Here is a 144,179-nt window from a genome sequence, read left to right as displayed (position 1 = left end):
TGAATAATTGAAAAAGTTAAATTTTCAACAACATAATGAAAAGCAAAGTTTGTAAATACTCTCACATACAACATTATGTGGGAGATATTCTTCTTTATACTATCAGGTAATCACTTAAAAAATGTTTCACAAAATATTCCACAAACATTTATGGAATGTTTATTATAGACCAGTTGACCTTCTAGGCACCTGGACTGTGTCTGCAGATGAAAGAAAATACATTAAAAATGAGAAAGTAACATTAGAAGGTAATATATTGGCTTTTTAATGAAATGCATATTAAATATAGTTTTTGGCTTATCTAAGGAGTTAATATAGATAATAATGATGTCTCTGTTCCTTCATCTATAAAAGTAGCAGCTAGTATGCATAAACCACAATTTATCATTCCTAAACCAATGTCTCTTTTCAACATATCAATAGGAAGAATTTTTCTTTCTGAATTCCTCTGACCTTGTACAGCACACACAGTAATAGTGCGTTAGTAACAAGGGTTCATTCAATTACGTCTACTCCTTTTGTCCTTCCTTGCACATTGTAAGACGCAGAGTTAATAGTTGTATGTGAAAAATTAATATGCCTGATTTTATTTTTGTATTTTGTTCTCCTTCTACGAAAATTGAGGGTGTAAATCAAACTGGAGACCACAATAGTATGTGGCACAAACTAACATTCTTCTGAGTGTTTCTGCAGTGATTTAAACGGCATCGACGCAGAGTGGAAAGGGCACGGGATTAAGAGACGGAGTCACGGGTTCTACTACTTCCCTGGATGCACATTTATATTAAACACGTACGAGTACATTAAATTCCGGTGATTCGAGTTTCTGCATCTGCAAAATCCAAGTTGAATTAAATGAATTCAAAGATCACTTTATATATAAAATCTTTCATTCTCTCTGGTAGAGAGAATGTAAGACATGGGTCAGTGTGGAGTTCTGCACAAGAAAACAGTGTTGTAAACAAACCATCAAATACAAATTTGATAAATTAACACAGCGAAAGGCTAATATTTAACTACAAACAGATTAAAATTTTAAAAACAGTGTGTTACATTTACTTCCTAAGTCCATGGTAGCCTATGGAGGTAGTAAAGTGTGAATACTATAATAATGCAAAGTTAACCAAATGCCAGTCTTTGTATGCCCACCTGCAAGAACTATTGAGATGTCCCAAACTCCAGTTTTCCTTTCCTCCCTGGACAGAGCCCAGATTGTTTTTTAACATTTATTCTTACCTACCTGTGTTGCCCTGGCCCCCAAAGCCAGATGTGTAAAGGAAAGTGTGATGCCTGTGAGGTGTGAGGTCTCATCACAGCAGCCACAGACATCACTTACAAACTCGTCTTGTCCAATCATGCTTGGCAAAGGCTTATTCCAGGCGCACCAACACTAGTTTTACCATTTTGGTGGGCTCCAATGATGTCTTCATGGAGGTGACAGAGCCCCTCCTCAAAGGCTTTTATTCTGTGCCCTGTTTCTTTCATTTCCTCACAGTTTTTTTCTTTCGATTAATTGATCTCTTCATTTCAATAAAATTTTAATTAATTCTATATTATATGGAAAATACTGTCTAAAAACCAGGAATGCAAAATACTCATAACAGATAATGATATAGAGCCAGAATTATAGGTGCGTGTTCAACAGTCTCTGAGACTCTGCAAGAAGAATGACAAGTTTTGCCCAGGCTAGTTTGGAAGCCATTTAAGGGGCACCATCTAATTATGGAATTGCAAGTATCTTCCCAGAGGCGGTCAGCCTCTATGTCTCAAGATTACAAACATACGTGTGCACTCCGTTCCAACTTCCATAAAACCTTTCTGCCAGTCTAGAAACTATGTTGGTATGCTTTGCTCAAGAATCTTAATATTACAGAATTATGGGTCTATTAGTCGCTGAGTTGTCTTTACCATGCCAAGGTCCTTCTACCCCAGGGTTTGTGATGCAAGCAGGCCATGGGGTGATGAGGATGCTGGATGCTGGGTTCTAGTCTCAGTTCAACACTTTCTGGCTGTGTGATCTCAGGTAAGTTATTCAAACTCTGTAAGCATCAGTTTCTGCATCCATACAAGAAACTTAGGATATTATGGTAAGATTAAATTGTAATACCCATGCTTCAGACACAGCTTGTTCATGATAGGTCCTCAAAAATGCTAGCTCTTTTATTCTTCTACTCTCTGGAACACTGTTTCAATATGTATGAATTTTGACAAGGAAAGAAAGGAAATGGAAAAATAAAACTGAATAGTGGACCATGATGACAGAGTTGTGAGTGATCCTTAATGACATCTCAATGCTGTACTTTTATATACTGAAACATTTTTTCTTTATGTAGATAGTACCCTGTTTATGGTAGAAAATGTAGAAGATCAGATAAGAAAAAGAAGAAAGAACTATCACACATAATCTCATAATTTATAGATTACTGCAAAAATAAATGTATTAAATGACAGGTTAAAATAATGATCAGAATCTAAAAAGAATTCAAGTAAATTAGAAAAAAATTTAAAAGTGGGCAAAAGATACAAACAGAAGCTTTTCAAAAGAAGATAAATAAATGGCCAATAAACATATGAAGAAATGCTCACCATTACTAATCATCAAGGAAATGCAAATTAAAACCACAATGAGATATATCATTTTACCTCTGTTAGAACGGCTTTTATTATAAAGTCCAAAAACAATAGATACTGATGTGGATGCAGAGAGAAAGGAACACTTATACACTGTTGGTGGGACTGCAAAATAGTACAACCTCTATGGGAAACAGTATGGAGAATACTCAAAAAACTAAAAGAAGACTTCCATTTGATCCAGCTATTCTCTTAGTGGGTATTTACCTGCAGGAAAATGAGTCATTTTACCAAAAAGATCCCTGCATTCAAATGTTTACTGGAGCACGATTCACTATTGCAAAGATAATGGAATCAACCCAAGAGCCCATCAATTCATGACTAGATGAATAAAATTTTATTAATAAAATTAATAAAAATAAAATAATAATATATATGCCAGGAACTACTACTCAGCCATAAAAAGGATGAATTATGCCTTTTGCAACAATTTGGATGGATCTGGAGGCCATTCTCCTAAGTTAAATAGCTCAAGATGGGAAAAAGAGATGCTGTAATTACTCATTATTAAATTGGAACTAACTGATGAGCACATATGTGCATAGAGGGAATTGAAACTCAATGGAAATGAGGGGGGAGAAGAAGAGCTAGAACTGACCTACTGGGTATCATGAACACCATCTGGGTGACGGGTACACATAAGCCACGGCTCAAGCCTGACAAAAGCAATCCACGTAACCAAAAAGATCTGTACCCCCTTAATATTTTGAAATAAAGAAATGGTAATCTCTCAGAAAACGTGAATTGCATATTCAGAAAATAAAGGACAAAAACTGATGAAGGGATGAATTAAAAGAAAGTAACAAGAAACTGACATGCTCAGGTAGGTTTTTCACCGGATGGCTTGAAGACTCTACTTCCATCCATGGAGCTCAGCAGGGTGAGGGAGCCAAGATCTAGACAATCAGCAGAACCAAGAAACTCCAACTTACTGAGTGCAAGCAGTGGGCATTGTGAGGCTTGGTGGCCCTGGCCTCTGACCCTCCTCCCCAAGAATTGAGGTAGAGTCTTGGAAGGCTCTTCTTCCCTCTACAAAACTCTTGATCAGACTCATCTTCAGGGCCAGCCTTGCAATGGACCTAGATCATTCTCTACCCCTTTTCATCCCACATTTCTGCCTCAGTGCTTGTTGGTCCCTCCCACTGTTTTATAAGACAAAAAGTTTGATGCCACACTAACCAATCTTATTCATACAACCCCAACCTTTTTAGGCCTATTTTCCTTTGTAGTTATCATTGTCTTAAAAACTAATATACTTTACTTATTATTGTGTATTCTTCCCTCTCTTTCTCATTTCTAAAATGAGACTTCCAGGCACATAAAAACTGTCATTTTAATTTATTCCCTGATTTATCACCAATAAATAGTAGTGATCAACAAATATCCATTGCATTAAAATGGAAAATGCCAAAGAATAATCTTTTGCTATGGTTTGAATGCCTGTGATCTCTTCAAAATTTATTTGAAACTTAATCCCCAGGGCAACAGTTTTTTTTTTTATTAAATCATAACTGTATACATTGATATGATCATGGGGCATCATACACTCGCTTCATAGACCATTTGACACATTTTTATCACAGTGGTTAACATAGCCTTTCCGGCGTTATCTCAGTTACTGTGCCAAAACATTTACATTCTACATTTACCAAGTTTCGCAAATACCCCTGTAAGATGCACCACAGGTGTGATCCCACCGATCCCCCTCCCTCTACCCACCCCCCCCTTATCCACTTCCCCCTATTGTTAAGTTGTAACTGGGTTATAGCTTTCATGTGAGAGCCCCAAATTAGTTTCATAGTAGGGCTGAGTACATTGGGTACTTTTTCTTCCATTCTTGAGATACTTTACTAAGAAGAATATGTTCCAGCTCCATCCATGTAAACATGAAAGAGGTAAAGTCTCCATCTTTCTTTAAGGCTGCATAGTATTCCATGGTATACATATACCACAATTTATTAATCCATTCGTGGATCGATGGGCACTTGGGCTTTTTCCATGACTTAGCTATTATGAATTGGGCTGCAATAAACATTCTGGTACAAATATCTTTGTTATGTTGTGATTTTTGGTCTTCTGGGTATATGCCCAGCAGAGGAATTACAGGATTGAATGGCAGATCTATTTTTAGATCTCTGAGTGTTCTCCATATATCTTTCCAAAAGGAATGTATTAATTTGCATTCCCACCAGCAGTGCAGAAGTGTTCCCTTTTCTCCGCATCCACGCCAACATCTCTGGTCTTGAGATTTTGTGATATAGGCTAGTCTTATTGGAGTTAGATGATATCTCAAAGTAGTTTTGATTTGCATTTCTCTGATGATTAAAGATGATGAGCATTTTTTCATATGTCTGAAGGCCGTGCACCTGTCTTCTTCAGAGAAGTTTCTCTTCAAATCCCTTGCCCAGCCTGCGATGGGATCCCTTGTTTTTTTCTTGCTGATGCGTTTGAGTTCTCTGTGGATTCTGGTTATTAAACCTTTGTCAGAGATATACCCTGCAAATATCTTCTCCCATTCTGAGGGCTGTCTGCTTGCTTTGCTTACTGTGTTCTTAGCTGTGCAGAAGCTTTTTAGTTTGATCAAGTCCCAGTAGTGTATTTTTGAAGCTGCTTCAATTGCCCGGGGGGTTCTCCTCATGAAATACTCACCCAGACCAATTTTTTCAAGGGTTTTCCCTGCATTCTCCTCTAGTATTTTTATAGTTTCATGTTTTAAGTTTAAATCTTTAATCCAATGAGAGTCTATCTTAGTTAATGGTGAAAGGTGTGGGTTCAATTTCAGTCTTCTGCAGGTTGCCAGCCAGTTCACCCAGCACCATTTGTTAAATAGGGAATCTTTTCCCCACTGAATGTTTTTAATTGGCTTGTCAAAAATCAAATAGCGGTAAGTAACTGGATTCATCTCTTGGTTCTCTATTCTGTTCCAGATACCTACTTCTCTGTTCCCAATGCAACAGTTTTAAGAGGTGAGATCTTTAGGAGATGATTAGGCTATGAGTGCTCTCCCCTCATGAAAGGGATAAGTGCCTTATAAAGGGGTTAGAGGAAAATAGCTAGGACATCTGGTTCTTCCATTCCCTTGGCCCTTCCACCATGACACAGCATTCGTTTCCTTCAGAGGATGCAGTGTTTAAGGTGCTGTCTTGGAAGGAGCTCACCAGATACCAAATCTGTCAGCACGTTAATCTTGAACCTGAAGCCTCCAAAACTGTGAGCAATCAACTTATTCTGCTTGTAAATTACCCGGTCTGTGATGTTTTTGTTATAGCAGGAAGAATGAATGAAGATATCTTCTAATAAATAAGCATAAAAGATTATCTCAGATCATCCACTTTTTAAATGATGGGAAGTATTGGCAGACACTGTAAGAGGGTGGGGATGCAGGAAGGGAGAGCTGGCATTGTTTAGTGACATGGAAAATGCATCTCACATACTCCACAGCCCTGCCCAGTTACAGGAGCTTCATCTTTCAGTTGGGTATGAATAAAATTCAGTGAAGAATTTTATTTATTGTTCTCGCAAAGTGTTGGCTCTTGTGCAATAAGTGGAACACTATGAGCCTTGGTAGACCTGGCCTCTAGCCCTGCCCAGAAATACAGGAATCTTGTGGGAAGACCCTACTTTTCCTTTATCATGTTATCCTACAAAACGCTTGATCAGACTCATCTTCAGGGCCAGCCTTGCAGTAGACCTACAAAATAAAAATGAGTAATGCCAGGGTAATCGCCTGGTAGGAATTCCACGATGAAATAGTGCAGGTGGCTTAAACAACAGAAATTGATTCTCTAGCATGTCCTGGAAACTGGAAGTCCAAGATCAAGGTAGGCTTGGTGTCCTCGGAGGCCTCTCTGCAGGGGGAATCCTCTTGCTTCCTCTTCACACCAGCTCCTCTCTGTGGGTGCTCACCTCTTATACACGTCTATAAGTTCTAATCTCCTCTTTTTATAGGGCTACCAATCAAATTGGATTAAAGCCCGCCCTGAAAAACAAAACCTCATTTTAACTTAATTTTTAAAAGGCTCTAACAGAAGATAAAGACACATTCTAAGATATTGGGGTTTAGGGCTTTACCATATAAAGTTTAGTCCATAACACAGTTGTTCAATTTTTGGCAAAAGTACTCTGTTTTGCACAGATATAAAGATATTTTAGTGAGCTTTTTTTTTTTTCTAACCATGGAGAGAGCTGTATAATTTTGTCTCCAGAAGGCTCTTTCCTAAAGGAAATATTGTTGGGTGTTCGCTGACTTGTGATGAGACCTAATGTTAATAAATAAGACCTATCTCAAGAAAGGTATATTTTTCCAAATTTCTTACAAATCTGACTCAAAACATGATGGTAAATATTACAATCCATTGGTTACTATAGGAATACAAGAATATGAAGTCACGGATAGCTAGATTATTCTGAAAGCTTTTGAGACAGAGTCATATAAAAAGATTTTATATGAAGATGAATAGAGGTATTTCTACTAGATCCAATTTCGTTTCTTTAAAAAGACAGTAGAAAGTAGAAATAAAGTGAGAGTATTTAATGCAAATAAATGACAGAGTAAAACTCTCAAAGATAAGATAAAAGTCACATGGGTTTTGCAACCAAGGATGATAAGTAGAAGAACGCTACCTGTGTGGGCTAGAAGGAATTTAAACATTATTTAGTCGTTTATTTTTTATATGGGGAGATTAATTCTTGAAAAAGCAAATTGTCTTCTCTATGTGACAGAATATATGTAGAATCCAAACCGACCAGTCCCGTTGAACAGTGCTCTGGTTCTTATTCTATATAAGCGTGCATGAAATTTAAGGTGAAGGCCTTGCCTGCCCAAAGCCTAACCTTGGTGGAATGAAGTTCACAGGTAGAATAAGTTTCATGAACAAAATCTAGGTAGGAAATAGAGTACCTAATGGAAAGAATGAAATCCAGATTCAAAAGATGTAGGAAAACCGCTCACTATCTCTGCAACCTTAAGCAAGACACTTCACTTCATTAAACCTGATCGTGTCATCTGAACACTGGGAATAACAATAATTCCTGCCCTAAAGGTTCACTGGGCTGTTGATGAACAACAAAGATAAAGAACCTGCAAACTCATGGTAAATATTAAAGTGGTATTCAAACCCTGTATGGGATCATCATTGTTACACGCCGAGAATTAGTGTGCCAACGAGACCTATTTTTTAGAGAGGGAGTTAATTTGGGAATGTAATCTGGGTAGATATGCTAAGGCTGAAAATGTCAGTTTTATTTACTGTCCTTTAAAAAAAATAGTGCCAGCTGTATAAACCACCTCAGAGTTCAAGTTTAAAGAACATCATCTCTGTTTTAATTAAAGCATGTAAGTGGTGGCCTATAATGACAGCTTCAAGCAGGAGGAGATGATATTAAAACCAGTGATTTTCTGGCACCATTCCAATGCAACTAGTCAGTTTAATAAAGGATTGGTGCAGAGGTTTAGAATTGAGCACTCTTCTTAAAAGAAAACTCCCTGCTGGCAAGTCTTTGAAAATCCAATTAGCAACAACCATCAGTAATTAGTTATTGAAGATCACGTCTATATGAAACCTAAATGCTCCTGTTCCCTGCAGTCTTATAAGCAAGCAATACGAGCTCATACAACTTTCTCCTGGAGCCTCTATTTGCCCAGTCTCCAGAAAGTATCTCATTCCCAATATTCCCTTGCTATTTGTATGTTTCCCAGAAGGCTGTGCTGAGGAACTAGTCTTAAATACTCTTCTCTTCCCTCTCCCACGGCGTCTGTGCTTGCCTCTGCTGTTGGTAGGTGTCATGACAGTACCACTCTCCTGTGCACTGGCCCCTGCTAGAGGTAGTCATTAACATCTAGGGCATAATCTTCTGCCTGGCTCCTGCTCTTCCCCCACATGGAGGGCACAACTCGCTTCAACTGCTGGGTGTGCTCCAAGCTTCTTCCAGCCTCAGAGTCCATCCTCCTGAGAGCCCACATCTCTTAATCCCAGAGAGAGGTGAAGGGCCATCCTTCAGTCCTTCTCCCAATAAGCCCACACTACTTACTAGTCTTGCCCCAGGGCTAGCCTCCTTCCATATGATTGACAATTTTCAGATACATTCCTTTTAGAAGAAAACTTCTACTCACAGGCTGGGGTCTGGACTTAGAGCCACATAACTGAAATAGAATAATCTTCCCAAAGCCCAGCTTGTTGGGTCTTAAAAATTTAACATTGGCCATGTGCAAAGTCTAGTGTGATTTGCATTGTTTTTCGGCTCAATCCATTTTTTTTTTTTTTGAGACAGAGTCTCAAGCTGTCACTCTGGGTAGAGTGCTATGGCATCACAGCTCACAGCAACCTCCAATTCTTGGGCTTAAGCGATTCTTTTGCCTCAGCCTCCCATGTAGCTGAGACTACAGGTACCTGCCACAACACCCGGCTTTCTTGTATTGTCATTGTTGCAGTTGTCATTGTTGTTTTTTTTTTTTTAGCTGTCCTGGCCAGGTTTGAACCCACCAGCCCCGGTGTATATGACCAGCACCCTACCTACTGAGCTACGGGTGCCACCCACAATCCATTTCTTTTTGTATTATTTCTTCTATCATGAAGAACTCAGGCCTATGCTATTCCCTTGTTGGTTTGGCCTTTGTTTCTAGAATCCTGTAAACCAATGGTTGTCAACCTTCCTAATACTGTGGCCATTACAGTTCCTGTGGGTTGTGACCCACTGCTGTAAACAAATAAATGAACAAGTAAGAAAACCTCCACAGAGGGAATTGACTGACTCATGTCTCATAAGTCCTGGTGGCGCTCCCTGAGGATGCCACAGACTCACACAGTCCCTCTCTCTATCTCTAGGCTCCGCTTCTCTCTTACTTTAGAAAGAATTCGCCCAGTTAGCAGGTAGAAGGTCGAGTGTTTAATGGCTACAAACAGCTCTAGGCCAGTAGTCATCTAATCCTGGTTTAGCAGTTCAACAGGGGAGAGCTGAAACAACTCCAGTCCTCCCTGGGTCACTTGCCCACCCCTGGCCAGTCATCACCATGAGGGGATACAGGCAGCTCCATTAGAACCTAACTCAGTGAAAGATGAGGCCAAAGGGAAGGAGGTGTCATTCCAAGTCGAAGAAAGTAGGCCCAGTGGCCAGTGGAAATAAGGCAGGAGGGCTGTCTAAACACACATTTAGGGATCTGAAAATAAATTTTCTTCCTCTTTCCTAAAACCTCCAATTTACATTACTAAACAGAACTCTTAATATCTTAGTCAGATAAGCTGCATTTAGGTAACTTCACTGAATTAAAGACCATTTCAGTAGGTATCTGCCTCCTAAGTTCTGAAGGCCCCACCAGAGTGTTGCCTCTTAACACAAAGAGAAAATCTGCTCCAAGTTTAGTCTCCTTGTAAGACAGAAATTGCTTTCAACTTTCTACACTGAAGGTTTTCTAAGTTTGAATGATCAGTCCCACTGCACACTGTGTTTCAGACAGCATTATGTAGTCATTAAAGCCTGGGTTTTAAAATGAGACAGATTTTGGTTTGATTCCCCACCTTCTACAGGAATGACTTTGAGTCACACTCTCAGTTTCCTTGTGAATAAAACAAGAGATAATAATTCCTTCTGTGGTAGGTGGTTACTTTATTAAATTAGATAATGCCTTCAGTGAGGTGATGTTCCTAAGTTCAGGATGGCATAAGTGCTCTATATGTGGTCTCTATTAATAACAGTAGTAGCGTAGTAGTTTGGAATTAGTTCATCTGGATTTTACTTCCATTCCAACTGATTCTATATATTTTATCAGGAAGTGTAAGCTCTTTCCAAGTGGGTGGCCAACTGGATTATGTATACTAATCATTCTACTGGCTTAAAAAGGAAAACTGATAGTAACATCAGTTTTTAGACACATTCCATTGTTTATGAAGACAGTGTGTTCACAATAGGATTTTGGAATACATACAATAAGGAGCCACAGAAGAAAAGAATAGACTTGGGCATGATAAGGTACGTGCTGTAGAGTCCTAATTCAAAAGGGAGGGGGTTCTCTTTGACATCCCTAATTTAGAAACTCAGACTAAAGACCTCACAGTATGTGGAAATATCAGTTCCACAGTCTAGAAGATTTGGGACTCAGATAACATTCATTATGCAGTTGACCCTAACCGTATGTGTGGATCTGGGTCAAACCTACCTCAGGAAAACTCCACTGAGATGGGTTCTTTCTAACTAAAACAAAGCCACTGAAAAATGTAAGCCTTTCTGGCAAGTTTAACATGCCTGAAAAGGAACAACCTGAATTGAGCATAGTTAAGAAATAGCTTCATGAGTACCAGTTGTAGAAAACTTTCAGGTTTCAAATAATTACAGTTCAGAACTTAAGAGTGTAGTGCATTAAGGACATTGAAAGAATATATTAAAATCCAAGAGTTGGAAGAAAGTGTGAAGAAACTAAAAAAATAGTATCACAGTTTCCATGACTGAACAACTTTCCATACTGAGATATAAGCAGGGTGGTTAAGAGAAGGGGCAGGAGGGAGGAGAGGGGAAGAGAAAGAGAGAAAGAGAAAAGGAGGTGAGAAAGAAGGGAGAAAGAGGAGGAGGAGAAGAGAGGAAAGAAAGAGGAAGAGAAGAATAAGCAGACAGAACTGAGACCATCCAATCCCGGGAAGGAGAAGAAGTAAGAGAGGGCTCCCTCCCCTACCACACACACACGCACCCATCATCGCCAGAGACATGTTTACCCTGAATCTAATGAAGTTTAAGCTTTCGAACCCCTCTCTGGCTCACGTCCCTTCCCAACCCTAAAGGAAAGGCCTGAAATCTGTGCTTTCACAGTCACATGATTTGTTAAGTTTGTAATTCTACAATCTTCTAGGGACAAACAGCTCAGGCCACTGGCTGCTCTCATTCCATCTTCCTTCTATCAGGAGGCACTGAAGGGACCACACACATCATGAGATCAGACTAAGGGAAAGGTAAGCTGGGAATTCTTCTGGTTTGGATTCATGGAATATATTTACAGTGTCCACAGTCACAGGAACCTTAGGTCCAGGGCCAAAGTTCACAATCGCACACGAATATGTCCCACGGTGTCAACACCAGGGAGATGGGGGGTGGGGAGGAGAAATGATGTTTAATATGGACAAAGATAACGCTAGCTTAGAAAACACTCTGCCACATATTATAGTTGAAAGAAACTTGATAAAGGTTTTCCCAAATTTGACAATCATATAGGTTTGTATGATATAACCAGGGACAAGTTATGAGGCTGCAGGAACTCTAATAGCAAAGTAAAAAACAATTTTTCTTTTTACTATTCAAAGAGAAGACTAAAGTATTTTTCTATTCTTTTATATTAAAACATATAAAATGTATTATGCCTGGTTAAATTGGAATTTCAGACAAACAGCAAATAAATTTTTAAAACTAATTTTTTTAAATATTGATAAGTTATAATTATCTATCTATAGGGTACAAAGTGATGCTTTGATATGTGTGTGTGTATATATATAAAAACACACCATGGGGATGATTGAATCAAGCTAATTAACATGCCCATCATCTCAGATACTTATTCATTTCTCCTAACTGAAACCTTGCACCCTTTGATCAATACCCCAGCACCTGGTAGCCACTGTTCTGCTCTCTGCTTCCACATGTTCAATATTTTCTGTATTCACATATAGGACAATATACAGCATAACAAATTTTTAGTGTAGTATTCTCAACCATTGCATGGGACATACTTACACAAAAAAATTATCTATTGTTGACCTGAAATTCAAATTTAACTGGAAATTTGTGTTTTTATTTGCTAAATCTGGCAATCCTACATATTTCAGAATTAGTGTATAAAAAGATGGTGGCAGCACCTGTAGCTCAGTGGGTAGGGCACCAGCCACATACATGAAAGTTGAACCCAGCCTGCGCCAGCTAAAACAACAATGACAATTGCAACAACAACAAAAAATACCTGGGCATTGTGGCAGGTGCCTGTAGTCCCAGCTACTTTGGAGGCTGAGGCAAGAGAATCACTTAAGTCCAAGAGTTGAAAGTTGCTGTGAGCTGTGATGCCACAGCATTCTACCCAGGGTGACAGCTTGAGACTCTGTCTCAATAAATAAATAAATAAATAAATGTCAGTGATCATGTAGGCAGAAAAACATAGGAAAGAAATCATTAGAGAGGTTATCTGGCAATTAAACAATAACCCCTTACTATTTTTGTGGGTCTGTGATATTTATGGAATTCGTTACTTTTGTCTTATAATAAATACTCACATTTATACTTAAATTTCTGTATTTTTCTTTAAGGAGGCTGAGAAAGTTGGATCTGTCCTCACCCTTGCCTCTGCCTCCAAAGAATACAAAAATCTACTAGGACTCCCAGGGATGGAATGGGAAGGACAGCCAACAAGGAGTAATGAGCTCATGCTGGCCAAACACATTAAAGGGAGGAAGAGGTGTTTTACAACTGTACCAGGGAAAAGAAATATTTGAGCATATGTAGAGCCATTAACAAATAAGGAAAGGAGTGAAATTAATAATGACTCTAAAACAGCTGAGATAATGAACTCCCTTTTCAACTCTGTCTTTGGCAAGATAAATAAGGAAATGGAATTTGCAGAATTAGTAAGTAGAAGACCTTGTGAAAATAGCTATTAATATATACTAGGTAAAACATGCTTAGAAAATCTGAATAAATCAGGGTGACTGGGATAATATGCCTCCTGGGGTCCAGAGGTGAGCACATAATGAAGTTCCTAAACTATAGACCATTGTTTTCAAGAATGGTGAAAGACAAGAGAGGAAATTGAGAACAGACAGAGGGAAATGGATTCAAGGAAAGAATGTGAAAAGCATAAAAAATCATTTTAGCAATCATAATATACATTTAAATTATTTAATAACTCAAAAGAAGGAGAACACTTATTAAGAAAATCCTATAAAAATACTTATTGAATGTCACAAGAGCACAAGTTCGGACAAGATCCAATTGTTTGTATGTACAATAAGGAGCCTGTCAGATAAAACACATACAGTAATAAAAGAGATGTGTATATAATATTCTAAATTGTGAACATTTTTACTTTTAATTGTCCAGATAAGGAGTATAATTATTTAATTAAAATTGACAGAAGTCATACATAATAGTACTCAATATAATGCTGAACAGAAAGTTAATGTCATACTTAGAAGTCAAGTGGGTAGGAGCTATTGTAATTGCTAGACACAGTCTCAAACTTTCTTACAGAGATTCTCTAAAAGAAGATAACCATGATCTAAAATTGATTACTGTTTCTTACTAGGAAGATAGGTAAGCACAGGCCTCACAGAAGGAAGTGGTACCCAATACAAGACATGCAAATTAATTTTCCATAAGGCAACTAATATAATTTACAAAATGACAAATCAATGAAGAAGTGATATAGTTCAGTTCATTCATTTCATAGAAGGGAAAGTTGAGGCCTAGAGAGACAAGACAACTTGCCCAAGGCAGCAAGAAGCAAAGTCAGAATTGGAAACTAGATCCCTTTGATTTTGTTTTTAAGGATCATTCCTTTTCATTTTGTCATAAGCTTCAAGAAGACAGAAACCACATTTGTGTTAAACCACTACTCCCCCAGTGCGAGGCACACACATACTCAATACATGCTAGTGACGTAATGAAGCGTGTGCGTGCTGCTGCTGCTCTTCAGCTCTGCTTTCACTTCATACATTTCTCTCCATCTCCTCCTTTGGTTCTCAATGTCCTTCAAGGGTCTTGGTAAAGTTACTGTTGAGATGCCGCAAGCAAATGACCCCTAATTCAATTCTGAAAATGGCGTTAAGACTATTGAAAACAACAGGGGCATTAAACGCCAGACCAATGAACTCAAAATGTTTGCATGTAACTATTTGTGGTTCATCTTTTGAGACAGCTATTTTAGAAATGTGTAGGTTTACAGGTATCCAGAGGGAAATTATCTCTAGAAGATGGAGAGTATGTATAAAACCTAGTCACCTGCAAGTTTCACACACTGTACTGCAAAACAGGGGGTGTTCAACAAACATTTCCTGTTTCATTTTTGAAATTGCAGAGGCATTCATGACTTTAGTTGTGATCACTTCTTATACATCATGGAGACAACCCAGAACTCCAGTAGAAGTTAGTGTTCGTGGAGAACATTTTAGAAAAGGTGATCTCAATCTACAGTCCTCCAACTACGTGAGTACTTGGTTCTATTATCAACTAACTTTGCAGCATTAATAAATATGTCTTCTGTACTTGTAAGTGAAACTAGCTTCTGTTTAGTGAAGACTCCAGAATCCCTGCAGAGCAAGGGCTTATGGGGAGCATTTTGGGTGCCTTAATGTGATATACTGAGGCCCTAATTACACTAGCCTGGAAATGATGTCTCTTCCCTGTGAATAACAAATCATTTGTTTCTGGGAAAGACTACACATAAGGAACGACAGCAGAAGAAATGGGAATGGTTCACTACTGCGCCACCAGGCTGGGATGAAGGCTCAAAGATGATCTTAAATCTAGAACAGCTAAGCAGGGATCTAAACTTCAGAAGTAGCAGAGATCAAATGCTACAGTTGTCTAAGGCATTTTAATTGCTGCCAGTTCTCAGAGGCCAGCTCATCGTGGTTAATTATCTTTCGAAGGGATTCCTTTGTTAGAATGATACATTAGAAGGTCTACTGTGAATTTTCTTTTAACATTAAGATTCTGGCTTCTTGACTACAGATAGACACAAGGTCATGTTCCTCATCTGTCATTTGGATGAGTGAAAAACAGCTAAATATGTGTTTAAAAACTCATAATTTACTCAGATATGTTTCTTTATTTGACAATTTTCCCTCCAAGTTATCATGGCTTGTGTGTCTCGCCAAATAGCTAATCTTTTCACTCTTGGGAAACAAGAACCAGGTCACTTTGCATTAATTCTCAGCATTGTATTAAGAAAGAGTCTTGCTTGGAAAACAGATGGGAAGATTGTATTCTCAGCTGATTTAGAAGCTAATTATGGAAAAAATGCAGAGACAGGGTTCTTAGAGACCAAAGAGATCAAAGCTGAGTTCAGACAAGTTCCTGAAAAAGCAAATGAGTGAATTCCATTTTGTCCTGGAGGAAATTCAGTCTTCTTTTCACTCAGTGTTTTTGACTCAAATTTAAGGTTGATCTTCTGTTAGTAAAACTGTCTTGATAAACCCTTTTTGATAATAACTCAAGTAGGCAATAAAGTTCCCTTCCTCACAAAAGAGACAAAATGGTGTAGTTGTTTTGGCTGTGACTTTGTAAAGAAACAGAGTTTAGAAAATCATCAAACAATGTCAATTTGAAAGTTCAGCATTTATTTGATTTATTTATTTATTCATCTCTGTCACCATTAGGTGCTCTTTTAAGGAAAGTAAACCTCATCATATTTCTGCTTTTTCCTTGAAATAGAACCTGTATTATTTCAATTCTGCTTTTATTTTGTTGAATTTCAGATTAATATGAGGGTATAACTAATTCGGTTATGATGTTTACATTTGTTAGGTGAGGTCCCTGTCGAAGTTGTGGCCCTCCAAGAGGTGTGCCACATACCCCGGCATTGTGCCCATAAGGTGAGGGCACACCAATCCTCCCTCTTTTCCCTGCCTCCTATCTCACTCCCCCCAACTTGAATTAAATTGAGTTTTTCTCTTGTGTGCATTTCTTAAGCTCCAACTACATGCAAGTGTTATTCTGAGCAAAGTGATTACAGAGATGCATAATGTATGCTTTTAGATAAATTTTAAGACTTATAATCAAACTTATAGTTTGCAAACAACCATGATTTAAAATTAACTATAATCAATAATTAAGTGTGAATTCAGTATAAGTCAATAAAGATCCTTAGATTACCTATAAAATCTTAGGCTGCATATCAAGTTGTGAAAGTATTCAGACAATGAAGGGTGTCACTTTGCTCTGCTTGGGGGTGGCCAAATCACATCTGTATTTTGGAGTTGAGCTCTGGTATCACATTTTAAGAGGGCTGTGGACAAACTGGAGTATCCTGAAATGAAAGTCAAAGCACAGTGAAGAAACTAACAAATCAAGTGTCCTGAAGCAGTTTTAGGAACTGGGGATGGTTAGTCCCAGGAAGGAAGGATACAGTGATACAAGACAATTGTCTCTGAGGAACTGGAGGACTGTCATGTAAAGAGGGAGTGGACTCCACTGGGCAAATCAAGTTCAGTAAGGGGAAGTTACAACAGATACCTGGTGACTGTAAGGACAACTTCCTGGCCACCAAAGCTGTCTGTAATTGGGATGGGTTGCCTCTGAAAAGGTCAAGCTGTGTGTTCGCAGAATTGTTAAAGGAAAGGCTGCAAGATCACTTGTGGGTTGAGAAGGTGGTTCATGCAACCACAAGGCTTGAGCTAAACGGGTCCTTTGAGGTCTCTGCTAAGTGCTGCACTGGAGAAGTAAAACACACAGTGGGAGCAGGGCAGGCTGGGCGATGCTGACTGTGACAAGCTGGGTGGGCAATGCTGACCGTGACAGGCAGGGTGGGTGGCTCTGACAGGCTCTGCTGGGGATGAAGAGATGCAAGTGGAAGAAATAGCACATGGGCTCGTAAATATCCTTGTTTTTTTTTCTTTTTTTGAGACAGTGTCTCACTTTGTTACCCCCAGTAGAGTACATTGACGTCATAGCTCATAGCAACCTCAAACTCTTGCGCTCAAGTGATTCTCTCATCTCAGCCTCCCAAGTAGCTGGGACTATAGGAGCCAACCACCACACCTGGCTATTTTGTAGAGACATGGTTTTGCTTTTGCTGTTGCTCAGGTTGGCATTGAGCTCCTGAGCTCAGGCAATCCACCTGCCTCGACCTCCCAGAGTGCTAGGACTATAGACACACCACACCTGGCTGTAGACATTATCCTTTTGAAATGGCAATATGGGCCCTTGAAAGAGCGTGAGGATAGGAGTTAGATCAATCTGCAGTTAGGTCCTGGATAACTATCTTTTCAACAACTGCATCTTCGCCCATGATTTCAGCTAAGAAATCACACTCTCCCTACTACAGCAGCCTTCTCCCAGCTCCAAATCAGTTCAAGGAACATTCCAGTGGGTCTCATACATTTCTTAAGCTCAATGTGATTCCAATTAAACTGTCTCTTTTCGATTTGAAATCTGCTTCTCTTTCTATATTCCCTGTTTTCATGAAATCATCACTGAGGACCCCAGTCAAATGGCCAAAATATGGGAATCAGCTCAGATTTATCCCTTTCCCCCATTGCTGATACACAGTGCCAGTCCTCACATCCTGGCCACTTCTCCCCCTAAGCAGATTTAAGCGTTTCCTCTTCCTCTCCAGGCCCACTACCGTGGCTTTGATCTGTTGTTCACCTAAATTCCTAAGTGGTCTAACTGGTCTATTTAACTCTGTTCCCATCACATTTTTGCCTCCGGTGCACCCTCTACCTCAGGGTAAAAACGTCATATTAATTGTCAATTTTACTCCATATCTCTGCTACTTAAAGTATTTAACAAAGTCCCATTGTGCTCACAATAAAGTCCAAGTTACTTAGTGTGGCACACAAGGCCCTTCACAGGTAAACCCCTTCACTTCTCGGTACAACCCTTTTCTACCCTCCACTCCAGCCCTAGCAAGCTTCCTGCAGCTCCCCACAGTGACATGTTTCTTCAGGCCTCCAAGCCTCACTTGTGGCAATTCTTGGGCTTTTAAGCCCCTTTTCAGTTGTCCTCTTGGTTCACCACCCCTTTGTAAAGGCCCAGCTTCTTGTATCACTGGCCCTGGGAGCCTTCCCTGAGAACATTTTTCTCTCCCCTCCTCCACTTTGTTAAATGTGCTGGTAGCTCCCTGCACCCACCTTTGTCATAGCCTTAACCACACTGCCCTGTGATTGCTCCCTCTTCCACACTCCGCACCAGCTGGTGTGCTCCTTGAGGGCAGGGATGTGTCTTCTGCTGCTGGAACCCTGGCAAACCCTGGCAGAAACACGGTAGGTACCTGTGGAATGGATGGTCATTTTCTTGCTAGGTGTACGATCTTGAACCTAACTTCTATGAACTCACTACAATAATTTACAGGCAGAAATTATATTGCTGATTTCACTTTTTTGTGGGATAAATGAGAAAAGAATGATTCTTGCGGGGACGATTTTGTGGATGGAGCACAGAATACTTAGAAAGTTGTGGTGTGTAACAGGGTCGAACCTAATGAAAGGAGGACGTCAGACTAAGATGCTTAGTTGAAACGTGGACAGATGGAAATTATCCTCCTCATTATTGTTCTTGAAGCACAACACTCACTCTAGGAAGGCAACAGTTTCAATGGGAATTAGAAATCTGGTCTGATGGGCAGCGCCTGTGGCTCAGTGAGTAGGGCACCGGCCCCATATGCCGAGGGTGGTGGGTTCAAACCCAGCCCCGGTCAAACTGCAACAAAAAAAATAGCTGGGTGTTTTCACGGGCACCTGTAGTCCCAGCTGCTTGGGAGGCTAAGGCAAGAGAATCGGGTAAGCCCAAGAGTTAGAGGTTGCTGTGAGCCGTGTGATGCCACGGCACTCTACCTGAGGGCAGTACAGTGACACTCTGTCTCTACAAAAAAAAAAAAAAAAGAGAAATCTGGTCTGACGACAACATATCATGGTGCTTAAATGACAGACAAAGTTAGTTCAAATCCTAATTCTCCAATGTGTTAGCTATGCAATCCTAGGCCAATTATTTAATCTGAGCCTCAGATTCCTCACCTGTAAAAATACAAAATGTACTTACAAGAAGATTGTTAATACTCTGTACTATTATGAAACCAATTTACAATCACTCACACTTTCATATGAAGAATAGATCACAACTATGGCCCAAGATGAAGGAGGGAGGAGGGGGGATAGGAAGGGAGGGGGGAGGTCAGGTCAAGTGAGGGTGAATGGTGGGATCACACCAATGGTGCATATTGCAAGGGTACATATCGGATCTATTAGTATAGAGTATAAATGTCTTAACACAATAATTAAGTAAATGAGATGAGGTATATATTAACCTGTGTGATGTAAGCGTTCCTAATTCTATATGAAATCGGCACATTGTACCCCATAAATGCATTAATGTATACATGGTCTATGTGTTTAAGATTTAATAAAAAAAATTAAAAAGGAGATTGTTAAGAAGATAAAATTACACTAGATAGCATATGTAAATTATAGAAACTATTTGCTGACACTCAGTACCAGCTATAGTACACACTTGCATGTTATTTACTGTGTGCCAGACACTACGTTATTTACATACATTAACCCATTTTATTTTATTGTCACAATTCTATGGGGTAGTTTCTGACATTATCTGCAATTTACATGTGAAGAAACTGAGTAACAGAGAGGTCAAAGTTATTGGCCAAAGCCATACAGCCAGTAAATGCTTCTTAGGAAATGCCAAACAGATGGTCACTATGGTTACAGACTATCATCAGTGCTGTTGGTGAGCCAATGTTATGACAGATGCCAGGCTTCTTTGTTAAAGGGACACATTTTTCTGTTAAGATAGTTATTGTGGGAATTGGTAAAATTTCAAGAGTGTGGCTCATTGTTTCATTTCTGGGAAGCAGAACAACTTAATCTTGAGGGTCCATTATTATCAAGAAAGGACTGGTTATTATGAATAACATTGAGTTATATAAGGATCATATTCTAAAAGTAGTAAGCGACCCAACTGTCTTCATCTTTCTCCTTTTTCTTTTTTGATTGTTCATTAAGTTTGTGTCATTAGAATAAATTCATGTAAATGTTTACTTCAAATTCATTCTGAAATAAGATGAAACATGATTTAGTTTGAATTTAAATTATGTTTAAAATATCAATTTATAAACTAACTTATGATACCAACAGGTCCAAATATAAACAACTTAAAAAACAGTCTTTGCACTAAAGTCCCTGGATAATATGAATACAAATTCATTGTTTTCACTTCTCATTTGATTATGTTTGTGCTTTTCTCTGGTTTGCTCTGAACCCAGCTCAGAGCAAGCAAATGGAGCTGTGATACATCCTGAAACTCAGGGCCTGGAAATTCTATGCAATTAGCCAAGTTCGAAGTGTGCCTGGAAGTGAAATGACTGCCCATCCAGAGCTTGGGTCACAGCTCTGTTTTCATTGCTGCACTCCCCCCAAATTCCAACACCTGAGTAGAGTTTCATTAGAGCCACCTTTAAGACTCAGACCACCTTGATCATGCCAAGGGCCACAACCAAGAGAAAAAAATATCTTGTGATTTATGTATTCAGATTTCTAAAATACCCTAAATTTTCTAAAATATATTTTATTTCATAAAATACTTGTCAAAGTCAACTGTTGCAAATTTGAAAGACGTCCTCATTTTACTACCACTATTGGACTCTCCGTGAGTGCTGGTCACTGTCTTAGGGGAGAGGGTGCAAAGCAACAGAGCACAGCTCCTGGAAGCTGGGGCCATAAAGTGGAGGCGAGGGGCTCTAAGTCAAGGACTGATTGGAGGATCACGTCCAGTGTCTAAAACCATGCTACAAAGTGCCCACAAAGAGGATGTGAAGGTCAGGAGGACGTGAGAGGCCTGAGCTTCTTGGGATGAACAAGGACAAGCATTGAGATTTAGTAAAGAACTAATCCAATACAGTAAGGGTTTAATAGAAATGTGTCAAGTGAAGCAGTCAATGAGGATCTTAAAATTCACAGATTTCTTCTTTGAATTTCTTAAAATTCAAAGATTATGAATTATAGGTGATACCTACTAATCACTTGATGGTGTTCAACTAGTACTTTTGGCAGGCCTTGGGTGTGGATGAGAAACAGGAGATGCTGTCTCTGTGAGTTGTCCTTACCGACATATGGATGGAGGAGAGAGAAAGAGACATAAACTCCATTGCTCTTATCTTTCAAGTATAAGGATCCAACATTCATTCATTCTCTGAATGGGCCCTTGTGGGGAGAGCAGAGCCTTTAACCAAGGAACAGTTTTCAAACAAGCCAGCCTTTGTTCACTACCTTCTATCCACACAGTCCTTCCTAGGTCTTCCCCTGACCTTAACTGTCACATCAATCACTTAGAACCCTATCTCCATCCCATTAGGAATCATGAGAACTGCATAACACAGCTATGATCTCTAAGGTGGGGAGAACAAATCGTGGCAGATGACTTGGTGGGGTTATACCTGTGACTCTCACAAGTGGTGCTGGGAGTATCAAGGAAGAGGAGGCCGGAGCTACCGGCACTCCATGCTACTGGATGAGGCTTCCGCCCACCAGAGACCAAAAGAAAACCATTTCTCTCTCCTTCTGACCTTCATTCTCCCTGCAATGCCCCCAGTTGTCACTGACCCCAGACCAGCATCATAGAGCAGAGAATAGAAGGCTGCATGGAAGATGATAGACAGGAGGGAAACTGTCAGCAGAGATGCTGAACTTGCTAGTGATGCCACTGATTTATACCTACTATGCTTACTATTATTTTAAATAATAAAATGTATTTAATTTTATTATCCTGCAGGGGAGGTACTATTAGCTATATTTTACAGGTGAGGAAATGAAAGTAACCAAGGTACCCACAGTCAGTATGTGTAGAGGCAGTCAGAATAAAAATCATCAGTATAAACTTATTCATTTATCATATATTCTTAGCCCAATGTTCCCTGCATTATGCCTGTAACCCCCATGGGAACTTTTCTTTATTGCCTTTTCTGAGCTAATTTTAGAACTTGGATTTTATTAATAACAGATTTATGTGAACACGGAATCTTTTTATTTGTATTTATTTATTTATTGAGCAGAGCCTCAAGCTATTGCCCTGGGTAGAGTGCCGTGGCTTCACAGCTCATAGCGACCTCCAACTCCTAGGCTTAAATGATTCTCTTGCCTTAGCCTCCCAAGTAGCTGGGACTACAGGTGCCCACCACAATGCCTGGCTATTTTTTGGTTGTAACTGTCATTGTTGTTTGGCAGGCCTGGGCTGGATTTAAACCCACCAGCTCTGGTGCATGTGGCTGATGCCTTAGCTGCTTGAGCTACAGGAGCTGAGCCCAGAATCTTTTTAGATAGCTGGATGCCTTACTTACCAAAGTCAACTATTGTAGTCATTAAAAGACCATGCCCTGTTGAGGTGATAGATAACCTCCTTACCCTGACTTGATCGTTACACACCATATGCATATATCAAAACATGCTATGTATCCCATAAATATGTATAGCTGTTATGCATAGATAACAATCTTTAAAAAAAATTTTCAGAGAAAAGCAGTATTGTCTTTTTATTGAAAAGACCATACTCTGGAGCCAGATTGCATAAATATAAGCATTATTCCAGTTCTCACCAGCTGTGTATCTTTCAAAATTGTACAACTTCTCTGTGTCCATTTCCCCATCTGTAGAAAGGTTATTATAATAGTACCAATCACATAAGGTGATTGGGTTAAGACACTTAACTCTTATAAGAGGGTTAAAAAAATGCTTAGAGGACCTCCTGGCACTATAATTTTGTTTATAATTATTATCATTCAGATTAAGAACAATCCTCAAAGAGAAATAATTCCCCTCTCATACTACACTAAGCATTCACTGTCAATTCAGGAAACAAATGGTTTATGTTCCTTGATCAGAGGTTGATCAAGCTTTTTGGCCACCAGAGTATAACCTACCACGTCTCATAACACAGCCCATCTCCTTACTTGGACAGTGACTTAGAATTGTTCTGATGTGTCATTCAATCTGTAACTCTCCCCTCGGAAAGGCCAAAATGAGGGTGTTGCCATTCAGATGTAACAAGTCACTCACTTAAACTGCGTGGAGGTGTTCTTGCTCTGAAAAGGTGAGACACCTTCCTCGGCAGTCTCAGCCCCCTCTCCTCCCTGTGGCTGTTCTCTCTGGTGAAGTTTCTTCATGAGCACTGGCCCACCCGCCCAGCCCTTCACACTGAACAATTGCCCGCACAACCCGTGCTCTGTGTGGCTGGGCTCATTGGCTGCTTCTTGGATTCCCTGCCTCTCATCTCCATGTTAGCGGCTGTTACCCACTTTCTCGAGTTTTCTACAAGCGTGTTCTTTTCATTCCTTGAGAAGATGAGAGACTGAATGGGATGGAAAGACAGAAGGGAACTGCAGGGTACCTTCGGCTAAAAGCCCCAGCTGTTCCCTCTTTCAATCTTCTTTCTAATTTTTACTTGTGAGACTAGAGGACTCAGAAGTGAGGCTGATAATCCCGGCATTGCCTTTTTGTTCTTTCAGCCTTCCAAAATCTGATAGCCAATCCTCTATGTTACATTCCCAGTTTGAAAGACCTGGAATATTTTCTGTTTTTCTAATGGGACCCTGACAAAGAGGAAATTATTCCACCACTGTATTTGTGGTAATTTGTTATAGCAGCAAGAAGAACGGGATCTGCATTTGGCAAGTTCACTGCTATTGATCAAAGGCCCAGACTGTGGAAGTTCATGTTAACTTTTCCATTCTTGTTCAGTAGAGATGAAATGATTTCTGTCTGGTTTTGTCACTCTGTTGAACCACTAATCAGTTTTATAGCTTCTGAAATAATGCTATAAATACTGTTCCTTTTTCTGTTCTAATTCTTTTTATACCTTTTTCTTGACAAAATCAAAGTGCTTACTTAGTAGAAATCTAAGACCATTTTTCTCTTGACAAAAAGAAATACAAAAGAAGATCAAGAAATACTAATACATCAAAAAATTCTAGGCTTCTCTTTTCATAGAATCGTGAACAATGTATATAATATGCTTATGATGCCAACATTACCCTCCATGTTACCATTATAACGTATATATTGTACTTAGCACAGTACTTGGTGAAGCCCTGTGCACACACTCACACCCAGATCTAAGCAGAAATTTCTAAGAGCATCTTTCTTATATGCGATGTTTCTGTTTTACTTTATGAGGCCAACATGTAGGTCTATCTTTTTTTCTGCCAAGCAGGGAGATTGAAAACTTACCTTAGAACTCTATGAACTTTCTCTGGAATTATGAAGAAGCTTTTCATGAAATTCCCACATTTTTCCACATTGAGTTCTTTACGTGATAGCCTAAGAGAACATGAACTCCCTCCCCCCCAAATGAAACACTAAGAGAGACCAAGAATGCTGATAATCTCGTTAGGTTCACTGCCTTGAAGTCTTTACATAGAGCCCTTGTGGGCCAACGATGGCAAAGATCAATTTCTGGGCTGTACAGAATATTTCAGGGAGACGTGTAATTCTAACCTCTTAATGCCAGGCTGACTTTCACAATTCATAGGCTAGCTTTGGAAAAAACGTCCTTTGATCATCTCAGCTAGGGGGCTCTTTATTAGGAGTGCTTATTGAAGACTGTGCACACGCTGTCATTTTTTGCCCACCCACTGTCTACGCAAGATGAGGCAGTGGCCCACGGTCTCTTCTGACTCACGGGAACTGTGCCTAACGTTTATTTCTTTTTAAGGTCCGGCTCCTTTCATAATAACTTGTTGGGGGCAGTCTCCATCATTTAATTGTCAAGAGAGCCCCACACCAAGATCAAAGCAGCTGAGAAGATAGAAGGAAAATATTAGGATTACAAAAAAAGGAAATAAAAAGAGAAGAGAAAAGAAAGAAAAAAAAAGAAAAGAAGGAACAAAGAAGGGAAAGTATGGAGCAGGATGGAATTACAGACAGCGTGACTCCAGGGCACCAGCTTCTGCTGGTTTGTATCTATTAAATCTTTGCAGACAAGCACCTTGTATACCTAATATTCATGGGGTGATGTGGGTTTCAGGGCATGTTACACCACTTACCCCCAAAGAGAGGCCAATAAGCTTTTCGGGGGCTCAACCATGACCGCTGTCTCTGGACTTTGAATACACATTTCCCACTGGGCTCTGTTCGGCCACTGCCTGGCTTCACAGCTGTGCTGATTGCTCAGTAGGGAACACTATGTCTGTTCTCCAAAGGAATTTAACAAATTAACTATGTACAAAGTTGCCTGGACGTGACATGCTGTGTCATGCCAAGGAGACTCTTGTCAGCTTGCTGTTTTCACAGATATGAAAAGAAAATTCCCAGGACCCACCAAATGGATAGAAATACAATGATGTTTAGAAAAGAAGACAGGAGACACGGTGAGGGGAAAGGGCAGAAATCTCTAGATGTGCCGCATGAAAGGGTCACAAAAGTAGTTTATTAGTGATATGAAAGAAAGCTTATGCTATGTAAATTCTGCAGATTAGCCTAACATATAAAGACACGTGCAATAATTAAAAAACAAATGCTAAAAGAGGAACTAGGTGACAGGCTACATTGCTCCAGTGTTTGTGTTTAGTATTTTATGTATGTGACCATGTAATTCATACAGTGGTCCAGTAAAGTATGCATTAAGGTGGGAAGATAGGGAAACTGAGGCTCAAAAAGCAGTTGAAGAAGTTCAGAAAATATTACATATTGTATGTTTCTGTTTTCATGAAATATGCAGAATGGGTAATTCCATGCAAACAGAGGCAGAGTTGTGGCTTCCAGGGGCTGTGATTCCTTGGTCGGTACAGGCTTCCTTTGGGGGGTGATTAAAGTGTCTTGGAGCCAGATGAAGACGGGGATAGCACAACATGGTGAATATGTTAAACGTCACTTAACTGCACACTTTACAATGGTTACTTCTATGTTAGGTGAACTTTATCACAATTTTATGTTACTTTTATGTTACACGACCTTTGCCCAATTTTTTTTAAATTTCAGATTAATATGGGTGTACAGGTGTTTAGGTTACAAATTTTTTTAAAAAGAGTTTTTTATTTAAAATTTATTTAAATTTGTCTAAAAATACACAGTTACTAAGTGTTAGGGTTGGAGCCCAGGTTTGTTTAATTCAGACCGATAACAAGAAAAAAATGATCTGTAAATTCATTAGTGGTTCATATGCAGAACTGTGTCCAAACTTATGTAGTGTCCTTTGACACTGGCCCTTGCTAGGTGCCATTTATTCCATATCCTTTCCCTTGAGTTCACCAGCCCTAGACTTGTTTAATTGATTAACTTCTCACCCTGCAGGATTTCTGCCTCATTGCCATGACCACACCAGACACTGTTATTTAGGATGCTGTATTTTGCCCCTGATTTATTTGCGAGACAAAAAAAAAGGTTTATCATGATAGTTAAATGTAACCATAGTCTTGGTGAGACACTTTCATCAAAGAATGGCAAAGTTAAATGTCCTCATTAGTTAAAAGTCTTACAAAAGTGTTGTTCATGATGAATCTCTCTGAGTGGTGAGAGATCAGTTTTATTTCCCTTTTTGGCTTCCCTTTGTTTTCCAAGTCTCCTAGGCCAAATGTAAATAAGCATTAGATTCAGAAAAAAAAAAAAATTCTTAAAACTTTTTATCAACTTTAATAAATTTATAGTGTATAGAAATATCTTTAGTTTTACTAGTAATCTTTATCCTTATTGCCCCTTACATGTTATTCTCAAATGCTATCACCGAAAACACAAAAGAAAAAAATTATTTTGCTTTATTGCATTTATCTTTAAGTCAATTTTTAGTACTTCAACAAGATAACTACTTTTCTTTTACCTTAAAAATAAAAATATGTCGGGCGGCACCAATACGTAGCTCAGTGAGTAGGGCACCAGCCACATACACTGAGGCTGGCAGGTTTGAACCCAGCCCGGGCCAGCTAGACAACAATGACAACTACAACAAAACGATGGCCGGGTGCCTGTGGTCCTGGCTGCTTGGGAAGCTGAGGCAAGAGAATTGCTTAAGCCCAAGAGTTTGAGGTTGCTGTGAGTTGTGACACCACAGCACTCTACCAAGGGTGATATAATGAGACTCTGTCTCAAAAATAAATGAATAAGTAAAAGTATGTCATTCATTAATATTGAATTCATATAAAATTCTTATGTTTAGCTATATTATGGGTTTGATCCGACCAACACTTAAAAATTGTTTGTGTGTTGGCTTGGCACCTGTAGCACAGTGGTTATGGCACCAGCCACATATACCAAAGGTAGTGGGTTCAAACCTAGCCTGGGCCAGCTAAAACAATTGCAACAACAACAAAAATAGCCAGGCATTGTGGTGGGCACCTGTATTCCTAGCTACCTGGGAGACTGAGGCAAGAGAATCGCTTAAACCCAAGAGGTGGAGGTTACTGTGAGCTGTGATGCTACGGCACTCTACTGAGTGTGACATAGTGAGACTCTGTCTCAAAAAAAAAAAAAGAAAAAAATTGTTTGTGTGGATTAAACATATCCCCAAATCTCAATAATCCACATAGAAAGAAAGATTCTGAATATAAACCCTCTCAAGCAGGAAACTGCCTGTATTGCTTCTCTTCTGAGGAGTCTCTGGTGTTAATACACTTATCTATTTACATGGCAGAGATAACGAGTGGCAGGTGTTGTTTCTCCGTGTTGTTGATGGGAAACCAAGGTCAGAGGCCTTGAATGGTGTACTGAAGGCCTCACAGCTGATCATTGCCAAGTTTGGTGCTCAGTCCCTACGAAGAACTGATTTCCTAATCACAAATTTAAAACATTGCCAGTGTGGGTAAGTGATGTTTCTTTTCCAGAAAAGTGGAAGCATCTTCCACATACTCACACACAAGAAGCCTAGTCCCCTGCAACTGTGAATGGCCTATCACTTTCTAGCCATCATATTTAAGATGGGTCTAGTGAACTTCACAGGTACTAACAGAACACTGTATCCTGGAGGCCGGGAATGGTTTTCTATAAAGCAACTCTGGCAGGAAGGGTAGATAAACCGGCTGGAGATCACAGATTGACACTAGATTGTTCACGGAGAAACAGCACAGCCACGCTTAATACTCTGAATAAATTCCGGGATTCGGCACAAATGCAATTTTGATTTATGACATTCAACTCTTAAATGAAAAAGCAGTATGTTTTTGTTTGACTTAATTTGAAGCATACTAAAATTGTCCTCTATTTCTACAAGTGGTGGAGAGCAAGGGGCTTGCCTATCTTTTAAGCTGTCATTAGAAATGATTAATATTTAGGAGAAATCAATAAAAATTGAATTTGAAAAAATCAATACTTAAGCAAAAGCATTACAAATCACATGACTAACATTGGCACCCTTCATATATTAAAAAGGTTTGTTTTTCTGTGGCATGTGGGGAAAGCTACAGCTGTATGAAACAAAATTTTAGAGTGGTGATGTATTAGTATGAGCCATACGGATAAATCATTTTGAAAATCAACCTCAGTCTTTTAAGAGAAAGAAAAACATTGAAATAAATGCCAGCAAATATTAAATCTCACTGTCAAATATATATTAAATGTAAGTACATATGGATTTGTATATACATATATCTGTTTCTAGCAATCTTTCTTTCACCCTTTCTTGCTCACAGAGTAGACAGCCAAAAAGCAGGCATGGTTATTTAAAATGGTAAATATAGTTGGATTTCATTTTAGTTGTGATAGATGGAAAGAAAAACAGTATCTCTGAACTCAGAAGTCATATTACACTCACAAATGCAAAGCCTTCTCAAACAAATACATGCTCTTTATAATTTTATCCTCGGTTCACTGTAGGGTTTTCTATAGACCATGTCGGGCATGTATTTCATAGTCTTGTATCGTCCCTTCAAGCTTTAGTGTCCCCCATGCTGGGCTGCTCTCTGGTTCCCACCTGCCTTGTCAAGAGCAGCCTAGTCCCATCCCCAGATGGCTGCTACCTGAACAATGCCGTACTGTCTTAGCTGCATGTGACCCAAGAAAAACAATGGGTGAGAACGTATTCAGGTATCTTCTTTGTAATTTGTAATTCTCCTACTATCCTTTCACCCAAACACCTTTTTGCTCTCATGTCATTCCATACTTCCCCACATTCACTCTGTTTTAGCCAAACTGGACTTAACAGAGGAACAGCAGCTTTCTTAAAGGCCGACTCACCTGCCTCTTCTGTGACAGGTGGCTTTAGCCTGAGGAGCATTCAAAACTCAAATTCCTTAAACATCAGTAATACAGGCTTTATTGTTTCCAAATGGGGATATTTCTGGTAATTAAATATTATCTCTATTAATAAATGGGCCAGGTCTTGACCAAAAACAGTGCTGAAATATACACATAATTTAAAGAAAATCCAAAGGTGATCCTAATACAATAGAAAATTTTCCATTATTAAACAGGTAGTTGTATAGGAAGCCTAAAAAAGAGTTGGCACAAATTATAGCATTATGTATAATAAATTATGAGGGTCATTACATTTGCATACTTTTTAAAAAATTCTGAAACTAGTTAATTTTCTGCTAACTTTTACACACGGTTGAGTCAATCCAAATTCCCTTTAGTCAGAAATCTATCTTTGGGCCATTCAAATGGACTAATTTTCTAAGTATTTGAAGAACTTGAATAATATTTGAATGTAACAAAATGTATATGTTGAATGAGCGCCTTTGTTAAGAATAACATGATGGATGTCTATCTCCTGAAATACTGTTGAGCCAAACTTACTCACAGTCCACTGAAAGCAATGTAGACTGTGATTCTTTTCCCTTGAGGCATAAGCCACTATCTCTAAGTCTGCAATTCAAGAAAATCATATGCAGAATAGTGGACAGCAAAGAATACCCGCTTTGCGAGCAAAATCAAATGAATCAAATCTAATGATCTTCTGCACAGCGAAGTTATTTTCAGTTCAACCTCATATTCAGAATTAAATTAAATATATTTCTAATGTGTGTTGCTGTTCTAGGCACTGTGTAACTACTAATTTGGCTCACTCATTAATGCATCAATACATCATGCATTCACTAAACATAACATTTAGTCAGGCTCTACTATATGCCTTAGTAAGAAGACATGTGTTTAAACAGATAACTAGAGCATATGATGAGTAAAATGGGAGAAAAATCTTAGGATCTTTTGAGAGTAGAAGGGAAAAAATTTTTCTCTCTCTCTCTCTCTCTTTTTTTTTTTTGTGACAGAGTCTCACTCTGTCATCTTGGGTAGAGTGCCATGATGATGGCATCATAATTCACAACAACCTCAAGTTCCTGGGCTCAAGGGATCCTCTTGTCTCAGCCTCCCAAATAGCTGGGACTACAGGTGCTCACCATGATGCCCAGTTAGTTTTTCTACTTTTAGTAGTGATGGGGTCTTGCTCTTGCTCAGGCTTCTCTCAAACTCTTGAGTTCAAGAAATCCACCTGCCTCAGCCTCCCAGAATGCTGGGGTTATAGGCATGAGCCACTGTGCTCAGCTGAAGGAAAAGATCTTTAATTTATCCTAGCAGGAAAGGTCAGGAAGCCATTAAAAGGAGAGACGTTTGATACTGGTATTAAAAGTTGAGTATGTAAAAGGGAAACATTAGCAGGTGCGTGAAAGTAACACTCAGCAGTATGTTCTTTGTGCCAGAGCAGGTTTTTGTATTCAGAACACCAATATCTAAGCTAGGAAATGCAGGAGGAATGGTAAGTGAGGTCTAGAGCACCGAGGACTTCTTTGTCTTTCCAATGAACTTGGTGTATATCCCATAGATGATGCAAAGTCATTAAAAGGTTTTAATTAAGGGAGAATTATGGTCAGGTTTAAAATATGGATTGGGAGGGGTGAGAGGAGAGGACAAATGGTGGGAAGAGGGAGAGCACTTGGTGGGATCTCACCTTAATGTGCGCAATGTGAGGGTGTTCAGCATGCTTCCTGGGCGAAGGGCTCTATTGCAACTTGAACTTTACCTTGAAAGTGAGAACAATGTAAACTAAAAGTCTGTACCCTCACATTAATTTTAAATAAAAAAATGAAAAATAAAATAAAATATGGAGTATTCCCTATAGTTCGTGGGTGGAGGAATGGGATTAGAGTCAGGCAAAACTAGAGCATGAAGATGATTCCAAAGTTGTGATAATAACCCAGGTAGATATATGAGCAGAATCAGAAACAGGACAGAGGGGATAGAGTTGAAGAGGGGGTTAGAGTCAACAAATATTTAAGCTATACAATTTATAAGATGTAGTGAGTGATGACAAATGGATATTGGCATTGGAGGCTGAGAGAAAAGCAGAATCATTAACAGGGGCGACTCTTTACATAACTCAAATAGGAAAATATAGAATCCATAATGGTGTTTTAGTCAGTGCAGGTTGCTATAACATAATAAATACCATGGATGTGGTGGCTTAAACAACAAACATTTATTTCTCATAGTTCTGGAGGTTGGAAGTTCAAGACCAGAGTGCCAGCATGGTTGGGCTCTTGGTGAAGGCCCTCTTCCTGGTTTACAGATAGCTATCTTCTAGTTGTATCTTCACATATGTGCATGTGCGTGTGAATGAGAGAGAGAGAGAAGCAATCTCTCTCCAGGATCTTCTTAATAGGGCATTAATTCCTTTCATGAGGCCTCTACCCTCAGAACTAATTATTATAATATGTACCACAGGCCCCACCTTAAGCAACATCACTTTGGAGATTAAGCATCAACATACGAATTTGGTGTGAGGGAGACACAAACATTCAGCCCATTAACAACAAGAGACACATTTAGGGAGACTGTGTTTTATTTCATCAGTTTGACTTTTTAACATTATGTATTTGAGTTACATAAAGAGTACCTACCCACCAAAAAGCAGCTAACTGTAGGAACTTGAAGCAGTAGAAAGTCAGGGCAGAAGTTGAAGAAATTATCAATTTTTTTAAATTAAAATATTACATGCATTTGTTATATATTTACTTATAAATTCTCCTAAGAATTTATTCATTATCTAAAGAATTTAGACAATAAGCAGGAAGAGCTATTCATACATCCGATAAAACATTTTAATTCAGCTATTCATACATCAGATAAAACATTTTAATTCAGCAAAAAAAAAAAGGCAAAGATGATTATATAAGAAAGGGATTAACTTTGCAAGAAGATATAACAATACTAAATATATATGTATCTAATACCAGGGCTCCAAGATTCATAAAACAATTACTATTAGACCTTCATTTTATTAGAAATGAAATAAACAGCAGCTTAATAAAATGGTAAGAAACTTCAACACCCCACTGGCAGAACTAGACAGATCACTGAGGCAGAAATTCAACAAAGCAACACTGAACTCAAATGGGACTCTAAAATGAAAGTCTCTAATGGACTTTTATAGAACCCTCAAACTGTAGAATACAGATTCTTGTCATCAGCACATGGAAAATTTTCCTAGATGGACTGTATGTTAGGCCACAAAAAGGAGTTTCAGAAAATTTTAAAAAATCAAAATTATACCAAAAATCCATTCTCTGATACAACAGTAGAATAAAACTAGAAATCAATTTTAAGAAGAATTCTCAAAACTATACAATTACATGGAAATTAAACAACTTGCTGCAGAACATTCTTTCAGTCAATGGTAAAATCAAGATGGAAATAGAACATTTTTTTTAATTGAATGACAATGGTGACATCAGCTACCAAACTCTCTGACATACATGAAAAGCAGGGCCAAGAAGGAAACTTACAGCATTAAATTCCTACATCAAGAAGATAGAAAAGATCACAATTTAGCAAACTATGGAACCAGAAAAAACAACAGACCTAACCCCAAACTAGTAGAAGGCAAGAAATAGCAAAGAGCAGAGCAGGACTAAATGATATTTAGATCTAAAAAATAATACAAAGGATCAATGAAATGAGAAATTAGTTCTTTGAAAAGATAAACAAAATCAACAGATAATTGGCTAGAATAAGAGAGAGGATTCAGATAAGCTCATTCAGAAATGAAAAAGGAAGCTTACATCTGATACCACAGATGTACCAAAGACCATCTGAGACTCCTATTAATACTTCTATGCACACAAACTAGAAAATGTAGAGGAAAATGTATAATTTTTGGAAATGAACAATCTCCCTAACTTGGGGTTGAATCAGAAAGAAATAGAAACTCTGAACAGACCAACAATAAGAATCACAATTGAATGAGTAATAAAAATTCCCCAATAACAAAAAAGTCCCAAGGCCAGATTCACAGCCAAATTCTTTCAGACCTACAAAGAAGAACTGGTACCTGTCATCCTAGTGAAATTATTTCATAACATTGATAAGGAGGAAATCCTCCCTAACTCATACTTTGAAGCCAATATCATCCTGACATTAAAACCAGGAAAAGACAAAACAAAAATTACAGACCGATATCCCTCATCAACATAGATGTAAAAATTCTTATCAAAATATTAGTAAACAAAATCCAACAGCACATCCAAAAATTAATTCACCACAGTTAAGTGGGTTTCATCTCAAGAATGCAAGGATGGTTAAATATAGGCATATAGGCATATCCATGTAAGTGATTCACCACCTAAATAGGATTAAAAATAAAACCATATGATCAATCATCTCAATAAGGGCAATAAAAGCATTCTTTAAAAACCACTTTATGATAAAAAACCTTTAACAAACTAGGCATAGAAGGAATATACCTCATATTAATAAAAGCCACATATAACAAATCCACAACAAACATCAACCTGAAAAGGGTAAAGTTGAAAGCAATTCCTCTCTAAGAACAAGGCAAGGTTGCCCACTGTCACCACTTCTATTCAACATACTACTGGGAGTCCTAGCCGGAACAATCAGGCAAAGGAAAGAAAGAAAGGACATCTAAATAAGAAAAGATGAGGTCAAACTAAACAGATCTGCCAATGATACCATCTTATATCCAGAAAATCCTAAAGAATCCTTCAAAAGATTCTAGAATTGATAAATAAATTCAGCAAAATCTCAAGTTACAAAATTAAGGTACACAAATCAGTAGCATTTGTACACAGTGTAACAGTGAAGCTGAAAATCAAGTCAAGAACTAAATACCATTTATAATAGCTGCAAAAAAATAAAAATACATAGGAATATATTTAATGAGGGAGGTGAAAGGTCTCCACAAGACAATTACAAAACACTGAAGAAAGAAATCACTGATGACACAAATAGAAAAAACACCCCACGCTCATGGATTTGAAGAAGCAATATTATTAAAATGTTTATTCCGCCCAAAGTGATTGACAAATTTAATGCAATACCAACATTAACTTTCACAGAATTAGTAAAAACAATCCTCCTTTACCATAGGTAAGGTTCCCTACCTTTACTATGATAAAATTTATCCATATATCAAAAAAACCCCACTTGTACTCTCTAAATCTATTGAAATATTTAAAAGGAAAAAAAAAGATTTATCAAGTACAAATAAAATACAAAAACAGTTTAAATCCAATCCTCATTCACTTTGACAATGAAAAAAGAGCCTACATAGCCAAAGTCATCATAAGGAAAAACAAACAAACAAACAAACAAACAAACATCTGAAGGCATCATTAACTGTTTTCAAATCATACTACGAGGCTCTGGTAATCAAAACAGCATGGTATCAATGTAAGTATTGACACATAGATCAATGAAACAGAACAAATAACCCAGAAATAAAACCATATACCTACAACCAACTGATTTTTAACAAAGCAGACAAAAATACACACTGAGGTAAGGACACCCTATTCAATAAACGGTACTGGGAGAACTGTAGAGCCATACACAAGAGAAAGAAACTAGACCCTTATCTCTCACCATGAACAAAAATTAACTCAAAAGGGATTAAAGGTCTTAAATGTAAGACTTGAGTCACAAAAATTCTAGAAGAAAACCTAGGAAAAATTCTTCTGGACATAGGCCTAGGCAAAGATTTTATGCCTAAGACCCCAAAAGCAAATAAATGGAACTTAATCAAGCTGAAAATTTCCTGCACAACAAACGAAATAACCAACGAAGTAGACAGAAAACCTACAAAATGGTAGAAAATATTCACAAACAATACATCTAACAAAGGACTAATATTCAGAAACTACAAGGAACTAACATAAATCAGCAAGAAAAAACCTAAATAACCCCATTAAAAAGTGGCCAAAAGACATGAACAGACATTTTTCAAAAGAAGATAAATGGCCAATGAACATGATAAATGCTCAACATCATTAATAATCAAGGAAATGCAAATTATAAACACAATAAAATACCACCTTCCCCTATTATAATGGCCAGGTAATACGAGTAGGCTGTAGAAGAGAATGAAATAATGTCATTCACAGCAATTTGGATGGAACTGGAAGCCATTATCCTAAGTGAAGTATCTCAGGAATGGATAAACAAATACCATGTACCACATGTTTTCACTTATAAGTGGGAAACAAGCAATGGCTATGCATGGTCATATAGATTGGTATAACAGACTTTGGAGACTCAGAGGGGGTAAAATGAGGGGAGTAAGTGATTAAAAATTACCTATTGGGTACAATGTATACTATTTGGGTTATGACTCCCCTAAAAGCCCTACCTTTACTATGATAAAATTCATCCATATATCAAAAAAACCACTTGTACTCTCTAAATCGATTGAAATATCTAAAAGGAAAAACGATTTACCAGGTACAAATAAAATACAAAAAAAGATTAAATCCAATCCCCTACTTCACTGTGACAATGAAAATATAGTATGCTACCATAAACAGAAGTACTAGTGATTGCTTTTCAGCCAGTGTTTTAGAAAACTCCTAGAGTATGGAGAATGGAGAATATTTCTTATTTCTGTTCTCTTCTGATAACAATTTTTTAGTGAGCGTTTTTCAATTGTATAACTATTAGTGGATCATAAAATGAATATTCAATCCATTAGTGGATTATAAAATAAATATTCAATTTTAACCAAATAGAATAAAGTAGACAGGAATGGATGAGTCCAAAAAGTGGAGTGCATGTCACATATTAAGTAATTGTGTGTATGTGTGTGTGAAATGAAACAAAAGATTATTTACTCTTCCTATACTACATATTAGATGTACCTTATCATTATAATACAAAGAGATGTTTTCTCTTCTATTCCAATCTCTGTGTGTGTGTGTGTGTGTGTGTGTGTGTGTGTTATGTACTGAGCTGTAATGTTTGGGTTATAGTCAAAAGCATGTCCCTGGCCCAAGGGAAGTTCAAAGTGTTCTCTTTTAGATGGAAGAGAAAAGAGAGAATAAAGAGTACACTAAAAACAATAAGTTAATATGTAATTCAGTTCACATCTGTATTTAGGGAAACAGAAATAAGGCAGAAATAAGTAAATTATGAGTGAAGAGAAGAGCCAGAACTATAGAAAAGTAAAATAAGTAATGATATGCCAACATGTATAGAACTTTAAATAAATGAAGTTAATTGCAATAAAAAAGGAGATAAGATAAACTAAAAATATAGTTTAAGGGGAGGGAAAGTATTTGATTAAAGGTGAAGCCCTGAGGTATATAAAAAAATATTGGTGAAGCCAGAAGTGTCCACAAAGCAATTTGAAAAGAATTATTAGAGTTATAAGGAGAGCCAAGAGACTGGGCTGTGATTAAAGACAAGGATAGTGAAGAATTTCAAGACTTCTCAAAAATGCTACAAAATCCCTCCCTCCAAAATCTTTTTTTTTTTTTATTAAATCATAACTGTATACAATGATATGATTATGGGGCATCATACACTCACTTCATAAACCATTTGACACATTTTTATCACAGTGGTTAACATAGCCTTTCTGGCGTTATCTCAGTTACTGTGCCAAAACATTTACATTCTACATTTACCAAGTTTCGCAAATACCCCTGTAATATGCAGCACAGGTGTGATCCCACCGATTCCCCTCCCTCTACCCACCCCCCACCTTTCGCACTTCCCCCTATTGTTAAGTTGTAGCTGGGTTATAGCTTTCATGTGAGAGTCCCAAATTAGTTTCATAGTAGGGCTGTGTACATTGGGTATTTTTTCTTCCATTCTTGGGATACTTTACTAAGAAGAATATGTTCCAGCTCCATCCATGTAAACATGAAAGAGGTAAAGTCTCCATCTTTCTTTAAGGCTGCATAGTATTCCATGGTATACATATACCACAATTTATTAATCCATTCGTGGATCGATGGGCACTTGGGCTTTTTCCATGACTTAGCTATTATGAATTGGGCTGCAATAAACATTCTGGTACAAATATCTTTGTTATGTTGTGATTTTTGGTCTTCTGGGTATATGCCCAGCAGAGGAATTACAGGATTGAATGGCAGATCTATTTTTAGATCTCTGAGTGTTCTCCATATATCTTTCCAAAAGGAATGTATTAATTTGCATTCCCACCAGCAGTGCAGAAGTGTTCCCTTTTCTCCGTATCCACGCCAACATCTCTGGTCTTGAGATTTTGTGATATAGGCTAGTCTCATTGGAGTTAGATGATATCTCAAAGTAGTTTTGATTTGCATTTCTCTGATGATTAAAGATGATGAGCATTTTTTCATATGTCTGAAGGCCGTGCGCCTGTCTTCTTCAGAGAAGTTTCTCTTCAAATCCCTTGCCCAGCCTGTGATGGGATCCCTTGTTTTTTTCTTGCTGATGCGTTTGAGTTCTCTGTGGATTCTGGTTATTAAACCTTTGTCAGAGATATACCCTGCAAATATCTTCTCCCATTCTGAGGGCTGTCTGCTTGCTCTGCTTACTGTGTTCTTAGCTGTGCAGAAGCTTTTTAGTTTGATCAAGTCCCAGTAGTGTATTTTTGAAGCTGCTTCAATTGCCCTCCCTCCAAAATCTTATGGGAGAAGTTGCTATAAAAACTTTTAAAGAGCGAATGTCTGGTTTAATTTCCTCTCCTTTGTAAAATCTTTGCTTTGACCTGTATTTTACACTTTAAATTAAAGTGAGTAAAATGAATTTTAAACTTATAACTTTGTAACTCTGGAGACAAATAAAGATTGAGAAACTAAGATGAGGAATCGCGGCCTTCAGAAAGCTTGGGTTTTCCTCTGACTGTGGAGGAGTTGAGAAATATTCTTTCTTGTCAGAACTTCTTGCTTATGCATCAGAGGATTTGATTCAAATTCGTAACTGAAAAACCTCAAAAGCAATAGATTTAAAATATGAAATTTACCTCTCTGTCTGGGGTCGAGAAAGTCAGAGGTAACCAATCCAGGCGCCCCACAGTGACACTGATCTAGCTCTAATGGGCACAACTTTCACTTCTAAGATTATCTCATTATCCAATAAAGTAGCAGGTGCAGAGAGGGAGGAGCAGGGCACATCCTCCCCCCATAAGGACATGTCTCAGGAGTTCCATGTATTACTTACACACATGTTCCATTGTCCAATTCTTAGTCACATAGCCACACCTCCGGAGAAAGAAACTAGAAAATACAGTCCTTATTCTGAGCAACTTTGTGCCAAGCTATATATTTAGAATTCTATTATTTAAAATGAAAGAAGCAAAGAACAGCTATTGAAATAAAGCCAGCAGTTTATGACAGCAGAACGTGATTCTCTTTTAAATTCCATGTACCTCAATAGAATCTAAGATTACCATGATCCAAATAAAAACAATCCCCTTTGTAGAGTGGTCTTTCTTCTTTTTCTTGGGACTGAGGTATTTCCTAGGATGCACGATGCTTAGTACAGAAAGTGAGGAGGTCCTTAGCAAACAGGGGTAAGATGCCATCCTACATTTGACAGTTAGAAATTTTGTGTTCTTATTTTCAATAATGTTGCCAATCATGAAAAAAGGTTGGGAATAACTACTTAAGATATATCCTTCAAAGCCTAAAGTTGATTTATGAAAACACCATCTTTCATAGAAAATCTTCATCTCTGGGCACAGATTTTTTTTTTTCTCCAAATCATCAAGGCTCATTTGGAGGAAAATCTGGTAAAGAAGGTCAGATGGTAAAATACTATGACAATCATTCCAAAATATATTTCAGGAAATATTTTAAGATTTGACAACATCATTGAATTAAGGTGCAAATCTTCTCACAAGACTACTGTGAAGGGAAATAATTTCAAAAGAAAATGACTTGCTGCTTTACAGGGATAACGTCACATATTTTCCTAAAATCAAATAGTTCAATTAGCATATAAAACAAAAGGCCATGTTATACTAATTCCTTGGAAAATAAAATTTTCTCTAGTATATCTATATTTAATTTTTTAATAGATGTTTTGATTTTTAGTAAATCTTCATCAATTGTTTAAATGTGATTTGAAGTCAATATTGTATAAGAGATTATTTCGACTATGGTCTTTGGACTTGTCCTTAGCTATAGACAAAGAGAGTCCAGCAGCCTCTTCTAACAATAGCACCTGCACAAGGTAAGCACATCCAGTGCTGTGGGCTTACCTTCAGCCTTCAGGGAGGGGAAGCCACATACCTGTTCCAACGTAATCTTTACTTGTCAAATCTAGACTACATTTTATTTCACAGTATCAGAAGCAATATTTCAAAATTTTGCTGTGGAGGGAAGACTTTCAGATTTGAGTTGAATGGGGAAATTTCATAGGACATTTCAATCAGGCAACAGATTTATACTATTAATGGAGAAGTTAACAAAAAACAACTCCCCTCAAAATGAAGTGGCCGTGAGTCTGGGCAATTTGAGACCTTGCAGGACTGAATGGCTTGTTATTTTCTTTGGCATATGGGTTAAGAGAACTCAGTCTACTATTAAGAAAGGAAAATTCATTTTACTACATTCATCATATGTGAATAAAAACTTCTAAAGTAAAAACATAAAAAACTAAGTAAGTAACTATTTGGCAATGGAAGAAGAGGCCGCATTTAAGCCTTGAAAGATTTTGCTCCCAAACTAAATTTCATCTTTTCCCTACTTTGCATAGTATGTATTTGATTCTGCTTAGATTGTTTCATTTACCAAAAACAAGGAAGACCTTTGACCTGACTTCATAAATGGATGTGGATTTTGTGTTTTGTTTTGTTGTTTTTATTGGAGCCTGGATGGTAAGCACTAGTGGAATGGAAAGCTCTGTCAACTACTTTTCCTGAGGCATGAAGAAAGTGCTTCTTAAGTTTGCCTATCCACCTCTATCTACTATAATGCTAATTAAGATATTAATTAATTAATCAAAACTCTTCACATAAACTATACATAATAAAGGACTATAGTTGAGATCTGTGGGCCAAGATGGCAGACTAAAAACTGCCTGAACATGCCACTGTCCTGGAGAGGATTCGAGGTGGTGAGTGGATATCCATTTTCAGACTATCCTATAAGAGAGCCTCCTGAGTCAACAGAGAGGTGACAGGAGGCACTCAGGGTGAAGGCTAAGAGAGGGAGGAACCCAGCTCTGCAGTTTGGAGGTACATGGGGCAGATGAGTGCACACCTGGGGCAGGCACAGAGGAGAGGATTGTGAGCTCCACACACACACAATCCCCATGGTCATTGCTACCTGACCTGCAGCAGAGACCCTCCACTACAGAAGGTTGGCATGTGGAACCACAAGAAGCCACAAGACTGATCAGTGGCCTTTCCCCACTGGCTTATGACTCCTGGCACTGTGCCTGGCACCATGTTAATAACCTAGACCCAGAGTGCTGTCTGCCCAGAGGTCAGACCCATTGCTGCTGCCTCCCCATCACTCCTGCCAGGTTAGGAGCAGGAAGGGAGGGAGAAGCTGAGCACTCTTGTGAGTCTAGTGGGCAGGAGCCATGAACCCCCACTGCTAGCAGGGAACCTGGGTGGGTGACAATCATGGGTGTCTATCAATGTAAGCAGAGCTGTGCTTAAGATGGGGTCTACTGACAAATTCCACTCACAGAAGATCTGACAGTCACCATCACCCAAGGGCATGGGTGGAGTTGCGCTCAAGCCAACAGAGGCTGACAAGCATGGCTGTCTGTGGCTCAGCAGGCCATTGATCATTGCCACCAGAGAGTATGAGTGGGACTACACTCAAGCCACACAGAGCAATAAACATCACAAATTGTAGATGTGAGCAGGGCAGCTCAAATTGTAGATGTGAGATGGGTAGGGCTGTACTCAAGTTAGTGAGGGTGACCAATGTTGCTGCCCACACATCCAGCTCTCAAGCCAGCATGGGCTGACAGTCACCTTTGGTAAAGTGTCCAACTGCAATGTGGAGACCACCAGTGACAACCACAGGGGGACTGTGGATACCCTGGATGTAGTTGCTTCTAATTTTTATCATAATGTGTAAAATTAACTTACATCCGACTCACCAATTAGCCAGTTATGCCTCAAATTTATTAAAAATTTGTCTTATAGCAGGTTATAATTTTAACGTGCTTTCTATATCAACGTCTCATTTTACTCCCCAGTAACTCTATAAAGCTGATAGTGTTTTTCCTATTTTACAGATGAAGAAATTGAGGTATAGAATGTTCAAGCTTCTCACCTAAGATCTCATAGCTAGGAAGTGACTAGAAGTTCTGTTCTTCTGGTCTAAATTTAATGCTGTTGTCCCGATATCAAAGCTTCTATTGAAAATTTATTATTATTCCTTATGCTGCTCATTGAGGATAAAACTAAACCAGCCTTATGTTTAGTCTGTCAATGTGAGAAAAATAAAGCAAATATTGATATTCTTCAGCAAAGATCAGCTAGAATCTAAAAGATAACACACAGGCATGCACACACATAACCCAAGCGAGGGAAGTGGATAGTTGACTTTCTCAGAGCAATACATGATTAAATCTAGAGATTCTTTCCAGAAAAGTGCATAGGCCTACATACAAAGATTTACAGGCAGTTTTGGAGAATTCACTGAGCACTGTCAGCTCATCCATGAATAGTTGTAGATAGAATCCCTGTGGCACCAGAACTTTTTACTTCCATGGACACCTAAATCTATTTTATCAGTAAGTTAAATAGGCATTTTCTAGTTCTCCTCTTAGGTTTCACAATAACATTAGATCCTGGTTGGTATTTTGTCACTTTTGAAACATTTTCTTGTTGGCTTGGTTTCCTACTTCTCTGGCTGTCTTTTCTTGGTCTCCTTTGCTAGCTAATTCTTTCTAGCTGGGAAGTTCTCAAAGTTTGGCCTTAAGCTCTTCTCAATCTTTAATCATCCTTTAGACCTTGATCAATGCCAGTGACCAAATCATCAGCATACTTCTGAGTATGCAGCAAATACATTTCCAGCTCAAACCATTTTTGTGCATATCAACTTCTTAATATCTGCTTAGAAGTCTCAAGGACATAAAAATCTGTATTTGTTCAAAGCCAACTCATATATATTGTGCCCCTAAATTTAGTCCATTTCTAGCTTATCTCAGTGACTGACATCAGATTTCTTCTAGTTTCACAGACCAGAAACTTAGAGGTCATGTGTGGAACAACTTCTCACCATGACCTCAATCTATTCTTCAAGAAATCTCTCCTGAATAGCTTTATCACTACTGCCACCGTCCTAGCCCAAGTGGGCATGATGACTCCTGGGCTATAGCAATAATCTCCTAATTGATTTTTCCATATTAATTCTTGAGTATTTCACATTCATTTTTCATGATGTGAAATGGAGGTTTGGAAAATGTAGTTGATCATTCCGGTTTCTTATGTAAGATACATGAGTCATTTACTACCATCCTTAGGATAAACAACAATATCTTTACTATAATCTTAAATGTGCTGTGCACAATTAGCCTTATCGGCCACATTTCTTACACTCTCACTGTATGCCTTCTGGTCGCAATAACTTTCTTTCTGAATTTCTTATATGCTTTCCTTTATTAAACGTCCTTTGCACAGCTGGTTGACCTCTTCTGCCTGGAAAGTCCTTTTCCCCCTAACTGCAACACTTCTCTAGTTATCACCTGTTCAACCTTCATTCAGTTCAAATGTTATTCCCTCTGGAAAACCTTACCTGATTCCCCAGATTGAATTAGTTTCCCTTTAATATTTAAGTTTATGTCTTGTTCTTTCCTAGCATACCTAATGGTTTATAACCATGTATTTACATAATTGTTTGATGATGTTATTTCTTCCACGTTTATATGAAAGCTCCTCAGTATAAATGAAAGACTATGTCTTGTTTACACTGAGGAATAATTAACATGCAGAAAGTGTACACCTTCACAGTTAATACTCAAAATACTCTGGAAAATGTAACCATCTATGGGATATACTAATTGGGATTCGGAGTTATCACAAAACTTTTGAGATACACAAAAATGAAGAAAAGTAAAATCGTGTGGATGGAAACAAATGAAGCCCTGTCAGCAACACTCATAAGCCTACCAAGAAAGGATGCTGTCGCCTGTGTTTCTTGGATGTGAAATAATGGACCATAACACAGTCTGTCTCCAAACTTTCATAGTGACCCTCATCTAGAACACTTCCACCAACTCCAAAGTTCTGTACTCTGTTAATATAGAACACTTCCACCAACCCAAAAAGTTCTATACTCTGTTAATATAGAACACTTCCACCAGCCCCAAAAGTTCTATACCCTGTTAATATAGAACACTTCCACCAACCCAAAAAGTTCAATACTCTCTGTTAACACCCCAATCTCTAGAGTCAGTTCCCACTCTGATTTCTATCCCCATGAATTAGCTTTGCCTATTCTTGAGTTTCATAGAAATGGAATCATACAGTATGTATCCATATGGGGTCTTGCTTTTTGTCATTCAACGTATGTTTGTGAGATTCATCCCTTTTGTATCAGTAGTTTGTTCTTTTTATTACTAAATTTGTTGTATGAGTCTATCATAATTTGTTTGTTAAATCAATTAATGTACATTTAAGTTGTTTCCAGGTCTTTCCTATTATGACTTAAGCTGCAGTCAATACTATGCAAATGTTAATGTACATATAATTTTTATTTCCAACAGATGAATACATAGAAATACACTTTCTAGGTTACAGGGAAGAAATGCATTTGAAATTGTTGAAATATGAAATTGTTACACAGTTTCCAAAGTGTTCGTACTATTTTACATTCTTACGGAAAATGTATGAGAAGTTCATTTTTGCATATTTTTTTCTTCAATTGCTTTTAAGATTTTCTCTTTAATTTTGGTTTTGAACAATTTGATTGTACTATGTCTCAATATGTTTTTCTTGATCATTATCCTACCTTTGTTGATTAGGTTTATGCATTATTACTTCCATCATATTTGGAATTTTTTCAATCATTATTTCTTCAAATAATATTTCACCCCTTCTCTCTTTTTCTCTCTAAAACTCCATAGCTATAGTATTCCTGAAAATTTGTAGGGCTATGTTATTTTCATTTTTTTCTCCATTGTAGTCAAATACTTTTTATTGATACATCCTAAAGTTTGGTTCACTGATTTTTTTTTCTCCCGCTTTAATTCAGAGTTACTTTCACCCAAAAAAGTGTTGATTTCAGTTACTTTATTTTTCATTTTTTTGTTTTTACATTGATTCATTTTTGGAAATTTCCATTTCTTTCCTAAAACATCACATATCTTTGCCATTGCATTTCTCTTTTTGTATAAACCCTAACATTTTCATAATTGTTGTTTTGAGGTCTGGTCGGCTAATTCACACAACTGAGACGTCTATAGGCTTCCTTCCATTGGCCCTATTTGCTTTTGATTATCACATTTTCTTGCTTCTCACACATAGAGATTCTCATGTAGTTTTTACAGCATGGAACAATGGAGACGGAGATATAATTGTTTTCTTTTATTTTGCTTATTTTACAGAGATTATAAGCCACTTTACAGCTAGAATGAGGTTGATCTAAGACTTCAGCTTTTATTAGATGAATTCATCTATGATCAGCCCAACTATTCCCCTCTCATGGCAAATTTAAATATTTGATGTTGTCAGTGTTTGAGCTGGAATACAGTGGGGCCATCGTTTCAGATACCTTTGATTTTCCTTTTATTCAACTTACGCAGAGCCTTACAATTCAAACCTCGAGAATGTGCACAAGTCGGAAATTTCTCCCTGATTCCCAGATCTTCTCCCATTGCCACTTTCCTGGCAACATTTGTGGCAAACATTCAGGCCAAGAAATTTGTTTTTTAGATCTCTGTCTCTTTTGGATTCCAGCTGTTTCCCTGGCCCACATTTTTGTGTAAGCTTTGGCTGATTTCTTTTCCTTCCTACAAAGTTTCTCTGTATATGCCCAGTTGGTTCTTCACCCCATCAAACCAGGAAAACGCCACGTGGCTTAGAAGCTTCCACAGCTTTCTGATCACCTGTGAAAGTCTCATTTCCTTCTGGAATTTAGTTTATTGGGACTTTCTTTGTCCATTGTTCTTTGCTAGCCCCAGAGAAAAGACTGGTTTTTAGTTCTGTCTGTGGATTGTGGGGAGGTCCTTTGCATCTTTTTTTATCTTAGCTGCTAGTGGAACACCAAGGTCATGTCTCACTATTAGATCTCTCGTGATGAAAACACAGCGATATCTCTAAAATATATGTAAACCATAAATAAAAAGAGAATGAAAATTATTCAGATATGTGAAGCAAATAGATTATGATGTTCGCAGTACACAGGATAAAATAATAAATGGCAGTTCAGGGTCAAAATATGTTTAAGGATTTTTTTTTTTTTTTTAGAGACAAAGTTTCACTTTATCACCCTTGGTAGAGTGCTATGGCATCACAGCTCACAGCAACCTCCAACTCCTGGGTTTAGGCGATTCTCTTGCCTCAGCCTCCCAAGTAGCTGGGACTACAGGCGCCTGCCACAACGCCTGGCTATTTTTTTGTTGCAATTTGGCCGGGGCTGGGCTTGAACCCACCACCCTCGGTATATGGAGCCGGCACCCTACTCACTGAGCCACAGGAATGTTTTAAACAAAGGATGTTCATTGTCCCTGAAAAGTCAAGTAAAGTTTGGTGATACGATTTATGATCTGACACTATTCCTAGACCAAAACAAGTAGATAGTTGGGAGAATTCTCTCAGGTGACAACATTAGATACACAGTATCCTAAGGGGTGAGAATCACAAAAGAAACACTCGTTGTGGAGAATTTACCTGACTGAAGGCTCAAAGGTCTCCACTAGCATGACCTTTGATAACAGAATAAGGTTGCAGTATGTAAAGCTGGGTCGAAGTTCATTGTTTCTTGTTTTGCTTACGTTCTAGCTCCTATCTATTCCATTCACTTGGAAATCTGAAACTTTGAGGATTTGATCTAAAGTTTGAGAGAAGTCTAAGCTTGCAAGTGAAGATCGAGCATCCCCATGCTATGCAAAAAGAAAATCTGTAAAGTGTGGAAATCAAGCCATGGCTGGGATTTTTCTATGCACCTGGAAGAAGCGTTAGGTAGCAAGGCATGGAGCTCTATTCCTTATTGCGGTACTGCTCAGGTCTCCTGATCTAGAAAGCACATGTGGATTAAAATAACAAAATAAATTCAGCCTTTCCATTACATATTATGCCATGTTATTTTTATTGAATTAAAAAAGAAATAAATTTTAAAATACCTGCTAGCAACAAGTGGTATGGAATATGTTATACCATCAAGTATTGGTCAAGTGTCCATTCATCTCATACCTACAAATTGTGCCACATGTCCCACCTCCAGAAGGTAAATTATGAGTGACTCTGAACCAGCAAGGGTCAAATAGCCTGTATCAGGTCCATTCTGTAGTGGTGCCAATGACATTAGTCTATTACTCTAATAAGATGCTGATATCAATAGCATTGTATTGAGTTGATGTTGCTAGGCTGACATTGGCATCATTTTGTTGGCATCAAGCCTGCTGGCCTAGCTCCTCCATAGGCAATCATTATTGTATCCAAAGGATTTATTCAATGCATGTTTCAGTGTAATTTCTCTGCTGGACCTGCTTCGTAACATCTGACAATATGTTGTAAACCCTGGCAGCCAAAGACCCAGATAGTGAAATAAACTTTCAATAAGCATGTGGGGATGAAAATACATTTATTGCAAAGAAGTGATTGAATAGGAAATTGTGAAAGGAATGAGGTCAAAGAAAATTTCTACTCTTTCAAGGAGCCCAGAAGGAGAAAGATATCAGAAGCTCTAAAGAAAAAAATAACAGGTAGTGTACAAAGCATACAACAATCCCTAAGCAGCTTACTAGTGCAATGATTCAAAGGTTATATTTAACAAAATATGTTCCAGTGATATAAAAGGGAGACTACATGACCCACAGAAAATGGATAACAATCATTGTTTTCTTACATGTTATCACCCCAATGATACTTCAGTTAGGCACATAGATCCTTTTTACTTTAGCATGACCTTACATGACAGGATGCTAACTGGCTGGTGAGGCTAGATGTAAGTTAATTTTATACATAAAATGCCACCATTGCACACACTTCCATATAGGCACCTTTGCCTCTAACGCCTCAGTCTTTACACCATTCTCTCAGCTTTAAGCACAGAGAGTGTTCCCTGTACTGCTTACATCAACTCTTTCTTTGCTACAAGCTTTGCTCCCTCTATTTCACTGGCAAGAATATCAACTTTAAGTCAACTGGTTTGTCCAGCCCTCTGTTTTAATTTAAAGAACATGTAAGTATATGACACAATAGAAAGGAATTAGGGATAAATCTAGTGAAATATGTAAAGGATCTACATATGAAAAACAGCAAAATTCTAATGAAAAAATAAAGATCTAAATAAATGGAGATATATTCTATACCATAGAGCAGAAGATCCATTATTGTTAAAATGTCAACTCTTCCCCACTTGATCTTCAGAGTCAATGAAAACACAATCAAAATTCCAGAAAGCTATAATAGTCAACATAATACTGAAGCAAAAGAACAAAGTTGGAGAACTTGCATTACCCAACTTCCAGACTTACCATGAAGTTATAGTAGTAAGGACAGCACAGTATTAGATGGCAAGCTTTGTGTCTACATAGCTCCATGAAACAAAATTAAAATCCCAGGAAAACTTCTACATAAACATAGTCCATTGATCTTTGACAAAGGGGAAAGTCACTTCAATGAAGGGGAAAAAATAGGCTTTTCAACAAATGATGATGGAACAATTGAGTGTTCATAGGCCAAATAACCTAGACACCTTACACTTTTCAAAAGTTTGGTGATGCCTTTTTAGATATAACATCAAACATACAAACTATGAAAGAAAAAGTTGACTTCATTAAAAAGTTTTTGCTCTTCAAAAGATACTCTTAAAAGAGAAAACTAGCCACAGACCAGGAGAAAACATTTGTAAAACACATATCTGATAAAAGACTCGTTGCCAAAATATACAAAGAATTTTTAAAAGTAAACAATCAGGAAACAAACAACCCAACTGAAAAATGGGCAAAAGATGTGAACAGACATTTCACCAAAGAAGATGGAAAATAAGAATATGAAAAGGTGCTCTGCATCATGTCATTAGGAAACTGCAAATTGAAACAAAACAAGATACTATTACATATCTATTAAAACGGCTAAAGTTAAAAAAAATGCTTACAATAATGTGAAGCAACAGAAATTCTCATTTTTTGCTGGTAAAAATGAGAAAGAGTATAGGCATTTTAGAAGACAAAGCTAAATATAGTCCTACCATGCTATCCAGAAGTCATGCTGCTAAGTACTAACCACACAATGTGAAAATGTGTCTACCCAAAAACCTGCACGTGAGTATTTACTGCAGCTTTATTTATGATTGCTACCAAGATGTCCTTCAATACAAGAATAAATTCTGGCACATACGTAACATGGAATTTGTTCATTGCTAAAAAGAAAGGTGCTATCAAGCCACAAAAGACCATATTAATAATTGAATGAAAACAGTCTGAGAAGGCTGCATACTTTATGATCCAATTACATGACATTCTGGAAAAGCCAAAACTTGTAGGACAGTAAAAAGATTGCTGGTTGCCAAGGGGAAGGAGGAACAAAGGGAGAGATGAACGTGGGAGGCACAGAGGATTTTCAGAATGGTAAAACTATTCTGTACCACACTGTGATGGTGGCTACGTAACGTTATGCATTGGTCAAAATCTACAGTATGTTACAGCACAAAGAGTGAACCTTAAGGTAAACAAATACTAAAAAATCATTTAGGAAGCCAAGAAAGAATAAAAACGAGATGAAACAAGGTTGGAGAACAAGGTGCTGACCTAAGTAACTTCAGAAATAAGGGTAGTTTGTCAAATTAAAGGCAATAAGAAGTACACATACATAAATGTACTCTAGTTGAAAAAGTCATTTCCCATTAGGGTATGAGTTAAAATTTCTAGTTCCGTATACTTGTACACTGGAATTGAACAATTTAGTGAATGGATGACAGATGGTTGATGCCAGTTTATACACTGTTGGAATGAATGAATAGGCAGAGTGAGAGGCTAGAATGATCATGCGCTAATGAATTAGGTTTGGAGACACCAGAAGGAACTCTTATTTAACTCAAAGGCCATATGGAAAGCTGGTAAAGCTTTACATGGGAGAAACCTGACAAACACTACTCACCAAGATCAACATCAGTAGTCAGGAATTATGTGGATTATATGTGACCTTGACATGATGTTATAATGGAAAATGGCACTATACCACCGTGGTCCTCTCCTAAATCAATAACCCCAGTCTAATCATACTAACAACCATAACAAATTCTAATAGAGGAACATCCTGCAATGTACTAGACCAAAACTCCCCAAACCGTCAAGTTCATAAAAAATAAGGAGTCTAAGAAGCTGTCACAGCCAAAAAGATGTGACAAGGAGATGAAACGTGGTATCCTGAGTGGACCTTGGAACTGAAAAGAGAACATTAGGAAATCTGAATAAACTGTAGATTTCAGTTAACGTACCAATATTGGCTCTTTAACATATGCACCATATATAAGATGTTAATAATAGGGAAAGCATTGGGGTGGGGGTGATTTGTAGATGGGACGTCCCACTATCTGCTCAAATTTTCCTTAAGTCTAAAACTATTTTTAAAAATAAAGTCTATTGGGCGGCGCCTGTGGCTCACTGAGTAGGGCGCCAGCCCCATATTCCGAGCGAGGCGGGTTCAAACCCAGCCCCAGCCAAACTGCAACAAAAAATAAAATAGCGGGGCGTTGTGACGGGTGCCTGTAGTCCCAGCTGCTCGGGAGGCTGAGGCAAGAGAATCGCGTAAGCCCAAGAGTTAGAGGTTGCTGTGAGCCATGTGACGCCATGGCACTCTACCCGAGGGCGGTACAGTGAGACTCTGTCTCTACAAAAAAAAAATAAATAAATAAAAAATAAAGTCTATTAATAAAAAATTTAAATTGGTTGTTTTTATATATTGACAATGAACTGGGAATGAAACTAAAAAATACAATATCATTTTAATAGCATCAAAACCATTAAATACTTAGTGACAAAATGAATAAATATATGAATTATGCATACACTAAAAACTAATAAAAACTAAAAAGCATTACTGAGAGAAATTAAAGTCCGAGATAACTAGAGATACTTTGTACATAGGCAGAAGTGCATATTTTGTTACCATGTCAATTCTTCCAAATTGATCCATTGATTCAATAGAATCTAAGTCAAAATCTCAGCAGGTTTTTTTTGGTAGAAACCTACAAGTTGACTTTAATATATATGGAAATGAAAAGTATCTAGAATAGTCATACAACTTTGGAAAATAATAATGAAGTTGAAGAACTGATTCCAAATTTATTATAAAACTATAGTATTGGGTGGATAAAAATAGTTGAAAAGATTAATGGCTTGGGAATAGCAAGTTCGGAAACCAACCTGCAAATGGATAAAGTCAATTGATTTTTAATTCAAAATTCTGATATTATTCAACTTAAAAAAGGGATTCTTCTCAATAAATAGTGTTCAAACAATTAGATAGCCATCTATAAAAAATATGACCCTTGATTCACACCATATACAAAAATTAATTAAGATAGGTCATAAAACTATGGTGTTAAACATCACACTATGAAGTTTCTGAAAAAAATTAATATATTTATGAGCTTGCATTAAATAAAGTTTCCTTAAGACATAAAAGCATGAATTATAAGAAATTAATTAGATTTATCCAAAAATAATGTTGCTGTCTAAAGGTCATTGTTAATAAATAAAAATGTAAGCCGTAGACTGTGAAACAGCATAAATAAAACATGCATTTGATGAAGGATATCTTTGATTGCATCCAAACATACAAAGAACTATTCAGACTCAACAACAAGACAAAGAAACTGACTTTTAAAAATAGACAAAACATTTCAACAGAGAAGATATGTAAACTGCAAACAAGAACATGAAAATTTGATCAAAAGTGTTATTCATTAGGGAAATTCAAATTAAAACTACAATTAAATACTAGTGCACAGCTTCTAGAATGGCTGATACTTAAACAGATTGAATAGTAAAGACTAATGAGCATATGGAGCAGCTAGAATGCTTATACACAGTGGATACAAATGTAAAACTGCACAACCCACTTTGGAACATAATTAGGCAGTTTCTTATGAAGCCATCATACATTTGCAGTATGACCCGGCAATTCTCCTCTTTGGTGTTTACCCAAATGAAATGAAAACATGCATCTAAGCAATTTCTTTCATGCAACATCCATAGGAGCTATATTTAAAATAGTTCCAAACTAAAAACAGTACAAACATACCCGGGCAGGTGAATGTGCCAACAAATTATTATATACCCATAAAATGAACACGACTCAGTGATTACTAGGAAGGAACTACTGATTCAAACATCTCAAAATCATTGTGATGAACAGAAAGAAAAAGACAGACAGGGGCATACATTATATACAGTCAATACACAATGTATACATAATGTTCCATTTTTATGTGCTACTAAAAAATACAATTTAATCTCCAATGATAAACAACAGATGGGTGGTTACCTGGGGCTGGGTTTGCAAGTTAGGGACTCCCTAAGATGGGGATCAACATTCTGTATCATCATTGTGGCAGTGGTTATACCAAATGATCATATGTCAAAATGTATCAAATGTATATTTATAGTGGGTGTGTTTTATTGAATGTAAACTGTATCTCTTTATAACTTTATAGCCTTAAATTTTATTTTTTTAAAACACCCAGGAAAATTCTTTGGGTTTCTTTTGTATTTAAGAAACGGAATGAGGAAAACATGAGAAAAGGTTGTGAGATGAACCAAAACTACCCACACAACGTGCCTTTGCCATGAAGCACTAAGCAGGACATTTTTTAAGCATCAGAGAAACTATTTTTATTTAAATGGTTATACTTGTCCCATAGGGTTCACAGGAAAAATCCGTGATTAGAGCGAGAATCTTTGTACATGAAATCCAAGTCCCGGAATGAAGCAAATTCTTACTATAATAAATAAGGCCAAAGTTTTTCTTTTGGGAGGAATAGCATTGTAAAACTTCAGTATTCTTGAAAAGAAGTGGTCTTGAGGAGAAAATCAATTTTGTGTGGCAGGAAAATAAGTTTGCTCTTAGGCTATTAAACAGCAAAATCAGTGACAGCCTTTGTGGATGGAGAATTGGAACTAGACTTGAGGATCTATTTCCCCCTCTGTCCTCTAGCTCTAATGGACCGGCGCCCTTTCCTCTTTCCCCCAGCGCCCAGTGAAATGCGGGCAGCTGACCACACTTTGAGACACAAATACAACCTGAAGGTGCAAAAGGAAGAGACTGAGGTTGAGACTAATTTTAGAACGATTCAAAAATGACAATGTACCCATAGATCTCATGGCCAAGCGCAGCCAGAAGGAGCCCTGCCCACAGAGCAGGGCAGTATAAAATTTCATAATGAACAAGGTGTGGCTTTAGAGAGGGAAGAATGGGGGCCATTAATGAAATTAAATGCACTAAAATTAGGTTTCTTAGAAGCAGCTATTCAGGTCTCTCTCGTGTGCCAAATTTGCTCATTCTCATTTCTAGACCCCCCCAAGGTCTGGCCGAAATTGCAGACACAAATCATGACAGGTCCCTGGACAGAAACTTCCCTAAGTATTTAGAAGGGAGCATATCACTCTTCACGAGGTGGCCTCTACCTCCCTTCCCAGCACCAATCCTCACACATACTCAACCCCCTGTCCTGGGCAGCCAATGTCTAGCCCTCCTTCGTGGCTTTCCATCTTGTAACACATCTGCCTTTTGGTGTATTCATGCCTCGCGTGTGCCCCTCCCCCAGCCTTTACTCTCCTGGGAAGAGATCACGTCTACCACTAGACTCTAAGCACCATGTGGGAAGAAATAACACTGATTCCTATTGTTATTCTGAGCACCTAGCACAGGGCCTGGCACAGAGGAAGTGCCTGAAGAACATCTGTTGACTTTCAATTATAAAAAATGGAATCCTTTGTCTGTCAATAATTGAGTAGACCAAACTTCACAGCTCTTCCTCTCTAAGTCAATCCAGCTCCATCTGGAAGTGAAGCCCTAACCTAGGTGTTGCTTAGTAATCAATGACATTTCATTCATAATTTATGCAACTAGATATAAGCATTTCTCTTTTGCTGGAATATATATATACACATGCACACAGTGTTGCTGTTCATTTTCTGTTTATCCAAGAGGACTGAGAATTCAATTTCTTAGAAGCCCCACTCTTTTTGGTTTGTGCTTCAGTGTACAAAACTGGGGGGAATAAATGAGGAGGCTTAACACACAGTTATAACATGACAGAGGAAGAAAGGGAACAAAAGAATGTGCAGGGATGATTAAGTGCTTCTGAATTTACACAGTGAAATATGGACAGTTTAAATGGCTTTGCTGTTTGCTTCTTTTCAAACTGTGAGCAATTTCAAACACCCCATGCTGCTGTAAGATTAATTGAGTTCTGCATGCTTTTAGCTTGCTTTGGGTACCAAGGAGAAAGAATTTCCACAGAAACCCTATTTGCCAGAGCAAAGAGAATATCTCATTAATGTATGATTAATAGCCACTTGTGGAGTGATTAATTAGTCATTTTGACAATAAACTGAGCCTGTGCACATGTCTTTGCTGGACTTCAAGTTTCACATGTACGAGAAAATGAGAAACAGTCTTCCCCAGCCTTGCTTCCTCCCTGCGCCAAGACTATGGAAAAATCCAAAGGCCTTTGCATATTCTGGTCTTGTCTGATATCATCTGGTTTGTCTTTAAGAACAACGGCCCTGAAATGGAAGCTCTCCAGCATGATTGATGGCTTCTCTTTCTATCTGCAAGTTGGAAATTCAGAAAAGGATTTTTTTTTTCTCATAGGTCTTACTGCTTATTGGTACAAGAGTTATTTCCACTTTGCCGCAGGATTGATTTGCAACAGTGGTGTATGAGTTTGTATATTTTTCTCACTGGCCCGTCACAAAGCATAAGTCAGCAAGTTTCCTGCGGTATGATGGATTATGTAGCCTGTAGCCTCCTGGTAATGTTTCCATTAAAAGGATGAGCATATTGTCATTAACTTTTTAGAACTGGAATCATCCAAACGCTGTACCTGGACATTTCACAAACTATATTATTTCATAGCACCAATTTTTCCCACATGCTATATCCATTGGACCTCAGGAAGATTCCTATATACCTGGTTGCCCATTCTACAAAATGCAGGCCTTAAGAAAGCACTAAAAACAAACAAACAAGAAAACAAGGATTTCATTCTGCTTCTATGTAAGATTATTTAATTCAGAGAAAGAAAAGAACGCACAGAGAGAGGAAGACTACCTGCTTTTATCTCAACTGTTACATCTTAAGAAACTAATCAAAATGAAAATAGGGCAAGAAAAATCAAACCCCAAACTCCTGATTCTGCTTTATTATTAAAACCACTCGCACATACTAACAGAGAAACCCTATCTTCCTCTCTCCTTGTTCTTTTCCTTCCCTTCATCCCTCTGTAATTTGGTAGAGGGTGTATGTGTGAAGTGGTGTATTATCTGAAGGCTGTTTTGAGCAGGTCAAAGTAAAACTAAATAGGCAGTCTAATAAGATAAATGTATAAAAAATGTAATGTGTTTGGAAGAGGCACCATAATGGTGAAAAATATACAACTGGCTTTGGAATATGACAGAACTAAGTTTGAATCTTGGCTTTACCAGTTGCTAATTGCGTTGCATGAACAAGTAACACTATCATTAAGCCTCAGTTTCATTCATAAAAGAGACACCATAACCACCTCATAGGTTATTGCGCAAATTATAAAATTAACATTAAATGTCTATAAGATGTATAAACAGTGCCTGATACCCGTGTGTGTGTATGCAACACTTCCAGTACAATTTTTTTCACAGCATGTAGAGATGCAACAGAACAGCTTCTTGTACAAACACGTTGATTCAGTTAAATGCAGGAGTCCAGGGACCCAGGGGTATATAGGAACTCCCTAACAAGATGTACATCTGTGAACAACCAAGCCCGAGCCTGATAAAAGGGGAAGAAAACAGCTATCATTCAGAACATTGTGTTACAGAGACCAACCTTGACTTAGCACCTTTCTGGAATATGCTCAGAGCAAGGAACATATCTTTTAGTAACTGACACATTTTACGAGACTTTTTCATGTTAACAGTTAACACACACACACACGCACACTTTGCATCACCCGTTGTCCTCAAGAGACATGGCTGCATTACCACGCATTTTCTCACCATTTTAAGATCATCATACTTTCTTTTCACGTTTAACACCTCTAAAATCAGAGATGTCTTATAATCAGGGGTGTGTCTTTGCTTAATTGGCAGCACTTTTTTTCTTAATGGAACATAAAAACATTAGTGTGACTTCTAACTAATAAAACATTAGTGTGACTTCTAACTAATGCAGTTTTAGGTCTGATGAACTATTTTAAGTGGCGTATGTGAGTCAAAGCAGAATCTGCCATAGAATTCTCGGGGGTTCCAATCAGTAGCCCCTGGAGGGCACCATCTCGGGGTACTACCACCACCACCGCAGGCTGGGAAACCCAGGCCTGGCCACTGCAAACCACATTCTGTGTTTTTAGTCAATATTTAAAGATAAAAGAGCTGTTACGGATTGCAGTGGTAGAATGTCTTGACGATTTCATTGGGAAGAGAATTCAATAGGGGAACAGCTTTTTTTTTTTGAAGATACAATAATAATTCCTACATCAATACCCAAGGAATATGTATTATTAAACATATAATAATTGTCCCATCTTCTGAGATCAGCATAATAAACTTAATGGGAATTAATATACTACATCAATGTCACTTGACAACTTCCATTATGAAATTCACCATAAAACTAAATTATATATCTCCAAGAAAACTCAATCAATATTATATCCAAGTCATGCTGTTATTTTATGTAACTACAATCCAGTGATAAATATCCTTTGCTTTTTTATTTGCTTTTACTGTGTTTGAATTCAAGTGAAATAGTGCAAGTTAAGGAACTAGTTGACAATCTTCCATCTTATTCTTTTGATTTCTTAAGCCTTTGAATTCAGTCCACCGAGGATATTTTTTAAACTTAAGAAAATTGTAATTAAATTCTTACTTTGTTTCAATGAATCCAAATGATATAATGACAGGATCACACAGATTATAAATGGATAAGAAAATGAGCTTTATATTTGGTGCAAATGATTCTTCCTTTAATATATATAAAAAACATTTTGTAGTAGTAAAGATTGTATGGTAATAAAATAAATTATTGAGGAAGATATTGAATTATCCTTTCTTTTAAAAAGAATTTACCTTTTATAGATATCACTTAACATTCGTCAACCTATAGACAGGGAGAAAAAATAGGTTCTACATGGTGAGCTAAATCATTACTGTTTTAATTCAAAGATAGATATTTATTTATTAACATTTTTGATAAATGGGACTTACACAAAGAAGAGAATTTATCCTTCCTGAATCATGTAACCGAAACAAAAATTGGGAAGATCAAATGAATTCCAAATTAATGATACATTATAGTCTTTTTTAAATATTTTCGGACAGAGAGTATTCTACATTCACCGGCATACTAGTATACTGGTGTACTAGTAATACAATACATACCACATAATACATTAAATGGGCATCAAACAGGGACTCTTCTGTTAAGCTATAAAGCAATGAAAAATAATATGCCACTTCTAGCCTCACATTTAAAAGACTTTTCCTCAATAATAATGAAAGTAGAATGGAATGAAATTGCACTCAATTAATAGCAAAATTTTGCAGCTGTCTGAGCCAAGACCAAATTTACAGAAATGGGAATTGCAGGTTAATTTATAATATGGTTAAATATCTTTAATGCACTGGAGTTCTGTAATTATTCTATGGATTATAACTAAAGTATTTACTTTGAAGCTTCTAAATTAAAAATCGCTAGAGTGACATTTTCATCATCTGCTATGCTATTTCTCTCAACGGGTTGGTATTGTCAGGGCATGAGCAGACATGCTTATGGGGGTATGTTCAGCTATATTAACCACATGGAGAGGGCAAAGCTTCATCACTCCAGACCCACTTGATGTCCCACACACTCCCTGGAAGTCGGTGACAAGTGATGGAGCCTGGTTCAATGATGACTTGTTGATGTCTGTTTTATGTTCTGTAGGTACAGTACAAATTAGTTAGTTTTCACCTTTGTTAGATTTATGTCCCTCTTTGAAATGAAAAAACTAAGGATGCTTTCCTTTTGAAAGTGCTCATGAGTTCACAAGGATTAAATCTCCACCAAATCTTGTTTGTCTGTGGCATCTGAGATCACGGAATGGGCGGGTGAGATGAGAGTGACGGGTCTGTGGCACCGGGACAGTGTATGTCCATCTGACTTTTGCTATGTGAGAACACAAGCCCATTGTAGATATTTGGCTTTAAGAGAAGCTAGAAATTGAGATCGTTATGTGAAATATCCATTTTTAAATATTGATAACTAAATAAACATATGTAGGAGCTCAGCGTAGCCACGGAGGTTTCAGGTGTCTGCAAGTCCCACTGAAGACCCCTCATCAAAGCAACAGAATTGCTGCCATCACTCCTGGAAGAGCTGCCCCACTCCTTCAGAAGAGAGAGAAACTGACAGCAATAGATTTTAATTCAGTCACTCAAGGGTGATGCTCAGAAATGCCTCTCATTAAGATTGAGTTCTCTTCTAATCTCATATACACATCCAGTATTTCTGCAGCTTTAAGGAAACTTGTGGCCTTCCTGGTCCTTAAGAGTGGCCTTCTGGTTGAGTCCAAAATTTACATAACAAATCCTTTCACTAAAAGGGATTCAGCAGAGAAAGACAAGATTTCCTTGACCCTTTTGTTGCTCAGAAATGAATAATTTTTTTTTTTTGAGACAGAGTCTCATTTTGTCACCCTGGGAAGAGTGCCCTGACATCATAGCTCACAGCAACCTCAAACCCTTAGGCTCAGGCAATGCTCTTGTCTCAGCCTCCTGAGTAGCTAGGACTACAGAAGCCTGCTAGATGCCTGGCTATTTTAGTAGAGATGGGGTCTTGCTCTTGCTCAGGTTGGTCTTGAACTCTTAAGTTCAAGCAAAAAAATGATCTTGAAATCAGAAGGCTGCAGGTTCCCCCCTCTGATTAGGGCCCATTATTTCTAGGCATTGTGTTAGGCACTGGAAACACAATATCAACAACCACACTTCTTCTCTTGAAGGCAGCTGCAGTCTCATAGAGTTACCGATGTGTAAAGAATTTATTGTATGTCGTAAGTGGTAATATAATAGACCTTACATCAAGGTACAATAGAAACAGAAAAGAGAGAGAGAGCAGGTCTACATGGAGATTTATGAGAGAGATCACAGAAAAGCAAATCCCTAGGAAGACGTCAGCAGGCAGGCGAGGAAGGAAGCACAATTGGACAGAGGAGGGAACGTGCAGCGGCAGAGAAGAGGGCAGCTCCAGAGTGGTGTGATACTTCGGAGGAAGCCAGGAGCTTTTTCTGACTAGGGTGAAGATGCAGGGTTGTGGGTAAGAGATGGGGCAGGGGCTTGAAGGCTCTGCAGGCCGTGCTAAGGAGTTGAGCTGCTCTCATTCCAGATGGACCTGAGGACAGTAGTGAAATGGTGACTTTGAGATACCCAAATAGGCCCTGAGTGGCTAGCAGGTAGGCGCACTGAGCCTCGTCAGGGGTCCTCCCCCCAGGTGAAGAACCGTGCACAGCAGCCTGGCTCAACACACCGTGAGGATGTATTTCATTAAACCTGCTTTCTAGCTGGTGTTCCCTAAAAGCAGCAAACTGCATTTTCAGATTTAGCAGAACTAAAGGAGGCAAATGAAATAAAAGTAAAAACAGGTAGATTTTCAGTTTAATCTATTCCAGCGCAGTAGGACTCATTGACACAAGAACCATCCAGCGAGAACGACGTAAGTTAACCAGCCCACACAGAAAGACATTTGAAACAAAATTCAAAAACATGCAGAGAGAGACGCAGAAACGTGACCTTCCCCCTGTCTGATTACCTCTGCAATAACTTGCTAGTTTTATTTAGGAGTCTCTCTAGCTGGGAATGAAGTCTCTTATATCCATCAAGTGCCAGCACTATATAAATGAAATAGCATTATAAAGCAACAGAGATCTGCACCCGTGCATATTAATGATGTACTAACATTTCACTGTGGCTCGGAATTTGTAACGAGCTTTGTCTCTCTGCCAAGTGTACAGTGGCACAGTACAGGTAACGGGTGTGCAGTCACACCTCTAAAATAAATGCAGTCCATTAATCACATGTGACCCTGAGTAGCAGAGGAAAGAAATTCTGAAAACGTGACTTTTATTTTATTGCTTGCCCCTCCATGCAAGTTTTGGCTCCCTGCCGGCCACTGATGGCGAGCGATTCCATGCGACAGCAGACCTGGAGCTGATGTAAGGGAACTTGCTGTGTTCCTTCAGTTTCTTAAAACAAAACAAAACAAATAAAAACGCTAACACACTGTCTTTTTTTCTAAGTGGAAATATGCTAATATTGTTGACTTATGTTTAGCAAATTTTTATTGATACATAATAATTGCACATATTTAATGGGGTACGTGTGATATTTTAAAACTGATTTTAGACATTTTCTTCTGTCCATGTAAGCTGTACCTGAGGTCTACAGTTAAGTTTGCAAACTCATCCTCATTGCTGAGTATCACACTATGGTCACTAGGTAGCCCATGGGAATACTTTGAAGGTAACCATAGTGATGTTGAGCAATGAGGTATGTAGCACTTTTTCTAGAATGAGTTTGTGAACTTAATTTTCTGTCCTCATAGTTATAGAACCCAAGCCCTAAGTTGTGAACTTAATTGTCTTTCCTCATAGTTAGTTACAGAGTCCTTCTCCCTTGTCAGAGAGAAGCTGTGTGAAGCTGTGTTACAAGATAAAGGGGAAGAGAGATCACTGAAAGAGTCAAGACCACTCCTTCAGTCCCTTTCTCATCCGCTCAGCTCCCACCGCTGCCCACCCTCCCCAACCCTGCTCCTGGCAGGTCATACTCTCCTGCTACCTTTCCAATAGCATGTAGCTTCTCCATGATTTTTACCTCTATGAAACAGATGTGGCCATTGCAGTACCCCAAAACTTTCCGTCCATTGCCTGTAAAATTATATCTAGTTGATGTCTAGATTGGAGTTGACAATAAACTTATGCAATTAGGGAGGAAAACTTGCTAGAGATTTGCTTTAAATTTGTATTTTAAGAAAGACTGAACAGTCTTAAAGGGAAAAATGCATAATGACATAAACCTAATCTTTCTTTCCACCTACTTGCTTTCATCTTATTCTAAGAAATGGAACAGCAGTTGAAAAAAACATCATAATTAATATAATCATAATATATAGGTAATATTTATATTTGTACACAAGTTTATATTATATATAATATAATATAGGTGCTATTTGCATTTCTGATTATGTGAAGGATAATAAGTATCCTTTTATGTATTTAGCCCCATTTGAATTTCCTTTGCTGGGAACTATCTGTTCACATCATTTTCCCACTTTCTATTGTGATTGTACCTTTCTTATTGTTTTGTAGACACTTTTTATTTATTAAAGCCATTAGTTCTTTGTAATATAAGTTGTGTGCTCACCTGGGCAGTACATATATTAAAATTATAATACAAGTTGTAAATTCTCCCTCAGTTTGTTGTTGTTTTGACTTTGCATACAGTCTTTTGCCACATACGAGTTTTTATGTAGTCAAACATGTCAATTGATTTTTATGGCATCAGGGATTTTGCCTGAGAAAGTTCTTGATCAAGTCAAATTATGAAAGAATTCTTTCATTTCCTCTGCTACATGTATATTTTATATTTTAAAGTGAAATAATTTGTTTAGAATTTGTAGTGGTAAATGAAATGAGATACAGATCTAGTTTTTTCCAAATGTCTACCCAGTTATAATCAAAACATGTATTGAGAGTCTATCTTTTCTCATCATTGTATTTTAGATATCTCTAATGTCATGTATCATTTTAGTATGCATTTGTGTCTATTTGGAACTCTCCATTAAATTATATTGATTTGTTTTATTTGTACCATTTTGTTTTCAAACTCCAGTACCACACTCTCTTTAATTATTGAGACTTTGTAATAGTTTTAATATTGGGTGTGATATTCTTCCTTGGTACTTCTATTTTTTTTAATTCTAAGAGTCTTATGACTTTATTTTTTAAACTAAATCATAGCTGTGTACATTAATGCATTTATGGGGTACAATGTGCTGGTTTTATGTACAATTTGAAATACTTAACAACAAACTGGTTAATATAGCCTTCACAGCACTTTCTTAATTATTGTGTTAAGACATTTATACTCTACACTTAGTAGATTTGACATACGCCCTTGTAAAATGCATCATAGGTGTGGTCTGACCAATTACCCTCCCTCCACCCATTCTCCTTCCTGCCTTCTCCTCCCCCTCCTCTTTCCCCTTCATATTGGGCTATTGTTGGGTTATAGCTTTCATATGGAAGTGTGGGTGATTATATATTGGTTTCATAGTAGGAATTGTATATTGGATACTTTTTCTTCCATTCTTGAGATACTTTGCTAAGAAGAATATGTTCCAGCACCATCCATGTAAACATAAAAGAGGTAAAGTCTTCATCTTTTTTTAAGGCTGTAAGTATTCCATGGTGCACATATACCACAATTTATTAATCCATTTGTGTGTCGATGAGCACTTGGGCTTCTTCCATGACTTAGCCATTATGAATTGGGCTGCAATAAACATTCTGGTGCAAATATCTTTGTAATAAAGCGATTTGGGGTCTTCTGGATATATACCTAGTAGAGGAATTGAAGGATCAAATGGTGGGTCTATTTTTAGATCCCTAAGTGATCTTCAAACATCTTTTCAAAAGGAACCTATTAGTTTGCATTCCCACCAGCAGTGCAGAAGTGTTCCCTTTTCTTCACATCCATGCCAACATCTATAGTTTTGGGATTTTTTTTTTTTTTGATGTGGGCTAATATTACTGGAATTAGATATCTCAAAGTGGTTTTGATTTGCATTTCTCTAATGATTAGGATGGCGAGCATTTTTTCATGTGTCTATAGGCCATGTGCCTGTCTTCTTCAGAGAAGTTTCTATTCAAATTTCTTACCCACCTGTTCTTTTCTTGCTAATACGTTTGAGTTCTCAGTGGATTCTGGTTATCAAACCTTTGTCAGAGACTAACCTGCAAATATCTTCTCCCATTCTGAGGGCTGTCTGCTTGCTTTACGTAATATGTTCTTGGCTGTGCAGAAGCTTTTTAGTTTGATCAGGTCTCAGAAATGTATTTTTGGTGTTGCTTCAATTGCCCAGGGGGTCTGCCTCATAAAATATTATCCCAGGCTGATTTCTTCAAGTGTTTTCCCTGCACTCTCTTCTAGTATTTTTATAGTTTCATGTCTCAGGTTTAAATCTTTTATCCAGTAAGAATCTATTTTTGTTAATGGTGAAAGGTGTGGGTCCAGTTTCAGTCTTCTACAGGTCGCCAGCCAGATCACCCAGCACCATTTGTTAAATAGGGAGTCTTTTCCCCACTGAATGTTTTTGATTGGTTTATGAAAGATCAAATGACGGTAAGTAGCTGAGTTCATCTCTTGGTTCTCTATTCTGTTCCATACATCTATCTCTTTGTTTTTGTGCCAGTACCATGCTGTTTTGATCCCTATAGATTTATAGTATAGTCTGAAGTCTGATAGCATGATTCCTCCTGATTTGTTTTTATTTCTGAGTAATGCCTTGGCTAAACAAGGTTTTTTTCTGATTCCATATAAAATGAAGTATTATTATTTCCAGGTCTTTAAAGTACAACAGTGGTGCTTTAATAGGGATTGCATTAAATTGTATATTGCTTTTGGAAGTATGGATGTTTTAACAATGTTGATTCTTCCCAGCCATGAGCATGGTATGTTTTTCCATTTGTTAACATCTTCAGCTATTTCTTTTCTCAGAGTTTCATAGTTCTCTTACAGAGATCTTTCCCATCCTTTGTTACTCCCAAATATTTCATCTTCTTTGGTACTACTATGAAAGGAATAGAGTCCTTGACTGTTTTTTCAGCTTGAGTATTATTAGTATATATAAAGGCTACTAATTTGTATTGATTTTGTAACCTGAGATGCTACTGTATTCCTCAATCACTTCTGAGAGTTTTGTAGTTGACTCCCTGAGGTTTTCCAGATATACAATCATATCATCTGCAAAGCGTGAAAGTTTGATCTCCTATATTTTAAAAGGTTTTCTGGAATTGTTTTGTTTTCCTATATGACTGCTAGGATCATCTTGTTCAACATCCTTCTCTACTTTGTCAAAAATAAAACACTTGTGGGCATTTTTATTATGACTGAAGGTGCTCAGTGTGTAAAGTAATTTAGAGAATATTAACATATTTATAATGTTGAACATTCTTATTTAAAAATATGGCATAAATTTCATGTATTCAGGTCTTCCTTCATGTCTTTCTGTATTTCTTGTTTCATCTTGATATTTTTGTCTTTTTAGTTCTATCATAAGTGGGAAATTTTATTTTATCATACCTTCTAAGTGGTTGTTCCTTTTATATTTGATTACTATGTATTAACTTTGTGTCTTTCTGATTGCTTCTAATAGTTTTTAATTAATTCTCTAAGGTTTTCAATTAAAGAATTAAATAATCTAAAAATAATGTACATTTTGCCAACCCATTTCTAATTTTTATATTGCTCATTTCTATTGTCTAATCATATTTGTTTGAACCTCCAGTACAACATTAAAAAACAGTGGTAATAGTGACACATTTCTCTCATTCTTCAGTGGGAATCTTGCTGCTGTTTCACATTAAGTGAATAGCCATCCCATTGGGACTATGACTGATGCAGATATTTTGCTTTTATGCCTACATTCTTTAATAGTGCAAACCAACTCTCCTCAAAGAGCCAGTCTTCAGCAAGGTAAGAAGAGTCTCGGCTTAAAAAAAAAAACAGCTGTCTTCAAAAATATAAAAATAGAAACTTGGCTCAGCACCCATAGTTGAAAAAAGTGCTGGAACCAATGATGAATTCGTTACATAGGATTTGATGGGGACATTGTCCTTTACATCTTTCATAGTTCCCCATATAAATATTCACATAAATATCTTGAACATCTGGCATGTTTTCTTCAAATGTACAATGAGAACTATGCAATTAACTAGGTTTCCTTATCATTTGGGTCACAGAAATTTAAAAGTCATATTCCAATCTAGTGAATGTGTAGGATTTTAGAAGCTCCTTATTTTCCTTTCTATTCGATCTTCTGTGTTGACATTTTATTATAATTTGCATATTTAATCACCCATGTATATAATTATTAATGTTTTCCTTTTTATAACTATCTTTAACAATACGTCTCCACAAATGGTCTATATCTCTTATAGAATGAAGCAAACTTATAAAAATGGCAAATTCCTTTCTGAATGACCATTCTTTAAACTTTAAAATCTCTGTGCCTTTCTTTTTTATTTTTTCTTAGCCTAAATTACCTCCACACCACTATCACTATCCCATCACCTAAAATACTTTACTCTCTGTACTCCAATTATCAAAATTATACTCTTCCTTGAATGTTAATTTTTTATAACATTGTTCTCACATCCCTCCTCCCCCAGGTGAGTGAAACTTATGTAAAATTCACCTTCAAGTAACAGAAAACTTGGTGAAGTCCTCATCCTCTGCGCTCCTCCACAGGACCATGGGCTTTTCTCCCAGGCTGTTGCAGGATGACTGCAACAGCACCAGGCGTCACATTCAGCAGTGGGAACATGCCAAGGGAAAAGGAATCCAGGGGGAGTGAACCTTTTCTAGAAGTCTCTCCTATCAATCATTGGCTAGTGGGGAATGCATCCGCTTCCAAAATTACGCACAGGAAGGAATGAGATTCCCAGGATTGGCTTAGACCAATCAACTTGAATTCTCTGAAGCTAGGTATGAGGTCATCTCCCCTGGAGCCCACAATTGAGGGGCGGATACAAACTAAAATCAAAGATTTGTTAGGAAGAAAAATAGGGGGGAATACATACCTATTAGGTAGCTTGATGATCTGCAATTACTCTGTAATTATGATTTCTCCCTCCCAGAATCTTGTTGGTTGTACTCTTCATAATTCACCTTATAGTTGCTTGTGTGTAGTTATCTGCGTACTTATTTTACTCTGCTTACTGCTGACATTAAGTTTTCTGACAATACAAACTGGCTGAGTGTCCACACAGCACCCTGGAGAGTGGCCAGCTATAGTGGGCACTTGGTCAGTGCATGTTTAGCTAAATTCCTGTTTTCCTTCTGGATATCTTGGGTGTGATAACTGTGCCTCTAGGGATGTGTGTACATAGCAGATGCTTCTATACAACTTCATGTTTGTATGTGGGTGCCTGCCTCCTAAGAACTACCACCCACTGGTCCACAGCTATAAAGATGTTGCTATAAACTTGGGTTCATGAAGTCCTGTTCTTTGATTTCCCTATAGTGAAAATGAATCCCACATTCATAAGTATACGCTCACCCATTTTTAGAATAGCTGGTGGGAGCTAGGCACAAAGCCAGAGGACAAAGCCTTTCTCTGTGCAAGGGTGACTGGCTCACACCTGGGTCTGGTCAAGCCAGTGGCCCAGGCCTCTTTAGCACCGTATTCTAATCCTGCAGAGTGCTCCAAGCCAGACCTCCTGGAGCAACAAGAACAGCAAGCCCTCTGTGCCCTACAGGGGCCAGGCCGGCCAGAAGGGCCCTGGGAACATCTGGTAGGATTCTGCACCATAGAGTGGCTGCAAAATATTCAGTGTTTGAAGAAAGAAATCCCCACCACCTTGCCCAGCCCCCGAGATACAACATTGGAAGAAAGACATCTCCTTGCTCAAAGCTGCGCTCTTCCCCGAGCCCCAACAGCAACAGTGAAACTACAAACAATCCCAGTGGCTCTTTCCTCCCACAGTGTGAGCACAATCTGAGCATAAGCAGACTGTTGTTTCTAGGATCCAATGAAATATTTTATTTATTTCAATTAGAATTCATCCCAATCGGTTCTTTTGAAAAGGGATACCCTGGAATACACAAACATGACTTTCTTCTCTATCATGGAAGAAAAGATACCCTGTCATTTGGACAGAGGGGAAACAAATTTAAAAACTCTAGTTAAATTCCTGAGAAGCGAGCCTGACCACATTTCTGGCAAAAATACCACTGATTGCTGTTAAAGACAGTGAAGTACTTTTTTTTTTTTTTGTAGAGACAGAGTGTCAGTGTACCACCCTTGGGTAGAGTGCCGTGGCGTCACACAGCTCACAGCAACCTCTAACTCTTGAGCTTACGCGATTCTCTTGCCTCAGCCTCCCGCGCAGCTGGGACTACAGGCGCCCGCCACAACGCCCGGCTATTTTTTTGTTGCAGTTTGGCCGGGGCTGGGTTTGAACCTGCCACCCTCGGCGTATGGGACCGGAGCCCTACTCACTGAGCCACTGAGTACTGCTTGAAGTACTTTTAAGCATTAATGTCTGACCAGTTGGCAGAGGGAGGATGGTCAGTATGCATCCACCCCAACATGTTTGGGGACTCACGAAAAGCAGAAAAATCCTCTAGGATGCCCACCCAAAAAGATCACTTCTGGGAATGCTAGACTAAGATCAGGAACATAAAATTTGTTTAGGAGTTTGGAGTTTAAATCTTAACCAGTCTCTAGCACATCTCTCTGAAGCTGAACATGCCAGTTTTTCTCAACCCAGTGCCACATCGGAAGCCAATGCCCTGGCATGGTAAACTGTGTTGAGAGACACCACTGAGCAGGGTAAGGGGTACATCAATTCATTTTCTTAATTTGACTTCTTTGTATTAATATTCTACCTTTACTTCTGGACAAATGGGCTTCAGATAAAGGACTCATATTTAAAAAAAAAAAAAAGAGAGATGGTTTGGGGGAAGAGGAGTGCAATACCTTTAGGTGGTTTATACTTACGGTATTTTTAAAAACAATGTGTTATTTCTGTTAGAATTAAAACTAGGAAATCTAGGTACCAGTATGATAAAGACAGAATGAATGAATGAACCAATGAATACAGTTTAGGATCTTCCTGGCACTCTGACATGGACAAGAGTTAGCCTCTCTGAGTCTCAGTTTCTTTATTCAGAAGTTGAGGAATGCAATCATTTCGCCTTTGAAATATAATGAGGATTTGGTGTAATAATGCACTATGCTTAGCATAATGTTAATACATCGTAATAACCCAAGAAATTTCGGTCACTCTGATTTTTTGTATTGACCGGGCTTCCTCTTTCCATAACAAAAGGAGTCTCTGCCTGGAAGCAACTCTAAAAATACTGAACACAAAGATATATCTTGATGATTGAACCATTATCAGCAAACTGTTCTTCAGTACCAAGTGGAAAATATTAACTGGGTCACAGAAAAAAAAAGCCTCTACCCACAAGAAAACCCAGATACCTACAGTAGGCAGAAAGCGGCCAGTCATTTGCCCCTGATTTTGGCAGAGAAACTTAATTGAAAACTAGATCTACAGGATCAGAACTGGCTGTCGATGAAATAGTGAGTAACAACAGCCAGATTAAGGGGGAAGAATGTCCAGACCCGGACACCAACTGAACATCATGGTGCTTGACCCCAAGGCAGATGAGGAAGGTGAGTACTGAGCTGACCGGGAGTCCAAAGAGCTGGACAGACAAGTGTTAAAAGGATTTTACTTTCATTTTTTCTGAAGCTAATATTTGGGAAAGAATCATGGTCTCTCTCTTTTTCCTCATACTCGCCTCTCTTTCTAGTATCTCTTTGCCTTCTCAACCCTTGCTCCAAACCCTCCCATACACCCTGGGGCGGAAACACATACACAGATTCTAAAAATAGTTAATACTTCTGTATTGCTTACCATGTGCTGAGTGCCATTCCAAATGTTACATGACTATGCATTATTGGAGTAACCCTTTGAAATAGGCTATTTCACTATTTGTAGTTTCATATTTAGAAATGAGGTGTCAAGAGAATAATTTTCTTGCCTAAGGTCATAGCGGTAAGAAGGCACAGAGCCTCTATTGAAACACAGAATGTCTGGCTCCAGAGTCTGTCATCTTAATGTTGTCATTCTGTTACATTAAATGTGTAGCAAACGTGGCAAATATTCATAACTCATTCAACAGATATTCACTAGGGCCTACAAAGATAAGGTACAAAAATGAAGTCTTTGATTTCAAAGTCATTAGGGACATTATAATAGGTATGGTAACTATATATAAAGTAACAAGGGCTGAGTAATAGGGTGCATAGTTTCAGGAAAGAAGAAACTACTCCCAACTTTCCTGAGAAAAGTTTCCTGGAGAAGCTGAGATTTAAGTTGGGGGCTGAAAAATGAAAGGGTAAAATTCAGATCTTGACAGCTGGCATGAAAGGGCATAAAAGGACAGTCATTTTCATCCATAGTTGATGCTAGAATCACGTGAGAATATTTTTTAAATACTGATATTTGAGTTAATACTGATGAAAAATACTGATGCCTGAGATGTTCTACATACTCACGAGAGTGGCTAAAGTTAAAAAGTCCATGGGGAGTGCCTATGGCTCAAGGAATAGGGCACCAGCCCCATAAGCTGGAGGTGGCAGGTTCAAACTCAGCCCCAGCCAAAAAAAACTGCACACACACACACACACACACACACACACACACACAAAGTCTAGCAGTACCAAGTCCTGGTGAGGATGTGGAGCAGCTGGGCTTCTCAATACTGCTGGTGGGGATGTAAACAGTAAAATCACTGGAGAAACAAATTATACTTGTACATACTATGGCATTCTACTCAACAATAAAGAGGAACAAATATTAATGTATTCAGCAACACGAACTGATTATGTCACTATGAGATCTTGAACAGGCTTGTTTAGGGATTTAATAAATTTCTGTTTACCAATCTATAAAATCAAGTGTTGGGCTGAAGGATTTCTCAGACTCTTTCTAGCTTCTACCTATTTCTTCATATGCAAAAAAATTGAGCCTATGAAACAACTCCATTTTGAAAGTAACAACTATAGCAGGCCTCAAGAGTCCTGGATCTGGAAATCAGTCAAGACACATGCCTGATATTCTTTCTTCCTTTCTTCTTCAAGGGCCATCTGGTGCCATGGAGAAATCTCTGTGATTTCATTCATTCTGTAGACTTATTTCTTCTGATTTTTATCTTATGCTCTAACATGGCAGCATCAGCTCCCTAGTCTATAGCTGAAGCTAAAAGCTTTAAAAAAGTTACAGCCTGTTAGCTTGGTTTCTCAAATTTGAGAAATAAATGTATCATATTTCCTAACTTTAATATGGACCTTACTCCACTGAGTATTTGTCCTGCTGCATTTATCATTGTGGGGGTTTTGTTGGGGTGGGTAACAGGAAGTGTAATATTTAAGACTGCCCCTTCCTGTGCAGGGCACACAATGTTATCATCTAGTACACAAGCATTCTGCTCATTCATTTTCTACTTTGCAGAGTTGACAATTGATTCCGCTAGCCTTGGGGCTCTCCGCTGTCATTGTCAGAATAGAACTTTTGAAGATTTGTGTGTGTGTGTGTATGTGTACTGTGTGAGAATGTATGCTATCCATATGGATGTGTGCACGTTTCAGGAAACATTCTGCTCCTGCTTACTGAATTTTCTTTGAAAACAATTATCAAATGATAAAACATTTTAGGAGTATCGAATTTTCTCAAATAATAGATTTGTAAAAATAAAGAGGTATTTTTTAAAAAGATATTATTCTTATCTCTAACAAGAAAGTAAATATTTTTGCACCTGGCTGTGTGGCTATATTGGTAACTGTTTTTGATTCGTGCAGCAAAACCATAACAAAGCAGTAATTACATGGCCTTAAACATAGTTCATAAAATTGGGGATGGCATCTGATAGTTTGATACTTAAAATAGCCACAGTTTAAGATGTCTGAGAAATGGAAACAAACATTTCCAGGCAACAATATGCCAAGACGGAGATTCATTCTGTTCTAACAAAAAACCAAAGCATCATTAACCCAACAAAGAAAACCTTTTTGCTGCAATAGAGATGTTTTATAAAACCTAATCCAACAGATAGTTTTGTAAGTCATGTATTGAATTAGAATCTCAACCCATGGAGGTTAACACATAGATCCATACAGTAGCAAGAAAAAGCAGAAAAGTCTAACACTGCAAAAAATGAAGTTGTCTAAGACTACAGAGTTTGCTCTGCACAGAGAGACTTAGGATATTTTGCAATTCGTTTCTGACACATGAGTATGAGTAAAGGTCTAAGAAGAAGAGGATACAGACAAGACAAAAGAACAGACACAGACATTCTAAAACTGGTATTCACACTACAGTGAAGAGGGATTCATAGCTATAAAATAAGAACCACACCTTAATTCTGTTACTCCGTGTCATGGGTGGTAACTGTGTGTGCACACAGGTGTATACACATGGTGACCGTGTCCGGGTAGGTGATTCAGAGTGCATGCTTGGTTTCTGTTAGCCAGCCCTTTTTGTTGTCTTTATAAAGAACTCCTTTGGGTACCAGGAAGAGAATTGAGTGTGCTGCCTGCTATACCTGTCACACTGTGTCTGCTTGTCTGTGTGTCTCTCTCTCCTTCTCTTTTTCTTCGTTTCAGTGCAGGAGGAACTCAAATATCCTCCCTGGCATTTCCGTGCTAGTATCATTGGCCACAGCAGCATTTGAGTTTCTGTGAGGGTAGACTATGTCCCCATGTGACTCATATCAAATCTTTGGGGTCGTTAACCCTTCTTCAAGCTGTGATATAGTACTGCTGGTATGAAATACAAAATTACTTACTAAAAACAATAAAAAAAAGTCCCCAATAGACAGAAGTAAAAGCCTGGCATCTCTGGACTGCCCGCATCACCACAGCTTCAGCGGCTGCTTCCTAAGCCAGTGGCAGGACAGTAAATCTGGGGGCTTGGCTGTGCATCTGTGGTGTGGTGAGGAGGCGACCAGGACAGACCAGGATGACACTGGGTGAAAAATGAGTTGCTGACCAGCTAAGGTGACTGTCTAGCTCCAAAGGTTATGGCAATATAATCATCCTCTCTCCTGCTCTACAAGGGAAACTCAATATTGCCTTAATTACTTTGCTCTTGTTATCCATTGTATTCCCAATGCAACATCGCATCCAGAAAATAAATGAATGGACCATTCACTTATTATATACATAAATGTAGGGGTGGCACCTGTGGCTCAGTGGTTAGGGCACCGGCCCCATATACTGAGGGTGAAGGGTTCGAACCCGGCCCCGGCCAAACTACAAACAAACGAAAAAAAAAATAGCCAGGCATTCTGGTGGGCGCCTATAGTCCCAGCTACTCAGGAGGCTGAGGCAAGAGAATCGCCTAAGCCCAGGAGTTGGAGGTTGCTGTGAGCTGTGGTGCCACAGCACTCTACCGAGGGCAATAAAGTGAGACTCTGTCTCTAAAAAAAAAAAAAATACATAAATTTTATATTATCTAAGAGGGCCCATATGCTTTGATCCTATAAAGAGGATTATGCTAGTTGACAGAAGTTTTTCATCTACATCTCCAAAGGCCTGGCGCAAGACACAGGGATTAAGCTATTACTATTAAAATCATGTTTGACTAATTTTCTGGGGGCAAAAGAATTGTAAAAACTGTTCCTCCCAAAACTTTAGCCAGGTCCATCAGAAAGGAAGTTGACTGACTTTGAGCTGATCCTTTTTCATCTGGGAAGGAGTCTTCAGAAATCTCCAGAGCCTCACCTTAGAGTTTCCCTGTGGGCTCACTTCTTCATCTAATGAATGTATACCCTTTACCATATGGTCCCCAAAGATTGTTTTGCTCATTTAGGTCTGTAATACTTGCCAGGCTCAAATATTATACACTAGTCTTCTTAGGAAGTCTTGTTTGAGCTGACGAGAGTAATTATGCTTCACTTTATTTTCGTTTGGTAATAGTGAGAAGGAAGGAAAAGAAGTAGAGTCCTTCTTTGACCTTAAGGAAACCGGAAGAAGCTACTGGGGTTGGCTCAAGAAAGACTGACGGCTTAGAAAACAGAATTCTCACAAAGGTTCCCATTTTCAAGAAAAATAGTCCTTTCAACATTTCTTTTCTGCAAACCACCATTATTATCTTAGCCATTGAGGGACACTTAAAGGAGCAAAATAAAACCTTCTATAATTCCAGTAAACAGAGATAGCCATCATTAAAACATTAGGGTATATATCTATATGTATATAGAGACACTTTTATTGATAAATGTGATTATTAGCTGTTAGTAGTGGGTTGGAGGGTAGTAATATTACTCTCTGAGACCATATAAGTCGGTGGGAGCAGCACCTCCACTTAATAATGCCGCATCAGGCCCGGGTACATGTGACGTGACTTGTCTTCTTGTGCACAGCTCTCTCTGCTCCAAAAGTGCCAACTGTTTCCTTTCAACCCTGATACTCAATGCCTTTTTCAGTAAAAGTCATCACTGTAAAAAGGGTAAAAGTAAACAGCAAATCCAAAATGAAACAAAAAGGTAAGCACAGGCGTAGGGGATAGTTTCTTCGTCGAAAGCCATCCATCACAATGGTAAGCACTCATAACACATTTCTCTCAAACTCTTGTGAACCTCAGTACTTCTGAGCCCTGCTCCTCTCACAGTCGTGTGTTCATGCTTCCCGTCAGACAGTCTCCAGCTTCAGAGCGGTGACAGCTGTACCTCCAGATGTTTGTGTTTTATCAGGCCCCTCTTAGCCATTTTGATCAGGGTGCATGTATGTAAATTATATCATAAATCTTCTCACACTCCATATACTATATCAAGTGAAAAAAAATACCAAGTTTACGCAGAGCTCTATTAAGCCTAAGAAACGTAACTCAAGATTTAATGCATTATTTGTAAGGATGTGATATTATTCTTAATCCGTCGATTAATATGAGCTAGCACTACTGTGCAGATTTATTAGAGACCATATGCTCTTTAATTACCACTGCCTCCCAAAGTTACCACACTGCACATCTGCAGCCAATGTGAGCTGCCGTTCCTCTGTCCCTGCCTCTGCAAGATCTGACAACCATTTTTTAGCTAGACATCTTCATGAAGAGTCGATCCCCACTATGCCTCAGAAGAATAATTAAAATAAAATAAAAACAAAGGGAAACACAATGTTTTGGGGAGAGTGTACAGAGTAGGGGAGATTCAAGTCAGCAATGTGCCTCTTCTGCTTGGCTTCACATTAACTGAAATGCTTTTTAATTGTAGGCTGTTAATGTTTGCCTTCCAAAATCGAGCTGTTACAGAAGGGATTGAGGCATCTTCCTCTCTTGAAGCAAATGAGAAGGCAGAGAGTGTGCAAACACTGACGCCGTCCTCAGATAAAGACGTGTCTTGGTGAATTAAAATCTTTTGGACTACACAATCCAGACAGACATAATTCAGGGGGACTTAGATTAATTTTTAAAGGATTTATACTACAATTTTAAATGAAGTTCTAGTTAATTAAGCATGCCTCTATATCACAAAGGAACAGTTCTTATAAACTGTTTTCCTCCATTATTGAAATTTAACATTCTTAAGGTCATACATCCCTTTCCTTGAATAGATATAAGAGACATTTGTACCAAGAAAATGGTTTCTAAAATTTTGTATGCTTAACTGAAAGATGGCAGGCAAGCTTTGGCAGAAAAAAATGACTTAGGGATCAGGAAACATTGGGAAAAACTCTTTGTTTTTCCTTTGTGTTAGGAAGGACTTAAGGCACGTAATCCCCAAAGTACTTCTCTCTCTAAGTAAATGACACCAATTCATTAGTATTGAATTAAAGACATTTATAATCATTTGTGTTGTATCCAGATAGCAATCCAAGGAGGTTGATGAATACCGTTTAACGTAGAAACAAAGACCTTAAGAAATGATTAACTCACCAAATATCTTGGAAACAGTTGGAGAAACAGTTTCCTGCTTTAAAAAAAATTCTTATTAATTCCCCAAAAGTTCTTTAAAACTCTTTCAAAAGTAAAGATTTCAAACATCTCTGTATTGAACTCTCTAGACTAGAGTTTAGAAAATCTAGAAGGTCAAGAGCAATAAAGCTGCAGAACTTGCTAACAGATTTCAAGATTTATTGTTAAATAAAAGTAGCCAAGACAGCAACATTTCAGCTCAAGGACAGACAAGTAAACCAAAGAGACATGATTGAGAGCCAAGAAACAGATCCACACAGATAGCGTCGCTTGATTTATAATAAAACTGCCACTGCAATCCAGGGGAACAGGATAGTCTTTTCAATCAATGGAGAAAAAGGAAGCCACACCTCTAACTCACACCACACACAAAAATTAATTTGAGATGGATCCGAGATTTAAATATGAAAGGAGTAAAGTAAACTTACCCAAAGAAAATACAGGTTATCTCAACACTTTGAGATAAGTGAACATTTATTAAACTGGAAAAGGAAGGAAATTAACTATAAAATAAATAAATAGCTTTGCATGAAATTTAAAACTTCTACTCTTTGAAAGACAACATTTAAAAAATGATAAGGCAAGCAATAGACTGGGGGAAAATTGGAACACAAATATCCAACAAACGACTCATATTGAGAATACTTGTTTATAAAAAATAAAAATTAATTTGAAAAAAGACAACCCAGAGTTTTTGTAATGGGGAAAAGACTTGATCAGACACTTCACAAAGTGGAGTCCATGGCCAATAAACAGATTAAAAAAAGATCAATATGATTATGAGACTGAGAAATGCAAAGAAAAACAAACAATAAGCGAAAAAGAAGCCCAACGCCAAAGAGTATATATTGTACAATCACACTTACATAAAATTCAAAAACAGGCAAATTTATACATAGTGGTAAAAGATAGAATAGCAGTTACCTCTGGGATGGGGGTAGGGGATCAGGGAGAAAGGCTGAAAATCTTGTGTGCCTTGCTTTGGGTGGTAATTATAGAGGTCCGATGTATACGTGTACGTCATCAAGTCATCCTCTCAGGATTTGAACCCTTTGTGAGTTATTCCTCAATAGATAATAATACACTCATGTAACATATATCACTTCCAGAAAACAGAAGTGATGCAAGATTAGTGTCGTATTTTTTATTTTCTGTTTTTAGTGAATTGAAAACATTTTCGTGAATATAAATCAGAAACCTTCAATTTGTGAGAAAAAATAATAAATTGAGTTTCCATCATAGACGGACATACTTTTTCTTGGACAGACTTATCTTCTCACATGAAACGATGTACAGGGCTCTCTGTTTATTTAAGCCATGCCTAAAAAGTCATAAGAAAAAGGAGAAATTGTTTGCGGTGGGAGCTTACAGATATCGGAGTTCATATGGTTATATACCAAGTGAGTAGTACATTTCTCCAAAGCAGAAGGGGAGCTCATGAAAGGCTAGAAGCAGTAGAGGACTCAATATCCCAAAGCTTTAGAATCAAAAGAAACTGACACTTACATTTATTATTTTTTAAAAATAAGCCTTTAAAAAATTTTACACTCTGCTACTTCAATTTTCTCTTCTAAATGACTTTGGTGCACATCAAAAACAGTGAGAAAATAGTCCCCAAATCCCAACCTTTCATTTCCTAGATCCTGCAAAGTTTCTGTCCAGGCAATGATATTCCTCACTTCTTATGACTCTTTTCTAGTCTTGGTCTCTCAAGAGATCCTCTTGAGCCCATGAGTTTCAGGTTGCTGTGAGCTATGATGATGCCAGGCCTACAGAGTGAGACTCTGTCTAAAAAAAAAAAAGTGATCAACAACTATAGGCCCACATAAGAGAAAAATACATTTAAATCCAAGAAGGTGTGGTGAGGGGAAGGGATTGTCAATTTCCCATTAGGGCACAATATGGGGCTTTATGGCACACTAACAGCAACTCGGATTTTATCTTACAAATGCAAACAATATAATCTAATTTTATATACCTTCATATTAATCCAAAATTAAAAAAAAAAAAAACAACCTGAGACCAGGTTAGATCAGGTATTTATGCCAATACACATCCCACCACTTAAAACAATACCACCCAGTTGACCCTCAGGCTCATGAGTGAGAAATATATCTGCAGTACCATAAGCAAGAAAAAAAATCCATTTTTCATCACTGGTAGCAATACTGTGTACAAATGGTTAGTCTTTATGTCATGACAGCAAAGAAAAGCAAGCTTTAATATAATATCTCTTCTGAAGCTCATTTAACTCACGTGGAACCCATCTATCCAACTCCTTTACCTGGCCAATTTGCTTCAAATAGTCCAATACTGTTGGAATAGCAATGTCAAACCTTGCTGCTAATTCACATGTATGTTGAAATGGATTTGCTTCCACTACAGCTTTCAGTTCATCATTATTCACCTTGGTTTCAGTTCACTCATGTCTCATTTTCAAAATTAATATCATCAGAACAGAACTTCTCAAACGTTTCATCAACATACCGTGTGTCCATCAGCCACATCCTTCCCAAATTCTCAGTTGAGACTTCCAGTTGTCTGTGCTACATTGGTTCCATAAAAGAACTGATACTTAAAAATAACAAGATTTTTTTTTTCCCTTATCCATGATTTCACAATAAGAAAGATAATCACAAGCTGAAATAATGCCTTTGGAAGAATGAGGATGTACCTTCACAATAAAAATGAAACAAAAAGTGTCAAAGTAAAATGTCAGAGATGTCAACTGTCAGACTTAGTACTTAAGGAAATCAGACATTTCATACTTAATAACCTAATAGAATGTCAGCTCTCATCCAAAGCGTCCCCTCACACTCAAGCATTCTGATCATAACATAAAGCGAGTCACAAGAAATGTCATTTATAAGCAAAAAAGTAAACTTGCTTTTAAAAAAATTAGAGTATATTTATGGGCCACAATTTCCATTTTATAGTTAGGGTGGAAAATGGCAATTGAGAGGCTAGATTCTCTCTACAGCACAATTCAAGAAAGTTGTAAAGGACAGGAGCCTGTGTTTTTGTCATGTACCATGTCTCCATGAGAGTGAATTGTGAAATATCCTAGGCGAGTGATGACTCATTTCTGACACATGTAGGATAGACAATTATCAAGTTATTAAAGTCTCAAGACTTCTTTTTTCAATGAGTAGGTAAATTCACTTCTAAGTCAGTATTGCCAATCAGCCATTTCTTAATCAGGAAGTCACAACCACATATTAAAATGTTGTGATCAAATGGAAGAGAATAGGGAACCCAGAAATAAATTTATACATCTATCATGAATTTATCTCTGCAAAGGGGCAAAGAAGATACAGTGGGGAAAGGACAGCTTCTTCAATAAACAATGTTAGAAAAACTGAATATTCACAAGTAGAATGAAATTAGACCCTTATCTTTTACCATATACAAAAAATCAAATGGATTTAAGACTTTAATCTAGATTCAGATTTAAGACCTGAAACTATGAAACTACTAAAAAAAAAACATTGGGGAAATGCTTCTGGACATTTATCTGGGCAAGATCTTCTTGAGTAATACCCACAAAGCGGCAACCAAAGCAAAACTGGACAAATGGGATCACTTCGAGCTAAAAAGCTTCTGCACAGCAAAGAAACTAATCAACAACATGAAGAGGAAACCCACCAAATGGGAGAAAATGCTTGTAAACTGCCCATTCGACAAGGAATTAATAACTACAATATACGAGAAGCTCCAACAACTCAAAAGGGAAAAATCCAATAATCAGATTAAAAAGTGAACAAAGGATCTAAACAGAAATTTCTCAAAAGAAGGCAAATGAATGGCCAATAGGTATATAAAAAAAAATGCTCAATGCCACGAGTCATAAGAGAAATGCAAATCAAAAGTACAATGAGATACCATCTCACCTCAGTGAAAATGGCTTTTATCAAAAATAAAGGCAAAACTAAATGCTGTCAAGGATGTAGACAAAGAGGATTTCTCATGAACTATTGCTGTGAATGTAATTAGTGCAACCACTATGGAGAACAATATACTGGTTTATCAGAAAACTAAAAATAGAACTACCATATGACTTAGCAATCCCTAAACTGGATCTATGTCCAAAGGAGAAGAAATCAGTATATTGAAGAGATAGCTGCACTCCCATGTCTATTGTAGCACTGTTCACAATAGTCAAGATAGGAAATCAACCTAAGTATTCATCAACAGATGAATGGATACAGAAATTGTGGTGGACGCACAAAGGAATGTTATATAGCCACAAAAAAAAAAAAAAAAAAGAATGAAATCCTGCCATTTGATAACATGGATGGACCTGGAGAACTGGTCTATTTTTTCTATAAAAAAAAAAAAACAGAAAAATCAGCCAAGTGTCCTGGCATGTGCCTGTAGTCTCAGCTACCTGGGAAGCTGAGGCAGAAGGGTCACTTGAACCCAGGATTTTAAGGTTGCTGTGAGTTAGTCTGACACACTCCATGGTGCTCTAGCCTGAACAGCAGAGTGAAATTGTGTTTCAAAACAACTACAAAACCAAAAAACCACAAATTAGGGTGTACTTCAAAATAATGAAAAGAGTGAAATAGGAATGTTCCTAACACAAAGAAACCCACCCAAGGTGAGGCAAACCCCAACTACCCTGATGTTGAAATATGACAATTCCTTGACTAAACAAAACTAACACTATTTCTGAATTGGAACAATTATTTAAAATCAGCAGGAAACATCATTTAATATGTTTGTTTATGTGATGTAAGCTAGTTGACTTGGCCAAAGCTATGTGTCATTGGAACAAAGGTAACTGCTCAAGTCAAGCAGTCTTCATTCAATCTGTCTGAATTTTGCTCATTTCCCTCAACATTTATTATTATTATTGTTAAATTTAGAACATCATGAGCCTAATTAACTCAGAGAAATATAAACTCACAGAGAGGAAGACTTAAAATGGACCAAGGAGATCACCTCATCCAATTCCATCATTTTGCATGTGGAAAACCTGAGGTTTGAAAAGTGATAGAGTCAAATGCACACAGCTCCCAGCTCAAAACTCTGTTATTATTAATAGAACTTAACCAATCTAAAAACAATGCCTAAATGACTTTAAACTCTCCTGATTAATGCTGATAAACAGAAATTTTAGGAAAGATTCTTTGTAAACATGAGTGTTCAAATGTAAACAACAGATCTGTCCCATTCTTATTTTCTTTTCAAACCAAGGTCTGAGATCCTTGAATTTTTTTTCTAACTATATGGAAATTGCTATCAACAACTTTAAGAAAACTGGAAGACTAAAATGAAAATGTCCTCACAATACTGGCATCTTAGAATGCCCAGGAGAAATGGTCAGGGAGCTAAGCCAACTTGATTCTGAGTTGATAGCAATACCTGTATTTGTGTAATTTCTGACAGCTGAAACTTGGAGCTGGCATTAAGCCCTGATTATCCTCTCTACTTGTGTGATCCTGGGCACCTTACATTACTTCTCTGTCCCTCAGTTTCCCTATCTGTTCAATGTAGAGAATGGCACTTGCACGTTAGGGTTATTGTATGTATGTAAATACATACACACGTAGAACAGTGGATGGCAGCTACTACCACTATGTTGAAGATCACATGATGACGACAGGTATGATACTTTATTAACATAAAAAGGAGACATATATTTACTCATCTTTAATTAGACATTAATAAATTTAACTTCAGAATATATTCCGAATTATCTTGAAAATTAATCTTGTCTTAAATTCACCCAGGTATATCATCTCCACTTGTAATTTCTGACTTCCTTGGGTACCATGCCTTGGCTATCTTTGTATATAAATTACAGGGCCTGGCAGCTTGCCTTACACATATCAGCTGCTCAGTAGCCATTTGTTGAATTAATCAATGAAGGTTTAAATAAACAAAGCTCAGAGGAAAAAGAGATTGCTGCCCACCTTCTTCCCGGGGCCCATCCCTGCAAGCCCACATCAACCCTGCCCAATTTATTGGAAGGCGCCCAAATCACTGATGAAACATTTGGCTCAAGTCTTCAAAATAGTACACAAATAGATAGATGGCCTTGTTTTCTTATAGCTTTTAATATCCTGTTCTTTATAAATGACTTTCAGACTCATTTTATATTATGGTTATCTTCCGAAAATGTATTATATCCTAGTAGCCAGGCTTCTTTCCCTACCTCCAACCCTAGCCTTTGGGTTTGGTGCTGATGTTTCACTTTGAGACATTAATTTAAGTAATCTGCTTGCCAGTGGATGAGTGAATGAATTATTCATTTTATTATGAAACATAAATTTTAAAGAACAGCATTCTAACTTCTTTTTATTTGCCAAAAATAATAGATCATTCCAGAAGCCATTGTGGCACCCTTTATCTAACAGGGTATACTTTTGAAAGCTGTGCCAAATAATAGGTTGTAGTATAAGTACAACTATGAAACATTTAAAAAAAGCCAGTTCAATGTGGTATCTAAATGACAAAAATATAAGTTATATCTAAATTGGGTAACGTCAGAATTATTTGATTGTCATGAGCATTAATCAGAGCAAATGCTTTAAACATGTTAACACTGCTTTCTATCCATAATTATAATCCAAATCCTCACTTCTCTTATCAAAATGTTATCCCCATTAATATGTGACAGATACAAACTAAGAAACATGATTGACATAAAATTAATCTCAACATGAATTACAATCTATTCTAAAGACCTTACTATCATAATCCACACTTCTGTATAAATATGTGTAACTTGACTGAATCTCACTCAATATCTGTTAATATAAAGCATGCCATCTAAAGTTTCTGACTTTGTAGATACATTAACATTTTAAAGATGTATCTACATAGCCAAGAGTTATAAAACACTTTATAGTAATTATTTTTTCCTATAAGCAATAGCTTTTGCTCAACATGACAAAAACAAATTTTTGATATAGTATTATAAATTCCAGTCCACATCCTCTCTTCCCAAACTTATCTCTTTCGTTATAAAAGCAATGAGGCTTAGCTGAATGGCATCCTGTTAGACTCAGAAGATAAAATGCATATTACTTTCTGGCCCATCTTTATTTTTAAATATTAATAAAAAGGAACATGAAAGATACTCATTACAGACTAAGAAACAGTCATTATAATGGTGGAGATAGATTTACTCCATGACAGGGAAGTGAATGAACACAGGCAGTTAAGAATTCTTAGCAGCCTGAAAAGCTACACTGATTATTTTAATTTCCTAAACTCCTTAGTGTTCTGAAAGGCTCTTTAAAACTTCATATTCTTTCACATTTGTCTGTGGCTATTATCTTGTCCAAAGCTCTCACTCACCTTCATGCTACCCAGAAAGACTGTTAGCATCAAACTGGCAAGATTTAATCAGAGTTTATTGCTCCAGATAAAAACACCGCCACATTTTTTATCTTTTTATTAAATTTACAAACTTGGGCATCCGCATTATGGATCAAAAGGTGATTGCCTGTTTCCTCTGCTGGAATGCAATGTTATACTTCTCATATAATAAAAAGCCTCTTCCTTTGATCTGGTGAAGAGAAGCAAGACTTTTTCTTATTGGAGCAGGGCCCAGGAACTTTCCTTGAGATTATACACAGGGATGATAATCTCTTTAACAACAACAAGGTGAATTTGAACATCTGGCTCTTGTTCATGGATATATCACAAAAGCAAAGTAGTCACACTCTATTCCTGGAGCACAGCAATAATGCTGCCAATTTGGAAGTCAGACATTAAGAATATTTTAGAGCACCCACAGATGGGTGCATAAACACATGACAACAAACCATTAGAACTGTCCTAACAAGAGTTCATTAAACCTCATTTTAGATTTCAAAAAGTGTTAGATGCATCTTTTCCAAGAAAATTTTTTCTTCTTTATAATGACTGTCAACTGTCACTTATGAGCATAAACAGTCATATGTTCTACTTTAGAAACTTATGAATTCCAAAACTACTGGTTATATCTATGTAGCCATTGTTCTGGATTTTTTTTTTCTTTTTTGTTGTTTTTGCTGTTTTTAAAAGATAGTCTTACTTTGTTGAACAGGCTGGAGTGCAGTGGCTATGACAGGCAGGATCACAGCATATTACAACATCAAACTTCTGGCCTTAAGTGGTAGTTGAGACCACAGGTGCGTGTCTGGCTTGGGCGTATCCGCTGGTTGGTTGTCAGCACCAGGGTAGGCATTGATGAAAAGAAAGTTATGAATGACATTTAAAATTTCAAGTATGTAAAAGGTAATTGCTTTTTCCATATAATCTCTGAATAACCACTATTTGTTGAGCCTGTTAGCTGCTTAACTTGTTATACACATTTGCCAAATAGGATTGTCATTATTTTATCTATACTGTGGATGTGTGTTTTTCCAGCAGAATTTGTCCAAGGCCATGGACGATAGGTTAGCTTGTGGTAAAGTAATATTCAAAATTAGGTTTCTGTAGCTCCAGGGACCATGCCATTTTGTTTTTGTCATTTGCTTCTGATGAATTAAAATTAGTTCAGCCTAAGATAACTTTGAATAGCCCACAATGTATAATTCACTAGTCTGAATTACTTCCAAAAGCAATTCACTAGTCTGAATTACTTTGCACAAAGCCTTGATTTTTTTAATAATAAGGCATTCTATATATAAAGTTTTGAAAAATTAGCCATAAATGTCTAAAGAAAATGTAGTAAATTTTAGAGTTGAAGTATAGCACATTCTTAATCTGGAAGCAATATATCTAGATAAACTATTTTTACATGTAAAAATAGTTTACATGTAAAAATGTGTAAAGAAATATAGTTTAGTCATTTTACATGTTGCTACATAATACCATATTGTGCTACCAAAGTAACTATTAGAATGTGCACATATTTTTTAGACTTTTTATTTTTGTTGCCATAATTTCCTCTAATAAAACATATTTTAATAAATATGCAAACCCTATATATTTGAATGATTTTTGTTCCTCAACATCATAATCTTAGAGAATGATTTGTGTATATTTTTGTATATAAAATGATTTGTGGAGCTCCTATCTAACAATTATCTTCATATCTGAATAACAACAGGCTCATTCCTTTGACTTTATAGTCATAAGTGTTTTGGGACAGCAACAACCTCGTTTCCTATAAACAGCATGTATTCCTGCCTAATTCAATAGGTCTTAATTTTAAATAATTTTAGTTTATTTCAAGACATAAATCTATTCTCCTCAAACAAAAATGTTTTGGAGTTGCACCTGGACCTCCAGAAGAGCTGCACCGGGACCCGTGATCAGCACCCTCCCAGACCTCTGGAAGAGCTGCGCCAGGACCCGTGATTGGCACCCTCCTGGATATCCGGAAGAGCTGTGCAGAGACCAGCGATGGGCACCCTCCCAGAACTACATAAGAGCTGTGCCCTCCTGGACCCCAGGATCCCCAAAAGTGATGAAGTGGCTTCAAAAGGCACAGAGTCTCTTCTCCATGAGATTATGAAAGAGAACTTTCCAGACATGCCAAGAGATTCTGAAATTCAGATAGCAGACAGTTTCAGAAATCCAGCACGACTCAACATGAATAAGACATCCATCCCCCAGACACATCATAATCAATTTTACTAAAGTTAATATGAAGGAGAAAATTCTGAAAGCAGCCAGACGAAAGAAAACCATCACCTACAAGGGGAAGAATATTAGACTAACTGCAGATCTCTCTGCTGAAAACTTTCAAGCTAGAAGAGGATGGTCATCGACTTTTAATCTCCTAAAACAAAATAATTTCAACCCAGGATCCTATACCCAGCTAAACTGAGTTTCATTTATGATGGAGAAATAAAATAATTTAATGACATTCACATGTTGAAGAAATTTGCCACAACTAAACCAGCTCTCCAGGATATTCTTAGACCTATCCTCCATAAAGACCAGCATAATCCTCCACCCCAAAAGTAAACCCACCCAAAAACTTTTGATAAACTTCCAACTTCCACAGATGCAAAAGGATTAAAAATGTCCACTGGACTCTCGAAAGACTTATCAATATTCTCAATTAATGTGAATGGTTTAAATTGTCCTCTAAAGAGGGCAGGTTGCCTGACTGGATACAAAAACTCAAGCCAGATATCTGCTGCATACAAGAATCGCATCTTACATTAAAAGACAAATATAGACTCAAGGTGAAGGGATGGTCATCTATACTCCAGGCAAATGGAAAGCAGAAAAAAGCAGACATTGCAATCCTATTCACAGATGCAATAGGCTTTAAACCAACCAAAATAAGGAAGGATAAGGATGGAAACTTCATATTTGTTAAAGGTAATACTCAAAATGATGGGATTTTAATTATTAATATTTATGCACCCAACCAGAACGCACCTCAATTTATAAGAGAAACCCTAACAGACATGAGCAACTAGATTTCCTCCAGTTCCATACTAGTTGGAGATTTTAACACCCCTTTAGCAGTGCTCAATAGATCCTCCAAAAAGAAGCTAAGCAAAGAAATCTTAGATTTAAATTTAACCACTCAACATCTGGACTTAACAGACATCTACAGAACATATCATCCCAACAAAACTGAATATACATTCTTCTCATCAGCCCACGGAACATACTCCAAAGTCGACCACATCCTGGGCCACAAATCTAACCTAGCAAATTTAAAAAAATACAAATTATTCCTTGAATCTTCTCAGACCACCAGGGAATTAAAGTTGAACTCAATAACAACAGGAATCTGCATATACATACAAAAACATGGAAGCTGAATAACCTCATGCTGAAGGATAGATGGGTTATAGACGAGATTAAGAAGGAAATCACCAAATTTTTGGAACTAACAACAATGAAGACACAAATTATCAGAATCTCTGGGATACTGCAAAGGCAGTCCTAAGAGGGAAATTTATAGCACTGCAAGCCTTCCTCAAGAAAATGCAAAGAGAGGAAATTAATAACTTAATGGGACATCTCAAGCAACTGGAGAAGGAAGAACATTCCAACCCCAAACCCAGCAGAAGAAAAGAAATAACCAAAATCAGAGCAGAATTAAATGAAATTGAAAACAAAAGAATTATACAACAGATCAATAAATCCAAAAGCTGGTTTTTTGAAAAGGTCAATAAAATAGATAAACCTTTGGCCAACCTAAACAGGAAGAAAAGAATAAAATCTCTAATTTCATCAATCAGAAATGGTAATGGTGAAGTAACAAGAGACCCCTCAGAAATTCAAAAAATCCTTAACGAATATTACAAGAAACTTTACTCTCAGAAATATGAAAATCTGAGAGAAATCGACCAATACTTGGAAGTACGCCACCTGCCAAGACTTAGCCAGAACAAAGTGGAAATGTGGAACAGGCCTATATCAAGTTGTGAAATAGCATCAACTATACAAAATCTCCCTAAAAAGAAAAGCCCAGGACCAGATAGCTTTATGTCAGAATTCTACCAAACCTTTAAAGAAGAACTAGTACCTATACTAAACCTCTTCCAAAATATAGAAAAAGAAGGAACACTACCTAACACATTCTATGAAGCAAAATCACCTTGATCCCTAAACCAGGGAAAGACTCAAAAAGAAAAGAAAATTATAGACTGATATCACTAATGAATATTGATGCAAAAATACTCAATAAGATCCTAACAAACAGAATCCAACAACACATCAAAAAAAATTATACACCATGACCAAGTGGGATTTATCCCAGGGTCTCGAGGCTGGTTCAGTATATGTAAATCTATAAATGTAATTCAGCACAAAAAATAAAGACCATATGATTCTCTCAATTGATGCAGAAAAAGCTTTTGATAATATCCAGCATCCCTTCATGATCAGAACACTTAAGAATATTGGTATAGAAGGGACATTTCTTAAACAGATAGAGGCCATCTACAGCAAACCCACAGCCAATATCGTATTGAATGAATTAAATTGAAATAATTTCCACTCAGATAAGGAACCAGGCAAGGCTGCCCATTGTCTCCATTGCTCTTTAACATTGTAATGGAAGTTTTAGCCATTGCAATTAGGGAAGAAAAGGTGATCAAGGGTATCCACATAGGGTCAGAAGAGATCAAACTTTCACTCTTCGCAGATGATATGATCGTATATCTGGAAAACACTAGGGATTCTACTACAAAACTTTTAGAAGTGATCAAGGAATACAGCAATGTCTCAGGCTACAAAATCAACACCCATAAATCTGTAGCCTTTATATATACCAACAATAACCAAGCTGAACAAACAGTCAAGGACTCTATTCCTTTCACAGTAGTGCCAAAGAAGATGAAATATTTGGGAGTTTATCTAACAAAGGATGTAAAAGATCTCTATAAAGAGAACTATGAAACTTTAAGAAAAGAAATAGCTGAAGATGTTAACAAATGGAAAAACATACCATGCTCATGGCTGGGAATAATCAATATCGTTAAAATGTCTACACTACCCAAAGCAATATATAATTTTAATGCAATTCCTATTAAAGCTCCATTGTCATATTTTAAAGATCTTAAAAAAATAATACTTCATTTTATATGGAATCAGAAAAAACCTCAAATAGCCAAAACATTACACAGAAATAAAAACGAAGCAGGAGGGAATCACGCTACCAGACCTAAAACTGTACTATAAATCTATAGTGATCAAAACAGCATGGTACTGGCACAAAAACAGAGAAGTAGATGTCTGGAACAGAATAGAGAACCAAGAGATGAATCCAGCTACTTACCGTGTGTCACACTTTATGGGGGCCAGACATGATTGCAAGAGGGACTTTACCTAACAACTGCAATCAGTGTAACCTGGCTCATTGTACCCTCAATGAATCCCCAACAATAAAAAAAAAAAAATACATTCAGTGGGAAAGATTCCCTATTTAACAAATGGTTCTGGGTGAACCGGCTGGTGATCTGTAAGACTGAAACTGGACCCACACCTTTCACCATTAACTAAGATAGACTCTCACTGGATAAAAGATTTAAACTTAAGACGTGAAACTATAAAAATACTTGAAGAAAGTGCAGGGAAAACTCTTGAAGGAATCAGCCTGGGTGAATATTTTATGAGGAGGACTCCCCAGGCAATTGAAGCAGTATCAAAAATACACTACTGGGACCTGATCAAATTATAAAGCTTCTGCACAGCCAAGAACATAGTAAGTAAAGCAAGCAGACAGCCCTCAGAATGGGAGAAAATATTTGCAGGTTATACCTCCGATAAAGGTTTAATAAACAGAATCCACAGAGAACTCAAACGTATTAGCAAGAAAAGAACAAGTGATCCCATCTCAGGGTGGGCAAAGGACTTGAAGAGAAACTTCTCTAAAGAAGACAGACGCATTATCTACAGACAAATGAAAAAAAGCTCATCATCCTTAATCATCAGAGAAATGCAAATCAAAACTACTTTGAGATATCACCTAACCCCAGTAAGAGAAGCCCACATAACAAAATCCCTAAAACAGAGATGTTGGTGTGAATATGGAGAAAAGGGCACACTCCTACACTGCTGGTGGGAATGCACACTAATACGTTCCTTCTGAAAGGATGTTTGGAGAATACTTAGAGACCTAAAAATAGACCTGCCATTCGATCCTATAATTCCTTTACTAGGTATATACCCAGAAGACCAAAAATCACAATATAACAAAGACATCTGTACCATAATGTTTATTGCAGCCCAATTCATAATTGCTAAGTCATGGAAGAAGCCCAAGTGCTCATCGACCCACGAATGGACTAGCAAATTGTGGTACATATATACCATGGAATATTATGCAGCCTTAAAGAAAGATGGAGACTTTACCTCTTTCATGCTTACATGGATGGAGCTGGAACATATTCTTCTTAGCAAAGTATCTCAAGAATGGAAGAAAAAGTATCCAATGTATTCAGCCCTACTATGAAGCTAATTTATAGCTTTCGTATGAAGGCTATAACCCAACTATATCACAAGAATATGGGCAAAGGGCCAAGAGAGGGGAAGGCAGGGGGGATGTCAGGGTGGAGGGAGGGTAATGCGTGGGGCCACACCTATGGTGCATCTTAGAATTGGTAAAGGCGAAACCTACTAAATGCAGAATACAAATGTCTACATATAATAACTAAGAAAATGCCACGAAAGCCACGTTGAATAGTTTGATGAGAACATTTCAGATTGTATATGAAACCAGCACATTGTACCCCTTGATTGCACAAATGTACACAGCTATGATTTAACAATAAAAAAGAAAGAAAGAAAGAGCTACTAATATGCATGAATTTAAGTTCAGAATACTAAAGATAATTTAATGTTTCTTTAGAATCTTCTCTGTTATAATGTTTCAAAATATTATTTTAGGTGTCATTTCTAAATTGTTCTGAATATATGTATGGCTCTTAGAAAATTCTTTGTAAATAAATCCCTAATAACAGCTTCAAAAAAAAAAAAATGTTTCGCCATTTAGCATATTCAAGAGAATTGCCTCGGAAAGGAACTCCAAGACTGCATTCGTTGGAATAACGGATCTTTTGCAAGGTGACTATTTCCAAAGTACAATACTTAGGGGATAAATAGAGCATTTAAAAAAAATCATTTTACTTTATTTGTCACATTTCGTGATATCCTAAAAGGTTTTGACTAATGGAATTTATGCAGTCCAAATTTGTCTTCCAAATGAGACAAGAAGGAGGGGGGAAAATCATCGCAAAGTCACTCTCAAATTATATATGAAATGATCATTAATTTTTTAATAGTTTGTCCTCATACCCATAGCTTCAATAAACACAAAGTAAGTGTGTTGTGTAGTTACTTATTTAACATCCTCACAATTCTACAAGTGAAATATCAGATCTGTCTCACTTTCCATTAATCCCCAGCACTTTAGCAAGGTGCCTGGCAAATAGCAGATAAATTTTGGAAGGAATAAAGGAATGAAGGAAAAAATAGAAGGTTCACTGTTTCAATTCTATATAGAGTCTACGACCACACCATCCTAACTGTACCTGACCTTGTCAATTCTATGAAGAGTGGACTTGGGCATACAACACAAGTGACAAATAATTTCTTTATCAATGAGTATATTTCTACAAATTCTAGGTATTTTGCCAGTAATTTATTAAATGTGCATTTCACAACTTTCTTGTCTCTTGATCAGTCCTATGCTATCCTCTTTAGACAATAAAATTGTCTTCATCATAGTTCCTTTCATTAATGGAAACACATGCACTGGTGTGCGTTCAGGTACACTAAACAAGTCTTTTTTTTTTTTTTCTGACCCCCCAGAAAATCTTGTAAGCTCTGGGGAAAGAATACATTTGAACAAATCTTTTCACTTGATGAAGGATGATTTAAAAGGGACAGTTTGCCTTCATAAATAGACCTTAACACTAATGAACCTGCAAGAAAGGCCTGGGAAAGCATCATACTAGAAAAAGATCAAGAGGGACGTTGTCCTCACATCGGGAAATGATGCTGAGAGCTTGTTAAACGGCCTGACATGAAATGCCATACAACCCAAACAAAAGAGATTTATAGTATATCTTTCTGCTTCTTTATCTGCCTAGATATCATTCTCCTGAAAAGGAACAGATAAGTGCCACATCTATTAATGGGCCAGGATAGAGTTGTAGTTGTCAAGAAATTTAGGCCCACTCTTACCAGAACTTCTCATTTCTCAAGAGAGGCCAGAAATACGATGGCTATGTAAATCTCTTTAACATTTTTGTTGTTGGCAACTATTGAAATGTTTTCATAGTTGTAGGGACTTCTGCTGCTGATTATATCAGAACTTTAGAATACATTTTTGTTCCTACTCTAGAGTAAGCTTGCTAAATTATGAAAATCACGAGTTTAAAATACCCACCAGGGAGTTGAGAACAGGGAGAAAACTAAATGAGGTGATGTCCCCTCCCCGGGACAGGACAGATGATGACGCAGCCAGAGGAGGGATCTACCACAGATTGCTGCCTAACATTTAGCAAACTCTTAATGGCCGTAAATGAGCTGGGATTATGGATTAGACTTCAGATTAGTTAACAGAATAACAAATAACTCTGCATCTGTCCTTTGTCTCCACGAGGACACTCGTGACTAAAGGCAGAAGAAGAGAAGAGGGCTTTCCCAGGTGCTAGGGGGAAACCACTGAAGCCTGGGGGCAGGAGGGAAATACTAAAGAAAAAAAATCCCTTCATGACCTTCTCTGTTGCTCAGAAACAGGTTTCCAAAGGCAGAGCCAGATGAGAAAGGAGGAATCTCCCAAAGATACAGATACCGGGAAAGGGAAACATAATGGTGTGGGGTGGAGTCCCAAAAAAGAGGAAGGGAGTGAAAAAAAAAAAAAAGAGTCCTAAAACTTCCCAAATGTGATGAAAAAGGTGAGGGGAAATAAAGATTTTTCCAGACAAACAAAAAAAAAAACAACAACCGTGGATGCCAAGCAGAATACCTGGAGCCTAGTTCTGATTGCCAGTTTTCAGAACTTCCCCTAAACTGCTGTCTATAATCCCCAAAGTAGCTTACTGACAGTCTCATTACTAATTAGTAATTAGTCACTAAACCCTTTAGCTTAAATTTACAGTCTCACCATCAAATAAGATTATCTGGAGACAAGACAATCTTAGTTCTGCAGATGAGAAGCCATCATAAGAATATGATCAGACTGAGAGTTCTTTGAAGACAGGGGTTCCCGGTAGTTTGATCTTTAAATCTCCAGTTCTTTGTGCCCAGAAGTTCCAAGCCAATGTTTACTCTCCAGAAGAATGTAGCATGTTTTTATGAGCATTGTGGAGTCAGATAAATTAACAAACTTATTAAATAAACTGCTCTTATTCACCAGCTCTGTTGTTCTTGCTTCATTTGATTTTACCTTTTAATAAACCCTATCACACAAAGAAGAAAATACTGGGGCACATTTATGTTGGTTACAATGTCAGTAGGACACGGTTTCCTTTCTTACTGATTTCTGCGTCATCCTCTAGACCTATCGGAGGCATAAACTGCTGATGCTTTACTGCTTTAGTGAATGTAGGCAAAACTTTCCTGCATGTAGTCTCTAAAAAAGGTTACAAGAATGGTGTCTATTGTAAACTTTGAGCCTGAAGATTCTAAAATATCACCCACTTTTAGCTGAAAAGGAATAAGAGAATGTAACAATCAGAAAACCAAACTCTAAAGATTAGACATTGAAAAGGAGATCTTTTGGGCAACTGTCATCCCATAATATACTTCAAATGAGTTAAGATAGCACACGTGTACTGTGGGACGATTGAAGATTCCGGGTGATTGGCAGCACAAACGAGATACAGTCTCAGTAAGTCCAAGTAATAGAGCCCACGTACCAGAGCAAGTTTTAATTCATGGAACTTTATAAAGGTTACAACTCTTCAAATATAAATAAACTTTGGTTTGTGCAAAACACAGTGAAGATGACTTTTTTGCCTATATTTAAAATCTAGCTGTTGACGTATAGCTTTGATGGCAATCACATCTGCTCTAATTTAGCATGGATTATAATAAAAACTTAAGAAACATGTGGTCACAAAGAGACTGTCTTAAGTCAAGGCTTAAATATTTCACACTGACTTTCAAAAACACACCCATGGTGCATAATGTAAGGGTACATGTCAGATCTCTTAGTATAAAGTATAAATGTCTTAACACAATAAGAAAACAAGATGAGGTATGAATCAACCAGTGTGAGGAAAGCATTCCTAATTCTATAGGAAATCAGCACATTGTACCCCATAAATGCATTAATGTATACACAGGACTTTCTCCAAATATGATTCTAGGATCATTCCACTTTTATATTTTGTTTATTTTCAATGAAAACGAGGCACAAACGCCAGTCTGACATTTACTTGCTTTGATTCTGGACAAGTATCTTAATTTCTCTGTGCCTTATTTTCAACAAAGTGATAGTAATGGTATACCTCATAGTTTTGTTGTGAAAATTAACAGTGTCTGGTATATAGCACACATGATATAAGCATTTGTTATTTTATTGGAAAGTCACAAAAGAAAAAATTAAGTAGCTGCTAGAGATTTTTATCTAATGAAGGATGTTAAGAACCATTTGCAGGTAAGAATCTATGTAAGGAAATTGTTATGAGAGTAACAATAATTGCAAGGTGAATCCATTTGATACCAAGGTCAGTTAGGTTTGTTCATATACCCATGTACGCCAGTTGCACTCATTATAAGCATGTAGTATAATCAAACACTTGGTAAAATAAAGTGACCTTTCTCAAGAGAGGTGTTGCTTCTCTGTGTCTGACTCTGACCTGCCTCCCGGCAAGCAGAGCCTCAGCCCAGAGTCTACATGCAGGTGGTTAATGTGAACCCAGGAGTGGAGGACCTCGAAGAGCAGGGAGCCAACATGAGTGTGTGTTATTGAGGTATTGCTGGTCACTAAGGCTACATTCCCCTGGAAACTTCTGAGAAACTCTGTCAAATAGAAAAAGGAAATATTTATCTAAAAAACACCATCCCACATTAACAAAACATTTCCCAGGGGACACAACTTCTTGCACAAACTTGAGGTTGCCACCATATTCATGTGTACAGAGAGTTTCTCTAAAACATTCCAAAGGTATCTTGTACTGAGGCATTAGAAAGTCCACGCGGGTAATCCAGCTAAAACTGCACACCCTCAGTTTGTACTTGTGCAGGAGCTAACATAAAGGTAGGTCAAGACAGTGTGAGGAGAATCGCCTAGGCCCAGGAGTTGGAGGTTGCTGTGAGCTGTGTGAGGCCACGGCACTCTACCGAGGGCAATAAAGTGAAACTCTGTCTCTACCAAAAAGAAGAAGACAATGTGAGGTTTACAAAATACTATAAATATGTTTATTGCCTTTTTTTTAAAAAGCCAAAATGGCGAAGAATTCATAAAATATTTTGATCAAATTTAACATGGACAAAATAATGGTAGACAGTTGGGGAGAACAGTTGTAAAAATTTTCAGATTGCTTTATTAGAGTCTGTAATTTCTCACTCTGCTTAAACCAAAATGAAATTGGATGGCATAAAATGCACTGGACTTGTGATACACGCAAGAAGAAACAATAGACAGCTGTCATGAGAAAGTTCCTGCCCAAAGAAAAGGCTCTGGCTCTGTATGGAATGATTGGTAGATGAATGTGTTCTTATATTTTTAGGTTAGGTAAAAAATTTAAGATATGTATATGTCATGTTTATCATTCCGCATTGTATCCAACTTTACAACATGGTGCCAACTACATTGGATAAGTGAGTTTTACTGTATTTTCCTGAAATCCATAATTTCTTAGAACATTGCCAGGTAGCATGATAAAAGCACCCTAGGATTATCTGAGATATATGGCATACCTTATTACCATAGAGTTGTAGTAGCTATTTGATTAATGGGAAATGCTAAATATTGAATATTCCAAAGAGGAATTGAGTAGCCACTACCTTTACTTGGGCCACCAGCAAAAGCCTTCCAATGGGCTTCCCTATCTCCAGCTTGAATCCATTATCCATAGTGCAAATCTTTATCAAGTACAAATCTGATTATATCTCCCTCTGCTTGAAATCCATTGGCCCAGGATAAAATTCATAATTCTCATCAAAGCCTCATAAAGCCATTCTTTCATTCGTTGTTAATTGAGCATCTTCCATATGCCAGAACCTTGTTTAACTCTATAAGCTAAACTCCAGCCATTTGAAATTGTACCTTCTTCCCAGGGGGTTGGTAGAAGGTTAGAGGAACCAGTCAGCTTCTCTAAGGCTCTGCTGGACTCAGTGCCCCTTGTAAGTGCGTGACATTCCTCTGAGGCTATGCCTACCCAATGGTCTCCTTCCCACTAGTCCTGATTCTTCTTTGGAGAAGAGTCTTAGGCTTCGCCTTGTCCATCTAACCTTCCTAAAAGCTGCATCCTGCTTTTTAACTCCAGAAAAACACTTCCCTGGCAAAACCCTCTCCAGCACCAACAGGAGGAAAGCCACAACCACACTGGTCCTCTGAGTCGCACGGCTGCTTTAGTTCAGCCCAGAGCATCACTTGTTACCCCTGCCGGTTGCTCCAAAGATTGCTCTGCCCTCACTCCTCCAGCCCCACCTTTTTTCTATAGTATACAGGTTTTACAGTCTTATTACATTCATTATCCAACAAAAATTAAAATAGGTCTCTATTACGTTAAAATGTGTCATAAAAATGAAAGCTTAGTAAGCAGAGAATGAATTACCAGTAGTTTCAAGTTGATAGATCAATTCCTAATACTAGATTCTTTGATTAATTTTTAAAAGGCTAAAAATTTTAAACCAAATTGACATTACTTATAATTTGAGGGGAAAAAGAATTTTTAAAGTTATTTAAGTCACAGAAAGTATGAATTACTCCAAAGTCTAAATAATAGAGCCTGAAATTAAGGAAATTTCATTGCCTTTTATCACAAGAATATTTTTGTATTCTTGTCTCCTTCCTAATTAATGCTTTATCAGTTGCTAGAACTGGTCAAATGTAGGAATATTTTTATCTGTACATCAGGTGGAGTTAGCACAAAATTAGCTCTCATTAAATGTTTGGGGAAATAATGTCCTAATTCAGTTTTAGATTTTAAGATGACTGATAAGGTTTAGATGGCTGGGAACGTACTGAGCGTTACAGAAATGAACATGATGGGGAAAAGGCCCTGTGAGCAAGTCATTTATCTTGTTTGGTTCCTCATCTGTGAACTGAGGAGGTCAGACTGGATTGCTTCAAAGATATTTTTTAAAAATCAGATTCTTCTTCAATAGTAATTTGGAATTTGTTTTCGATGATCATTTCCACACTGGTTTGACATTCAAAGGAAAGATGTCCTTTCTTGACATTAGAACTGAACAATCACCTGTTTCCCACATTGTGTTTTATGCTCTGCTGCCGTCTTCATTTTCTCCATTCCAAAGCATTTCTCAAAATTTCTGAGCTGGGTGCACACAGCGATGGTGCAGATGCCGGCACACCAAACCTTACTTGTCAAGGCTGCTCAGCTCTCGGCCATGAACAGGTGGCCAGCTCACCTCCTTGAAAAGCTACAGGCTCTCTTGCCAAGAGTCAAGACAGACACGTACTCTCCCTAAAACTCAAAGCACTAAGGGAAGGGGATGGAAGCCCTTTAAACTTCACACTTTGCTGCTGAAAATGTCCAATACTGGACCCTGACTTCAGCAAATCTAGTAAAGCTACAGATGGCTGAGAAATCTAGTAGAGCAGAGAAAGCTGCATATGGGGACTTCAGAGGAACAGCCTCAGTCTCCCTTAACCCAGTGGGACGTACCCATTTCTGTGGCACAGGCTGTTTCCCAGCTTTTTATAAACACTTGCGTGAGTTATAAAAAGTCTCCGATAATGGTCCTCCTTTTCAATCGAAAGGGAAATTGAAAATGTGAAACATACAAAGTACAACCTCCCCGCCTGACACTTGTTACAGTAGGTCTCAGAAACAACACTAACAATCATCTCAGCAGTTTTTCTTTATTGCTCATTTTTTTTTATTAAATCATAGCTGTGTACATTAATGTGATCATGGGGCACCATACACTGGTTTCATAGACCATTTGACACATTTTCATCACACTGGTTAACATAGCCTTCCTGGCATCTTCTTAGTTATTGTGCTAAGACATTTACATTCCACATTTACTAAGTTTCACATATACCCTTGTAAGATGCACCACAGGTGTAATCCCACCAATCTCCCTCCCTCTGCCAACCTACCCCCTTCCTCCCCTCCCTTTCCCCCTTCCCCCATTCTTAGGTTGTAACTGGGTTATAGCTTTCATGTGAAAGCCATAAATTAGTTTCATAGTAGGGCTGAGTACATTGGATACTTTTTCTTCCATTCTTGAGATATTTTACTAAGAAGAATATGTTCCAGCTCCATCCATAAAACATGAAAGAGGTAAAGTCTCCATCTTTCTTTAAGCCTGCATAATATTCCATGGTGTACATATACCACAATTTATTAATCCATTCGTGGATCGATGGGCACTTGGGCTTTTTCCATGACTTAGCAATTATGAATTGGGCTGCAATAAACATTCTGGTACAAATATCTTTGTTATTATGTGATTTTTGGTCTTCTGGGTATATGCCTAGTAGAGGAATTATAGGATTGAATGGCAGATCTATTTTTAGATCTATAAGTGTTCTCTAAACATCTTTCCAAAAGGAATGTATTAATTTGCATTCCCACCAGCAGTGTAGAAGTGTTCCCTTTTCTCCACATCCACACCAACATCTCTGGTCTTGGGATTTTGTGATATAGGCTAGTCTTACTATAGCCTAGATGATATCTCAAAGTAGTTTTATTTGCATTTCTCTGATGATTAAAGATGATGTTTATTGCTCATTTATGTATCCATGCTACAAGTGCTTTTTTGAATGCCTACCAGATGTCAGGCCCTGGGGATACAGAGATAAAAGACAATCTCAGCCTTCAGAGGTTTTCCATCCAGTGGGAAGCCAAGCAGGTGAAGAGATGCTAGATGAAGAGGGACATACTCAAATAAATCTTGTCTATTAACTTGAAGCTTGTCACCAGCTTTATGGGCTTACTAGTAAAAGGCCTCTGAACTGAAATGAACTAAGCAACAGTAAAAGATCATTACTCAATACACTGCTATGCTATTGATTAGCTCCTATTTGTCATACACATTAATGATGAAAAGCAACATGTAAGTGCTAAGTATGAGTGTTTCCACCATCCAGTTAATAACTTAATTGTGACATTCGGGTTATATGTCAAGCTTCAAGCAACATTCCAAAGTATCACTGAAATGCAACAGTAGAGTGTCATCAATATAGTGATCCAAAGATGATAAAATTTTATGTGTATTTTTATGCATCGTCTATGTACAAGTCAGCAAATCTTGAACAGTAATTTGTAACAGACATAAATTCATGTTAATATAATAGCTGCGTATTTAAGGTAAATGTCTACTTTGTGTTATAGTCCACAAAATGTATAATAATCAAAAGAGGCAAATAGTCTCCCTATGGGAGCCATGGACTATCAGGATAGGCAGCTAACCCACTGGAAGGCAGCTGGGAAGTTATTAGGAAAACGAAATCCCTGACCTCATTCTGCTTTTTAACTCCTACCTCTGGCTACCACTCCACTGGCTGAACCCAACTAGAGGCCAGAGGGTGAGGGGGCCTATTGATACATTCCATAGAGGTCAGCCTCCTGAGGACGTGGTAAGGTGGGGAAGGGAAAGGAGTGGGGGGACAAGTGAAAGATTTCCATCACAACAGCAGCAGCAGAAGTCACAGTATAGAGAAATGTAGGCTACATGCCCACCCGGGTCAGTATTTTAAGTTTATTCAATCTCATGTCCAAAGCTGTGGATTTCAAGACTGAAATCAGGATGTGTGTTTAGTGCCATCATCTGCCACGTTCTATTAGTGACTGAAGAGCACCACACTAGGAAGATTAATTGCTGATCTGCATGATACAATAAATATCCCAAAGGATGCTAATACGTTTGTATAATAGACTGAAATCTATACAATAATAATTATGTTGGAAAAATGTTACATTTTACATGTTGCAAAATAATCAACCACGAAAGAAAAATAGAGATAGATATGATAAAAGCATGAAGGTTTTAATTGACCCCTAAAATGCAATAGAAGAATGTTTGACTTCAGTCAATAGAATCACAATACTGAAACAAAGGAATGGACTAGATCTTTTTCCAGAAGGTAAGTTTCTGCATTCAGAAAACAGGGGCTGGTCAACTTGGTGCAGGTCAGAACCCGTGGCATGCCCCAAAGCAACCCTGCTGAGCGTAGAGCCTTTGAGCCCCTCTGAGGTCCTCGCCTCCCCACAGAGGTTCTGCAACAACTCTGTGTTAACACTCAAGTAGGGTCTAGATACAGTTTGAATCATTTCTTTATGCAACTTCACTTTTTCCCAGGTGGAAATCTGAGATATTTTGGAGGACTGACAATATCCCAGTAATTTTCCATTTAAATCATATGCATAAAAATATCTGGTACAATTCATTTGTCCTGAGACTTCTTCATTTCAATTTAAGATTTTTAAGTGGGTTATTTTAAAGTAGCAATTGACATGAAAAATGTTACCACAGATTCTGTGAAACATGTGGTGGGCAAAAAGAGAAGAAAGCTAATAAGCTTGGAGCATTTATTGTGCAGCAGTATTTGACATGCTCTAATGTGTACACCATAAAACTCACCTATGATGCTGATAGTACTATTTCCATTTTATTGATATATTTAAGAAGTACTTTGGTTTAAAGAGACAAATAAGTTAACCCATCTGCAAATAGCAGGGTTTAAACCCAGGATAAACAACCTTCTCTTTGATTTCAGCAGGGATACCTCATAACTTATTTCTCTTTGTAAATCCCTATTATAATCTTGCTCTAATTAAGTTGCATTAACTATAATTGGGAGACAAATCACACAAGACACTCAGAAATTGTTCAGTTGAATGATGATCAATAGTGGAGAGTAGCAATGAAGTTTATAAGACTTTAGGCCGACCAGATCTCTCCTCCAGCTAGCAGTTGTCCATTTACATTTACATAGCCAAATAGATGATATTATATCATCTCTAGTGAAATGTCTTCATCTGTGTTCACAAAATATTCTAAAATGATAATTACTATGAGAAATATGGTATACTATTTAGGATAGGTCATATTAATGAGTTACCCTGTATAATCATACATATAAGTATAATTGAGTGTTTTTGGATCACCATTAAAAAAATATTGTGCTTAGACATACTTGAATAATATACTTTTTAAAAAAGTATATGCCCAACATCAAAGCCATTGATAAATCTATCACAAATCTCACATCTTAAAAAAATAGTACATTATCTAAGAAACTCTACTGGTCAACGCTAAGCCAACCAAATTTAAATCAATGAGGAAGTAATACAACTGTATTTTAAAGGATGTAGTTTCACTGCTTATGTTATCTCAGAGTCCTGTGTTTTCTTCTAGTTTTCAAGCCTTTAGCAGCCACAAGCTAACTGACTGAGACCCATTCAGATTTCTCTGAGGCCCTGGGCCAGGGCATGACAACAGTCTTGCTGTGCAGGAGACCAAATTCGCTCCTTGAGGGCACCAAGCATTTTCCCCAAGGGCAGCATTTGGCCCCAACTGGCAACAGTGCCTGTTTTCAGTCATCACAATACATTTAGTTACTCTACTGTCATGAACCTCTTGTGCCTTTGGGAGAGAATTATAGTCTGTCTTCCAACCACGTGCCCAGAGCTTCAGTCACAAAGCTGCTTGCTAATGTTGATCATAAGACAAATAACTAAACTGTCCTGCTAAAAGCCTTATAGGAGTCTGTTCAGAAGGCAGAGCCAAAAGAAGAGAGACAAGCAGCCAGAGCTCCCACCTTCCTCCTCCCCTGCCACCCCCCTCCCTGTGCACTGTGCACAGGCAGCCCTCAGTCACTTAGGACTATCTTGATGGGGGAGATACTCATGGTGTTTGACTTTATTACAGCCGAGCCAAATCAAATGCACAGGCACTGCTTCCTCAGATGTCTATATTTCACTTAAACTGGGATAAAGCAAAGAAACTGGAATATTGTCTCATCATGCATTCTAAATCAGCCAGGCTAGAAAATAATGGGGAGTTAATCAGATCACTGAAACTCTAATTCACTTGGTATTGATCGGGCAGATTCCTAATGGGATGGCAGACCAATTTCAAATTACAGTAAGCTGACTTGTCCTGGAATACCAATGACCAGGCTGGAGGGTGAGCCAAGAGGACTGTGAGTTCCGCTCTCCTGATGCTACCGCCTCACTGGCAGGCATGAATGCATAATCCAATGCGGCATTTAGCTAATTAATAGGGGATTGATGAAAGGTTTGGTTTTGAAAGCAGCCATCTCACTTGGATAAACGTGGGACCAGAGCCCCATGGGATGGCTAGTTGGGCCCTTGGAAGGTAGGTATACAATGAAAGCAAATGGAAAGTAATGCAATTAACTCAGGCTTTTAATTATAGTAATCTGTGACTTCATAGGAGCCCACTGCATACAGAATTCACTTCTTCACTCCGCCCGTATCATGTTTCTGATTCATGTCTGAATCAAACTTAAACAGCAACTTGAAGAAATAAGTGCTGGTATATTTATATTAGTTAACCTCCCTCAGGGCTAGAGGTTTTTCTGGTAAGAAAGAATAAAGAGAAGGCCAAAAAGGAGAAGAAAGAGGAGGAGAGAAGGAGGCGATGAGTGATAACAATAACTATTTGTGCTAAGAGGGGTTGTTGTTACTTTGTACTTTGTTCCACTTTCATGTGAACAAATGATCGCATATTTACATGTAGTGAGAGCAGCCTAAAGACATAACTAATTTTTACATTATTCAATTAAATAGCCTGTTAAACTATCAGGTAAAATACATCAATATGTTTATTTTCACCAACAATACTTGGCTTCAGTCCCTTCTTTAATCATCGTTCCTTCTGTCCTAGGTGTGTTTGTGTATTGTCCGGGTGTGTTTGTGTGTCTCTGTGTGTTGTATGTGCTGTGTTGTATGTATGTGTCCTTTTATGTGCTTGTATGCACGGTATGTACCTGATGTGTGCTTGTCTGTGCGTAGCGGGGTGGGTATGTGTGTGTGCTGTTTATATGGTGTGTGAATGTGTGTCCGCATAGGTGCTATTTTTGTGTGTTGTGCTTACATGTGTCTGTGTGGGTGGGAGTGGGATGTGTTTGTGTGCAGCAATCCCACTTTGGGTGTATGTCCAAAGGAAAGCAAATAGGTAAGCTGAAAAGACATCTGCACTGCCGTGTTTACTGTAGCACTATTCACAATAGCCAAAATACGGAATCAACAAAAATGTTCATCAATAGAGGAGTGGACAAAAAATACAAAATGAAATATTATTCAGCCATAAAAATATTGAAATCTTATCATTTGCAGCAATATGGATGGAACTGGAGGTTGTTATTTTAAGTGAAACAAGCCAGGCACAGAAAAATACAGCCTCTTCTCACTCGTTTGGGGGAGTTAAAAAAGTGGATCTCATGGAGATGGAAAAGTAGAATGATGGTTACCAGAGGCTACCAAGGGAAGGAGGAGGCGAGAATAAACAGAAGTTGGTAAATAGATACAAAATATGCTTAGATAGAAAGAATAGGTTCTAGATTTGATGGGATAGTAGGGAAATTATAGTTAACAATAATTTATTGGATGTTTCAAAATAGCTAGAAGAGAGGAATTGCCATTTCTTTCCCAACACAAAGAAAAGATAAATGTTTGAGGTGATGGATATCCCAGTTACTTTGACTTGATCACTATAGATTGTGTTTTTTTTGCCCAAATTATAGATTCATTAACAAAAGTGAAATCGCAAGAGCACTTTGATTGCCTTGACTTTGAGGCAGAACCTGAAATAATCAACCTCCAGGTTATTGAAGTCACTGCACAAGACAATCTCATCCCTGAGCTCCTGTACCTAAGATCCATACAATTTAAGATAACTTTATAAACATTTATAATTAACTAAATAGATTACTGTGTAGTATGCAATTTTAGTAACATGATGTTTATGAACTAAGAGAAAAACATTAATGATTTTTTTTTATTAAATCATAGCTGTGTACATTAGTATGATCATGGGGCACCATACACTTGGTTCATAGATCGTTTGACACATTTTCATCACACTAGTTAACATAGCCTTCCTGGCATTTTCTTAATTATTTTGCTAAGACCTTTACATTCCACATTTACTAAGATTCATATATACACTTGTAAGATGCACCGCAGGTGTAATCCCATTAATCCCCCTCCCTCCACCTACCTCCCCGCTCCCTCCCCTCCCTTTCCTCCTTCTCCCTATTCTTAGGTTGTAACTGGGTTATAGCTTTCATGTGAAGGTCCTACATTAGTTTCATAATAAGGGTGAGTACATTGGGTACTTTTTCTGCCATTCTTGAGACACTTTACTAAGAAGAATATGTTCCAGCTCCATCCATATAAACACGAAAGAGGTAAAGTCTCCATCTTTCTTTAAGCCTGCATAATATTCCATGGTATACATATACTACAATTTATTAATCCATTCGTGGATCGATGGGCATTTGGGCTTACTCCATGACTTAGCAATTATGAATAGGGCTGCAATAAACATTCTGGTACAAATATCTTTATTATGATTTGATTTTTGGTCTTCTGGGTATATGCCCAGTAGAGGAATTACAGGATTGAATGGCAGCTCTATTTTTAGATCTCTAAGTGTTCTCCATATATCTTTCCAAAAGGAATGTATTAATTTGCAATTCCACCAGCAGTGCAAAAGTGTTCCCTTTTCTCCACATCCACGCCAACATCTCTGGTCTTGGGATTTTGTGGTATAGGCTAGTCTCACTGGAGTTATATCTCAAAGTAGTTTCCTTCAGACATATGAAAAAATGCTCATCATCTTTAATCATCAGAGAAATGCAAATCAATGATTGTTTTAAATGTGTTTGAATAAGACCAAGCATAAAACTGACTACTCAACTGGAGAACAACCCCAAAAGAATGAGTTAAAGCAAGATCTGCAGAGGCCTGCCAACACTCAGATATCCCAATTTCTTATTTCAGAATCCTTCATGAGAAAAGGAGAACAGAAATAAATACACAGGGACTGAGTTTCCTCATCTCTGTAACAGGGGAGCAGCAGAAGGGAAAACCTCTGCATCCCTTCCCACCTTTCAGTCTTTCTCTTGCTCCAATCTATGGCTTCAACTTTTCTAGGAATATGAAGTCTTAGTTGGCATGGGCTTTCTTAATTATTAAATCATCTTGAGAATCTCATCCCAAATGAAGAGATGAAGTAGAAAAAAACAGTTTCCCCTCCATCCACCTTCTTGCTGCTTCCTCTCAGTCAGAAATGGAACAATTACAATCACATAGGTTTATTTTATGAACAACATAATTACAAAAATGTCTTTTCACTTATTAAAAAAGTATTTTTCTCCACTTGACTACTTTTGGCTTTGACACTTTCCATTCTTTTTTTTTTTCATAAGAACTCACTACACCCTTCTTCATGTCCCTCTAAGCCAGTGGTTCTCAACCTTCCTAATGCTGCGACCCTTTAATCCAGTTCCTCATGTTGTGGTGACCCCCAGCCATAAAATTATTTTCATTGCTACTTTATAACTATAATTTTGCTACTGTTATGAATCATAATGTAAATATATGATATGCAGGAGACCCTCAAAGGGGTCATGACCCACAGGTTGAGAACCACTGCTCTAACCAATACATTTTCCCACTGGATTTACTACGTTTGCTGGTGATTTGCTGAACCAGTTCTTTAATTAATATCTCCAAAATCCCAGTGCTTCTTCCAGAACAAATTCTTTTAAAACATTTAAACATTTACTATAGTAATGTGGGTTTTCAATAGTGCTAAAGAGATTTCACCAGCTGGCACTAGAGCTACTGAACTAAAAGATGAGGCAATGACAGAAAAAGGGCCAAGAGTTCATTTATTTAGTAAGAAACTGAACCCTACCTGTTGAAGATATAACTTATTTTTAAGTAAAATGGCCAAAGGTAGCAAAGTAGGGATGGTGGTAAGATTCTTGGAATGTATACCTGCAAGGAAAGGACAAATGAGCAGGCTTCAACTCAAAACCTAAGTTGGTCAATAATTCTCTGTGCTATAACCCCTGTGTTCTTAGGGGAGAATTACACTTGTGCTTATGTATTTTAATTTATAGACCAAATATTTCAGGGTGAATTCTGCCTCTGATGAAGGTATCAGTACAGAATACCCTGACACTGAAGAACATAAATGAAATTTCCTTTTGGGTTATTATTGTTTAGTTTTTCTCTTCTCAAATATGAATTGCCAACAAGGTACCACTCTGCTGTCTCTCTTGTCAATGGTGCCTAAAAGTAGTCTATATTCCAAAATCCAAATTCCCTTGTGAGGCAATTTTTAAATGGGCCTTTAAATAGCATTAAACTCTGAGTATTTCAAAATCATGACAGCTGATTGCATTAGTCAGCACAGGCTCTGTTATACTGCAGTAACAAATAACCCCCCAAATCTTGATAACTTATAAAAACAAAGGTTTATTTTTAGCTTATCCTGTGCAATTGTTAAAGGGGCTTTATCTCATAGTCACACAGTATCTCTAGCTGAGAGGAGATCCACTATCTTGTGACATCACCATCTTAATGCTGTTTGGGCAGAAAATGAGAGGCCTGGAGGGTGGTTCAGTGCTGTTCCTTATACATGTGTGAATGCCACTCACCCCAGCTAACTACAAAGGGCTGGCTGGGAAGGATTGCCCTCCAGGAGGAGGGATAGTTCTACTATCCACACATGGTCCTGTTTTCACCTAAGCAATATTTCACTAGGAAAACTCACATCCAATAAATTTCTTAAAATATTCTCTATGGTAACATAGTGTTAAAGATTCAATATTTTAAAATTTATTCCTTAAATCATTCTAAATATTTCAAATTCTGAATGTTTTGAGTTTCTATTAATTTTTAATTAAGATATTAACATATTATAAAACATTTATTTAAGCATACAGTTTCATGAATTTTGGTAATTATATACATATACTCATGTAACTACAAGCACAATCAAGATATAGAACACTTCCCTTACTCTAAAACAGCAGTTCTCAACCTGTGGGTCATGACCCACAGGAACTGTATTAAAGGGTTGTGGCATTAGGAAGATTGAGAACCACTCCTCTAAAACATTTCGTCATGGCCCTCTGTGGCCAATTCCAGGCCCCCACCCTAATTCTGACCCCAGGTAACCATTAATCTTGTTTTAGTCAAGGTAATTTTGAAATATCTGTATTTTATTTGTAAAATTAAATTTATAATTTAAAAGAGAAAATTAGGGGTCTTTGTTCACTTTTGTAATGCAGATGGGTTATTTGATGAATATTTAATGCTGCTCATCATTCATAATGTTGCTGCTGTATCACTCATTAGCTGTCTAACCATTGATACTCATAAAGTATGTACAGCCCAACCCTAATTTCAGAAGACAACATCCTAGTGATGCATTTATTTAGGAAGTGCCCATTGGCTTCACCTGTTCCACCATGCAGAGTAGGAGTCTTCCTTTCTCTTTGTGTCTAAAACACTATCAAGATTGAACTGAGGGAAATAGCGAGGACAATTAGGAACAAGTCTTTCAAATTTGCTTTGGGACTTAGAAAAAAGTGCTCTGTGTAACAAATGAAATAGATAGGGATGTGTGTGTGCACATGTATGTTTGTGTGTCTGTGTGTTGGAGAGTCCCTACAGGTAGATGCTATGAGTGTTCATTGCACTGATGAAAATTCCCTTTCCTCCTTCCTCATCCCAGAGCTGTGACAAGGGATCACTATAAATCCAAGCCTGGGTAATGAGCTGTGTCAGCCCTCCAGTCAGAGGGCACAGCAGCAGGAGGCTGTCAAAGCCCCAGGGACCAGGTAAATTCCCCATCCCTTTCAAACCCAATTGTGATTTGCTCTTCCATCTTGTGGGGAGAGGAAAGATTGTCAGGAAGGGATTTGCCACGGTGCTCTGGTGGCGCACACTCGTGGCTGGTGGCTTGGGGTTAGGGCACTGTGATGGGGAGCTGACTCTCTGCAGACAACAGGGGAATTGATAAATCAGCTCAAGGGCAAAGGGACAGGTAATATATAATGCTACTCTACACCTTGAAAGAGAGAGAAGGTGGCTTTTTGTGCTCCTGGAGTACCCAGGGGTTTGGGGCAAAGTGCAGATGGTGCTGATTAAAGACCCTGTAAGGCAGGTGAAGTGGGAATCCTCATGCTTCCACTGGAGACCTGTGTGTGAAAATCTGCCAACACTTAAAGCTTCAAAAAATCTGCAAGGAAATCATATCTTTCTTTCAGAGCACTGCCGATCCCCACAACATTCCTGTCCTGTTTGAAGTATTCATCTTTTTCTTTAATGGCTCAGCAAATACTTATTAAGCACCTACTTACATAAAGCAAACTATCAGGGTCAAAATAAGAGCACCGGGCCCCACAGCTGGGTGGCCCCAGAAAACACTGACATGATGCAAAGCCTTTGCCTTCACTTCCACCACCTCTCCTAGATCCCTTCTGTTGCGCTACCTTACTCCCCACTCAGGACTTCCCTCTCTCCTCCCCTTTCTGGAAAACCTCCACTATACCTGCTACTATGTGTTCTAGACCACACTGTCCCAAAGAACTCTCTGCAATGATGGAAATGTTTTTTCTCTGCACTGTCCAGTAGAGTAGTCACTGGCCACCTGTGGCTGGCAAGCATTTAAAATAGAGCTAGTAAGACTGAGAAGGTGAATTTTTCATTTTAAGTTATTCAAATGTAAGTAGCTATTAAACATCATGTTGGACATCACTGTTCTGGAGATTTTCTATCCCCCCATCCTTGCATCCTCCTCTCCCTCCGTGCTTAAGGTGTCTATTTCTTCTTCTAAGTAGTGACAAGTGAGTACAATTCACCTGGTACATTGAGGTGTGCTTTGACAAAGGGCTGTGTGAGACCCCTTAGGCACTGTACTGGGTTAGAGTGTTGGTGTCCCCCGCAAATTCATGTCCATTCCAGAACCTCCGATTATGGATTTATTTGGAAATAGAGTCATTTTATGTTGTAATTAGTGAAGATGAGGTTATACTAGGGTGAGCCTTTAATCTAATGTGTATCTTTATAAGAGGAGGGGAAGTCAGACAGAGACATAGAGAGAACGTCCGGTGACAGCAGAGGCAGTGGTTGGAGTGCTGTGTTTACAAGCCAATGAAGTCCAAGGATCGTTGGCAACACCCAAAGCTTAAAGCAAGGCCTGGAACATACCCTCCCCTCGGGCCTTCAGAGACAGCATCTCCACCAACATCTACATTTCAGGCCTCCAGAACTATAAGAAAATAAATTTCTGTTATTTTAAGCCCTACTGCTAGTGGCAATTTGTTAAGGAAGCCCTAGGAAATCAAAACAGATACTTAATTTGGCTTTCACCATGCCTTTGCTTTTGATATTATTTAATAAACATTGAATTTGTTCCTAAAGTTATATATAGTGGTGAACAGTGTACTCTTCCTAGGGTAGAATAACTAGCAAAAAAGATATTTAAGAATAGTAAATGACACATGGGGCCTGGATAAAGTGAGAGCTTGTCACTTAATTCCCTCCCTAACCAGACTTTACCTCAGAAGCCTGCTTTACATAGCCTGAGACCTCCTTCTGAATCAAAAATGTGACTTACGTCTAAGGAGGAAGCCTGGCTTCTCTCTGCACCCCATTATTGACCTAAGGCTGCTATGATTCCATTAAAAAAATAAAGCATTATAAGGGTGAGTACATTGGGTACTTTTTCTTCCATTCTTAAGACACTTTACTAAGAAGAATATGTTCCAGCTCCATCCATGTAAACATGAAAGAGGTAAAGTCTCCATCTTTCTTTAAGGCTGCATAATATTCCATGGTGTACATATACCACAATTTATTGATCCATTCGTGGATCGATGGGCACTTGGGCTTTTTCCATGACTTAGCAATTATGAATAGGGCTGCAATAAATATTCTGATACAAATATCTTTGTTATGGTGTGATTTTTGGTCTTCTGGGCATATGCCCAGTAGGGGGATTACAGGATTGAATGGCAGATCTATTTTTAGATCTCTAAGTGTTCTCCATATCTCTTTCCAAAAGGAATGTATTACAGCAGCAGTGCAAAAGTGTTCCCTTTTCTCCACATCCACGCCAACATCTCTGGTCTTGGGATTTTGTAATATAGGCTAGTCTCACTGGAGTTAGATGATATCTCAAAATAGTTTTGATTTGCATTTCTCTGATGATTAAAGATGATGAGCATTTTTTCATATGTCTGAAGGCCATGTGCCTGTCTTCTTCAGAGAAGTTTCTCTTCAAGTCCCTTGCCCAGCCTGCAATGGGATCCCTTGTTCTTTTCTTGCTAATGCGTTTGAGTTCTCTGTGGATTCTGGTTATTAAACCTTTGTTGGAGACATAACCTGCAAATGTAGGACCTTCACATGAAAGCGATATCCCAGTTATAACCTAAGAATAGGGAGAAAGGGGAAAGGGAGGGGAGGGAGGGGGCAGGGAGGGGGAAGGAGGAGGATTAATGGGATTACACCTGCAGTGCATCTTACAAGGGTATATGTGAATCCTAGTAAATGTGGAATGTAAAGGTCTTAGCAAAATAACTAAGAAAATGCTACAAAAGCTATGTTAACTAATGTGATGAAAATGTGTCAAACGATCTATGAACCAAGTGTATGGTGCCCCACGATCATACTAATGTACACAGCTATGGTTTAATAAAAATAAAAAATAAATAAAAAATAAAAAATAAAGCATTATCCATCCAGAGAAAAGGCATGACAAGTCGTTCCTAAAATATAACATTCCCAAAACAGCTTTCCCAAAACTCATGGAAATACATACACACATATACATGGATAGTGTGTGTACATGTGAATGAGTGTGTGTACATGTGAGTATGTACAGTGTGCACGTCAACCGAGGACACCATCCAGATGATTGGAACTGACCTGAAAAAGAGTCAAAGTTAAAAAAAAAAAAAAAAAAAAGAGTCAAAGTTTCCGAGGACCGTACTTCCCTTCACTGGTCGAGGAAGCCAAAAGCTTAGAGCAAAACCACAGCCAATACACACAGGCTCCTCCTCCACTAAGGAGCTTCAGATTGTTTCCACAAACAAGTCCCGCTGTCATAATACTCAGCATGTCCATTGTATAGTTTTAAAATATGCAAAGAACATGAAATATTTTACGGACAAGACTGTGGGAGCTAATAGCTGGCCATTCAGATTCACGTGAGCAAACAGACTCAGTTTGGGAAACCTTGGGGACTTACCAGAACCCAGAGACATGAACCAAGTTCCGGGAGACCCTCTCAGAGGCCACGCCTGTGACAACCAACCAACCACTTTTACTTACACGCGTTCACCTGGGAGAGGCAGCGCAGAACGAAAGGCCTACTGAGGGAGACTTATCCTGCGGCAGGAAAGACAGTAGTAGGCCAAAATTGACGAGATCGGAGAAAGGTTGCCGAGAATGCCACTGTATCTCAGAGGGTTTCGTGGCGTTCCCATAAATTTCTCTGATGACATCGATCCTGGGCCTGGAGCAAACCTTCCGGAGGCTGTGTTGCTAGGCTTCAGTGGATTCCAGCTCTTTTCTGGAGAGCTACTTACCAGCTATACAATGTATAATGTTACATTATACATTGTTAGTGACAAATGTTAGGACCCAATTCATACTTTGTCCAACCTGAAGATACCCCACATGTGGTACAGACTAAAAAAGGATAAACTGACAGGTTTGTTCTTATCACCCAGCAGCTTGACAGCAGCAGGGCCTCCAACCTCTGAGAGGCAAGGTTGCTCGTTCAGCCCACACCCACTTGCCACCCTGGTAAGTGACGCTGTGCTGTGCCAGGGAGCAATGGCTTTGGTAATTGGCTGCTTCGGGTAAGTTCCAGAGGCTTGTGGGGTTTCAGAACCCAGTCCACTCTATTCTAATCAGAGTCCTAGTGCTCATGCGGTTTAAGCTAAGAGAACAGTTGTACTATAGACTGAGAAATACCTACCAGGATAGCTGGGAGTGCAGGAGTTTGATGAAGAAAAATGTGAAGAAAGACTATAAGGTAGAAATGTTACTTCCTGGAAAACCTTCATTTTTAATCAGAAGACCTGGTGTATTGATTCTATACAAAGTCAGGACAACGATTCTTTAATTGTGTATGACTAGAATATATGAAGCTCTTTTAATGCACATTTTAAAACTCCGCTTGCGTAGTTCCATAACCAACGTGGTGGAACTGGTTCCACGCAGAGGACTGGCACTCGTGCGATGCCTCTGGTCAATATTTTCCTTTACTAGCTTTTATTTACCTACTGAGACTTCAGTTGTGAACTAGGCCTTTGACCTATGAGAGACCTATTCTCCACCACATACATCCTTATTTCTCAAATCCACGTTCTTTTAAGTCGATAAATTCAGAAATTCCCAATTTTCCCTACTTAGGTTTGTTCAAGTACCACGCTTCTATAAAACCTTTTAACTTCTCTCATTAACAATTTAAATCAGAGATTATTGTGTATAAAATGATGGGACCGTGTAATACATTCACAATTGAACTATTTTGGTGCTTAAATTAGGGCATGGTATATACCCAACATATTTCAATGTGTATTAAAGTGTACTTGTTTAAAAGCAGTGGTTTTATATTGGATAGAGTTTTATGTGTGGGACTACATAGGAAGAGAATGAAGGAGTTGTTATTTGCTAGTTGCTGGGGACAACAACTGTAGTCATTTGCTTTGTTCCTTAAAAAATTTGATTGTTTTGAATTTGAAATTTGATTTCCAGGATGCTTTAATATATCATGTAATGTTCTATTACTCTTAGCTTAGCTTGACATTTCAAAAAGTAATAGAATATCTAAGATCTTCTTAATAAGCATCTCGTTTATTAAGATTAATAGAGCTGCATACACAGATTTACAATTACTTATTGTACTTAAATTTATGATTGCATCAAATTGAAGACAGAAGAGTCATAAGTCAAACAACACAATTTAAACGTGTAGGGAATAATACATTTAACAGTTGATCATGCTAATAACTAGGGGGTATCAAAAGCAGTGGTTAAGATCAAGAATTTGGACACCAAAGGCCAGGTGGGGTGGCTCACGCCTGTAATCCTAGCACTCTGGGAGACAGACGCAGGAGGATCATTGGAGCTAGGAGTTCCAGACCAGACTGAGCAAGAGTGAGACCTTGTCTCTACTAAAAATAGAGTCTGTAGTCTCTATTTAATAGAGGCTATAGTCTCAGCTACATGGGAGGCTGAGGCAGAAGGATCTCTTGAGCCCAGGAGTCTGAGGTTGCTGTGAGCTATGATGCCACAACACTATAGCCTGGGCAACAGACTGAGACCCTGTCTCAAAGAAAAAAAATTTTTTTTTACACTGGAGATAACTGGATTTAAGCCCCTGTTCTGCCACCTGATGGCTGTGTGAATTAAGTCTCAGTTATCTAATCCATAAAATGGGGATAATAACACTTCCCACATGTTTTCTATGGATGAGAATCCAATAAAAAATATTATCCTTATCACAGTGCGTTTCACATAGCACACACTTAGTGCTTGGCAGCTATTAACTTTTAATTATATATCTATATATATATATATTTTTGCACTTTTTGGCCAGGGCTAGGTTTGAACCCGCCACCTCTAGCATAGGGGGCTAGCGTCCTACTTCTTTGAGCCACAGGCGCTGCCCAACTTTTCATAATATTCATGATTAAAAACTTACATATTAAGATTATCTCTAGGCATACAAATCAAACAAACTTCAGGGACTTTGATGGGGGGGAAATAAAACAAGTAAACAGCTTGTTCTGAATTAGTAGAGGCCACAAAAGTGAGGAACCACCAACCTCAAAGGAGTGCTTGCAAACTGGACCAGCCAAGGTCATGGCCAAACTGACAGCCTGTGGAGTACCACGTTCATGTTCCAAACTTTTGCTCCTCAATTCCCATTGATTTCAGTGGATAAGCAGATGCTTTCAAAATTCAGTGGTGGTTTTCATTGCAATTGCCAAGATAAAATACATTAATGGTTCATACCTAATTCTTTCCTTGGTCTTAATAAAGGGAATATGACTCCACTGCCCCTCCCCCAAAAGTGCATTAACTTTTGTAAAAAGTGAAAGATTTATAAGATCTAAAAAGAAATCAGAATATGCATTAACTTTTGAAGATGTTAGAAAAAAATAAAGTTAGATAAAAAATATCTTAGCTAAAAATGTTCGTTGATGAAAAAAAGTTGCAGGTGCAAACAGTTGCTACTTTATAAGCATACCAGAGCAACCTTAACAGTTATTACCCTTTGCAGAAACTGTTCATGCAAAGGTCACCAGTTTCCTCCTAAGGTCACCTCAGTGAATATCCATAATTCTTATTCTGCATGAGACCTCTGTGGCATTAACTGCACACTATTTCTAGGACACTGCTACTCACTCCAACCATGCCTTCTCAGTCTTCTAGGAATCCCCCTATCCCGAGTAGGGCTGTTATTTCTCAAAATTTTGTCCTTTGCCTGATTTTTAACACTAATAGTCTTAACAACTCCCATCACATCAACTCATATCTACATACTGTTAAGTTCTAAATATGTAATTACCTTTCCTGAAGTCCAAATACACATGCATAATTGGACCTCTATATCCAGTACACTGACACTATGTAAAGGAAATACTGTTATTGTTTATGAACGTTTATTATTTAATGTATTGTTACAGAATTATCATATTCTGAAGAAAGATGGTCCATAGCAGTAGTCTCAACAACCAGCCAAGAGCGAGCCAAGTCCCTCAGATAAGAAACCAAAACGCCAGGGGAAAGGCCAATATGACAATTTCTATGACCAGAATAAAAAGATAATATTACTGAGAGTCAGATTAGGGTGGTGGAAATTAACATGGGGCCTAAAAGGCAAAGATAATTTACTAGCTAGAAAGAGAGAAGCCAGGAGGAATAATAGAGAAATTCCACCTTCCCCCTCAATGAGAGGTGACTGTCTCGGAAGACATGGTATAATGAAGGTAAAATCTAAGACCTGGGAACAAGTTACCTGTGACAGATCAAAACTTCATTCATTTTAGTCTTGACATTTTGAATCTTTGTTTCACTTTTGTCTTTAGTATTTAGTAACCCTAATTCTGAAAATCAAAACTATTTCATCTTGGTTAGCAGTAACCAAGAAAAGAGTTTGTTCATATTTCAGTGGCAGACTATAAATGACCTACAGGTGGCAGAGTGGTCCCCGTGGGAACGCTCCCAGAGAAGGTCAAGTGGGCCTAGGACAAGGGCCCCCTCAGGGTCAAGTGAGGCTATTTGGTAAGCAGCTGCTCTGTGACTGAAATTCTTCTTCCAGTTCTCATCTGCTAAAGTTATAGAAGGTTCTAGGTTTGGGTTTTACTAAGAATTATTTTCTTTACATCTAAAATTCAGCAAATTCAAAAGGACACTTATTTATTGCTGCTGGTTGCTAATTCCTATCCCCAAATCTGTGTTTTCTATCTCCGTTAATACTGTTATGTGGCTTCTCTGAATTTGTCTCCCCATTTGTAAAATTGCAGTGTCAACCCTTGACCTAACTACTTCTCAAGATTTATCATCTACAGGTTGGACCTTCATCTATGCTTTATCAACCACATCACTTCAGGGTTTTCAAAAACAATCTGGTTCAAGCACATGTTAGGTTTTTCAAAGGTTCCTCCTAAAAGTATTCCAGTTCCACCCATCCGTGCTTTTCTGCCATTACACAACCACTGGACAATCTTGTTATTTTCTGTTCACATAGTCTTAACAACTTAGTGTAGATTGGCTCTCTATCTGCCTTTCTTTTAAATCCAAACATTTAATTATACAGTATTTAATAACAGCACATACCCATGGGGAGGAGGCCAAGGACAGGTTGTTTTTGAATGTCCCTAACCCCCACTATTGGTTTGCAACTGTTTAAAGATATGGTTAATCTTACCTTACCTGTATCAACAACCATCCTCTTATTCACTCAAAGCAAACAAAATTTCATAACGATTCCATATCTGTGCCTTCATCTATCACATGGACCTAAGATATATCCCATTTCTCTAATAAATTGCTAAGAGAGAGTTAGCTAGGATTAGTGAGAAGCTCTCCTTGGGCTTTGGGAGTAGGCAATAGTCTATATAATTTAAATGCTACAAAGCATTGTCTTCATATGGTGATGGTAATTAAATAAGCCTTTATATCTATGCTCATAATGTCATGTAAAACATACAAGAAAGAAAGACAACTCTCTTCTGTGAGTGAATAATGTAACTTGATATATGAAAGAGAATTCTGTGAACAGAGGAAGTTTGTCTCTTCAGAACCTTTAAACTTACACCAAGCCTGGAGTACACACACACACACACACACACACACACACAGACACAGACAGTATTGATTTCCAGAATTTCTCTATGGAATGCCAAAAATAATAAACAAAAAATAAATCAAAAGCAACAGGCTCCTTCCATTATGTATTAAATATCCTCCCCCTGAAGTTAGGACAAATAGAGATGTATATAGAGAGCAATGGAAACATAAATCTACTGTCGTCGTCATCGATTTCTGCCTTGTTCCTTTATTTCTAGTAAATAATGATCTTCAGGTCTTTCACGGTGGCTCTATAGTGAACGCCTGCTCCAGGAGCCCTAGAAGTGTTTTTTCTTTGATGGAGCCAACCATGCTGCATCCTCTCCAAAATCATTGCCCTCATCCATTTCTTGCTGTGGACTGGGAACAGCCCTTGGTGGAATCAGATGACATTACAAAGGGGTATTCACTTTAAGAGCTGTCGGTGTAGTTATGTATATGGTCCATAAAATGTTTTATAACATTCTGTATCAAATTAAAAAAAAAACTGATTTCTTCAGAAAATGTAGTCCCTGCCTATTACTAAGTTACTAAAATTACTATCGATATTGAATCGTAGAAAAACAATAAGACATCTTAAATATGAAGTATGCTTCATTAGACTTGAGGTTTAGTCCAAACTGAAAATTATTGGCTAATGAGACAAAAAGGGAAATAATTTCATTTGCTTAGATATGTAAATTCAGTAAGCAAAGGCCACTACTGCAATCTTCTACAGACCTCCACATTCCTCCCTTTTGCTCATTTCTCAGCAAAATTCATAGGATGATGCATGATCAAGACAGATTATTCGATTTTAGAGCACATAGGAAGATGTCAATATATTTATAAGATAAACAATCGAGGTTGAATTCTGAATCTGGCAGTTAATTATGTATATGCTTTGAAAAAAATTTTTGTAACCTTTCTATATAATGAGGTGGCATGGCAGTGTATATAGAAGGTAATAGATAACTGTCAGGCATCTGTTTAAAGCATGTGGTTTGTGTATCTTAGTTGAAACCAAGATGCTCACAATAACTAAGAAAATGCCAGGAAGGCTAGGTTAGCCAGTGTGATGAAAATGTGTCAAACTGTTTATAAAACCAGTGTATGGTGCCCCATGATCGCATTAATGTACACAGCTATGATTTAATATTAATAAAAAAATAATAAAATAAAAAAAAGAAAGCAAGATGCTTTCTAGATCTGGGGGAAGGGAATCTAAGACGGAAGCAGCGATAGAAACATGAACAAAGGGTAAGAGCTGATCCCAAGAGAGTGCAGGAAGGAGTCCTATAACTCAAGCATTTTCTTTTCCTTTTTTCTTTATTGTTATTATTACTTATCGTTCTTGTTGTGGTGGTGATTTCCAAAAGCAGCACTCTCGTGAGATTAGCATGCACGTCCTTGGTGGGGTAGTCACCAAAGCTCACTTAACATACTTAATAAATCCAGGGACTTCAGTGACTCATTCTAAGCAAGACCTCCGCTCAGTTCCAGCCCCTCACTTGAAGATATGTACTTTATCAGGGGTAATGTTTCTCTCCCACAGAGATGTAGGGACTGAGTTTCAGTGAGACCTTGTAGGTGGATATCAAAAATAAAATAAATGGGCGGCTGGGCACACGATCTGCCAGGCACAGGGTGGCAGAGCTGGGAGAAGCTGAGGGGGCAGTATAGGCAGTAGTAATTCCCGGGCTTGTGCTAAGCCTCCTCACCCCCAAGCCAGGGCTGCCTTCTCGCGCACTCCCTCTTGACCCCAAGTGTGGGGGCACCAACTCCTACTGCGCCCCCCAGTCTTCTCCAGACCTCTAAGTGTGGAACCGGAGCTGCACCGGGACCCACAATCAGCACCCACCAGACCTCCGGAAGAGCTGCCCGGGAATCGGCCCCTGCCCAAAACTCTGGCACCCGTCCAGACCAGCTACCCTGCCCGCCGGGCCTCCTCATGCCCTGACCAGAAACTCCGGAAGCTGCACAACCCCAAGTCCTCCCTCCTGTACCCTCCCTGTCTCCAAAGGGGCCCGCTCATCTGGCCAGGGACTCTGGTAGCCACATGCCCTCTGGAGCCCTCCCTGCCTCTGAGTGGAGCCCTTCTGCTGGCCAGAGACTGATGGAGCCTTGGGCAATCTGTGCCAAAGTCACTGGGTGCCAGGCACTCCCAGAACCATGTGCACCATCCCACACCTCCCTCCCCCGCCCTGTTGCTGAATCAGGGGTGTCACACTCTGGAGCTGCTCCCACTACCAGAACTCCCTGGCTGGGGCAGCCCCAGAGGAGCCATACAGGGTCATTCCCTACAAAGATCTAGCAACAATAGTGTGATCCTGCTGGGGTCTAATCTTGGAGAGGTACCTCCCCAACTCTGAGGATGGCCAGAGGCAACGGTAAAAAACAATCATGAGGCGAAATCAACAGAAATACTCTGGCAATATGAATAATCAGAGTAGATTAACTCCCCCAAGGAACAATGGGGCAGACACAGCACAAGATCCCATGCACAAACAAATAGCTGAGATGTCAGAAATCAAATTCAGAACCTGGATAGAAAATAAGATCGAATTAGAATTCCAAGCACTAACTCAAAAGATGTCTCAAGAATCCAACAAATTCAAAGACCAAATGACCAAAGATTTTGACACATTGAGACAAGAAGTTGCAGCCCTCAAAGATCTGAGAAACACAGTAGAATCCCTCAGTAACAGAATGGAGCAAGCAGACGAAAGGATTTCTGACACTGAAGACAAAGCTTTCGAATGTTCCCAAACTCTCAAAGAGGAAGAGAAATGGAGGAAAAAAACAGATCACTCTCTCAGAGAGCTCTGGGATAATTCAAAGAAAATCAATATTCATCTTATAGGGATCCCTGAAAACAATGAAGTGGCTTCACAAGGCACAGAGTCTCTTCTCCATGAGATAATGAAAGAGAACTTTCCAGACATGCCAAGAGATTCTGAAATTCCGATAGCAGACAGTTTCAGAACTCCAACATGACTCAACCCGAAAAAGACATCCCCCAGACACATAATAATCAACTTCACTAAAGTTAATATGAAGGAGAAAATTCTGAAAGCAGCCAGACGAAAGAAAACCATTACCTACAAGGGCAAGAATATTAGAATAACTGCAGATCTCTCTGCTGAAACCTTTCAAGCTAGAAGAGGATGGTCATTGACTTTTAATCTCCTAAAACAAAATAACTTTCAACCCAGGATCCTGTACCCAGTTAAACTGAGTTTCATTTATGATGAAGAAATTAAATACTTCGATGACACTCACATGTTGAAGAAATTTGCCATAACTAAACCAGCTCTCCAGTATATTCTTAAGCCTATCCTCCATAAAGACCAGTGTAATCCTCCACCACAAAAGTAAACCCATCCAGAAAATTTTGATCAAATTCCACCAACTTCGATGGTCACAAAAGGATCCAAAATGTCCAATGGACTCTCGAAAGGCTTATCAATATTCTCAATTAATGTGAATGGTTTAAATTGTCCTCCAAAGAGGCACAGGTTGCCTGACTGGATACAAAAACTCAAGCCAGATATCTGATGTACACATGAATCTCACCTTACATTAAAAGACAAATATAGAATCAAGGTGAAGGGATGGTCATCTATACTCCAGGCAAATGGAAAGCAGAAAAAAAGCAGGCATTGCAATCCTATTTGCAGATGCAATAGGCTTTAAACCAACCAAAATAAGGAAGGATAAGGATGGACACTTCATATTTGTTAAAGGTAATACTCAATATGATGAGATTTCAATTATTAATATTTATGCACCCAACCAGAATGCACCTCAATTTATAAGAGAAACGCTAACAGACATGAGCAACTTGATTTCCTCCAGTTCCATACTAGTTGGAGATTTTAACACCCCTTTAGCAGTGATTGATAGATCCTCCAAAAAGAAGCTAAGCAAAGAAATTTTAGATTTAAACTTAACCATTCAACATCTGGACTTAACAGACATTTACAGAACATATCATCCCAACAAAACTGAATACACATTCTTCTCATCAGCCCATGGAACATACTCCAAAATCAACCACATCCTAGGCCACAAATCTAATCTCAGCAAATTTTAAAAAATAGAAATTATTCCTTGCATCTTCTCAGACCATCATGTAATAAAAGTTGAACTCAATAACAACGGGAATCTGCATACCCATACAAAAACATGGAAGCTAAATAACCTTATGCTGAAGGATAGATGGGTTATAGATGAGATTAAGAAGGAAATCACCAAATTTTTGGAACAAAACAACAATGAAGACACGAACTATCAGAACCTCTGGGATACTGCAAAGGCAGTCCTAAGCGGGAAATTTATAGCACTGCAAGCCGTCCTCAAGAAAACAGAAAGAGAGGAAATTAATAACTTAATGGGACATCTCAAGCAACTGGAGAAGGAAGAACATTCCAACCCCAAACCCAGCAGAAGAAAAGAAATAACCAAAATCAGAGCAGAATTAAATGAAATTGAAAACAAAAGACTTATACAACAAATCAATAAATCCAAAAGTTGGTTTTTTTAAAAGATCAATAAAATATATAAACCTTTGGCCAACCTAACCAGGAAGAAAAGAATAAAATCTCTAATTTCATCAATCAGAAATGGTAATGGTGAAATAACAACAGACTCCTCAGAAATTCAAAAAATCCTTAACGAATATTACAAGAAACTTTACCCTCAGAAATATGAAAATCTGAAAGAAATCGACCAATACTTGGAAGTATGCCACCTGCCAAGACGTAGCCAGAACAAAGTCAAAATGTTGAATAGGCCTGTATCAAGTTCTGAAATAGCGTCAACTATACAATATCTCCCTAAAAAAAAGCCCAGGACCAGATGGCTTTACGTCAGAATTTTACCAAACCTTTAAAGAAGAACTAGTACCTATATTACTAAACGTCTTCCAAAATACAGAAAAAGAAGGAATACTACCCAACACATTCTATGAAGCAAACATCACCTTGTTCCCTAAACCAGAGAAAGACCCAACAAGAAAAGAAAATTATAGACCAATATCACTAATGAATATATATGCTAAAACACGCAATTTGACCCTAACAAACAGAATCCAACAACACATCAAAAAAAATTATACACCATAACCAAGTGGGATTTATCCCAGGGTCTCAAGGCTGGTTCAATATATGCAAATCTATAAATGTAATTTAGCACATAAACAAACTAAAAAATAAAGACCATATGATTCTCTCAATTGATGCGGAAAAGAAGCTTTTGATCCAGCATCGCTTCTTGATCAGAACACTTAAGAATATTGGTATAGAAGGGACATTTCTTAAACTGATAGAGGCCATCTACAGCAAACCCACAGCCAATATTGTATTGAATGGAATTAAATTGAAATCATTTCCACTTAGATCTTGAACCAGGCAAGGTTGCCCATTGTCTCCACTGCTCTTTAACATTGTAATGGAAGTTTTAGCCTTGCAATTAGAGAAGAAAAGGTGATCAAGGGTATCCACATAGGGTCAGAAGAGATCAAACTTTCACTCTTCGCAGATGTCATGATCGTATATCTGGAAAACACTAGGGATTCTACTATAAAACTTTAAGAAGTGATCAAGGAATATAGCAATGTCTCAGGCTACAAAATCAACACCCATAAATCTGTAGCTTTTATATATACCAACCATAGCCGAGCCAAAAAAAAAGTCAAGGACTCTATTCCTTTCACAGTAGTGCCAAAGAAGATGAAATACTTGGGAGTTTATCTAACAAAGGACATGAAAGATCTCTATAAAGAGAACTATGAAACTTTAAGAAAGAAATAGCTGAAGATGTAACAAATGGAAAAACATACTATGTTCATGGCTGGGAAGAAACAACATTGTTAAAATGTCTGTACTACCCAAAGCAATATATAATTTTAATGCAATTCCTACTAAAACTCCATTGTCATATTTTAAAGATTTTGAAAAAATAATACTTCATTTTATATGGAATCAGAAAAAACCTTGAATAGCCTAAACATTACTCAGAAATAAAAACAAAGCAGGAGGAATCACCAAATCTGAGACTGTACTATAAATCGATAGTGATTAAAACAGCATGATACTAGCACAAAAACAGAGAAGTAGATGTCTGGAACAGAATAGAGAACCAAGAGAATCCAGCTACTTACTGTTATTTGATCTTTGACAAGCCAATTAAAAACATTCAGTGGAGAAAAGATTCCCTATTTAACAAATGGTGCTGGGTGAACTGGCTGGCGATCTGTATAAGACTGAAACTGGACCCACACCTTTTACCATTAACTAAGATAGACTCTCACTGGATAAAAGATTTAAACTTAATATATGAAACTATAAAAATACTTGAAGAAAGTGCAGGGAAAACTCTTGAAGGAATAGGCCTGGATGAATATTTTATGAGGAGGACTCCCCAGGCAATTGAAGCAGTATCAAAAATACACTACTGGGACCTGATCAAACTAAAAAGCTTCTGCACAGCCAAGAACATAGTAAGTAAAGCAATCAGACAGCCCTCAGAATGGGAGAAAATATTTGCAGGTTATACTTCCGATAAAGGTTTAATAACCAGAATCCACAGAGAACTCAAACGTATTAGCAAGAAAAGAACACATAATCCCATCTAAGGGTGGGCAAGGGACTTGAAGAGAAACTTCTCTAAAGAAGACAGACACATGATCTACAAACACATGAAAAAAAGCTCATCATCATTAATCATCAGAGAAATGCAAATCAAAACTACTTTGAGATATCACCTAACCCCAATCAGAGTATCCCACATAACAAAATCCCTAAACCAGAGATGTTGGTGTGGATATGGAAAAAAGGGCACACTTCTACACTGCTGGTGGGAATGCACACTAATACGTTCCTTTTGGAAGGATGTTTGCAGAATACTTAGAGATCTAAAAATAGACCTGCCATTCAATCCTATAATTTCTTTACTAGGTATATACCCAGAAGACCAAAAATCACAATATAACAAAGATATCTGTACCAGAATGTTTATTGCAGCCCAATTCATAATTGCTAAGGCATGGAAGAAGCCCAAGTGCCCATCGACCCATGAATGGACTAGCAAATTGTGGTACATGTATACCATGGAATATTATGCAGCCTTAAAGAAAGATGGAGACTTTACCTCTTTCATGCTTACATGGATGGAGCTGGAACATATTCTTCTGAGCAAAGTATCTCAAGAATGGAAGTAAAAGTATCCAAAGTACTCAGCCCTACTATGAAGCTAATTTATAGCTTTCATATGAAGGCTATAACCCAACTATATCACAAGAATATGGGGACAGGGCCAAGAGAGGGGAAGGGAGGGGGGAGCTTAGGATGAAGGGAGGGTAATGGGTGGGGTCACACCTATGGTGCATCTTATAATGGGTACAGGTGAAACCTACTAAATGCAGAATACAAATGTCTACATACAACAACTAAGAAAATGCCATGAAGGCTACATTGAACAGTTTGATGAGAATATTTCAGATTGTATATGAAACCAGCACATTGTACCCCTTGATCGCACTATGTATACAGCTATGATCTAACAATAAAAAAAAATTAAAAAAATAAATAAAATAAAATAAATGCTGAATGGATCTTAGAGAGAAATCAATTGCGTCAACACAGATTTCCTGGGTAAGTAGGTTGGATGTAATAGAAGTAGTGACAGATGCTAAGGATAATGACTCTTGTAGTCACCCATCAAGGCACTCAAAAGCATAGCGCTTAAAAGAAACTAATACCCTCCACCCAAAGAGGTGACAAGAACCACACATTTCATAAGATAAATCTATGATGTCATCATTGAAAAAAAGTTCACATACCTCCTCCTGCAAAATTACACCCATCACCTTGGTAACTATGTAATATGTTGTACGTAAGCCCATAGCCTCAATTATATATTAATGCAGTTTTACAATTCTTAAGATGGGAATTTTTTCTGTTAATGAAATCTTGATATCTGTGCCCCACACCCCTACTTTGACCCAAGAGTCATCCTGTAAAAGAGGTGTCACCCGTGACAATTCAATTTGCTTTTTCAAGAATTTGCAAATGTAGGCAAAGTCAACTGAGAATGATGCATCCTTTATGCAACTTTTACATTAAGAAGAAGCGGAGCTTTATTGGATTAGTATCGTAAAGGCAAGAACAGTAAAAACTAAAAATGACATGTTAGCTAATCATTACTTTGACAATAATTGTCACGAACAGAATTTTTTTATAGATTTTGGATGTAGTCTCTGAAGCAAAAAAAGACTCAGATGCTATGTCGGCCTGAGCTAAAAGGATTTTTGAAAATTTAATCTTTAAGAGAAGCTCCCGAGCTACAGGCTAAAAGAGTTTATAAAGGTCATAAAAAAATTAACTTATCTTGCTGACTGAAGCTTTTTTAATGCACTCTAAGTTACAAAGGAATCGTGTGTGGAGCCTTTAGGCCAATGGTCTACTATATTTCTCTCTCATTAGTAAGGACAGCAAAAATCTACATTTGGATTTTTACCACTGCAATCATCTCTGATTCATTAGTCTTTATGATTGAATGTAAGGAGAGCATGGAGCCAGTGGCGTAGGAATATTTTGTACTCACCTCATTTGCTCACGCTGCAGTTCTGGAAGCAGCCAGAATCATGTGTGGAACTGGGCCTGCTACGGGGGCTTACCATGGTTACAGAAGAGTCAGACGAATTTCTGTTGGGCCTATCTGGAAGGAAAAACATATAAAATATAATAAAAGATCTTTAAGGCAAGGGCTATTACTTAGGTAAAGGAAAATTTACATCTCTCTTGATACTTAGTGTAGATTGGGGGAGGCTTTCCCAGACATCATTGTGATTGGGTTGAGCTTTCTTAGGAGCGTTAGGTCCAGAAGAATCTCATCTTGCAAAATACTGGCTTCCTCAACCATAAATTGATCATGATAAACTGGCTCTTGCCTATCTCACAGGGAGTTGGAAGACACGTGTGAAATAGTGTATATGAAAACACTTGATCATGATCAAGCGCCATTTAAACCTTGGGCAACACCATCGGCATATTGACCATCATGAGCTTGATAGAAAATAGGCAATTCATACAGTATTTCTAGAGTGGAGATTACTACAAACACTAGAAAGTAACTTTATGTTTTTATTTTTATTTATTTATTTATTTTTGACATAGAGCCTCAAGCTGTCACCCTGGGTAGAGTGCCATCACAGCTCATAGCAACCTCAAACCCCTGGGCTTAAGTGATTTCTTGCCTCAGCCTCCCAAGTAGCTGGTACTACAGGCACCAGCCACAATGCCTGGCTATTTTTTGGTTGTAGCTGTCATTGTTTGACAGGCCTGGGCCGGATTTGAACCTGCCAGCTCTGGTGTATGTGGCTGGCACCTTAGCCGCTTGAGCTACAGACGCCACCAACTTTCTGTTTTTAAGAGCAGAGTCTCACTCTTGCTCAGGCTGGTCTGGAACTCCTGAGCTCAAGCAATCCACCAGCCCCTGTCCCCATAGTGCTGGGATTACAGGGGCAACACCACGCCTGGCCTATAAGCCAGTCTTTAACAGGGAAGTTGGATAGGGCGCTTCTCTGAAGTCAGTTGCATTCTTCTCATTTATATTCATAAGAAGATTCCTAATAATTCGGGATATTATATAATGGAGCAACAGAAAATAATTTTATTAGTAGGAAAACCCAGCATCATTTGCTTAGCAATGTTTTTGGTTAGAGATCTTGCTCGGGTTTTCCTTCACTTTGGCCAAACCCTGCAATTGCATTAGAGGCTCATGTCATCCTGATTAGTTATCACAACTTGTTTCACATGTGGGTCACTGTCTTCTACCCTTTTTAATCATGATGATGACAGTTGAGAATTGACATTGTGCAGTATTGTGTACTGTCAAATTCACAGCAAATGGCCTTAATCAGATGTAAATAGCTCAAGAGCCACAGCTGTTTACTGCAAGTCAGAGGCAAATTTCTGGGGATGGCAAGTGGAGATGTGAGGATAATAATTTCCATATGCTCTGCCCTAAATGATATACCTAATTGGATCACAACTTTGCTTCCTTCTATATGAAACTGTTTCTCCTTTTTATAGTAGCAATAACCTAGGTCAAATAATCTATTTTGTGGGTTTAATAAATTTACAAAGTCAGAAACTTGGTGAATTTAATATAGCTCATTTCCTTAATAGGCTGAGGAATACTGAGAGAGAATGACATCTTTTGTGTATATTTGGTAACAGATTCTGTCATGGCAACATCCTTCTTCCTTCTTTGATGTCTAAGAATAGGGAAGAGATTTTGAAAATGGAGTCTTCCTTCTTTCTGTGGTCACTATTTCTAGGATTCATAGAATTTCTCCCAAACTAAAAGTAACACTATATGTCAGATTTTAAAAAATGGGATCTTAATAATCATTAAAGGGTCACTTTTTGTTTCCCATTAAAATAGATTTCAAATTCAGAGGGTGATAATAAGACACAGCAAGTTCCACATTGCCTGACAGGTAGGGTTAACTGCATCAAGGCTCTACTTTGAAACTAAAAGAATGGTTATTGCTCCATAACACTTTGAAAACGAATTCTTTGTGTCTGTTCTAAGCATGCCAAGGTGGAGGGCATTTATTTCTGCAGCAGGAGGCCTGGGGCAACACTCAATCGCTCTGACTTCACATTTATTATGCTAAATGACCAGTGCACAGTTAATCACTTGGCCTGAGAGATGTTGTTGCCGAGATACACTGGTTTTCTCCATATAGGTATTGATGGAGTGGCTTAAAGATCAGCCTGCTTGGGGTTTCAGTCAATTAGAAAACACCTTATCCATGAAGTAGACTGACTGTACTTTCAAAGTAAACTTGGACTGGACTAGATGCTGCTCCAATACAAATCTTTAAGTCCTGATCAACGAGGTCAACATCCAAGAACTTACACATTTGCTCTATTTGGGACATGCTAAACTCTGGCTCTCTGCAACCATTCCTAAAAATTTTAATGGAATAATGAGAATGACACAAGCCAAGAACTTTTATTCTGGTTTTATTAGAAATATTTTATTTCTCCTTTTTCTCCCAGCTCCAAGTCACTCAACTTCACCCAAACCACTGTGTGTGAAATGGAGAGCTCACAATAGCCGGTGTCTTCAAATTGCTTTTTTGAGCCCAGTGAAGGATATTAAGCATCTGCAAAACATTCTCTTGTATAAAAGGAAAAAAAAATGAGTTTTTATTGTTCACCTGTCTGATTTTCCTGCTCTCTGAATCAAAACCTCAGGATCAGCTCGGGTCTTCTCTTGCTCACCAACCTGCTGCTGCGTCTGCAGATTCTACTCACATAATATCTGGTTCCCTCTTGTCTGTTCCCTCTGCAACTCCCTCCTTTAAGCTGTTGCTTTTTCTCTCTAGGACTAACCAGTCTGCTTAACACCAGCCTCTGTCCTTTAATCTGTTTTACAGACCATGACCACATAAATCTTCCAAAAGCGCAGATAAGATCTTATCATTCCCTTGCCCTAAAACCTTAATGACTCCACATTAATTTTTTGCTTAATTTTTAAAATTGAAACTTAGTCCAGTATTCAACAGCTGCCTCTCATCCCATCAAATCTCATTTCTCTCCACTTGTCTTCCTTTATTTACAAGTCCAGTAGTGTAGAATTAGTCAATACTCATTATTCATGGGCTGGGCATGGGATTTCTGTACGGCCCACATCTTTCTCCCAACTCCATTTTCCTCTCCTATCCCTATTTTACATGGTCAAATCCTGCCTCCTCAGCCTTCCCTGACTTCTTTTCATTTATTTATCCCTCTTCTATATCTGTATATCTTAAGACATTTTCATCTTGTGCCACAGTTATATCTCATAGATCTTCATTTTCTGATATATTCCTTGACAGAAAAATCTCAATCTGATTTATTTTCACTTCCCCATAGTACCTGGTACAACGACTGACACGTTTTGGTCATTTAATAAACATACATTGACGTATTCCATTCACAAATGAATGAATAAATCCTAATTTGCTATCCTTAGATCATTGTAAATTTATTTTTTCACCTACTTTCACCTATTCAGATCTTGAAGCATTCCAAATTTGAACAGATGTTTGTGGACAGCTGGGAAACATTATAGTGCAGACACCAAATCATCAGCGCAGCTCTCAGGATCACATCTTCACCTGGTTATGTGTTCGGGACAGCTGTGCCTTCTTGGAAATGCACTTGGCTTCAGGAGCAAGCTCTGTTTGTAATACTCTTACGGCGTCCAGAATAAACACGACAGGCCTTGATGTAAAGTAGAATGTGTGCAAGTCCGTGATCTATTTATGTTCTCGGGGGATTTAGGGCGGACTCATTTTGCATTTGTAAAAATGTTTTTTAACTCAAGGCCTCAGTCAATTTCAGATCACGGTTATTTTACTTTTAGTAAAAAATAGTTCTGATATCCTGGGATGGGGAAAATATGAGTAAGGAAAACGTACCACTCAGCATCTGCTAGAGGCCAGAAACAGGACCAAATGATGCCTACTTGGACTCACTTTTCCTGAATTGGATATACGTTCTACATCCAAATGCACATTAACTTTAGCTGTTGTGTCATTTTCTTTAAACTTGTCTGTTCTGAAACTGTTCTTAGCAGTCTCTTGGGACTATGGCCAAAGGTAGAACAAAGGTAAATACCATGTTAGCTAATCTCCTGTGGCGTACTTCATTCCATGCCCTTTGTTTCATTTCTTTCGACTTGATTACCCATATGTACCCCTTCAGGTTTGCTCTGCTAGGTGGGGGTAGATGGGGAAAGAAAATAAATATGCCCATGGTTGCCACTAGTAGGTACCAGTTTATAATAGTGCTGGTTTGACTATGCACTGGTTTTCTGAACACAAGAAGGTCAAAAAAAACATTTTCTTTTGAAATGAAAAAAGGAGGTTAAAACAAGAGTTTTAATAGCAGGCTTGACACAGAGCAGTGTAATACCAGCATGAATTACACTGGGAACCAGACTTTTATTGGAAGTCCTAGATTGCTTTGTTCCTGTCCCTGACATAATTTTCAGAGTTGGGTTTATATTTGACCAGAACGGAGCTGCTTGCTACAATCCATGCAAATCAAACGCTTGATTTATGCACCATTCTCCTGGAGGGTGTAGCATTAAATTTAATTTTGTGAGGGAAGTCTGAGGTGCTTCAATGCCTGGGCCTGACACCGTGAACTAGGTAGAGAGGTGCACAGGAATTCATTATGGTTTCCAATATGCGAAATGCAGCATTTGAATGAAACATTTGTCTCTTGTCAAAAAAGGCATCATGTCTGTTCTTGGTAAAATATTTCCACCCCCACCCAGCAGGACACACAACACGCTTTTGGCCTTCACCACAGATCTCGATGAAAGATGAGTTACTGCAAGCATTTGGGGGATTGGGGGAACGTCAAAAAGCATATGTGTGTGAAATCAACAATTATCAGTAATATCAACACAACTATCTTAACTATCTTTATCTTGACTGTTGAATGTTGCCACCAAAAGTTAATATAACTGTACTAATTAGCTGGATGACAAAGTTGTGATTTTTTTCGTCCTTAGCTAAATGCTACTTGACAATGTTCTTGTTCATTACAGATTGGCTCCCTCTCCCATACCCTCCATTATCTGTTCAACACCTGACTAGACTACCTCCAGTATCATAACCTCAAGCCTAAGTCCTCCAGCTCAGGAGAAATCTTGTCACTTACTTTCCCAGAGCCTCAGGGCCATCAGCAATCCACACCATCAGCTTGCCTTCCCTGTGTTTCTTACTCTGTGTAAAGGTTGTCGTCCCTCCTCTGCTCATGGAAGAGCATCTGCACCTCCCACATGCAGGGACGGCCTAGAACAGGGGTTCTGAACCTGTGGGTCGCGGCCCTCAGGAACTGAATTAAAGGGTCACGGCATTAGGAAGGTTGAGAACCACTGGCCTAGAGTAACCTGCCCTGCCTGCCCTTGAGCCTCATCGGCACATGCGCCAATCAACCACTGATTTTCAACCAATGTGCCGTGAAAGGATCATAAGTATGCTGTGAAAATTTTTAAAGATCATTAATTGAGGCCAGGTATAGTCACTCATGCCTGTAATCCCAGCACTGTGGGAGGCCAAAGCAGGTGAATCTCTTGAACTCAGGAGTTTGAGACCAGCCCGAGCAAGAGGGAAATAGAAAAATAGTAAAACTAGCCAGGTGTTGTGGCAAGTGCCTATAGTCCTAGCTACTTGGGAGGCTGAGGCAAGAGGGTTGCTGGAGCCCAAGAGTTTGAGGTTGCTCTGAGCTATGGTGTTATAGCACTCTACGCAGGGCACAGAGTGAGACTCTGTCTCAAAAAAAAAAAAAAGTCATTAAATTATTTTTGAAAGAAGTTCAAAGCACAGTAAGCATATTCATTTTTTACTCTTTTTTTTCTTTTATCCATGTAATTTAAGTGTGCTGTGAGATTAAAAGAAAAAAAAAAAGGTTGAGAAACGCTGCAAAAACCTCCTAAGGTATACCTGGACTCACCCTGCACCCTCAGCCAGGAAAGACCTTCTCCTGCTTTAGCCCCAACAAAATCTGCTTCTCTGAAGCTCTTCACTGCCAAAAGACATTTGTTTATGCCACTCACAGCGCTAGCATAGAAACAGTATCACATTTAGTTGAACTGGGCCTGTCTTGCTCACCAGTTTCAAGTATGTCTTATCTGGCACAGAATCTAGTACATAATAATCACACAATAAATCCTTCCAGAATTAGACTGAATCGAAGGATCACTATGATAGTAAGAAGAAAATAAATGTAGGTAAGGCAAAGAGAATTTCATTTATACCATCAGCTTTTCCTACCTTTTGTCAAATAAATATAAAAAGGGGCCAACTCCCAGATCCAAACTTTCTGAGGATTTTAGGTTTGAAACCTGACAGTGACATAAATCAACCATACCTTTGAACTTTTACTTTAATTATTGTGTATATAATTGTTTTGATTGACCAAATAAATGTAGATCTACAAAATCTTAAGCATGTTTTAATTTCACAGTTTCTTGAAAACTTACATGCAAATAGGATTTGTTCAATTAAAGTTTCTTTAAGGACTCTTTTCTTATAAACAGGAGTCCTAAATCATTCTCATTGCCTAATTAATCAGAAACCTTGATATTCATTTTTAATATTTAAATAATGTAAGTCTTTTAGACTCAAAAATGACTAAAGAAAAGCTTTACTATATGATAAAAGTTAAAAGTTATTTGATAAGTTATTTTAAATGATTTATTTATTCCATGTCTAAACTATAGTAAATACCATGCCTATCAAAATTCCACTGAAATATGTTTATTTACATTCTGTATTGCCTGTTACTATGACACTTGGGAGACAAACTTTTTATTTTGAACTTCAAGTGGAAATGGGCATACACTAGCTTCCAAACCTTGTCTGTGTTCAACAAAAACAAGTGAAAAAGAGGACAAAGCCCTTGTTCTTAAAAATGCCAACCAGCCAGCAATAAAATCAACATTTCAAACTGTGTGGCCACTGGCCAAAAGTGATAAAAGGGATCCTGGAGTGCTGTGCAAGTCTGTGGACTAAAGCAACCAAGTCCAAAGAGAAAGACTTACTGAAACGTTACAGCTTCAAATACTCATTCAAAATAAAATTGCCTGTCAATTAAATCTTATCCTATCCCTTATCTTTACTCTCCACTTGACTCCTTCAAAACACACACACACACACACACACATACACACACACTCCAGTTTGAACATCAGTCAAACTTACTTCCAAGGATTTTCAGGGCTCTGTGTATTGGGAGGAAAGTAAAAAGCAGGTCCGAGTTACAGAGAAACCTGCTTAGGAAGGGAAATCAGCTCCATCTGCATCACAAAACTTAATTGCAACAACTACTCAGAACAAAAATCACTAAACTGGAGATAAGAATTCTAATTCAGCTCTGGTATAGAGTAAATGAACGTCAACTTAGGCAAGTAATTTTTGCCTTCTGAGTCTCAGAAACAAGTAAATGGAATTCCTTTGAAACAAAGCTTCTGTTTGTTAACCTTGCTGGGTAACTTCATCGCTGGCAGAGAGGGATGGGAGGTTCTTGAATAGAGGCATGAGAACAAGAAAATAATAACAATGGAACACTAGGGGTTAGGGTCTAACCTTGGTGGTGGCAAGCGGTAACTGCAAACTGTTAAAGGAGATCAGCTCTCCTGGCTCAAATCATTCTCTGTAATTGAATTGTTTCCATAGATTTTCTAGGGAATTTGAGTTGTTGGGCAATCAAAGGCACCTTCACGTTGCAGATACTCTTACGCAGATTCAAGTCCAGTTCAGTCTCCCATGCATCTAGAGTTGGAATAATGTCTAGATGATGTAGTGGTGCAGCCCTTTTCAAAAATACGGCAAGGGGATAAACCAGCTTTTACTTAAACTAAAATCAGATCAGTTTCCAAAATAAGAATTTTTAGAGCATTTTCTTAAACCCATGAAAGAATAGCCTTTACTGATTTGCATAGTTCTTTCATGCCCCTTGAATGTCTTAATTTAACTATACAAAAAACATGATGCTACTAATTAGTGTGTAGTGAGCATTTTCTTAGTGCCAGGCATTGTTCTGGGCATTTAATCATCCCCAAATCTCTGGGAGCCCGGTACTCTTACCATCCCCACTGTACAGATGGGGTTCTTTGCACTGAGAGATCAAGCAACTGGTCTGTGTTTGCACAGCAAATCAGGGTCAGATCTGGGACTCCACTGCTGGGATGTGAGTACAGGATGCTGGTTGCTCACTTCTGAACACACTGCCTTCCATCTGAAAGGGTGGCTTGATAGGAAGCACAAGTTTTCTCTCCACACCTACCCTAGAAAGAACTGCTGATCATTCAGGTCACTGGAGGCTAAGGATGTTGCCAGAGGTGAAGGTGTGTGTTACCCTTGGAGCAGAAGGCCCAGAATGCGTAGTGGAGATTAAACTTGTTTCTTTGTGTGTGTGTGTGTGTCAGGTGTCTGGTCTCAGAGAGAAGTAGCAGAGTTCCATGTCAGAAACTCCACCGAGGGATGGAAATTAGGAGATTGAGACCAGCTCTGTAACTGTGAGAGGTCTGCAGGTGCCACAGTGCTAAGTGGACATCGCTCCAGAGCTCAAGTCAGGCAGTGCTTCACTGAAGACCTGTTCCCAGTGGCACCGCATGAGCAGACTGTGTCAACAGTCCACCCTACTGTAGACAATGGGGGAGTCTACGCAGAATTTAAAAACTACAATAAAACCAAATAAAAGTTAGTCTGATTTTTGTTATCACAGTATGCTGGCACTTTGTAACAATGTCAATAATAAATCCTCTCGACACCGTGTTCTGCCTAAGCTGCAGTGGACGTTTCCAGGGCAGCCGACCCAGATCTTCTGAGTCCTGCACCACCTCCTGCGGAAGCTTGAACTAGCTGTGCAGCTATCTCCCTTTGTCTCATAACCACGTCCACCAATAAGAATGCTAATTCACCAGCTGCCCGACTTAACAGGTTCAAGAACAAGGGAAAAGACAGTACAGAAATGAGGCGACGCCGAATAGAAGTTAATGTGGAGTTGAGGAAAGCTAAGAAAGATGACCAGATGCTGAAAAGGAGAAATGTAAGCTCTTTTCCTGATGATGCTACTTCTCCACTGCAGGAAAACTGAAACAACCAGGGTACTGTAAATTGGTCTGTGGATGACATTGTCAAAGGTATAAACAGCACCAATATGGAAAACCAGCTCCAAGCTACTCAGGCTGCCAGGAAACTACTTTCTAGAGAAAAACAGCTCCCATCGACAATATAATCCAAGCTGGTTTGATCCCAAAATTTGTATCCTTCTTGGGTAGAACTGATTGTAGTCCCATTCAATTTGAATCTGCTTGGGCACTAACTAACATTGCTTCTGAGACATCAGAACAGACTAAGGCTGTGGTAGATGGAGGTGCTATTCCAACATTAATTTCTCTCTTGGCGTCTCCCCATGCTCATATCAGTGAACAAGCTGTGTGGGCTCTAGGAAACATTGCAGGTGATGGTTCAGTTTTCTGAGACTTGGTTATTAAGTATGGTGCAGTTGACCCACTGTTGGCTCTTCTAGCTATTCCTGATATGTCATCTTTATCATGTGGTTACTTACGTAATCTTACCTGGACACTTTCAAACCTTTGTCGCAACAAGAATCCCACACCCCATTAGATGCTGTGGAGCAGATTCTTCCTACTTTAGTGCGTCTCCTGCATCGCGATGATCCAGAGGTATTAGCAGATACTTGCTGGGCTATTTCTTACCTTACTGATGGTCCAAATGAACAGATTGAAATGGTTGTGAAAACAGGAGTTGTGCCCCAACTTGTGAAGCTTTTGGGAGCTACTGAATTGCCAATTGTGACTCCTGCACTAAGAGCCATAGGGAATATTGTCACTGGGACAGATGAACAGACTCAGGTTGTAATTGATGCAGGAGCACTTACTGTCTTTCCCAGCCTGCTGACCAACCCCAAAACTAACATCCAAAAGGAAGCTACATGGACAATGTCAAACATCGCAGCTGGCTGTCAGGACCAGGTGCAGCAAGTTGTGAATCATGGACCAGTCCCATTACCTGTTGGTGTTCTCTCTAAGGCAGACTTTAAGACACAGAAGGAAGCTGTATGGGCTGTGACCAACTATACAAGTGGTGGAACAGTTGAACAGATTGTATACCTTGTTTGTTGTGGCATAATAGAACCATTGATGAACCTCTTAACTGTGAAAGATACCAAAATTATTCTGGTTATTCTGGATGCCATTTCAAGTATCTTTCAGGCTGCTGAAAAACTAGGTGAAACTGAGAAACTTAGTGTAATGATTGAAGAATGTGGAGGTTTGGACAAAATTGAAGCTCTACAAAACCATGAAAATGAGTCTGTGTACAAGGCTTCATTAAACTTGACTGAGAAGTATTTCTCTGTAGAGGAAGAGGAGGATCAAAATGTAGTACCAGAAACTAGCTCTGAAGGCTGCACCTTCCAAGTTCAGGACGGGACTCCTGGGACTTTTAACTTTTAGATCGTATAGCTGAGGCACAAAGTTGTCATGTACTGCGTTTAGTATAAGTTTGTCTTACTATTTCTCTACTACGAACTCTTTTTAAACATGGTTTGTTATTGTAGCACTTTTTACGACAAAACTATACTTGAACAGTTCCAAACTGTATGTACATACTGTATGGAGCCTATCCTCTGAAAGGGTTTCTTATTCCTATGTCGAATTTCATATCTTGCCGTGTCCTGTAAATAAAGATTAAAGTCTACCCTTTTCTTTACTTAAAAAAAAAAATAAATAAACAAATAAATCCTCTCCCCAGAAAATTCTTTTTCTTGGTCTGAGTTTAAAACAATTGCTGAAGATAGGATTCAATTTTAATAATATGTGTAACTTCAAATAATTAGATTTATTGAGAAAAGGGAAAAATATCAATAGTACACTCTGCCCCTTTCCATGACCAATTTTCTCTACAGCACGTATAACCTTTTAGTATATTATATCCTTTACTTATTTAATTTTTACTTATTTTAGTCTTCTCTCTAAAGCCTAAGCTCTGTGAGAGCAGGGATTTTCTTCCCACTGCTGTATCCTCAGATAACAGGTGTTCAGTTGGCTCCAGAATTCATACTTTTAACCATGATTCTATTCTATTTCCTGAAACTATCAATACCACACCTTTGGCCCCACCACAGCTACATAGCTTACTGGAGTCAGCCATTAAGATGTTTAATATAAAAGAAAGAGAGAGAAGATGTTCTTTAAGCTGAAGAATCCTAGTTTGAGTAAGACTCTTCTAAGTTTAGAAGTTTCTAAATTTCTAAACTCTTTAGAAGTTTCTTGTAAACTTTTTTCATGCCCAGAAAGTCCCCAAATGCCACAAAGGAGACTGTCATGTTCTTAAGACCTACCCCACCCACTGGCCATGGCCCCAGCTGTCCACCATGTTCAGGTCTTGCTCAGCCCTGTGTACATGTGAACAGCTGCAGACACACAGCTGCCATACCTAATGGACTATTGTTCTGTTTCTCCTCTTCCTCATTTCACCCACAAACAAACTCGTATCAGCATTAAAGCCACATGGGAAGTTGGGACTCTAGTCACCTTTTATTTGTGTTCACCAAAAAGAACTGTCATACAGAGAGACCTAAATCCTTGGTTCCAGTTGGAAAGCCTCATCACTAAGAAAACGAGGCAGCCTACTAGACTTTAAGTCAGAAAATCTAGGTTCTAGTCAGACTTTGGTGACTGCTGTAGCTTCCAGGTAAATCAGAATCTTTCTGAGGCTCGGGTTTCTGGTCTGTAGAATGTGGATGAGAACTTCAATGACATCAGATGGTTGTTTGAGGGTAAAATTAAAACATGTGGTGTGGAGATGTGGGAAGCCACAGAAATACAAAATAACATCAGGTATTAATCTTCCCCGAAAGTAATAAATACATAAATAGATAATTCAGAAGATTGCAAGTATGTAGAAGGGGAGGAGAAAGGGCAGGTAAGCCTCCCAAAGCATGTTTATAAGACACCAAAGTCATGGCCTGCCTTCCCGCACTTCTCAGGTGGGGCCTTCAGCAGCCCTACTAGGTATAATGTATATTATTTTCTCCATTTTAGGGAGAATAAAAATGAAGCATAGACATTATTAATTCATTCAACATATACTTATAAAGTACTGCCAAAGCAAGCACTGAGAGTTAAGTAACTTTCCTAAGGCAACGTTACTATAGGCAGCAAAATCAGGATTCATACCCGCATCTGTCTGAACCCAAAGCCCTTGTTAACAAAGACAGTACAAAGTCTCTGAGCTGCGAAGAACATTAGAGCTCATTCATTCCCAACCCTCTGCTCCAAGCAGGTACAGAGTCTGTGAAAGCAAAGATTCTTTGCACTATTAAGAACTAAACATAGATCAGCTGCTAATAACATTCCCTGATGAAATAGCCAACATATTGGATGGCAAAGCAGGATCTGTGCATTCAATTTCCCAGTTATTTACCAGTCACCTAAGATGAGCCAGGTAATATGTTAAGTGATGGCGAAGGGACAAATGAAAATTAAGTATTTTCTTACCCTAGAGATATCCCCTTAAAACTAGCCAGGGAAACAGACATAGGAAAAGATGACAGCATCAAAGGACACCTAAGGATCACCCCGACCAACTTGTGTCTGAGCACAGGAGAGGCGGTCCTGGGTATAACTCCACGTGTTTTCTTGTTGTTTTTAATGTGTATGTGGAGAGTGACTGGACATTGGCTTTTTTTGTGAACTGAAGCGGTAAACTTGGTATTGTTATAGTAAAGATCATCCCATAGGTACATTCTGTATGGTATGGGGAAAACTCAAGTTACATGAAAAATAATCAATCTGTGTTTGTATACACTAACATTTGACTAGCACTTTATAATTCCAAAAACGCTTTCTCCAACAGATTATCCTTATCAAGAACATTATAACTTACCAGAAAACCTGGATAACTTCCCATTTATAAAAGGCAAATACAGAAATTCTGTTCTCTTGCTTCACTTTTCTTCTTCATACAAATCAACTGTCATTGACTGTTGATCCCCTCAAGTTGTCAGTGTCAATCATTTTGTGTTAAACTGGTTTCCATTGAAGGGGGGTCTAGGTGAGAACATGTATGTGGCGGCCCTTTTTGTTAATATTCTGAAGTGTAAGTGGTAGGCAGCTGAGGAAAATGAATCACATTTCCACAAGAAGATTTAGGATTATCATCAAACTTGATGAAAGCTGTATCCGTTTTCCAAGCATAACTGTCATACTGGGCTTCTTTCTCTCCCCTCAGTTCTTCATTATTATGCATGCAGGAGTTAGCAGGCTGCAGGGGAGGAAGGCATAGTTAATCTCCCAAGTTTAAAGTTTGTTAAAATGCACATAACTGTACATATTAAAAATTCTAGATTCTGTATCTCCCCAAAGCATAGGAGAGCTAGGCTTGAAATTAACACTGAAAAAAGGAAGTGGAGAAAATCATTCTGCTTCTCCCACTGTCATATTCATCAAGATAGAACTGCACAATAAATTCAATGAAACAAAATGAGTTTTTATCACTCAACAGGAACCTCTAGAAGAGCATCTGAACACAAAATTTTCCAGGGACATTTGGAAAGACTTAATTCCTCAGCCCCAGAGCACTGATGCGGGTTCAATGCATAGTAATGAAGAGAGCCACACCAAGGGACAAACGGCTCTTTAATTTTTCACCCCTACACCCACCCTTTAATTTCCCAAGATGGCCCTTTCAGTGCCCCTGAACAATTCAAAGAAATGTCTCGTGCTATGCACTCTGTGCTTAGAATCATTCTTCAAGTTTCATATAGAAGGTTTTAGAACTGGAGTCACCTCAGAAGTCACTGATTACATCAGAAGAATAATTCCATGGCTGGAAGAGGACGGCCTGAGGCAAGCATACCAAAAACTGGCTGCCAAAGATTTCATCTCAAAGCAAATGTCAATCAGGGATGGAGATGTAAACAGCAGGAGCTGATTCAGGAAGCAGGCCTACCGTGAAGAGAAGGGAATGAGCATTTGTGGAGTGTCTGCATGGGGTCTGGGGCTCTCATGTGTTGTCTCATTCAGTTCTTACAACTCTTCAAGGTGAACCTTTATCCCCTCTTATAAATTAATCAATTCAGTCAACGAATATTTACATACCTTTCATCATATACATATACACCTATTATCACGCATTATTTGTAAGTAACCTAGACTATAGGTCTTCCATATGGGGCTTTATCAAATGATGTAATTTTGAAGGGCTTTAAATGTATAAAGCACTTATACATATATATATTAATTAAGAGCTATCAAATCAGTAACTGTACACTTCTACTAGCTTTGTACATACTCAATATCTTCAAAGTTCTTTCTCAGAGTTTCACTTATAGGATATAACTTAATGTACTAGAATATATTAGAATATCTCTTGATCTGAAAAATGGGGATAAGAATACCTACTCTTAGAATGATTTAAAATTTATAAGAGACAACATATATATATATATATTTTCTTTTTATGGGCTCAGTAAATTTTATATTCTCCTCTGTTTCACTTCTTTTCTTCTTCAAATTATTCAAACCTCATTTACCACTAAGTGAAAGACAATACATATAAGGAACATTTATAATGCTTTCCCAAGAGGAAAGAGCAATTCATTTCTTAAGTAATGGAAAGATGTGTTTTTAAGGAGTTTTACCTATGATATCATCCCAGTGGCTGGCATTCATGAACAGCATTAGAGAGAACCTTTGTTAAATCTAAAAGCATATTTTATGCATTTATACCATTTTATAATTTGTAAAAACAGATGAAATTATAAGCCAGATTTATTACAGCAAATTTCTGTAAGTCTTCTCTACATTCTTCTTCTAATATATCTAAAACTTATAGATTTAAGAAAAACATGAGAACAAAAACCAGCAACATTTGCTGAAACACCAAAAATTCAATGATGCCACCATTAAGAAACATTTAGTAATAAACCTACTTTAGGCTTATCAATGCACACTATGCTTTTATTCTCATTCTCTGTCTCTCTCTCATTTCTTCTAAGTGTCTTAAAGATGTTACAGAGTTTGAAACAATACTTTGTCATAAATCTCCAGCAGATGGAGATAGAGAAAAGCATTATCAAATTGAGCTTAGGATTCTTCCCACTAGTTGAAAAGATGCTGGTGACCCTGTATTTCTTTCCCAGTTTGGCTGCTTTCCCAACAGTCGTTAGCAATCAGTATTTTTTCTTCTTCTTCTTGGCCAACTTTGTTTAAAAAAATTCTAAAAGAGAAGACAATCTCAAACTAATTACCTTACTAAAAATCAACAAACCCACAGGACTCTCAAATCTAAACAACTATTTTCCAGTTTTCCCCTCGTCCAAAGGCATGCCTGTGGAGTGTTTTAGCCTGCATTCCAGGAGCCAACAGTGACCACTTTTTTCTTTTTGCTATAAATATCCACAGTAAAACTATCTAAATAATTTTGTCACAAAAAAAGTATTTATCCCGACTTCCAAAATCTTATAATCATTCAGTTTCAAAAGGTGAAATATAATTAAGCATAATTATTCATATTTTGTGATGAATTCACTGGGAGAGTCTAGAAAAGACTTTGACATAGTTGCGTGACAGTATATAAATGATTGCTCCTCTTTCTCCTATTCTTCAACTACAAAGTGAGAGAATTGTTAAACGAGAAGTTCTCAACAGGGGTCAACCACCACCATCCCCCCATACACACTCTCCTATCCCAGACTTTGGGCAATGTCTGCAGACATTTTGGTTGTCATTTTGGAGATGCTACTGACACCTAGTGGGTGTAGGTGGGTAGAGGGCGAGGATGCTTCTAAACATCCAGCAATGAACAGGACAGCCCACAACAAAGAATGAGGCGGTCCCAAATGCCAATACTGCCAAGTGCCAAGAACTCCTGTTTCAGAATCTGTAAATGTACTTCAACATTAAGATTTATAAACTTAGTAGGCATAATGTATGAGTCACTGCATGCGAGTATGTATACTTTGTGTGTGTGTGAATATATATATATATATATATAATATACAACATGTAAATATGTAAACACAGCTTGAATTTCTATTAGAACTAAACTTCTCACTTAAGTAAGTTTCAGATTTACCTTGAAGTTCTAAACAATGAAGAGGAAATTCAAGAACTCCACAGCTAGCCAATTAAGCAACAAATTTTAAATATCTACAGCAGAGATATATGGGCAGGAAAAAGTGTTACAATCAATACAGTTTCAAATGAAATAAAAAGTGAAACATTTTGAGCCCCACCTAGAACAAATGAGTGGGAGAAGAGAGGAAAGACCTGTATGGTCCATCATAACATTTTATTTCAAGCAAATCCTGATGGAAACCTAGTACTTTGTTCAAACTAAAACAAGATAGCTGTGATGAGCTGAAACTTCCAGCAGAGAAGATTTTCAAGTAATATATTCTTCAAAGGAAAAGATCCATAAATCTGAGGAGGTGGCATTGATAGTACCAGGGGAGGTTTAGAATAACCCAACTGTCCCATTTACCCATCCTGAGCAACTAGACAGCCAGATCAAAAAACTCCAGAGTAACAAGCTAATGGCTATGTATCCAGGTGACATAAATCCCAAAATACAAGTAAGTGGGGCACAACCACCAGCACCACAAGATGTGCTTCCTGCCCCATCAGTAGAAAGAAACAGTGGAAAACAATAGGGGTCTTTGGACTGAGAACCAGAGAACCTCAAAATAGCCAATAGGTACTCTTGGAAATCATGGCAGGCCAATTTGACAATGGTACATGAATCTGGAACAGTTTGCTGAATCCATAGCAAGTGTATACAAAGGACCTAGGAAAGACCTAACAGAGCTGGAGCAGTCCAGCCACTGCACATGCCTGGAACTGACCAGGCCCTGGCTCCCAGGACAGATCTCATGCTGAAGAGAAACTGTTGAAAGTGGAATCAAAATTAAATAGTATGGGGACAAAAGAGGCACAGAAAGGAAATGGCCCAGATAAAAGTAGATCTGGGGGAAATGCCAAGAAATTTCAGAAATCAAGGTGGTGTGCTTCTTAACACTATAGAAAAATAAACAAAATACAAAAAAGAAAGAAGAAAGAAAGAAAGAAAGAAAGAACTATCAAGAGAAATAAATGAAAATTATTTGGGAAAATGGAGAAATACTGGCGTGATTAAGAAGAACTAACATACAGATAATAGAACCACTGAAAGAAAGAAAGAAAGAAAGAAAGAAAGAAAGAAAGAAAGAAAGAAAGAAAGAAAGAAAGAAAGAAAGAAAGAAAGAAAGAAAGAAAAGATAATGTTCTGTAGAGTTGCAAAGCTATCTAAACCAAGCCTCCTCCTAATATTTCCAAAAAACTAAATTCACATAAATATGAGCAACGAGAGAGTATTGAGGTCTATACTTAGTTACTGTAAGATAAAAGATAATAAGAAATAGAGTAACATTCCTATAGTCCAAGGCTGTACTATAGAACTTTTTCCAGGGATAGAAATGTTCTGTATCTGTGTCATCCAATGTAATAACTTCTAGACACATCTGGCTATTGATTAGTGAGCCTGAGAAACAAAATTTTCACTTTATTAAAGTTTAATTCATTTAAATTTAACTAGCTTTGTAAAGCTAGTAAGTACCTCATTAGATAGACCAGCTATAAACAGTAAAATCATACCAAAAGGATTTACTCAAAAAGAGATCAAAGCTGTAACACAGTACTTCAAAATGAGCTAAAGTCATTAAAAGACTCATACAATTTGAAAGTAACATAAATCAAAATTAGAGTAATTGACTAAGATAACACTCAAGAAATAATTGGGAAAAAAAGAAATAATTAGAAATTAAGAAAAAGTTATTTTGTAAGAGCTAATTAAGAAATAACAAGAATCAGTTATAATACTTTAATAGAAATAGAAAATGAAAAAAGAGAATAATTTAAACATCAAAAACAAATATCAAGAGAAATAAATGAAAATTATTTGGGAAAATGGAGAAATACTGGCGTGATTAAGAAGAACTAAGATACAGATAATAGAACCACCTAAAGAAGAAAACCAATGTTAATAAACATTAGAACAAATACCAAAGAATGTAATTCATAAAAAAGTTCCTGAAATACTTGGTGGCGCCTGTGGCTCAGTCGGTAAGGCGCTGGCCCCATATACCGAGGGTGGCAGGTTCAAACTCGGCCCGGCCAAACTGCAACCAAAAAATAGCCTGGTGTTGTGGCGGGCGCCTGTAGTCCCAGCTACTCGGGAGGCAGAGGCAAGAGAATCGCTTAAGCCCAGGAGTTGGAGGTTGCTGTGAGCTGTGTGAGGCCATGACACTCTACGGAGGGCCATAAAGTGAGACTCTGTCTCTACAAAAAAAAAAAGTTCCTGAAATAAAAAAATACTTGAAATCACATATGGAAAATGCACACCATATACCTAAAAATAAAAACTCAGAATAACCAGAACCAAGACATAAGTATTCTAATATAAAGAAAGAAAGGAAGGAGGGAAGGAGGGAGGGAGGGAGGAAAGAAAATTTGGAATTTAAAGAAAAGAAGAAAATTCCTTTGGAATCTAGAATAAAGGAACACATGACTAATATAATAAATTGGATTATTAGTTTGTCATCAAGACTTTCGTAGATATTTGTGGCCCAAGAGTGTCCATCCTGTAGCCCATGGGCTGCATGCAGATTATTTGAGACATATTTTTCTTATCTTTGGTGTCAAATGTCATTAAAATTTTGCACAGACCCTTTTTTTGTTCATCAGCTTTCATTAGTGTTTGTGTTTTTAACGTGTGGTCCAAGACAACTCTTTTTCTTCCAATGCGTGGCAGGAAAAAAAATGTTGTACGCCCCTGTGAGTTATGCTCAAAGACTGATTAACTGACTTACAATACTGAAGAAACAAGTGTGAACCAAAGATTTTATAGTCGGAGAAACTGACGTTCAAGTATCCACAAGACAGACAACAAGCAATAATTCAGTTACTATCATCCCCAAAAGTATTTCTTAAGGAATCTAGTAGAGAGAGACCTAGCTTCAAACGACCAAGATGACTAGAGACTGCCCTCACTTAATCTTAATTCTGTAAGTAAAGCATTAAATGTATAACTACTTACAGAATTAAGATTAAGTGAGGATTAAAAGGGAGAGATTGGGTGGCGCCTGCGGCTCAAAGGGGTAGGGTGCCAGCCCCATATGCCAGAGGTGGCAGGTTCAAACCTAGCCCTGGCCAAAAACTGCAAAAAAAAAAAAAAAATAATAATAAAAACTAAAAAAAAAAAAAGGGAGAGATTATAGCATGTAATGGCTATGTGATCTGATAGTATATTCAATGCAGCCTTTCAAAACTGTGGGGAGTGTAAGAATAGCACGTGTAAAACAAATAATAAACTGTTTTCAGGTTTATAATTGACAGTGTAGTGATAGTATTATTATTCTCACACTACTGTATGTGTAAAGAAGGAAAACAAATAATTATGGTGTTTTCTAATTCTATCACCCCATGTCCTTCAGAACTGAGATTCTTGGTGTACAACTAAGAGGAAAAGGATATAATATAGATCCAGCTAAGTAGAACTACTTTAACCCCACATAAAGTTAGAAATATGGATATAAATTTATGAGTATTTTATGTTCATTTACTTAATTATTCATTTCAGTCCTATTTTGTACCTTTGTATTTAACACATCGTATGCATTTCATAACACAATATATTATATACACGTGTGCACACGTAATATATGCTACGTGTATGTGTGTCCTAGCTCTGTCCAATGAAAAGGGCAAGAAACAATGATCACTCCAATAGAAATAAAGATCTCTAGTACTCAGAATGGGGTCTTGAAAAACTACCTCCATTTAATAAGATAAAAAGGGGTGCTTCTTGAAGAGATGGCTGTTTCCAGGTCAGCATCAGGAAGATGACCCCAAAATATTTTTATTTTATTGTTAGGGATTCAGTGAGGGTACAAGATACCAGGTTACACTGATTGCATTTGTTAGGTAACATCCCTCTTATAATTGTGTCTTGCCCCCAAAGGAAGTGATTACTACAAAAAAAAAAAAAAAAGGGCAAATTTTGGAGTAAGACGGGAGATTGTAATTAGGATTAGTTGCCTGAAGGAACTTCTGGAGTGACTATTTCCTGATGTGAGCAGTGGTTACAAAGATAAATGACTCAAAATAATCCATTGAGTTGTACATTTGTTTTGGATGGTTTTATGTATGGTATCAGTGTGGGAGGGGGGCAGAGATTCAATAAAAATAATAAAAGGGCACTGCTGGTCTCCATGAAATCTTAGGTGTGTATTTGCTAGAAGAATAAACAGAACTGGAATTTCACTAGTCTAGCCCTCTGGCTAAGGTGAAGTGGCAAGATTCGATGCTTTTGTAGACAGAACTTTATGGAAGATAAAAGACTTTGAGTGTCATCCTGGCTGCCTGCTTATCTCCTGTAGGACATTGTCAAACACTCAATCCAGGCTTCAGGTTCCCTGCACTACACCAACAAACCAGGCCCACACCATGTGGCTCAAGAGAACAATTTGAGTCTCCACTTCCATTCCAGACCAAGGAAGTCTCTTCTATTCATCACCTCCCAAACACGTCTCCATAACTTTCCCTCTGTGATTTCTTTAACTGTCCTTATTTTCATAATGCCTTTAACTCTTTATCCTTCATATTCTCCCTCAGATGTCACTTCCTGAACCCCTGATTTCAAGTTCAAGTTAATCTTTCCTCTCTGCTCCTGGACTACTTTGTATGTATAGCTATTAATGTGGGATGTATCATGTTTCTAATTTTTTCCCATTTGTACTTCCATTAGATAATGAGGTTCTCAAGGGCAGCCTCTTCCTCTCTGTCATTCTAGTACAGAGGTTCTATAAACAGTGAATAAGTGGATGGATACATGGACAGATGGAGATCTAAAATAATAAGACAAGATAATAGAAATTCTAAAGTTACTTAAATTCTAAAATTCTATGATTATCTTTTAACATTGGGTGAGGCCTCTGATAAAGTGACTTCCATCTCATTGTGCTCTCACCTCCCTTGAGGAACTGGGGTGTTGTCTCCTTACAGACTGTGCAACCGTAGAGTACATCCCT

The 144,179-nt window shown here is 38.0% G+C and overlaps 1 pseudogene; it reads left to right on the top strand.

The window, feature by feature from the left end:
- Positions 1-71,100: 71,100 nt before the first annotated feature.
- On the top strand, positions 71,101-133,563 carry LOC128590047 (importin subunit alpha-1-like; annotated as a pseudogene).
- Positions 133,564-144,179: the final 10,616 nt, after the last annotated feature.

The sequence above is a fragment of the Nycticebus coucang genome, chromosome 1 (assembly GCF_027406575.1).
Source record: "Nycticebus coucang isolate mNycCou1 chromosome 1, mNycCou1.pri, whole genome shotgun sequence".
NCBI lineage: Eukaryota > Metazoa > Chordata > Mammalia > Primates > Lorisidae > Nycticebus > Nycticebus coucang.
This window is presented reverse-complemented; position numbering and strand designations above follow the sequence as displayed.